Source organism: Nyctereutes procyonoides, unplaced genomic scaffold (genome assembly GCF_905146905.1).
Source record: "Nyctereutes procyonoides isolate TBG_1078 unplaced genomic scaffold, NYPRO_anot_genome, whole genome shotgun sequence".
Taxonomy (NCBI): Eukaryota; Metazoa; Chordata; class Mammalia; order Carnivora; family Canidae; genus Nyctereutes; species Nyctereutes procyonoides.
This window is the reverse complement of record NW_026575118.1, coordinates 781,439-925,617: the sequence shown is the minus strand read 5'-3', so window position 1 is coordinate 925,617 and position 144,179 is coordinate 781,439. Positions and strand designations below refer to the sequence as shown.

General features: G+C 38.3%; 1 protein-coding gene across 3 annotated transcripts; it reads right to left on the bottom strand.

Moving 5' to 3' along the window:
• Window positions 1-68,935: 68,935 nt before the first annotated feature.
• On the bottom strand, window positions 68,936-143,473 carry KIF20B (kinesin family member 20B). 3 transcript variants are annotated; one of them, XM_055334438.1, is made up of 33 exons: window positions 143,325-143,473; window positions 140,891-140,959; window positions 140,519-140,666; window positions 133,434-133,520; window positions 133,197-133,313; window positions 132,407-132,545; window positions 131,446-131,630; window positions 129,792-129,828; window positions 128,668-128,895; window positions 127,648-127,759; window positions 126,484-126,555; window positions 126,037-126,183; window positions 125,202-125,364; window positions 123,829-124,119; window positions 119,730-119,869; window positions 118,830-118,968; window positions 117,671-117,899; window positions 116,811-116,863; window positions 110,605-110,758; window positions 104,622-105,840; window positions 104,145-104,283; window positions 100,607-100,726; window positions 98,501-98,561; window positions 88,857-88,982; window positions 88,069-88,196; window positions 86,507-86,662; window positions 82,251-82,427; window positions 80,148-80,258; window positions 77,686-77,883; window positions 75,455-75,556; window positions 74,900-75,050; window positions 70,773-70,915; window positions 68,936-69,187 (listed from the first exon to the last, which is right to left on the bottom strand). In XM_055334438.1, exons 2-33 carry the CDS (start codon window positions 140,896-140,898, stop codon window positions 69,110-69,112), a joined length of 5,358 nt encoding a protein of 1,785 aa, XP_055190413.1. In that variant the 5' UTR covers window positions 140,899-140,959; window positions 143,325-143,473; the 3' UTR covers window positions 68,936-69,109. The 3 variants fall into 3 exon arrangements, with proteins under 3 accessions (XP_055190413.1, XP_055190415.1, XP_055190414.1); XM_055334440.1 differs by having other exon boundaries at window positions 117,671-117,779; XM_055334439.1 differs by lacking the exon at window positions 140,891-140,959.
• Between the last annotated feature and the right edge of the window lie 706 nt (window positions 143,474-144,179).

Here is a 144,179-nt window from a genome sequence, read left to right as displayed (position 1 = left end):
ACCCAGAGAGAGGCAGAGACATAGGCAGAGGGAGAAGCAGGCTCCACGACCTGAGCCAAAGGCAGATGCTCAACCACTGAGCCACCCAGGCATCCCTCAAAATAGTCTTTATGCCCAAGAAGGATATCTTGGGGTGCCATAGTCTGACATCCTTCATCTGTGAAGAATTAAATGAGATAGTATGAGGGAAACATCCAGCACAAATACCTTGACCATTCTTCATCAGCTATAATTCCCCAATTGCTCATTTCCTTTCCTCATTCCAGTGCTCTGATTACATGACTCTTATCTTATGGTATAAACTGGCAGATAAAAGAATGTCTATGGCTGATGGAGATTTTTGGGCCAGAAGGCCTTGGTCCCAGACACAAGAGTTTGCAAACTTTTTCTATAAAGCCAGATAGTAAATACTTCAAGTGTTGAGAGCAACAGTCCTTGTTGGATTATTGCTGTTGTTGGTTTTGCTTTTGCTTTTTAATAATGCTGTGGCAAAAGCAAACTACACCAGACAATTAAGGTGATGGTTTTATTCAGGCTATCAGAATGGGATCAATGTCTTTTAATGAGGAATGTCTCAAACGAAGGGAAGGGGACCTGAAGTACATAGGGAAATCATCCATGAGTTTTATGGAAATCTTGCAGAGGAATGGAGACAGGTCTTCTCTCAGAAGATGCCAGGATAGAGTGGTTGTCTACAATCAGCCTCAGGCAAATAAAAAGAGAGATTTTCTAATGGTTGTTTTTCTCTGAGAACACAGGGCTCAGGTGTAGTTCATACAACATTATCACATTCAAAAATGTAAAAGCCACCTGTGGATTGTGGACTAGACAAAAACAAGCTGCCAGATTTGGTTCCCAGGCATGTAGTTTGCCATACCATGTTCCAGAGGACTGCTAAATTAACAGTGGGCCATCCTACTGTGCATATCCCCTACCCCAATCTGCCTTATCCAGGCATTAAATACAAATCACTGCTTGACATGTGGTAAGTTTTTTCCATGTCCATCACTATGCCAGGTCCTTTATGTGCTCCATCTTGCTTGGTCTTCACAAAAGTTTCTTAGGTGGGTACTGTTCCAATCCCTGTTTGACAGAAAAGAAGCCTGGAGTATAAAAAGGTAGCAAAATGTACTCAAGGCCACCTGGCTGGGAAATAGCAGACCTAGACTCCAACTCAGATGTTTTCAACTCCAATGTCAAGTCTCTTAACCACTAAGTAGGATGTCCCCTTCTAAATTCTTGCATGATTTCATCAGCCAGTTGTCTCAATTCCCTGACTTTTTTTTTTTCTATGTAGACTGAGCCCAAATGTGGCTTGGTTGTTTTTCTTTTCTTTTTTTTTTTCCAATTTAACAGCTGCAAAACTTTAAAATGACTTCAATTTGAAAACATAGTTCTTTATTTCTTTAAACAAGCAAGAATTTGGTACATAACCCATTCACTTAGTTACTAAATTCAGAGAGCAGCATGATAAAAGTCCCAAAATGCTCTGTAATTCTTGCCAAAACATCTTCGGTTCAGAGATAGATTTACAGAAAATTTAAGATATTTATGAGCATTATTTGTAGAAAAACATTGCCCTCAGCAGGTTATAAAATGTTATCAGTGTTCCCGATTCTAACCATAAGTTTCTTTGAAGGATTGACTCTATCAGAACTGAACTGCTATGCTTGGCATAATACCAAGCTAAAGCAGCTTTGGTTCAGAAGGGAACTGGGTGCAATTATTTCTCAGCTTTTTTCTGATATCTACCAAGAAAAGGAGCTGCCCTGTGAGTAATAGCCAAAGTATTGCTGTCCAGAGCCACCACTGAGCTAATTGAACATCACCTCTGGAAAGCTTCTGTAAAAAATGGCACACCCAAGCTGAGCATGAAAAGAACAATATTCAGGAGTGGTAAGGCAAGAAGGCTACATGAAGACATAGTTTTGCCAAGAACCTAGTGTGTTATGTGTTCTGCTTAGATCCTGTACATTGCAAGTAGCAGAAACCAACTCAAGCTAGCCAGGAAAAAAAAAAAGGAGAGGGGGGAACTTCTTTTTTTTTTTTTAATTATTTATTTATTTATTTATGATAGTCACACACACACACACAGAGAGAGAGAGAGAGGCAGAGACATAGGCTGAGGGAGAAGCAGGCTCCATGCACCGGGAGCCCGACGTGGGATTCGATCCCAGGTCTTCAGGATCACGCCCTGGGCCAAAGGCAGGCGCTAAACCACTGCGCCACCCAGGGATCCCGAGGGGGGAACTTCTAAAAGGGATACAAGAGAAATTAATGGCATCCAATAGCAGGAATATAGCTGGGTCTGAAGAAGGAACTGGGTGAAGGGACAGGAAAGACATTAGGACTCTTTCGATTTCTCACGCTCATCTGTATACAACCTTCAAGCGTCTCTCCATTCACTGTCTTCCTTTGCCTCCCAATCTACATGGTAGGAAATAAGCTCCCAAGTCTATGTGTTAAAGGTCCAGCCACATGAACAGTCTCAATTTTAAATTCCCAGGAGGAAAAGCCAAATTTTCCTCTATCAAGTTTCTACCCTTTGTCCCATCAACTAAGACTGGGAGAACTAGGGTCACATATAAAGAAAGTTGCAGCTTGGAAAACAGTCTTCATGAATCATGGGAGACAAGTCTAATTCTCAGGAAAGAGATGGTCATTAGCTCCCCAACTAGACAATTCCAAAAGTTCTATATCCTAGCCACCTCCAACATGTGTAAATTAAGAACCCAGTCTGTACTCAGGTCTCAAAATGCTAGAACTACACTGTCATGTATATATATACATATACATCAGATGCTGGGCCTTTCCTCAGTTTTTTGCCAACATGATTAACTCCTTGCCCTGCAGTGGCATATCCACTGGCTTCCCTACCAGGGAGTGCATCTGTTGGCTCATGCATCACCATCATCGAGGCTACACTGTGAAAATTTTTGTTCCACCTGTTATGGACTAAACATTTATGTCTCTCCATCATCTCATTCATTGAGTCCTGCCTGGTCTAACCTCCTAAACATTTCTTGAATCCAAACATTTCTTGGAGGGTGGGTCCCTCCAAGCCCATCATCATAATCCAAGCCTTTATGCCTCTCTCCTATCTTTCCCCATCTCTAGTCACACCCCCTTCAATCCTCTTTCCACTCTGTACCCAGGAGGACCATTCTGAAACACATTTCTGATGAGATCACTTTCCTGCTCACAGTTGTTCAGAGGCACCTACTGCATTTAAATTAAAGATCAAATTCCTTCCTATGACTTAGAGGTCCTCCAGAACCTGACTTCCTCAGCCTCTCCACACTCACACTCGACCTCCATCTCATACCCTTCAGACATGCTAGACTTCTTTCAGAAGCCTAAACACTCCTGTCTCTCAACTACAGACCTTTGTACATGCAGGTGGTCCCTCTGCCTTAAACACTCTTCAGGATTGCGTGTTTACTTACTGCTTTTCATGGGCCATAAGCTTCTTGACAGCAGTAACCCTTTCCGTTGGTCCACACACTGGCCTGTGGGTCCTGCTCAACACCAACATCAGTGTGCTCAGCTGAAATGACTCCACCACAGCTAGAGAGCAGCTGATGGGAGAGATATTTCATCTACCTTATGCTTCCATCCTGAACCTCCCCGGCTGCTCCCCATCCCCAAGGCTAGATTCCGTGTAGCACCTTAGGCATCCCTATATGCAAACAGTTCTGCTCTTGGAAACACCAAACATCTCTGACTTTGTAAATACCCCAGTGTCTGTTAAAGCCCCCTCAATATCTCAGAAATGGATTTGGGAGAATAATTTATATTCACACCAAGGCTTAGAGCTAAAAAATACCTTTGATGTCACTTAGTTCAGCAATTATATTTTCTAGTCAAGGAAACCAAGACAGCAGGGAAAAATATGTTTTGCCCCAGGTCATAAAATGTCAAAATAAAACAACTGGAAGGCCCAAGACTAGAATTCATGACTTCTTTCTCTCTCAGCTACAGTAGGACTTTTCCAAGAAGAAAAGCATGTTAATATGAATCTTCTGGGGGATACCTGGGTGGCTCATTCAGTTAAGTGTCTGCCTTTAGCTCAGGTCATGATCCCAAAGTCCTGGGATTGAATCCCGCATCAGATTCCCTGTTCAGTGGGGAGTTTGCTTCTCCCTCTCCCTCTGCCTCCTCCTCACTTATACTCTCTCTCTCCTTTTTCTTTCTCTCTCTCTCTCTCTCAATCTGTCTCAAATAGATAAATAAAATCTTAAAAAAGAAAAACATGAATTTTCTGGCCAAAGTTCTCCCTGAATATCCCAGCTCTCCCATTTCTAAACAGGGAACTCTCTCTTCCATAATCCAGGGATTTCCAGGTCTCACCTATCCTCCTGGCCAAAGAATTCAGTTCTTGACCTCAGCTTTCCAAGCAGGTTAGTTTTAAAAACATTTTCTGATTGACAGAAACATTTTACTGAAAAGTAATACAATTAAAGTACACCCTGGAAATCAATTTAAAGCTGATTCTGCCAAATTAACCTTTCTCGGCAAGATGACAGTTCACCTCAGAAAAATCACTGACTTTTTTTAAACTGAATTCTCAAAGATGGAATTGGCTGCCTCTTCTACCAAATTTCTTTTGTTTTAATATCATATTGGCTTACTGTCAATAAAAATGAAGCACTTTATTTCCCAAATCCTCATCTTAAATTGATTCCTCTTATAACTTCAGTGGGTAAAATTTCCACTTTCTGAGACTTTTTGAGGAGTTTATATGGCTCGTATAATTTTGCTTGGGATTTTTGTTTTCTCTAGAATTGAGGGAGAAGTGAACTGGATAGACCAGTAACAGAGTCATTACTTCTGGAATTTGATCAAGTTTGCATACCATACTTGCCATCTAATCTTGATGACCCAAATAATTTAGCTGTGAACATAATATGTAAATAGATCTGCCTGCACATATAGGCAACTAATCTTCCACTAAGAATTAAATATGGTAAAAAAAAAGAATTAAATATGGTACATAGGTATTCATGTAGGCATTTATTCTAAAAATATTTTATTGAGCATTAAATATGTGCTCAGTAGCCCTTTTTATTCTAAAAACAAAAAAGCTGAAAAACATGTAATGCCTGTCCTCAAGTAGCTCACTGTCTAGAGCCAAAAGTTGATCAAACAACAAATAGATCCAGTAGGTAGGAAACAAAAGAGCATTTCTCCATGCTTCACTACAGTGATCTCTTAGTGCACATTATTCCAGAGGAGGGTGACAGGAGTACCTTTCATTCTAGACTGAAATACTAGCTCACAGTCTGAGACGACATGCCCAGAGACACTACTTACAGGTCTGACCTATGAACAAAATGATAACATCAATGATATTTATATTTAGTCCTTTCTTAGTTTTTCCCTCTCTCCACTCCTGGCTCCCATACAAAACTATTCCTGTTCCCACATGGCCTTAACTAGAAATAGTAATAATAACTAACATTTATTACTGTGTGGCAGGCACTGCATTATGTTTCTGACATATGGTTGTGCATTGCATCCTAATGGCAATTATTAGATTGTGCCATTAGCCTCCTGTCACACACAATGAAAGAGAGAAAGAGAAAGGTTAAATAATTTGCACAAAGAATTTATACCCTCTGAGGTAGTCTCCTCAGAGCCTGGTGACTCCAACCTGATGACTCCATCTCCTCATTTCCAGGAATCTGAAGCACTAAATCATTTCTCTGGCTGAGCTGCTTGTTTATGGTGTCCTACTCTCCCACTCACCCCTACCCCCAAAACAATTTTCATTCTAAAGAAGCACTTGCATCCAGTCTGTTGCAATTTCAGGCATTGTGGAATGATAGAAAAATGAGTAGCTGGGGAAACGGGAACAGATCCTGACACGGCCCCTCAAAGAACACCAACAAGGTCATCTGACTTGTATTCTTTTTTCAGTTTTGTTGAAATATAGTTGACACACATCATGATATAAGTTTAAGATAAAAAGAAAAAAATTTTTAATTAAAAAAAAAACCTCAGGATCTACCCTCTTAGCAAATTGCAGATACAGCTATGTCATCCCACAATGTAGACTAGAGTCACCAGTTGTATATCACATTCCTAGTACTTATTTATAACTGGAAATTTGTACTTTTTGACTACCTTCCTGCAATTCCCCTGTCTACAACTTCCATGTATTTTTTTAAATTCTAGTATAATTAACATATAGCGCTATATTAGTTTCAACCGTACAATACAGTAATTCCACAGTTCTACACATTACTCAGTGCTCATCATGATAAATGTACTCTTTTTTAAAAAAATATTCAGTTATTTGAGAGAGAGAGAGAGAGAGAGGGAACATGCAAGCAGGCAGAGGGAAAAGGAGAGAGAAACTCTCCAGCAGACACCCTGCTGAGGGTGCAGCCCAACATAGGGGTGGATCCCACAACCCTGAGATCATGTCCTGAGCCAAACTCAAGAAATGCTTAAACAACTGAGCCACATAGGCACCCCTCATTGTGATATGTGTACTCTTAATCCCCTTCACCTATTTCACCCATCCTCCCACACCTTCCAGCTGGGAAGTTCTCTATACAGTTTTCTATATTTAAAGAGTCTGTTTCTTAGTTTGTATCTTTTTTTTCTTTGTTCATTTGTTTTGTTTCATAAATTCCACATATGGGAGACATAGCTGGGAAGATGGCAGAGTAGGAGGACCCTAACCCACTTCATCACATGGATACAACGAGATAACACATATATTGATATAAATAACCCAGAAAATAACCCAGATACTGGCAGAACAAACCCCACAGCTAAGTGTAGAGAAGAGGCCACATCAAAGAAGGCTAGGAAGGGCTGAGATGTGGTGGAGAGCTAAAAGAACTGAGGGACTGTCTGTGGGATGGAGGGACTCACAGGTGTGGAAAGAAGAAGAAAAAAAAAAAAGAAAGAAGAAGGAAACAGACTATAATACTGGGAACCAACATAGGGAAGACAAATCCCCATAACATTTGGCTTTCAAAAACAGAGGGACCGAATTTCATGAGTTCTTACAACCAGCAGGATTTAAAACCTGGAATTTAAAAAAAATCAGCACATTCTGCTCTGGGAGAGCCAGGAGGGCAAGGGGAAACTGAGCCTCTGCCCTTAAAGAGACAGCACAGCAAACAGCCTATATAGAAGCAGCAATTTGAAAAATACCTCAGGCACACAGGAGAGAAAGTTGCCTACTCATCTCAGAGCATATCTTAGAGGAACAGAAATCCTTGGGGGACTCCTCCAGGAACAAAGAAGCTGACAAGTGCCATTTCCCTCCCCCACCCCCAGCCTAGATATGAGGCCACCTGCAGAAACCATTGTGGGGCTCACACTTACTACCTAACTTGGTAACCCACATGTCCTGCTTCTCCTCCGCATTTTGACAGATCTGTCCTCTCTAACATACTCTTGACCAGAGTCCATCTGAGGTGGTGCCACAGGCCTGGCAGTGTGCAAGCAGCCCCAGCAGGTACCAGTACCACTCCAAAGTGATTCCTGCCCTGAGGAGAGGAAAAGATAACCACATACATCAGTTGGGGTGTGGCCTTAGTAGTTGGCTGGGGACAGACAACTGGTCTGACCACAGGCCCAACCCACCAATGAAAGCTTCTGAGGGGACAACACAAGGAAAGTGCCTTGCAGTTTGGTGCTACTACGTCTTTGACAAATGCCTGGTCTGACTCAACTTCAGTCCAAGGTGGACCCAGACTGGCCCACTAACACTACAGAGACCAAACCCTGCCCACAACAAACAACCACTGCAGATGACTGGACTGAAGGAAAAAGTGGCTCAGCCAGAACAGCAAGACACACAAAACACAAGTAGGAGACGCCCCTGAAACACCAGTTCCAGTGAACCAGGGACAGTGCAATGCAGGGCACTACAGGACCCCTTCTTCATAAGGCCACTACTTTCAAGAGCAGAAAATGTAGCTAGCTTTCTAACACAAAAAAAAAAAAAACACAGAGAGTTAGACAAAATGAAAAGACTGAGAAGTATGAAATGAAAGAACAGGAAAAATCACAGCAAGAGGCCTAAGTGAAACCAAAATGAGTAATATGCCTGATAAATAATTTAAACTAATGATCATTAGGATACTCACCAGAATTGAGAAAAGAGTGGAAGACATCAGTGAGACCCAGTCAGTTGAAAAACACAATAAAAGAAATTTAAAATACATTAGATAGAATAAATTAGAGTAGAGAAAGCAGAAGTAAGAATCAGTGACTTGGAGGACAGTAATGTTACTATCTTTTCTCAAGTCTAGTGAGTATCTTTATCAAATTTAGCAGATGAGAAAAAAATTATGCAAAATGAGAATAGACTTAGGAAACTCTGACACTATCAAATGGGCCATTTGCCTTAAAGAGATCCCAGAATGAAAGGAGAGACAAAAGGAAGCATAAAATATATTTGAAGATAAAATAGTTGAAAACTTCCCAAATCTAGGAAAGGAAACAGAAATCCAGATCTAAGAGAGTCCCTGATAAGATCAACCCAAGAAGGTCCACACCAAGACACATAGTAAATAAAATGGAAAAAAAAAAACATTGATAAGGAAAGAATTTTAAAGGCAGCAAGAGAAAAACAAAAACAAACAAACAAACAAAGTTACATATATGAGAAACTCCATAAGGCCATCAGAGGATTTTTCAGCAGAAACTTTGCAGTTCAGAAGGGAATACCATGATATATTCAAAATGCTGAAAGGAAAAAAATCTGCAGCCAAGAATATTCTATCCAGCAAGCCTATCAGTCAGAATAGAAGGAGAGATAAAATTTCCCAAAACAGAAGTTAAAAGAATTCATGACCACTAAACCAGCCCTATAAAAAATGTTAAAGAGGATTCTTTGAGTGAAAAGGAAAGACCATAAGTAAGAGTAAGAAAAGTATGCAGCACAAAAGCAGTAAAAATAAGTATGTCTATGAAATTAATCAATGGATTCACAAAATAAAAGGATGTAAGTATGACACTGTATACCTAAAACATGAGATGGGAGAGGAATAAAGATTGATGATTGGATCCAAATTTAAGTAACCATCAACTTGAAATAGACTGCTCACATATGGAATTTACTAAACAAAGCAAATGAACAAAGGAAAAACAGACAAACTAAGAAACAGTAACTATCTGTTCTCTATAGTTAAGAATCTGTTTCTTAGTTTGTTGTTTTTCCTTTGTTCATTTGCTTTGTTTAGTAGTTACTGGAGGGGAGGTGGGTGGGAGGATGAGTGCAATAGATAAAGAGAATTAAGAGTACACTTATTTTGATGAACACTAAGTAATATATAGAATTGCTGAACCACTATATTGTACACCCAAAATTAAAATAACACTGTATGTTAACTATACTGAAATTAAAGTTATAAAATAATTTTTAAATTCCACATGAGTGAAATCAATGGCAATTGTCTTTCTCTGACTGACTTATTTCACTTTACCATAATACTCTCTAAATTCATCCATGATGTTGCAATTGGCAAGATTTTGTTCTTTTTATGGCTGAATAATATTCCTTTGGTGTGTGTGTGTGTGTGTGTGTGTGTGTGTGTACACACCACCTCTTCTTTATACATTCATCTATCAATGGACATATGGGCTGCTTCTATAATTTGGCTATAATAAATAATGCTGCAATAAACATAGAGGTCCATATACCTTTTCAGATTATGTTTTCATATTCTTTAGGCAAATACTCAAGTAGTAGAATTACTGAATCATATGGCAGCACTATTTTTAATTTTTTGAGGAACTCCATACTGCTTTCCCCAGTGGCTACACCAGTTTGCATCCCCACCAACAGTGCAAGAGAGTTCCTTTTTCTCCACATCCTTACCAACACTCATTTCTTGTGTGTTGATTTTAATCATTCTGACTGATGTAAGGTGATATCTCATTGTGATATTGATTTGCATTTCCCTGATGCTGACTGATGTTGAGCAACTTCTCTTGTGTCTGTTGGCCATCTGGATGTCTTCTCTGTAGAAATGTCTGTTCACATCTTCTGCCTGTTTTTAATTGGATTACTTGTTTTTTGGGTTGTTGAGTGGTATAAGTTCTTTATGTATTTTGGATAATAACCCTTTATCAGCTATGTCATTTGCAAATATCTTCTTCCATTCAGTAGGTTGCCTTTTAGTTTTCTTTGTTTCCTTTGCATGCAGAAGTTTTTAATTTTGATGTAGTGCCAGTAGTTATTTTTGCTTTTATTTTCCTTGCCTCAGGAGGCATATCTGGCAAAATGTTGCTATAGCCATTATCAGAGAAATTGCTGCCTGTCCTCTCTTCTAGGATTTTTATGGATTCAGGTCTCACATTGAGATCTTTAATCCATTTTGAGTTTACTTTTGTGTATAGTGAAAGGAAGTTGTCTAGCTTCATTCTTTTGCATGCAACTATCCAGTTTTCCCAGCACCATTTGTTGAAGAGACTTTTTCACATTGTATATTATTTCCTCCTTTGTCAAAGATTAGTTGACCATGTAGTTATGTATGTATTATTATATACTATTCAGTTCTATTGATCTATGTGTCTATTTTTGTGTCAATATTTTACTGTTAAAAAATATATTTTACTGTTTAAATTACTACAATTTTGTAGTATAACTTGAAATCTGGGATTGTAATGTTTTCAGTTTTTTCTTTTTCATGATTGCTTTGGCTTTTTGGAGTCTTTTGTGGTTCCAAACAAATATTAGAATTATTTGTCCAAGTTGTGTTTGTATTCTGATAGAGATGGCATTAAATCTGTAGACTACATTAGGTATTATGGACATTTTAATAATATTCATTCTTCCAATGTAAAAGCATGGAATATCTTTCCATATTTTTGTGCCATGACTAATATTTTTTTAAGATTTTATTTATTTATTCATGAGAGACACAGAGAGAGAAGCAGAGACATAGGCAGAGAGAGAAGCAGGCTCCTCACAGGGAGCCTGATGTGGGACTCGATCCCCATACTGGGATCATGCCTTGAGCCAAAGGCAGCTGCTCAACTGCTGATCCATCCAGGCATCCCCCATGACTAACATTTTTAAGAAGCAAGAAGATGAGGAAATTCAGCTTTAGATCAATATGCAAAATGACTCAAAGTCACAATCACCAGGAGATGCCTAAGTCTCCTCCTGACTCATTCCAAACTCTCTTGAGAGCTATGTGGTAGTCTCCTGACGCTCCAACATAAACTCAATAATCTCAGCAATTACTGTGCACACATGAGTAGCGTGAGTCATCCTGGCTTATGCAAGATGAAGGGGCTGAGGTAGTAGCCACATTTTTAAGGCGCTTTCAATTCCTTCAAGCAAGATTTTTATTTTTTATTGGTGGCATTTTGTAGTTTTGGGGAGTTTTGTTTTGTTTTGTCTTTACCATTATTGCATTTCTTCCCAGATTAGAAGGACAGTTATTAAAAGACCCTTCCCATTGTGGTTTTGATTTATATTTCCCTGATGGCAAGGGATGCAGAGCATTTTCTCATATGCTTGTTGACCATGTCTGTGTCTTCTTTGGTGAAATTTCTGTTCATGTCTTCTGCCCATTTTGTGATTGGATTGTTTGTTCTTTGCTGTTGAGTTTAACAAGTTCTTTATAGATCTTGGATACTAGCCCTTTATCTGATATGTCATTTGCAAATATCTTCTCCCATTCTGTAGGTTGTCTTTGAGTTTTGTTGACTGTTTTCTTTGGCTGTGCAGAAGCTTTTTATCTTGATGAAGTCCCAATAGTTCATTTTTGCTTTTGTTCCCCTTGCCTTCATAGATGTATTTTGTAAGAAGTTGCTGTGGCCAAGTTCAAAAAGGGTGTTGCCTGTGTTCTCCTCTAGGATTTTGATGGAATCTTGTCTCACATTAGATCTTTCATCCATTGTGAATGTATCTTTATGTATAGTGTAAAAGAATGGTCTAGTTTCATTCTCCTGCACATAGCTGTCCAATTTTCCCAACACCATTTAACTGGAGGGTATTATGCTGAGTGAAGTAAATCAATCAGAGAAGGACAAACATTATATGGTTTCACTCATATGGGGAATATAAAAAATAGTGAAGGGGATTATAGGGGAAAGGAGAGAAAATGGGAAAAATCAGAGAGGGTGACAGAACATGAGAGACTCCTAACTCTGGGAAATGAACAAGGGGTAGTGGAAGAGGACGTGGGTGGGGAATGGGATGACTGGGTGACGGGCACTGAGGGGGGCACTTGACAGGATGAGCACTGGGTGTTTATACTACATGTTGGCAAATCGAACTCCAATAAAAAAATACAAAAAAAAAACAACACAAAAATAAAGTCCCACTTCTACACTGTAAAAAAAAAAAAGGCCCTTCCCAAAGATGAATTATCTCAAGACCAGTAAAGTCTTACCCCATATTATAAGATTATCAAATGGCAGAGCCTGAGTCTTTTTTTTTTCAGAGCCTGAGTCTTGATAAGAAATGTTTTACAACATTTTGCCAGATACATCTCACCCCTATAATGTGTTCTTTTCCTATGAACTATTTCTTATCCTTCAAAACTCAGCTCAAATAAAATAGCCTCTAAGAGCACCCCAACCCAGGGAGTATTAGTTACTCTCTTCTGTGTGCTCCAAAATCTAGAGATAAGTGGCTCTCGTGTAGTAGATCTAGTTGGAGGGACCTCTTTTTTTTAAGATATCATTTATTTATTCATGAGAGACACACAGAGAGAGGCAGAGACACGGGCAGAGGGAGAAGCAGGTTCCATGCAGGGAGCCCAACATGGTACTCAATCCCAGGACCCTGGGATCACAACCCGAGCTGAAGGCACCCCTGAGCCACCCAGACACCCCTGGAGGGACCTCTTTTGCACCCAGAGAGCTTAGTGTCTGTGTGTATATGTTGGCCTCATTTTATTAATTAATTTATAATTGATATGGCTAATTTCATTTTGCTTTTCTTTTTTATTCAGGTACACCTTATATACAAAGCAATGCATTGATCTTAAGTACATAGAGCAATAAAATATTATTGAAAAGTACATCCTATCAAGATAAAGAACTTTTCCAACACCCCAGAAAGTTCCCTTCTGTTCCTTTCCAGTCAATTTCATTCCTTACCCTCCACCAAGAGTCAACTAATATTCTGCATTTGTACTACCATAGATGAGTTTTGCCTGCTATGAGCTTCATATGAATTGAACCATACAGTTATTTATTCGTTAGTGACCAGCTTTTCAGGTCAGCATGTTTTACAAATTCATTCACTGGTGTGCTGGAAATGGCTTATATTGGTCCACAAGAGCTGCCTGCCAATTTTTGAGAACTGGATGGTTGTTAAAAACAACTATTATTAAAAATTAAATAATGTAAACTTACAATCAAGTAGATTATATTTAAAAACAAAGACAATACTCAAAATGCATCATTCTCTAATATTTTACTACATTTTCACTATTACCTATTCTTTTGTTGCTACTGACATCACTCTTACCTGTATAATGGTGTGCTGCTGCGTATTTCTTCCCAGTTCTAGGTTCAGTGTCATCACATTGGTAGCTTGAAATTCCCTATAGTAGGAGAAATTACACCATGAAAATCTGCAAACTCTACAAATAAGAACTTTTTTCACTTGGAGAACCAGTTATTAAACTCTTAGCAGCACACCACTAGATACATCTATGTTGCTGGAGGCATCAATAGCTCATTCCTCTTTGCTAAATAATACTCTATTGTATATTTATGTTACAATCAATTTTTGCTGTTGATGGATACTTGTATTGTTTCTACTTTTGTGTGAATAAAGCAGCTACAAACATCCTTGTCTACCAATTTTTATTAGCTTGTGTTCTCTTTTATGTTGCAGTTCCCATTTTATTTTGTGTTTGCATTATTTATTTAAGATTTTATTTATTTATTCATGAAAGAGAGAGAGAGAGAGAGGCAGAGGGAGAAGCAGGCTCCATGCAGGGAGCCTGACATGGGACTGGATCCCCGTACTCCAGGATCACACCCTGGGCCAAGGGCAGGCACTAAACCACTGAGCCACCCAGGGATTCCCTTGTGTTTGCATTGTTTTAGAGATTTGAAGCATAGGTGATGTTTGACTTTATAAGTAACTGCCACACTGTTGCCAAAGAGATTGTGCCCTTTTACAATTCCATCTGCAATATGCTAGAGTCCCAGTCCTTCCATATTCATAGTTATATCAGTATAATCAGTTTCTGTTTCTGCCATTCTACTAGGTGTGTAGTAATATCCCACTGGGAATTCAATTTTCCCTGATGACTAATAATGTTGAAAAATGTTTCATGTGTTTATTGGCCATTTGTGTATCTTTTATTATGACACTCCTGATCAAGACTTTTGCTTCTTTTTAATTGAGTTTTGTGTCTTCTTAAGAGAGTAAGAATTCTCTATATATTCTCTGTAGAAGTCTCTCCATCAGATACATGTTTTGAGAGTATTTTCTTCCCATCTATGGCATGCCTATTATTAATGATGGCTTTTGATAAACAGAAGCTTTTAATTTTGCTGAGTACAATTTATCAATTTTCTCCTTTATGGATTCTGCTTTCTGTGACATACCCAGGAAATCATTGCTTACCAGAAATTCATGAAAATTTTCTCTTATGCTTACCTCTAGAAGTTTTATGGATTTATCTTTTAGATGGTGTATGATCCGTCTTAAATTAGTTTTTATGTATGCTATGAGATAGGGGGCAAGGCTCATCTTTTTCCTTTTTTTCTTGTAAAGATTTTATTTATTTATTCATGAGAGACACAGAGAGAGAAAGAGACATAGGCAGAGGGAGAAGCAGGATCCTGGCAGGGAGCCTGATGTAGGACTTGATCCTAGAACCCTGGGATAATGACCTGAGCCAAAGGCAGATGCTCAACCACTGAGCCACCCAGGTGCTCCCATCTTTTTCCTATAGATATGACTTCTAGCACTACTTTTCCTACTTAATTCCTTCAGGATCTTTCTCAGAAATTAGTTGGTTATATTAATATAGGTCTATTTTTGGTCTCTATCCATCCCTCCATCTATTTGCCTGTCCTTACAGCAATATTAAACTGTCATCATTACTGTGTATTTTAAAGATATTTATTTATTTATTCATTCATTCATTCATTTATTTGCCTATTTATTTATTTAATGAGAGAGAGAAAAAGACAGAGGGAGAGAGAGAATCTCAAGCAGACTCCATGCTGAACATGGAGCCAGAAGTGGGGCTCCATCTCACTACCGAAGATCACGATCTGAGCTGAAATTAAGAGTTAGACGCTTAACAAACTGAGCCACCCAGATATCCCTACTGTATATTTGTAAGCTTTGGAACTACTTTTTTTCTGTTTTTCTTTTTGAGATTAGTTTGTTTATCCCAGGTCTTTTGCATTTCCATATATTTTTTAGAATCAACTTCTTAATTCTAAAGCTGAAGCCTGTTGAAATTTTAATTGAATTGAAATTGAATTGAATCTACAGATCAATTTGGGTAGAATTGACATCTTAACGATATTGTGTCCTATTACTAGTGAATATATTATATCTCTCATTTAATGAGAGAAGCCTTCTTTAAAAACTGTCTGCAATATTTTATAGTTTCCATCAGAAAATTCTGCACAGCTTTTGTGAAGTTTATTCCTAAATATTTTTATGCCATTGTAAATATTTTTAAACGTCATTTTCCAGTTGCTTACTGCTAGTATATAGAAATACAATTAATAATATGATTTTGCATTCTGTGACCTAGTCAAATTCATTTACTGGTTCAAATTTTTTCTTTTTTTTTTCTTTTTTTTTTTTTGACCTTAATAGATTCTACATTTGTTTATGTGCACAATCATGTCAAATATGAATAAAGGTAGTTTTACTTCTTTTCCAGTCTGTATCTCCTCTATTTATTTTCATGCCTCATTACACTGACAAGAACCTTCTGAACAGTATGGAAAAGAGATGGTAGGAGTGGGTGTCCTTGCATTGCCCCCAATCCTAAAGGGAATGTATTCAACCATTCATTAATAAGTATAACATTTTCATGGATGTTTGTTATTAGACTGAGGAAGGTCCCTTATATTTATATTTTGCTGAGAAGTCTCATCTTGAGTGGGTATTGAGGATTACCAAATGTCTAGTCCAGTTGTATATTGGTACTACCACTATGGAAACCGTGTGGCAGTTTCTCAAAAAATTGAAAATAGAACTGCTGAATGATCCAGCAATCCCTCCTCTCAGTATTTATCAAAAAGAAATGAGATTGCTATCTCAAGAAGATATCTGCCTGCGTATGTTCATTGCAAAATTATTCATAGTAGCTAAGACATGGAAACAACATAAATGTCCACCTACAGATGAATGGGTAAACTCCATTTTTTTTTCTTTTTTCTGGAACCCCAATTGCATTTATGTTACATAGCCTGATATTGGCTCAAAGGCCACCAAGACTTTGGGAGTTTTTTAAAGATTTTATTTATTTATTTATTTATTTATTTATTTATTTATTTATTTATTTGAAATAGAGCAAGAAAGAGCAGGAACAGGGGAGGAGCAGAGGGACAAGGAGAGGGAGAAGTAGACTCCCCACTGAATAGGGAGCCTGACATGGGGCTCAATCCCAGGACCCTGAGATCATGACCTGAGCCAAAGGCAGGGACTTAATCAAGCACTCCAATGTTTTCATTTTTTTAAGCCTTTTTCCCTCTCTGTGTTTATACCATTTTTGTTAACCATGTGTGAAGTTCTCCAATCTTGGCTTTCTCAGTGTCCAATCTTTTAAGTAATTCCAGTGACTATTTCATTTTGCATACTTTTTTAATATTGAGATTTTTATTTTGTTTTTTTATAATTTTTATTTTTCTCCTGAGATTCCAATTTATTCTTTTTATTTATTTATTTATTCATAGACACAGAGAGAGAGAGGCAGAGACACAGGCAGAGGGAGAAGCAGGCTCCATGCAGGGAGCCCGATATGGGACTCGATCCCGGGTCTCCAGGATCACACCCCAGGCTGCAGGCGGCGCCAAACCACTGCGCCACCGGGGCTGCCCCCAATTTATTCTTAATGTCCTTCTATTCCTTTAAGACTTTGCACATATTTATAACAGCCATTTTAGGGGGACGTGGGTGGCTCAGTCAGTTGACTATCTGACTTCTGGTTTTGAGCCCCGTGTCTCTGCTCAGCGCAGAATCTGCTTGTCTCTCCCTCACCCTCTGCACCTCCCTCCCCCCATGCTCTCTCTCAAACAAATAAATAAAATCTTAAAAAAAAAAAAAAAAACAGCCACTCTAAATTCTTGGCTGCTAATTCCAACATATATGTCATCTCTGTTCTAGGTATATTAGATGATCTTTCTTCTGATATTTTTCCTTATGTTTCTGCCTTTTTAGGTCTACTACTTTTTATCAGAAGCTATATATTGTGGATGCTACATTACTGAGTGTCTGTACTTTGCTATCCTCCCTTAAATGGTCTTGAGTTTCATTCTGGTGAGCAGTTAATTCACTGGCTGGTCAGATTTACCTTATTGAGACTTACTTTAGGCTTTGCAAAGGAATACCTAAAACAGCCCTTTGTATGGCAAGAGTTGCCTTATTCTTAAGGTATGGCCTTCCTGGATTCTTAGTTAAATGTCTGGAATGCTTGGCAAGGCCTCCCACTCCAGCTTTCCAGAACTCCAGTATCTCCCCACACCATGCAACCTCAGCAATTTCCAGTCAGCTCAAAGACCATTAGCAGTGATTTTCTGCTATGTCTCATGGAGTCTTGCCTCGCTCATGCACAGCTTAAAATTTCCCAAAGACTGAAGGTTTCTATGTCCTTTTCTATTTCCTTCTTTCAAGCACCCCACCCAGCAAATTCCAGTCATCTAACAGCACCAGATTCAGATCTGCTCCACTCAGTGATACCTTGGATCTCTGTGTAGATTTTCCTTCCTTGTACAGTGGCTTGGAAAGTGCCCCCAGCATAAAGCTGAGGTGAAAGGGAAGCTTTTCCCTCTTCTCAAGAATCTCTCCCTGTGGTGGTAAACCATTGGGCTCATACTGTTTTTATCACTTTACATTTTTAATGACAAAAGGATAAATCTTATACTTGTTATTCCATCATGGCCAGGAAGTTGGTATCATCTGATCTCTCGAGAATCCGTTCAAGATTCTCTCTATCCCTATTTCCCTGGTAAAACTCTGGCTCCCACACTCTATATTGTACATAATGGTTTATGTCTCATTTATATACATTGCTGCCTCTACCTCTTTGGCTGTGAACCCCTTGTGCATTACAGTAGGTATTCAATAAGTGTACTATGATAATTTTTAAAATAAATTGGTTAAGTACTTTCTGCTTAAACTATAAGATCCCTACTTACAGAATTAATTTAAGTGTTCTGCTTGCATGAAAATTCTTTAAACCATCTGAGAAAGACGATGAGAAAAAATCTGGAGACTGGACATCAAGATTTATATACAGGGACACAGACACTGCCCTCAGTGTGAAGAGGTAATGCCCAGGTCACAGAAACTTGCCCTCAGGCAGGAAGGGGTTGAGGGAGCCTGGGCTATGCTCTGGGTGGAGGGAGAAGAAATTTGCTTTCAACTGAGGCAGAGGGAGTTTCAAAGTTGCTCTGCCCCAACCCCTGAGAACATTTTCACACCATTTACTGGAGACTGAAAACTCAAATAGCAAGTAAAGCTGTCACATAAAGCTTCCACACGAAAGATTCTTGAGACAGATTCTGCCCAAGTTCTAATACTTGTCTGGCACTTAGCATTTGCTAAGAAGGTTATTGGTGAATAAATGAATGAGTGACTGAACAAATGAAAAAATACTTAAACCCTACTTCCAGAAATGAAGACCTCTGTTCAAGGTGTGCAATCAAGCAATACCCGCCTCTCCCATTTGGGTGCTACCCGAGAGTCCACAAAGTGCTTTCCAGAGCAGGATCACCTGTCTTGAGGGTAGCACCAAGTGACCTGCCTCGGAACAATGAGAACAATCTTTACTAAACTACTCTGTTCAATTCAGAATTGAACAAAATCTAGTGAACTCAGGAAGGATCCAGAAGAGAGCAATTTTAAAACGGAATAAGCAGACCTTCTGAGAAAACTCTGAGAAAAGGTTAAAAGAATAACGATTATTTCAGCTAGATGAACAGAAGGTAACTATAAATATTCAAAAAATAAAATAATATCATATATGAACAATGGTAGTTAGCCATGAGCCAGTTCACTGAGGACAGAAAAACAGGAAGGTGACAGCTTTAGAAGGAGATATTTGCATTAAGTCTAAGGAAGAAATGAGAGGAGCTGTGGTTCCTGACATGTACCAACTTAAGGAAGCCTGTGTTTCCATGACTCACATGACGCAGATTATTTAAGTCAGAAGAATTGTTGGTTATTTTTCAGAATGTTTTTCATGTCCCAGTCCTATATACGTGGAAACTTCTTTGGAAAGTAAGGCAGTATTTGGACATGAGACTTCTAAGGTTGAGGCTGTCATAAAATGAAGTTGGATTTTCCTAGTATACCATAACCTAACCACCCTCAGGAGAGACTTGCCTTATTCTAACTTCCATTTTATCATGCATAATAATATTATGGAGAGATCAGTGAGTTCCTATCATGAAATTCATGAGCGTCAGGGTAGTGAGCCTGTAGCTGTCTATATATTTGTTATGCTCTGAGAAAGATACAGTTATCTACCATTGCACAAAAACACATTCCACTGAAAAGTGCCTCTAAGATAGTTGCTAAGATACAGATTTGACTAGAGCACTAAAAACAAGAATGAGGGATTTCACACTGAAGAGGAAAACAGCAAATTCCAATCAGTGAAATCTAGAAAAAGGGCAACAACTTGGACTAACTCAGCAATGGGTGGGCCAAACTGGAAAGATTAACCACGTCTTTCACCTTTCATCCAGATGTTCTGAACCCCAAAAGTGTTAGCCAGTAGTTTAAGAGCTGCTTAAGATAAAAATAAAAAAAAATCTTGGATATAAAACTCCTGGCCAGGGTTTAACATAAGGTTCAGAGAGAGACATGGGGATTTAAATGAGAAAGTTGTCACAGAAAATTCTGCGAGGCCTGAATGGTTTGGAGGCGTTGCTGCAGAGGCAGCGCTTGGATGCTCACCAAGGGATGCTAGAATGTTGTCAGGGTTCTAGCAATGCTGGAGACTTATAAAGATTTACATTGTAATATGAAAATATCAAAGGCTTTATTTGGGAACCAGAGAGCTTTCCATATGGCTGAATTCATGATACTTACAATTGTTGGGAGCTACAGAGACAAGTTGGAAGCAGATAAAGGAAGCCTTGAACCACCCACCCAAGCAAGGCATCATAAGAGAAACTTCCTTCATAGAGTGGGTAGTATGTCACATTGGGCAAAGAGTTTTCATCCTGACTACCAATTACCATGAATTGATAGGAAAGGACTAGAATGGTTTGCTGAGGAATCTGAGGTCATGTCTCTGCACAGTGGGAAAGATACTGTGAGCAATTAATGGTGTCTGCCATGCTCACTAAAAGCAGTACTAGTGTAGAGTCCCCCGGGGATGTTTAGCTATGTCACCTCCATGGGCTCTTCTATGATTCTAAGATTCTAAGATTCCAGGCACTCGGAAAAGCATGTTTTTGTTGAAAACATCATTTATTTCTTTGCTCTTACAATAGTTTCCATTTCTATTTTATGGAGAGTATAATGGCCATACAGTTGATTTGGTCTTAAATATTTTAATTCATTGAAATTCTGATAAAGACATAAGAAGGAGAAAAAAAGACATAAGAAGGAGAAAACAAATGGAAGAGGCCAACTTCTGTTGAATGAAATCTCTGAAAAATACCTACAGTTTCCTTTTTCTCTTCCTTATATATATGGCATAATTTTTAGCAAGTGGGCCAGAAGAGAAAAAGGCATCATGTTTCCTAGTGGCCACTCCATTTATTCTACTTGCTGTTGAAAGAACCTCACTTACATGGGTACCAGGACTCAGCCTCCTAACAGAAGCTAGTGGGGTGGGGGTGGGGGGAGCAAAGGCAACATTTATTTCCTAAACAAAGGCTATGTTGGTTCTGTAGTTCTCTTCTCAGCTGCCAATGAATAGACGGCTATTTTTCCGTTAACCGCTGTTTTTCAGGTCTCAGAAATGCTAGAAATAATGCAGTCTACAAAATCGTGGACCTGGTGAAATTCTTTGCATGGGTGTCTTCTCAACCCTTCAGATTCAAAATAGCAACACATGGGTTTTTTCCTCATGTTTTTCCTCCAAAGGTATAAAGTTCTTTCACAGCTAGAATCCAATCTTTGAAATGTCTACCTACCTGAAGTCAAAATGGTAACAGTATACCAAATTATGCCAGTGGAAGACCTCCACTTGTCCCCTCCACTCCCCATCTCCTCCACCCCTCCCCAAAATCACTTGCAGCTTCAGAAAACAGAACAATGGGCAATACAAAATACTGGGAAAACCCATTGAGTGTCCCACATGAAAAGAATTTACCTAAGGCCAGTTACCTGAATATGGAAATCACAAATGCTCACCTCCCTCCTCTAAGCTGTGTGGGCAGTGGATTTTTTAGAATGCTGTTGTGGGGAATGAGAGAAGCTCAATGGGGTGGGGTAGGTGAACCCCAACACTTAATTACTTAGTGTATGTCTGCCCATCGACTCAAAAACTCGTGTTTCTTTAAAACATGTGCTGAGGGACACTTGGGTGGCTCAATGGTTGAGTGTCTGCCTTTGGCTCAGGTTGTGGTCCCAGGGTCCCGGGATCAAGTTCCACATCAGGCTCCCCACAGGGAGCCTGCTTCTTCCTCTGCCTATGTCTCTGCCTCTCTCTGTGTCTCTCATGAATAAATAAAATATTTTAAATAAATAAATAAGCAAACAAACAAACATGTGTTGAACCCATGCAGTCTGCTTGATGCTGTGCTGTGAAGTTGAAGCAGGAAGTATCCTGAGTTCAGGGAGCTCCCAGTGTAGTGGAAGAAATGGAAACACACAACTAAAATATTTAGCCCAGTACGACTCCGGGTGGTGTCATTCTTGGGCCCTGGGCACTCCCAGGTGGTCTTTTGGAGCAGGAAAGACCAAAACTGTGGAAGGTAATTCAGAAATGAATGTTCAGCCCCCTGAACTCAAAATCAGGTCCCAAGGTATTAATAGTCACTGCCATAGAGGGGCACTGGGTGGCTCAGTTAAATGTCTGACTCTAGATCCCAGCTCAGGTCTTGATCTCAGGGTCATGAGTTCAAGTCCTGCATTGGGCCCCACACTGGGCATTGGAGCCCATTTAAAAAAAAAAAGTCATTGCCATAGAAACACCCTCAAATCAAACATAGTGATCTAAATGATGGAATATCAGTTTTTAAGGATTTTAAGTTTCATATATATTTTTACACACACACACACACATATATATATTGTTTGTGTGTGTGTGTATAGATACATTTTTAATGGACAAGGGAACTGTTCAAGAATATAAAGTATGAAAAATTATAACCAAATCAAAACTATATATGTGTATATAATAGCAATTGTTTTGGGTCAGTCTCAGCCTGTAGCTAGTGATGCTATGGGCTAGAAACGCCTATGAGCACTCACCTGGGCAGGTACTACTCGCTGCGAGCCCCACAGAGCCAGTGTTGTAGCTGGAGCAGCCTTCTGGTTCTTATTATGATTTCAAGACAAGCTCAGCAATAACCATCAGGAAACTTTAAAGAATTAAGATCTATTGCTCACAAGTGTTGGAGGGTACATGGCATGCCTGGGGCCACCCAGGAAGACTGGGAAAGAAAGAGGAGGGGGCATAGGGTTGAAGGTTGGGTGCCCCTGGGGGGGGGAAATCAAGCAGCTGGATGTTTGTCTTTCTTTTTTTTTTTTTTTTTTAATTTATTTATGATAGTCACAGAGAGAGAGAGAGGGGCAGAGACACAGGCAGAGGGAGAAGCAGGCTCCATGCACCGGGAGCCCGATGTGGGATTCGATCCCGGGTCTCCAGGATCGCGCCCTGGGCCAAAGGCAGGCGCCAAACCGCTGCGCCACCCAGGGATCCCCTGGATGTTTGTCTTTCCCCAAATTTCTAGACATGGTTGACTCACTGTATCACTCTACCACTGCCTGTGGAGGTCCAGAAGCCTGCCCAAGTTTTCCGTGGCTGCGGCTGCCTGTGGGCGTCAGTGCTCACAGCCCCCTGAGCTCCTGCTTCCTCCACGCATAACCTGAGCGTGGTTATGCCGCTTGTTCTGGTCTAGAAGTGAAATTAACACCTACACACGGCCCCCTCCAAAATATCCATTCACGCAATGCAACAAAAGCCTCCCCCACGTCCCGCTTCCCCCCTCTCCTGATTCTTTGTTCAGGGGACACTCAGCCCGCACGCCCCTTTCTCTCTCCTTCCTTTACCAAGAGACAAGATGCTCTTCCACGCTGGATGTTATCAGTTTATTTTTCTGGGGAGGCGAGGGGTAAACAGAAAAAGAAAAAAGAATTTCACACCAAAGAGGAATTCTGATGCCAGCTGTTATTTGAATTAAAAAAAAAAATTCAACTCATTACACACTAAAATGCTAACAGAGGAATTCCAAAGTCCCGGGACCGCGGGCAATTATTTTCTTTGTGGTTTTCTGTATTTTCCAAATAAGAAACACAAAAGAGAAACGGTGTGATTGTGTAACGCACTCACTTTCCGGAGAGGGTGCAGAGGCCCCTCGGGGAGGGGAGGGCAGGGGGCCCGGCCGCCGGGAGGGTGCGGGGCGGCCGGGCCTCGAGGGGGGCCGCAGCCCCGCAGCCTCACAGCCGGCTTGAACCTCGCAGATTCATTAACCTTCGTTCTGATGAGCGCAGCTCCAGCGTGTTGCTGCCGCTCATCATCACAGCTGCTTAATTGCCTATAAAGAGCAGTTTGCCTGTTTGGGGCTACAAATTAAAAGGTCTTGTTTCAGTTTGTGTGTTTCCTAAATTTTAATTTAATTTGCTGCATTAATCCTTTTCAAGATTCACTAGCACCGAGCACGAGCACCCGCCACTTGCCAAAGCAAGCAGCCCCGCCTCCGCCTCGGGCCTCCCCACCACTCTAGCTCTGCAGCCCAGGAGAGCCCCCAATTTGTTGGGGAGGGGAAGATACACTCCAGCGGGGCTGGAAGAAGTCTCTCTTCTGGAGAGGCCTGCTTTGGGGGCTCTCTGCCACCCCACCGTCCACACCCCAACCCACCCTCCAGTAGGTTACCCCTGGTGCTGCTCTTGCCCTCCAGGGGCGCATCTCATCTGTTGGCTCTCCTTACTTCATCACGGCCTCCTAATCCTGCCCCCTGCGCTTTCACTGTTTGCACCAAAACCTCTGTTCCAACTGGGAAAGGAGAGGAGGTCACTTGGAGTGTTCCCTGAACACTGAATTTTTCTATCCTCCAGGACTAGGATCTCCCAGGTCCCGCCCTCCCCAGTGACGAGGAACCACTGAAAAGCCTCCCGCTCCCTGGGGTCTGCAGGACTCAAGCCACACCTCTTTCTTTTTTTTTTTTAATTTACTTTTTATTTTTATTTTTTTAATAATAAATTAATTTTTTATTGGTGTTCAATTTACCAACATACAGAATAACACCCAGTGCTCATCCGGTCAAGTGCACCGCTCAGTGCCTGTCACCCATTCACCCCCATCCCCCACCCTCCTCCCCTTCCATCACCCCTAGTTCGTTTCCCAGAGTTAGGAGTCTGTCTCATGTTCTGTCTCCCTTCCATAAAGATTGCCTCTCCTGGTTCCAAGGCCAGTCGCTGGGTGATGCTCTGATGACTCCGTCCAAGGCCATCTCACAGTTCATCTTCCTGATGGCACCTTCCCTCAGCTCCCTCACTTTGAGACACCATCACAGTGGGGGTTAGGATTGCAATATATGAGTTCTGAGGGGAGGGAGGCTCACACGTTCAGACCATAGCAGCATCTAAGACTCAAACCGTAGGATTGGCTGAGGACTAGTTTGGTGCTCTCCACAGTATCCAGTGGAAGAAACTGTACTCCTTTCCTAATTATTACCACAAATTCAGTGGCTTAAAAGGGAAATGTAAAATTCTCTTAAAATTCTGGAGGCCAGAAGTCTAAAATAAAGGCGTCTGCAAAGCCACACCCCCTCTGGAGGCCCAGGGAAGGATCCTCCATCTTCCAGCTCCTGGTGGTTCCTGGTGTCCTTGTCTTGTGGCTGCATCTCCCCAGTCTCTGCCCCAGTCTTCATGTGGCCTTCTGACCTGTGTGTGTGTGAGTCTTCTCATTCCCCGTCACTTTAAAGGACACTGTCATTGGAGTCAGGGCCACCCAAACTCCAGAATAATGTCATCTTAAGATTCTGTCAGTTTAATTCCATCTCCAAAGACCCCATCTCCAGATAAGCACATTCACAGCCACTAGGGGTTAGGACCCAGCTATATCTTTTAGGGGCCACTATTCCACCCACTGTAGAATGGCCTCTAACCTGACAGCTCTTCCACTTTGAAGCAACCCAGAGAAGATTATGCAAAAGACACTTAAACCCCAGATAACCCAAGAAAGAGGGGACCTCAGTCTCTGAAAGTGACCCTTTAAAATCCACGCTGTAGACAAAGCCTGGTTTGTTTTTAAGCTCCACTAGCACCCTGAGGCTCAGTTCAGGGTGCTAGTACTAGATGGCAGCATTTCCTTGGAATCTTCTGGAGTTAACAGAGATAAGTGGGAGAGAGATGAAGATTGAACAGAAGGGATCCCTGGGTAGCTCAGTGGTTTAGCGCCTGCCTTTGGCCCAGGGCATGATCCTGGAGACCCCGGATTGAGACCCAGGATCGAGTCTCACATCGGGCTCCCTGCATGGAGCCTGCTTCTCCGTCTGCCTGTGTCTCTGCCTCTCTCTCTCTCTCTCTTTCTATCATGAATAAATAAATAAAATCCAGAGGAAAAAAAAAAAGATTCTCTCTCTAAGATTGAACAGAATGTAAAGATTTCTTCCCATTTTCCCCCTCTTCACCTCTGCTCCAAACACACAAACATCACTGGAACTGAGACCAAGGCAGAATAATTGGTAGGTAAATATTTGACAGATGAATGCATAAATGAATTTATAAACAAGTTAATGGTTTTTAAAAAGCCATGAATTTCTCTAATATGTAATCATATGCAAAAGAAGCAACAAGGCAGATTAATTCCATTTAATTTGACCAGTATTTATTAACCGCCTACTTTGCCTTCTGAAGTCGGGATTGATGTGAGACATATAACAAATACGAGAGCTTAGTCCATTCATTCATTCACTCATTCTTCACATGGGCCTGGCAATGTGCTTGATGCAGAGTTGTTATCAAAAACATTTTGGCAATGGGGGCAACTGGGCGGCTCAGTGGTTGAGTATCTGCCTTTGGCTCAAGTGGTGATCCCAGGGTTTGGGGATTGAGTCCCACATTGGTCTCCCCACAGGGAGCTTGCTTCTCCCTCTGCCTATGTCTCTGCTCTCTCTCTGTGTGTCTCATGAATGAATAAACAAAGTCTTAAAAAATTTTGGCAAGTCTGTACATCTTTATTAATGCATCACAAAACAAGATCTAATAATTACCATAATTTCAAAGTAGTAGATAGCAGAAAAACATGCAACAACTGTGGCATAATAGATATATGTCCATGGTACATCTATTGCTAACAAAGTCACGGGCTCTGCTCCTACGATTGGGTCTGATATTACATTTGTAACTGTAGGAAATGCTGAATTTCAGTCAGAGGTTAACAAAAATAAAGAGGTAGTTTTCATCCAGCTTTACAAACGACTTGATTATCGTGAGCTCCTGAGTTCAAAGTTCTAGGTACAGCTACAGCAGGAGAGACTGAGCACTCCCTGCCCCAGCTTGGGGCAAGTGCCTCCGCTGGCCTGCCAGGGCCATCCCTATGACATTGTGAAGCATGGCTATCTACAAATGGGGCTGCGGGGTGCAGGAGGAAGGTTGAAAGATAGACACCCTGTGTCTATTACACTGGAAAATCACTTCAACTGAGCTAAGGCTCGGTTGATCACACACGTGTAATTCATTCCATTACTGTTAACAACCTAAATGTGCCTTCAGGCTGAAATATAATAAGAAATCAGGATACACAGCAAAACGTGTTCATTCCCTCTTCTCAACTAAGTACAGGGACAAATGCATCTTAGAAATAATTAAAGCCAGCAGGATGGAAGGTGAGAAAGAATTACTCAAATGCAATTAATAATCATTAATAATTAATAACCATTCCGCCCACCCACTAGGATTCTACCTTTATTGTTAATAAGCTAAGGACTCAAGGGTTACATATTTTCCGGCGTGTATTTGTTAATTTCTTTTCGAGCATTCAAGAATTAGTCTCAAATTAGCCTTCAGTGTGAGCAAGAGTCTCCCGGGGAGAGACTCTTATTCTTTCATAACATTTCACAACATGATCCCAGTGTACCCCCAGGGTCATGTCTATCACTTCCCCTATGCCCACCCCATTCCAGCCACAGAGAAGCCTCTCCCACTTTGAGGGGACATATTTATGCTAAAAATTATTCATTGTTTACCTGAAATTCTAATTTAACTGATTGTACTCTATTTTTATTTACTAAATGTGGCAACCCTACCCAGATCATACTTTGTACTTTCAAATGTCCTTGTCATTGTCACACCATCCTTTCCCTTAGGATGCACTCCATCATCCCCTTGGCCAATTCGGGCTTCAAGAACCACCTCAAACACCTTTTTTCTGTAAAATCTTCCTTATTTTCCTCAGGTAGGTCATCCTGCAATATATTTGCATATCTATTAAAGGCTTAAACAGTGATTGGGCTACCCGTCTCCCCCACTGACTTTGAGCTCTTCAAGGGCACCACTGGGTCTGTATCTTCATGCCTGGTATGCAGTAGATACTTAATAAGTGTCTGCTGAAGGAATGAATTAATGAATTTCTTTGTAAATGGACTATTGCCGTTCCTATTAACAGCCTTCTGACTCCTATTTCCCCCCTCACCACACCAATTAATCTCCTTAAAACAATATTTTCAACCCTCAGGCCATTCCTTAGGAAGAATAAAAATTAATTTAGAGGGTGAAAACCAGCATGAAATAGAGTGGAGGAGAGCAGACGGGTGATGTGTAGCAGAAAGGAAGTTAAACCTCCTTGAACTCAAGTTTCGGGTGAGTGCATGAATGCATGTGTGTGCGTGTATTGGATTTTGACACAAATATATTTCTTCCTGTAATTGATAGTCAAAATAGTATTAACTGCCTAAAAGGCATGTCAAGATCAGCTGTGAGTCTCTGCTAACATTTCTTGTGATTTCTTGGCACTCCCTTCAAACATCTTCCATGGCTTCCTACAATCTGGCCTCTTAGCCTTCTCTTCCCACAAACAACTCCACAAACCCATCCACCCCAGATAAATGCCGATTGCATGCCCATCCCACACCCTGAGTGGACAGATGTACTCTTTGTGCCACAAAGTCTGTTCACCTTCTCTGCAAGCCAGCCTACTTTGCCATCCCTTGAAAGCGCCTCTTTCCTCTGCTTTTTCTTTCCCTTTAGAATTACCCCTGCTTCCTGACTTTCAACCCAAAGCAAACTCCTGTTTCCTTCACCCTTCTACACAATCACCTAAAACAAACCAGATTCTCTAACACATTCTTTCTAATACCCTCTGATTGAGAAGCCCCTCCACTTCTGATGATGTGCCCACCCGGTACCACTACTGATGTGTTCCTGATGTGTTATAGAACACATTGACAGTTGGCTCATACTGGTAATTACAAACCTAATGTTTGTTGTAAAACACTATTAGGGTATTTGTACCACCACATGATTCTTTGCTTTTCACATGGTGAAAATTATCTAAATTGTGCAGTGAATGTTGTTTGCACTGAGTAAGAAGTTGGTTGTGTACACAGACTAGGTGACATATATCAGGTAAGCATGAAGATGCATCAGGCCAACTGCAATCTAAAATTTCTTTTATGGCTTGTTCTCACAGTCATGCAAATGACAAATATCTCAAAATTCTAGCCCATTACTCTGTGACTGATATCAATAAGCCACAGAAAACTGAAGCTGCCAAATACATTTTTTAGACTTTTTGGAAAACTACTCAAGAGCCTTTTGGAGAGAGATGCAGTGTATAAATATATTTCAAAATAAATAGTGCTGTGCAGTTGTGTTACACTTCGTAGATTTTGAAATTCTCTGACATCAGTTACTTTCTGGGGATGTCCAATCCCACTAATCATGACTAAAAATGCCTTACTTAACATTTGTGCTCATCGTGAAATGAATGCACATAAACCCAGAAAAACAAATGTTTTCCTTTTCCAAAAACTCCTACACATTCCTCATAAATGCTGAAAATCAACTTATAAGCATATATGTAATCTGTTCAATCTACTCAAACAAATTCTAAATTTCTTTCACTATCACCCTTCCTCCCAATAGTATAAAGCATAGCAGAGATCTAAAAAAATAAATTGCTACACATTTAAAAATCAAGTACTAAATATCTACTACATACATCTCTTTGATTTTCAAAGCTCAAAGCTGGGTGTCAGCAAAGTACATGTGAGGAAATAAAATTAAGCAACATTTATTTCCTGTAATGGTCTGAATTGTGTGCCCCCCTCCCCAGATTCCTATGTTGACGTCCTAATGCCCAGTGTGAGTATATTTGGAAATAAAACCTTTAAGGAGATTATAAGGGTTGAATGAAATCCTAAGGGTGGATTCTAATACTCCAAGGCTGGTATCTTCCTAAGAAGAGGAAGAGACACCAGATCATCTTCTCTCTCTCTCTCTCTCTCTCTCTCTCTCTCTCTCTCTCTCTCTCTCCACACACACACACACACACACACACACACACACACAAGAAAGCAGGTGAGGACACAGTGAGAAAGCAGCCATCTGCAAGCCAGGAAGAGAGGTCTCACCACAAGCCAACCCTAATGGTACCCTAGTCTTGGACTTTCAGGCTCCAGAACTCTGAGAAAATAAATCTCTGTCGTTTAAGCCACCAGTCATTGATATTTTGTTCAGCAGCCCAAACAGACTAACACAAATCCCAAAGTCAACCAGATAATAAATGGTGAAGATGGGATTTAAAATCAGATTCTGGTAAGCACTGGGTGTTATTCTGTATGTTGGCAAATTGAACACCAATAAAAAATAAATTTATTATTAAAAATGAAATAAAATAAAATAAAATAAAATCCCAGGACACCAAGTCTAGCATTCTTTCTAATATATCATGTAAAAGTGTTTGCTAATTATTGTTTAGGATCGGACTTTAGACCAAGTTCTGCACTTTCCAGATGCTCAGAGAGGTAAAATGAAACCTGTACACAGCTCAAGTATAGTGGTTAACTATTTTCATTGGAAGTGACAAGAGGCTGGGGCCATAGCTCAGACAGCTTGTCGGGCATCAAGGTGTATCCCCAACACTTATTCTTACTTTCATTTTAACTTCACCACGTGGCAGCAGCTCTGAGGCCGGAGGCTGTAGCATGGACAGGCAGCGATGCAAGATCTGTTCAGGGCCAGGATCTACCCCAGACTCTCTTCTTTTCTTTTTATGTTACTCATTGGTAGGGGCCCTGAGACTGGAGCAGACTGGCCAATATCCAATTTGGGCCCAGCGTCAGGACACATCACAACATTTCTTTCAGTTCCATTTTACTCACTAGTAAGGGCCCTGAGGCTGGAGGCAGAAGCTCAGACCATCCAAAATCCATGCTTGGTCATCAGGGTGAACCTCTACTCTCCATTACTTTTAGTGATTATAAATAACAATAACCAAAAAACCATGTATTCTGCTCTTGTTACTTTGCATTTCTTTATGCAGCCAATGAGCTAATTCCCTGAAAGTTGCATCCATCATTTCTCATTTCCCTTAGTAACTTTTTTTTTAAAGATCTTATTTTTATTTATGAGGAAGAGAGGGAGCAGGAGAAGGAGCAGAGGGAGAAGGACAAGCATAGTCTGAACTCAAATGAGAGCCTGACTCAAGGCTCAATCTCATGATCCTGAGATCATGACCTGAGTCAAAACCAAGAGTCGGACATTTAAGCTACTGGGCTACCCAGGTGCCCCCTCCTTTGGTAACTTCTCCTTCCTGTAACTGATTAGAGCTGCCATGCCATACTATGGATGACCCATGTATCAAAAGTTTGTCAGGCTCTACCCTCTCACCTTTTGTCTTCCCAAACTATGTGTTCAGTGAGTCAAGATCATTCTACTGAATCCCACTTGTCCTGATACTACTTGCTATTTGCCCAAAAAGGAGGTTTGAGGGTGCAGTCCTTCAGAGTGCCAAGTCCCCCTCAAACTTATGACACCACCTGCAGAGATAAGAGTCCAACTACAAAGTTAGAGGGCATGGTTTCCACACCTTTCTTCATTTCTGCCACCAACTACAAGTTCAGGGGGTTCCCAAAACCACCCTCAGTGTTGATCATACATTCAAAGGACCCACAGAACTGATTGAAAGCTGTTACAGTCATGGTTACAGTTTATTACTGAGAATGAATACAGATGAAAATTAGCCAAACAAAGAGATACATAGGGAAGAACTGAGAAGGTTTCCAAACACATAGCTTCCATTGCCCTCAGGACATATTACCTTCCCATCACCAGGGTGTGACAATACACATGGAGCATGATCAACCAGGAAAATTCACCCAATCCTCAGTGTCTAGAGTTTTTATGGGGGCTTCCTATAAAGGTATTATTGATTGGTCATGGAGTTGAACTCAAGGTTCAGCTCTTTCCTGAACTACCCCAGAGGTAGGGCTGATACCAAGACCAAGAGTCTTTACTATCAAGTGTGATCCAAGAGGCCACTGTAAATAAAAAAAACATCCCTGTCACTTGGAATCTTGGAAGATTCCAAGAGTTTAGAGGTTAAACAGGGGCCAGGTACCAAGGCCACACTTCCCTTCGAGCAAGGCAAGTCCTTCCACCTTGCTCACCTGCTTATGCCTCACAGATATGCCTCACAAAGGCAGTTACAATAAAAATAGTTACACTGAGAGTGTATTAGCTGCCACCGTACACTTATTTTTGCCTAATTCTCAAAACCCTACAAAGTTGGTGTTGTTAGTCCCATTTTATAAGCAAGGAAAATGAAGCTCAAAAAAGCTGCCAACCCCCACATAAAAAGAAAACTTGCCCAAAGTTTTAGAGAGGGAAAGTAACAGATGTGACTGTGGCGATACAGCATACCCTTTGAGCTATTACATCCATGTTGCCAATTCACTCATTTCATTCTACAAACATGTATTTTATGTCTACTATGTACCAGGAACTGTTGTAGGTGCTGGAGATGCAGCCAAGAACAAAACAGACAAAAATTTGTTCAAATGGAGTAGATATTCTAATGGGAGGGAAACAGAAAATCAGCAAAATACATAATATTTTGAATGGTGATATTACTATGGAAAAAATAAAGCAATATATACCCCTTGCTTAGACCTTTATTTAAACACATCAATTGTAACAAGACATCTCTGAGACAAATGGGAAATTTGAATATGGTCTGATGTTATGTGATACCATTAATTTTATTAAATTTGATGATGGCATGATGTCTATGTTCCAGAAAACAGGTATTTTTCTATTAAAAATATAGACTGATGTATTGATGGATAAAGTAAGATTGCAAAAGCGTTGATAATTATTGATACTGGATGATAAATATGTGAAGGGCCTTTATACTAATATTTCTGATTTGGAGTATGTTGAAAAACTTACGTAACATGAAGGTTTTTAAAAAAGAAAGAAAACAATGGGTGGGGGTGGCAAATAGGTCTTGCTACACACCTTGCAAGACCAAATAGATATATTGGAGCAGGCCTCGTTAAAAAGATGTCTCTGAAACAAATGACTGAAGGAGGCAGAGGAAAGGGCTACATGGATCTCTAGGGAAAGAATTCCAGGCAACGTAGGAGCTACTGTAGAGCACTGAGGTAGGTGTCAGTGTGCCTGGTAGGGCATGTTCAAAGAAGAAGTCCAATTGCTGGAAAGGCATAAGCAACTGGTAAAAATAGAAGGTGGCACCACAAAGTTAACAGAGATGGGATGGGTGGAGAGGAGAGCAAGCAGATGCGGAACCATATCCAGCAAAGAACCCATACCCAAACTATATAAGAATACTTAGAAACCCTTAAGAAAATGCAAGTAACCCAATAGAAAAAGGGGCAGAAGACTGGAATGAGCACAGAAAACGAAAAGGCCAATGAGCATATGAAACGGTGCTCTGCCTCATTAGTCATCAGCGAAATGCAAATTAGAACCACAAGGGGACACCACCGCACAGCCACGGACAGGTGGGAAGGAAAAGGCTGGCACCCCTAGGAATTAGTATTGAGGGGTGTGGGGTTGCTCCAGGTGGCAGTGTGTACTGCGACCAAACACGCGGACCGCGTGAGCAGCCGGTTCCCTTTCCAGGGGTACAGCCAACACAAAACCACGTAAACGTTCACCACAGACTGCCACGACGATGTGCAGAGCAGCGTATTCTTGACACCCGCGAACCGGGAGCGACCCGGAGGCCCCCAACGGCGACGTGGGTGCGCCACGGGCCGCTCGCCGGCGTCCGGAAGAGCGAGGCCCGCCCAGAGCGGACCCGCCCAGACACAGGGAGCAAAGGGAGCAGGCGGCGGCCCTGCGAGGCCGTTCAGCCACTCACGAAACGTTCGAGAACAAGCAAAACCAGCCCAAGCTGCGCGCAGACAGACCGGCGGGCACCTCCGTGGGGGAGGGCGCGCGCAGGAGGAGGCGGCGGGCGGGCGCGGGCCGGGGCGTCCTGTCCCCGCTGGGATGCTCGTGAGTTCCGGGCGGGGTGTGTAGGGCCAGCGGGCCGCCCCGGGGGCGCACGAGCTTTTCCGCAGCTGGTGCTTCAGTAAAGCGTTTTTTAAAGTCCGTGCCGGGGCGTCTTGGTTCCCTCCTGCCGGGTAAGCACGGACAGGTTCGCCGCCCAGACACCCCTCTCCCACGTCCCGCGCCGCCGGGCACGGGGATCGGGGCCTGAGAGAGAAGGAAGACGCGCCTTCTCGGCTCCAGCGGCCACCTCTAGGGTTCAAGACGCTGAAGCTGGCACGGAGGGTTCTCTGGCTCCTGGCTGAGGATCTACGCCAAAGACACAGGGCAAAACTGCAGACCAGAAACGAAAACATGACCCCTCCCTTGCCCTCAGCGTTAAGGATGTTGATAAGGGGCCTTATTGTATCTTATCCAGCAGAACATTATCTTATCAACAGATCGTGATGCCAGTTAAGTTGTGGCATTATTTTGAGATCATTTAAAGAAAAAAAGGATTGAATACTTTAAATATAGACATTACACCTTCTTTAAAAGCCAAAATTAGTAGAAATAAAAAGGCACTGAAGCACCCTGCGGGTTTTAATTTCTAGTAAGATAAATACCCATAGCCATAACCCATATAAACAAAAAGCTCTTTGGGGTCCCCAATAATTTTAGAAGAGTACAGTGTCTCACTTGGGACCAGAAAGTGATAAGACCACTGTGGATAATCCCCACTCAACCTTGTTTTGATAGGTCTGTTTCTTCCTATGACCTCCTATGGAGCTATTGTTTCTGGAATTTCTACAACCAAATAAGCCCCTAGTTGCACCCAGGTTGTCACTCTTCTAGCTCTGGAAGCTGCTTTTCATTGACCTGAAGGACTTTGACCAAAGTTAGCTTGTTTCCTCCTTGGCATTCTGGGCTGTTTTGGTTGTTGGGGTTTTTTTCCCCCTTCTATCCTTTTTTTCCTAATTTATTTTTACTTTTATCACTTTTATTGTTGACTCAGTTATATTTTAGTTTGTTGATACTTGCTTTCCTTATTCTTGTCTAGCATTGCGTTTCGATTCCATTACAAAGGTCAGTTCCTCAGGTGAAATTTGAGCTGATTTTCTTTTGAGGCCATTTGGACCAAGGCTCTCACCAGCTTTTCCCAAATGTGAGCCGACCTTAGGACACCTTGACCCCACGCACAGCAGTAAGGCCCACACGCTGCCGGGCCTCCCAGCCGCCTTCTGCTGAGGAGAGGCTCGTGGTGCCAACGTCCCCTGCAGGCCACTGGCAAGCAGAACTCAGCTGTGGGGGGCTTGGCCCAGCGCCTGACTGGGAAAGCGACAGCGGGCGGTGAAGATCACTGATGAGATGCAGCAGATCTCCCCCCTCCAGAGACTACCCCCGCCAAGCAGGAGTGGTGGAGGAGAGGCTCACCCCAACACAGTGAAACACCAGCAGTGCCCGAGGCTGAGGATACCCCTGGCCTTGTTCAGCAGGCGCTGGCGGAGGGCGGTCCGAGCACCTAGTGGCTCATGGCAGCAGGAAAGGGGAGAGGCAAGTTCCACCGGGTGGTGACTGCTGTGCAAACTGTCACCGGAGGCGTGCTGTGTGCGGAGACTTGAAGGCAGAAAACCTGCTCTTGGAAGCTGACAGGAACATCACGATTGCAAACTCTGGCTTCAGCAACAAATTCACCTTTTCCAACAAGCTGGACACCTTCTGTGGCAGGGCCCCCATGCTGCCCTCAGCTCTCCCAGGGGAGAACCGGACGGAGTCATCCTACACACACTGCTCAACACTCTCCTGCCTTTTGAGGGGCAGAACTTCAAGGAGAAGGAGCTGGGGGTGCCGGGACCGAGCAGAATACATCACATGCCCTTCTAGTCCGTGGAAGGTGGAAACGTGCTTGAGAAATTGTCCATTCCCATCCCAGTAAGAGGCAGCTGGAGGATACTGGGAGGGCTCCACGGATTGCTGTGGGTCACGAATCTGAGGGCCTGAAGGCCTGCGTGGAGCTACTCTGTGACTATAAGGACCCTCAGCAGACTGGATTCGGGGTGCCGGGGGTTACACATAGGAGAGATCTAGGACTGGGTTATAAGAGACCCGAGGGTCGGCAGGCCCTGAAGCCTGAGCCTCCGGCGGGTCTAAGCAGCAGCACTCCCCTCTCCATCCGCGCGGCCAGCACCGCTCTCTGCCACCTGCCGGCTGAGCAGTTTCAGCAGCCTGCCCTGCCCGCCCTAACTGCTAATCCAGGAACCCTGGCAGGAGCCTCGCAGCTCCTTGGTGCCACCCACCGGGAGACAGCACAGCCCACGTGCCTGCCAGCCCTCTCCCGGCCTGAGAAGACCACCCTGGCCCCGCTGCCGTCACCAACCTAACCCCAGCACAAGTCAGGGCCGGAATTCCACCCCCCCCCCCCGGGCCAGGCCTCCGCGCAGAACGGCAGAGACAACCTACGCCAGCCAGGGCCCCGGCCCCAGGGCCTTTGCTTCTGCCGCTGTCCCCCAGCGTCCCCGTCCCCTCCCCTGACAGGGAACCCAAGGCCGGCGGGCCCTCCAGGCTGCGCCCTTGCAGAGTCCTCGTGAGGAGCCACCGCCTAGCACGGCCACCCCCCACCCAGCAGGTCCCCGTGCCGCGCCGCAGCCCCCTCCCTGCTCCCGCCGGCCCTGCCGCGTCGTCTCTGCGCCCCGCGGGGACGGCCCGGCCCTGGAGGGGGACAGACACGGCGCTGGCGAGCGCCCGAGGGCCGGGACCCGCCGGGCCGCCCCGTCGCCCCCTCCCCCGTCCGCCGCGCCTCCCGCCGCCGCGCGGGAAGCGTCCCGGGGCAGAGCGAGGGCTCCGCGGCGGGGCTGGGCTGGGGCCAGCGGCCGCCCCCATCCCTGCTCCACGGCGAGCCGGCGGCCGGCCCCAAGCCTCCCAGGGCCTCCCCGGGCCCTCCACCCCTCCCCGACCTCCCTTCTTCCCTCGCAGCAGCCCGGCCTGCCCGACCTCAGCCCCCACCCCCGCAGGTGGGCTGGCACTGCGCTGGGGCTGCGGGGGGGGGGGGGGCTCTGGGCACCTGCCACCCCAACCCCTGCCCTCCCTCCCTCCCTCCCCAGAGCGGGGCACTTCTCCCCAGGGTGCTGCCAAAGGGGTACCTGTCCCCTCCGTCAGGCTGTGCCTTCACCTGCCCCACCGCCCTCCAGGGCTTGGAATGTGGAGGGGACCGCAGGGCTCCCCTGGGGTCCACTGGGCTATCTGTCTCCCTAGTGACAGGGGCACTGAGCATTCTCTGCCCTCGGAGACTTTTGAGAGCACCCGCTGCCCATCATCACCCTCTTCCCCTTGGTTTGCGCTGATCTGGACACCCTCTGTTCCAACACAGTGACCTTGTCTCAGCCCACCCTGCTACCTCATCAGTCTGCCCCCCTCACTGCCCCTTCCGGACTATGTGGCCCCTCCTTGGGCTGAGGGACAAGCAGGGCAAGTGGCTTCCTGTCTGCTAGCCTCGCTGCTGGTGTCCGAGGGGAGGGCTGTGGGCGCTGGCTGGTGGTGGCCCCTGCATCCCTCAACTTAGTTCTCTGCTCTATCTGTTCTTGACAAATAAGCCTCGGCTCTAGGGCTCCTCTTCCCTCCAGTGCCTATTCCTGCCCTGTGGAACTGTCCAGATGCTCCAAGGGCACCGGAGGGCAGGGCTTGGCTCCTAAAGGGGGGGGGGCACCCCAGCCAGGGCCCCAGCCCACGCGCCTCCCTCCAGCACTTAGCTTCTCCTCAGGATCAAACACAGAGTAAAATGAACGTCTGGGTGGGGGGAGTGAACCCGTAGGCCTCTATAAGATTTTTAATCTCCGAGGAATGGGAGACATTGGAGTTTTCAGAGAACCGACATAAACTGACTAATATTTTAACAGGATCCCTGTGTTTGGTAAAGTGTTTAGGGGACCAGGGCAGAAGTAGGGGAATACCAGGGAATATTGCCATAAGCCAGGTGAGTGGTGATGGTGGACTGGACCAGGGTCATGGGAGCAAAGGTGAAGAGGAGTGTGTCCCTGTGTCTGGCAGCTTGTACCTGCTGAATTAGCGATCAGGCCTTGATTTCCAAGGGGCCTCAGGCAGGGCTCTCTCTGCCTCCCAGCCCTAGTATGGCCTTCCGTCCTCTTCTATCTCTTCTCCTGGACTCCCTCTTCCAGCTAATATCAGAATATCAAAAAAAGAGAAGAAGATCCAAGTAGCAGAGCCCAAAAGAAGTAGTCTAAGATGCAAATTAGTAAGTATAGAGCTAAAGGAGAGATAACACAGAGGAAGAGAAGGCCCTCCTCAGCTCAAGGTCTCACTTGTAAACAGAAACCAACTCAATTGATCTCAACAGGAAAGGGATTTATGATAAGGATATTGGGTAGATCACCAAATTGCCAATGGGCTCGGAGAGCCAGGTTCTATGAGACACAGGGTCAATGCCCACTACCACATGGCACAGCTCATCAAGGGTGGACACCCCTACCACCACCAGCAAGCTACAGTCTCTATAGCTTGCACCACCCACCTCTCTAGCACTGCACCCTCATCCGTCCCACCCCAGCCCTGTTGCCACGACTGCTCTAGAAACTCAATGCAAGTAGAGGCTCCCAGTGCCTACCTCTGTGAGTCACTGGCTCCTGCCTCCAAGTTAATGCTAGTCACCTGACCATGCTATAGCTGCAAGGGGCTCTGGGGAAGCCAGCGTTTATCATTGTCATCTCCCAGTAGGGGAGGTCACCTCTGCATCCCACTATGACTTATAAGGTCGGGGAAATACCAAGCATACAAGGGAGTGCAGGTGCTAAGCAGACTTAGAAGAACACACACACAATTGTCCATAAGAAAAAGTTTATCAGATGGGGACCAGCAAATCAGTCTGGTTATAAAATTACCATACTGATTTCCTTCTGTGGCTCTAATCCACATACCAGAAGGAAAATTCAAGAGAAAAATCATTGAAATGTCCCATTCTTTTAGTAAGTGATTTAGTCTCCTGAGGAAATTACCTTAACTGATTAACATTCATCTGATATTTGTTTGAATATTCTTGACAACATGATAAAATTTTTATTTTAAAAATGTTTGCATGGGGGCCACCTGGGTGGTGTCAGTTGAGCAGCCAGCTCTTGGTCTCAACTCGGGTCATGATCTCAGGGTCATGACATCGAACCCTGGTCGGGCTCTGTGCTCAGTGAGGAAGAGTCTGCCTGAGATTCTCTCTCTCCCTCTGCCCCTCCCCCCTTCCACTCATGCTGTCTCTCAATTAATTAAAAAATTAAAGTTTGCTTGATATAGATGTATCTATATATACATACAGATACATACATAGAAAGAGAGAAAGAGAACATCAGAACCCTATCTTTTAACACCCACCTTGATCCATCTAGAACTAGACCTGAATAAACCTGTAGAATTCCCATGTATCCAAAAAAATTGGGGGTCTTAGTTTGAGATGAGTTTCTGCCACTTGTACCCAAGAGATTCTAGAATAAAAAATACATTGTTATTGTAAGTAAATATTACTGATACTTAACATCTGTTGATTCTATTTGGACTACAGACATCAAAGGACTTATGCAAGAGAACTTTAATATGAGTAAATGGGATAATAAAAACTAAAGTGATTACAGATTTATTTTTATAACCTTAATATCTAAAGCTATGACAAATTTTATTTTTTAAATTTTCCCATTGTTTTTAAAGTTTCATTTTTCCAAATGTGTGTAGGTAGGCCACAAGCATGTTTAACAAAAAGAAGAAAGAGGTCCTGATGTATTTTGAAAAAAAGTATTTTTAAGTTTAATATTTTTAAGCAAGACAGATTCCATTATTCCTAGAAATGAACTTGTTTTGACATAGATTTGATGTTAGTGTGTGAACAAAACAATAGATTTTAAAACTTAAACTATTTATAACATAAAAGTGAGGAAGATTAAATTGGTGATTTAAATAAATATAGTAATGGCATAAAATTAAGACTCAACTAAGCATCTGAGTCTAGCACTGATGCCCTCTGATCCTTAATACACACACAGCAAAATAGTTACTCTCTAAGGGTTCTAGGACACTAGATTAAACTTAAATAATGCGGTAAACTGTGTGTGAGAATTTAAGACACTTCCTACTAATCATGGACATCTACCTCCACCCCCTCCTCTAGCTCCACTGAGAGAATAGTAAAGGGATTGGATGAAAAGGTCAAGCCACAGAGAAGTGGCACAGAGATAAGAGCATTAACATGTGCGAAGCAGGTCTACAGATGGAGGCGGGGTGACTTTTTTGCAAAAGTGAGCGAGCCTGAGCCCAAGCCCCCAGCGACAGAGCTCCTGTGAGCAGGCTCCTTCCTGCCTGGAGCGCCTCTCAAGCTCTGAACTGGAGGTCAGAGACCCTGGGGGTGGGGGAGCACGTGGGTGAAAAGTCAGGAGTCCCTGGAAGTGTGACTACCAAGTGGTTAGAAGCCCATACCCGCTCCCCATTGGCAGAAGGCTGGAGGCTTACTCTCTGGAGCTGTTCATTGAGCAAAGCTCTGGACTTCAGGGACCCAGGCTCTCCATGCAGGCAGTAAGCTGTGCTGAAAAACAGGGGAACAAGTGAGCATCCGCACACCAGGCAGTGGGACCCCCGGCCCCCTTGAATCCTGCTAGGTAATTTAGGGTGCAGCTTTCAGACTATCTCAGACCACCTTTCCTTCCTTCTTTCTGATTATATTTATGTTTCTAGACATTTAATTCCTACACATATACAATGTAGGAGGCGAATTATATATATTTATATTATATATATAAACACAATATATCTATAATATTTTATACTTGTCTAAGTATTTTGTGTATTACATTTGTAAAAGCTTAAGAAGTGCAATGTGAATTGCATGTTCAAACACTTAGAAACCATGAAAGACATGCTTACAGGACATCACATATTCAGGAGTTTGTGAGGTGAAATTCTAATATGATTGAGATGAACACAAATACTTCAAATAGACAAGAATGACTGATTCTGCAGAAAGTGAAAAAATGCTAAAACTAATCAAAAAGAAATGCCAAAAAGTCAATGTGTTAGTCAGTAAGGCGGAATATAAAGTAGGTCATCAGTATGAGCTTTCCATGACAAGGCACTGAGGCAAGTGCTGCACAAGAGGAGTATCATAGTGTTTTACTAACAACTATTAGGATCTGCTAAAATGGCATGTTAGGTAGGATATTCGTATATAAAAAGCCTTGAAGGAGGGATCCCTGGGTGGCGCAGCAGTTTGGCGCCTGCATTTGGCCTAGGGCGCGGTCCTGGAGACCCGGGATCGAATCCCACGTCGGGCTCCCGGTGCATGGAGCCTGCTACTCCCTCTGCCTGTGTCTCTGCCTCTCTCTCTCTCTGTGACTATCATAAGTAAATAAAAAATTTAAAAAAAAATTAAAAAAAAAAAAAGCCTTGAAGGTGTTTGAATATCTATTCCCAGAAATTACTCCCTCCCTCCCCACTCAGAATGCATTTTCCATGGATTCTTTTAAATTCCTAACAACTTCCCAACTGCTCATCCATAGCACAATGCAAGGCTGTCTACTCATCCTTGGATGGTTGAGCTGTGTATTTTAAAAAGGAAAAAAAAAAAAAAAGAAAATGGCAAAGATACTCCTTGCCAACACAAAATCAAAGAAAATAATTCTCCCAGACATGAATCAAAAACCTAGATATGGACGAAATAGTGCTTTAAAAAGCCACTCTATAGAAGTAGGGGGAAAACATTCTGCTGACCATGTCATACTAAAGACAACACAAATCCAGGAAAAGCAGAAGAGAGTCATGATAAAGGTACCAGTGAGCAGTGAAGCACAAGCCAAAACGTTTGACCACCCTCCCTACAGCTCAAGAGGCAATGTGGCACTTTAAAAGGGACTGGCATGAGTGTAGAGGCCCAGACACCCTCAAATGCTGCACAAAATATTAAAAAATCATTTTCCCTAATAAATTTTTAAGCTAGATAGTGAAAACAAGTTGTTTCTGTACCTTCTCAGGCTACACTCTCTTATTTGAGAGTCTGAGTGTTGGATAAATAGTAAGTAGAGCTATCATTTACTGTGTGCTTCTTAGGGGCCAAGTGCATGTATGTATTACATCCTTTACTAACTCAACAAATATTGATCGGCTGTCTTCTGAAGCTGTAGTTATGAACAAAACAGACGCTATGCCTACCTTCCCAGAGTTTCTGGTCTGTTAACTTATAGAATGAGACCTTACACAGGATGGGAGAAAATGGGAAAGTCCAGACTGAGGAGGGAGAGAAGCAGAGAAAAACCACTGTTCAGGCCTCCAGAAGTAGTCATGTGAAGGGAAACAGAACTTGCCAAGAAATCACAAGAATGGCATCTCCAGCTGTTAAGAATGGACAGAGATGGGACCTGGTGAAGAAGCCCGTGGAAGGAAGGCTATTGCCTCTACGTCAGATGGTGAGCCTGGGGTTGTTGTTGGTCAGCAGGGCAGGCAGAGAGGAAAAAGAGCTGGTGGTAAAACAAAGGAGGGCAAGGACAGGCTAGAACCGTAGATTGGCACATGCCCTGCCTCTCACTGCCTCTGGGCACTACCTGGAGGGTAGTTTAACTACCTGGCTGTGTTTCACTCCCACCTCCAGGCAGTGCATAGGCATCGCTTTCTGCCAACTCCCACATGAAACCATAAAGACTGTGTAGCTCCAGCTTAGGCCAGTTGACATAATACAAACCCAGCACTGTCCTACCCCTTCTCAAATTGGAATCCTACTCAACTCTTTTAATCATATTTAACTTTGAATAGCAAAGTCTTGCTTCCACTGAACATGATGCAACTATTCCAGGTACAACTGAAAACACTCTAACCTTCTCCCAAAAAAGAGATGAAGTCCATGTCACTTTCTCTTTGGGGAATGCTCATTTCTTTTTTTGCTACATGACACTCCCCTTTTAATAGCCTGAGAGAGACTAAACTACTGCTAACACATCTCATGTTCACTAGTAGGAGAATGGGAAGGTGAAAAAAAAGTTGGTATTATATAATTTGCAAGGTCGGTACCCAAAATAAGAACCAACCCTTCTCCTGCAATTACTGAGTGATTTCTGATGGATGTCCACAGCGTGACTGGCTTTCTAGACGGCGGTTTGGTACCGCACCAGTGTCCTTAACAGCCGCTTCGAGAGCGAGCAGGACCGCTGCGGAAGGACCAAGTCTCCACTTCCCCATCGCCCTGCGGCCTCCCCGCCAAGTCCCTGAGCCAAGATCAGAGTCCCAGCTCCAGGGACTCTTGCAGGAGCTGTGGGAGGTGTTGAAGTGCCAGGAAAGACTTCTACACTACAACCTACCAGTTTCCTTTCAAGAACTTCAGGGTAATGAAATTACCATGAATGAGTAGCTTATAGTAGTTTTTAAAAATGGAAATAACCTAAACACCCAATGGTAAGGGGGTTGGTTAAGTAAATTATTGTACTTCCAAGTGATAAAATCATAATGCAACTATTAAAAATAATGGTTTTTAAATATCGAATGACAAAGATTTCCATTAGTAAGTGGGAATAAAAACAGACACCTAAATTATATGCACGGTATGAGCACATTTTTTTTATGAGCACATTTTTGTAAAATTATGAATGCAAAGGAAAATAAGGTTGAAAGTATTGACAAGTATCTATATTGAACTGGCACAATCACAAGAAGTCACTAATAATTTACAGAAAGGAATTCACTGTGAGGAAAAAATAGAATAAGCAAACTAAAGAAAATATTTGCAAAACATAACATAATTTTTTAATACATGACCAATTTTTTGAATCAATAAATCTTAGCCATCCAATAGAAAAATGACATTTAGAAAAGAAAACAAAACTGATTTTTAAGCATATGAAGTGTTCGATCTTACTCAGAGTAAGAAAACAAATTAAAACTGAATCCAAGTACCATTTTTCAATCTATAGCCTTGGCAAAGATCAGAAAGTTTAACACATTAGTTGTCAAGAGTATAGGAAAAAAGACGCTCTGATATATTGCTGGTGGGGTAAAAATTGCTAAAAACCTCCATGAAGGGAAATAGGCAACTCAAAATTTTGAATGCATGTGTCATTGAATGCAACAATTATACTTAAAGGAATTTATCCCACAGTTATATTCAACTGTGTAGTAGTGATATACTTGGAAGACCGTGCACTGTGCCATTTTTCATAATAGGTAAAAACTATAAACAATTTAGGGACTGGTTAAACTATGGTACAACCATACAATGGGATATTCTGTGATGGTTAAAAATAGTAAAATACCTCTTTCACATGTCTGTATGGAAAAATCGCCAAGATACATTACACAAAAAATTCAAGGTATATAATGGTATGGTCAAACACTACTATTCTGTAAAAATAAAATAAAAGATATATATGCACATGTGTGTATAAACTGTGTAAACTCCCACATGCTTTTGTGGGCATATACTCTCTCTGGAATAACATAAATTGCTTTCCTATAATGCTGAGGGCAGGGTAAACAAGTTCCCAGTAGCTAATTAATTCTTGTTAATTGCCTCCCAACTGGGCCCTCCTTTCATTTCTTCATTTCCAAAAAGGTACTACCACTTATCACACTGATCATATCCAAAAAAGTGGGAATCAGGTTTGCTTCTCTTTTCATCACCAATCTACCTCCACTAAATCACTCATCAAATCCTACTAATTTTACCTCCAAAACATGTTTCAGTTTTGTCTACTTCTGTAGCAGAAAACACTGGTTGTCCCTAAGTGTCTGTTGTTCCCTTTGTCCTTAGTCACAGAATCCTGGCTTTTCAACTGGCCTGGAGTTGCCCATCTTATTTCTCAACTCCTCTTGCAACCACATGGGTCCATGTGACTAAGTTCCATTGAATGAATTATAACTAAAAGTATCATGTGTAATTTCTAAAAATGCCCTCAAAGAGAGGAGACATACTCATTTCCTCCCTCCTCATTCATGTTGGCTGGAATGAAAACAACATCACGGGAGATAGAGTAGCCATCTTGGATCAGAAGGTAGAAGTCATAGGTTGACAAACAAGATGGAGAGATCTGGTGCCTACTATTGGTGAAGCCACCAATCTAATTCGAGGCAGATTATGTGAAGACTTCAATTATGTGAGAAAGAAACGCGTATCTGCCCAAGGCATCCTAATATGGGATTTTCAGTCACAGCTACTCCTAATCCCAAATGATAAAATGTTTCTCCATTGCAATCATAAACCTGTTGGTCCAAGCCCATTACATCTCACCTGAACTGCAACAGTACCCTGACCATTCCCACCACATCCAATCTTGACCTCTCTCTCCAATCAATTCTAGACACTCCAACCAAAGCAGTCTCCCAAAAATATATACGCAGTTAAATTGCTCCTTTGTTTACAATTCTTTAATGAATCTCCATTGGTTTTAGGACAATTTCCAAGATGGCCTATTCAATCTTACATTGTCTGGCCCATAGAATTTCAGCTTCTAATCCCATTAAAGCTTCACATATCCTGTACTCTCTGCTGTTGTGATCAGCTTAAATCTTTTCTCCCCAACCCCTAATTCCTAATTTCTAGTAATCTTTCAGATCATCAATAAAGTTTAACTTCCTCATGACATCTTACACTTTTCTTCATAGTCCCTATCTCACTTCCTCCTATATGAGTATTTATGCAATTATTCATTTAATGTAGAGATTTAGATGGGATAAGCACTGAGTGTTATGCTATATGTTAGCAAATAGAACTCCAATTAAAAAATAATAATAATGTAGAGATTTCAAACAGTGTATAGATCTAATGTGCCTACAATGCATTACATGGCCTACACAGTGGTTGGGGTTTTGTTTTTGTTTTTTTTTTTTTTCATTAAATTTAAAGAATCTTCATCAGTATATTTTCTTTTGGCTTTGCCACAGGTTCCACCAATTCATGTCATTTCACCAACTATTTTTTGTGTATTCTAGGCTTTCATACTTTAGCCTGTTTTCCCCATTAAACTAGAAACTCCATAAGGGTAAGGATAATGCCTGTCTTCCACAACATCCTATGCCAGCCATTTTAATATGTTTAGGACATACTCAGGTGCTGTAGAAATCTTTGTCCAATAAATGAAAGCAATGAATGAAATGCCCTTGCCACCATTATTAGGGATCTTTTTCTTAGTTTAGGTTGTTTTTTTTTTAATATCAGATACTATAGGGAGGCAAATATGGAGAAGCATCCATTTGGTAATTATTACACACCAAATTTTGAACAATTTAGCACAAGATTCTGAACTGTAAAGTAAATATCACCCTTTTTTCCCACTAATGAACTAAATAGTAAAATCATATACTTTTGAACTTTTTAAGACAAAATTTTAATACAAAAACATTTCATCTGGACCATTCTAGTTCTGCTCTCAAGAAGTAAGGCACTTCACTGTCAGCAACCCTGATTTCTTGTTGGCTTTTTAAACTCAAGATGTATGTTTCTATAGTCTGTCCTTACCAACAGCAACACCAAAAATAAACCCAGATCACATTGCTAAAAATTCTTATTATATCAAACATAGTATATTAGTATAACTCAGGAATTTCTAATTTCTGTCAATAATTAAAAATAAAGATACAAAACAACCATTTCTGTTCTGTCCAGAGGCTTCATTTTTATGTCTTATATTTTCTTATCCCTTCAAATGGCAGAAGTTTCAGGCTTTATTTTCTTATTCATGAGGTTATGAAAGCCAGAGACTCTTCTAAAGCCCTGGGCCTCTTACATTTTGACAGAGAACAAGGGGACTGAGTCACTTCTAATAATTAAGTTCCAAGTTCCCTACCCCTACACATCATTCATTATACATTTCATTGCTTTGAAAATTACTTCTTACACCTTCATACACACACATTTTGTTTCACTTGATGAGGACTACAATCTTCTTAATATCTCTAAGAATTTCAGAGTTATCTAAACTCTAGATGAATACTAGAATCTTTTTTGAAATTTTCACCTGAACCAAATGAGAGCAAAAAAGACAGAGAAGGGGAGGGGGAATCAGCTAATCTTAAAATATAATGTTTAAAATTAAAAAAAAATTATTTATTTTCTGAGAGACACAGAGAGAGAGAGAGATAGAAGCAGAGGGAGAAGCACACTCCATGCAAGGAGCCTGATGTGGGACTCGATCCCAGGACTCCAGGATCATGCCCTGGGCCAAAGGCAGGCGCTAAACTGCTGAGCCACCCAGAGATCCCCAAAATCAAAATTTTAAATAGGATACAGTTCCTTTAACAAAGGTCTGGGTGGAAAATGTTTCCATAAGCAAAACAGAATATTTATTTTGGGTTATTAAAACAAAGCAATGTTAATGAAAGTCAATCATACACTGATAAAACTGATATCTTGAGGGTTGCTGTTTTTTTATTAGTATAATATCTCACCAAGAATAAAACCAAAACATCAGACCACTAATTTTGTTTTACGCTTGTTCAAATAGCTAAATGATTTGATGCAACATTATATATTTTCCTACTTTTCTGCCTCGGCCTTCTACTTATTCTTAGTTGAATTGATTTGAAGACCAAAAGCAATCATCTTCTCTAACTTCAGCTCGCCATTTTAAAATATTTCTGCTGGCCTTTTCCTTTCAATTCATTGGAAAGACAAATCACATTGTCTAAAAGTTATGAATTGTATGCTGCTGTGGCTGTTTCTTTTCTGCTGAGAGAAATCTGTCCAACAACCCTGTGCCCTTCAAAAAATGAGTTTCCACAAAACTCAAAGTTCTCTATATTACCCTCACAACAGTTTCAGATGGTAAGTTTATGCATGATTCCATTAGATGTCTCAGAACACCAAATCATTTGACAGTCATTGGCTCAGTCACTGATAATAATAATAATAACTGCCAGTATGCGTTGAGCACTTATTCTCCCCTAGGTGTAGTGTTAAGCAGTTTACGTGTATAATCTCATTTTATCTCCCCAATAACCCACTATCTGTTAAGATTTTTTTGGTTGCAAGCAGCAAAAATCCAACTCAATAATGTTTATGCATAACTAAAAGAAGAATAAGCTCATGTACCTAGAAGTCTTGGAGTGTAGTTGGCTAGAGATGTGGCTGGATCCACATCATCAGGACACTGTTTTTCTCTCAGCTCTGCTTCCTTCTAAATCGCTTTATTCTCAAGCTATCCCTATGTTGTTTTGAGATGAATGCCATTAGCTCCATGCTTACATCTTATCAACAGAGCAACTTGCTATGGACTGGCTTGTGGCCACATATAGCCTCTCTCCAACAAATTCATATGCTGAAGCCCTAGTCTATAGTGTGACTATGTCTGGAAGTAAGACCTTTGAAGGTAATTAAGATTAAAAACGAGGCCATGACGGTGGAGCTCTAATCCGATGGGATTGGTGTCCTTAAAAGAAAAGATGCCCGAGAGGTTCTCTCTCTGTTATGTAAGCACGCAGAGAGAAGGCAGCCGCCTACAAGCCAGGAAGAGAGGCCTCACCAAAAACTAACCATACTGATACCTTGATCTTGCACTTCCAGCCTTCAGAAGTAGGAGAAATAAATCATAGAAGGGTTTTCCCAACAACCTCAACAAAGTCCTAGAATTGATTCTAATTGGACTTGTGCAGGTCACATGTCCACCAGAACCAATCACTATAGAGAGGGTTTTCATTACCTGGCCTGGGTCACCTGCTGAGCCTTCCAGCTGGTATGTGAGATAAGTCTTACTTGAACTATTTGTAAAAGTTAAAGAGTGGTTATTCCTAAAGGAAAATTATTACCAAAAGAGGGAGAAAGTGTTGCAGAGAAAAACAAAAACAAAACGGAGCAGGTAACTTCCAAACACTATGGGGAAGTTACTGCTTATCTCTATTTCTCTTCTCTCTCTTTTAAGATTCTCTTTCTTTATTTGAGAGAGATACAGAGCATGAGCAGGGGAAGGAGTAGAGGGAGAAGAACAATAGACTCCCCGCTGAGCACAGAGCCTCACCTGGGGTCCATCCCACAATCTGAGTGGATATCAAGAGTCAGACGCTTAACCTGCTGAGCCAACTGGGGCCCTGTATCTTATTTCTGTAAGGGAAAACACCTTAAGCAAAGTCAACTGACATGCTGAAAGACTCATGTCTGTACATGGATGGGCTTCAGACTTTCAAACCTGAACCCTGGGACCACTGCACTATTTGACCTTTTTGATGATGAAGACCTTAGGACATGATTTATAATGCCATTTCAACCTTCTTCATGACCAGTCTGCCTCACTTCCCTTTATCACAGGGAAATTTAACAGGATGTTAAGTAAGTAACATACTTCTTTCTCTGTAATTTGTATCAAAATGATTTTTTAAAACCTCCAACCAAAATGAAAACAAGAAATGACAAATTTTCTGGGTTGGATCAATGGCCCACTCAGCCCAAGAGCATCTTCAAGAATACATTTGGAACGTAATTTTCCCGATTATAATCTTACCAGAAACATCATTTCCCAAACATTTCAGTGTCCTTCTAATCATAACTCTTCTATCCATTTTTAATCTCATAATATTTCTCTTGACTTACTCTCCACCACAGGGAGTAGTATTTCCTTTTATTTATCCTAAACATGCTTCACTTAAACTGCAAATAAAACTGCTGTCTGCTGTGTTCAGGACTTGGTGAAACAGTCTTTGATGATATCTAGACCAGACTATTGACCTTAAAGATTTGCAGGAGGTGTACCTTCCCCTGGGTGTCTCCACTTTCCTAAACTAAATCTTGGATAGTCGCACTTGTCTCATGAGTCATCCCTCCCAAGATGTCTTTCCTGAAAAACTGCACTTGGTGTTTGAATATGGCTCATAATCATTTAAAGGAAAAGATGCTTCAAGACAGAACCCCAGTAGAGGTGGAGACTAGGCCATCTCATTGTCTCCAGTCCTGATTAATTAGGAACAGAAATCATTGAGGGGTGGAGGAGACAATGAAGAAGCAGGGAAGAGGTTGGTAAAAGTAGGCAGTTGATGGGATTCTCATCCACTGGATTTATAATAAAGCTAGACTCCATAGCATAGATGTGAGTCTAGAGTCTTATGAAAACCCTTCAGACTGTTTAGTCTATTATAACCACAAGGGCAAAAGCCTCTACTGAGGCAATCAAAAATGCACTCATTATAGGAAACTGTTATAGGGAAGTACAAAAAAAGAAAAGAATGCTTATTAAAAATTACTAGATTGTTAAACAAAATTACTAGATTGTTGAGTGTCAGTCAGCAGGGTAGACAGGTGACTGGTTTCCCAGAATAAGACTGTTCCATTAATGTTTACCAGAAAATTATTTAAGCATTTTATCAGGAATGTTAGTTAATTCCCAGAACATGACTTCATGTCAAAAGGTTTCTTCCTTCAAATTTTCTCACTACCAAAAAAATGGTAATTATGGAAGGTAATGGAGATGTGAACTAGTTTATTGTGGTTATCATTTCATAACACATATGTATATCAAATCATCTCATTCTGTGCCTTAAATTTACATAATGCACAACATCCCCTTATGGCAGTACAAGGAATGGCCCCTAGGTATGGGCAGTAGAGCAGCCCTGCAGAGGAGCACTCACAGCCACCAGGTCTCAGAAAAGCCAAGCCAAGGGCTCCCTTCATCCAGGAAGTGCTGCGATCCAAAATCCTGAAACTCCTGAACAACAGACCCAGGAAACCAGGATAGCTTCACAGCAGCCACTGACTCTGCACCGCCAGGTATCAAGCATTGTGCCTGTGTATAAAGGGTAAGTACAGGAAACTTACATGTAGGAGAGGAAAGAGGTACACTGGATATGCATGCAGGTATGCAAAAATGGAATGCTCTAGATTTCTCTAAGTTGAAGGTAAATTTTTAGTAAGATTAGCTCTCAAAAACATTTCAAAACCATCTTCCTTTACTCCTTCACACATTTCCCCTTCCAACTCCCCCGAGGTGACCACTTTGGTGGGGTTCTTTCTGCACCTTCCCTTAGGTCCTTTCACTGCTTCATTTTAAAAGTCAACCAACTCAAAGGGTGAACACCAGAAGAATAAAACACTTTTCCATGCAACTTCAGGTATTGGTGGCTTGCCTAAGATGGGAAATTTTGAACAGGAACTATTCCCAGTATAACCCAGACTATCTGCTGCATCTACCTGCTTCCAGGGCTCAGACCCCTGACAAAGAAGACCTTAACCTACCAGTCAGCTTGACTAACCCTCAGACATTCTGACTACAGCCCCTGACAGGACTCCCTTTTCTTAAAGCATCAACTTTAGAAAATTTGCAATTGTAAATTCTTTCTCTGCCTCTTTGAGATAAAAATCTCCTACAACCCAGAAATCTTTCTCTAGAACCTGCAGCCAGCCTTTGAAATGTAATCACCAAGAAAGATAGGGTCCCTATCTCCCAGGCTCTGTGAGTGGGTGGGAGCCTAACTTCCATAAGCATCAATTAGCAAATACAGATGGCCTAATCACATTGATCGACCTCCCCAACATCCTCCAGTACTCTCCCCCTAGCTCACCTCAGTGGTTAAAGTCCTTCGGCTTTTGTTTCAGGGAGTTGAGTTTAGTCTCTCCCCTGTTGCATACTGTGGACCCCTAGACAATAGTCTTGAATAAAGCCTACCTTGCCTGTCTTATTTTTAAAGGGAATCCTTTTTTTTTTTTTTAAGATACTATTTATTTGAGAGAGAGCGAGAGAGAGCACAAGCAAAGGGAGTGACAAAGGGAGAGGGAGAAGCAGGCTCCTCGCTGAGCAGGGAGCCCAATGCAATGCAGGGCTCCATTGTGGGACCCCAGGATTGTGACCTGAGCTGAAGGCAGACACTTAACAGACTGAGCCCTCCCCCCCGCCCCCGCCCAGTGCTCCTCCCTTGCCTGTCTAACTCTATCCAGTGCAATGGAGTCCTTCTTTGTCCTTCTTTGTCAACTCCTTCTAAGTAGACTTCCACTTCTTGAGGCTCTGGATACTGCCCAGCCTGTTCTCAGAAGGCCAACAGAAGTCTTATAGTGAAGTTTTCCTGCTACTCCTTCACAACTTAACTAACAGGAATAGCCCAGGTGATGGACTGGAGTTCCTTCTTCAGGAGCAAACTGCAAAACAGATGCCAAATTGCACTATGCCATGTGGCAAGGCACTCTTCCTTTATTTCTGTCCATCCACAATGTTCCAGTGACTCAAAGCTGAATTCTGTGTTTGTGTAGAAATAAATTTCCTTTCCCTTGTTCTTGTATGCTGCCAGCCAAGATCTGGCAAAGAGAAAGCATGAAAGAGACGGAGTACCTGGTTCTGGTCCTGAGTCTGCTGCTAGCAGGAAAACCATTGCCCTTCTCTGGATATTCTTTTATTTATCACAGTACTGAGGTACAATGAGACCAATGATACTCCATCTTTAGTTATTTATGCCCCACTAATTCCAGGTCAAATAACCTGACTCCCCCTCCCCCATGAGAGGGAGCAAAGCCAATGCTCTCTGAGGATATTTATATAGTCACAGGGCCCCCTGTTGCTGTATTTATCATCCTCTTTGTGTTTACACATTCCAGTGGTAGAGCCAAGAATAAATTTTATTGCTATCATTTCTAAGCACAAGAAAAATAGTAATTCCATTAGTGGTTGCAATTTGTAATAATTTCATTGGCATGTATGTTATTGCTACAGTAAATCTAAAACAAAAGCATATTTTTACATTGTAGTAGCATTATATGTAATAATAGGAGAGGAGTGATTAAGAGAAATAAGAGATGGAAACTGAATCCAGTTCCAGAGATCTCATACTTATCCATGAACCTGGGACTTGAGTAAGCTGTCTGGGGTGGGGGGGTGGGGGGAGGAATGAATATTCACATTCTATTCCCTTCCTCCAACAGTTCCAACACTGTTCCTGCATTTCTCCCCAACTCCCCACCCACCACCCACTTCTGTGCTTTACCATGCAGATGGTCAGAATGGTGAGAAATCAACAGGAAAGCTTAGATTTCCACAAGAAAGGGGAAAGTTAAGAAGGAGAGAAAAGAATAGTCAGAAGAGGTGGAGAGAGAAATGAAACTGGGCTTGCAAGAATATTTAAGGTTGAGAGCTGAGAGAAAGTGAGAGCTTCTGGAAGCAACTTCTGTCCATGAGGAATATATATATATATATATATTTTTTTTTTTTTTAAGTAGCCTCCAGGGACGCCTGGGTGGCTCAGTGGTTAAGCGTCTGCTTTCAGCTCAGAGCGTGATCCTGAAGTCCCAGGATCACATTCCACATCAGGCTTCCTGCATGGAGCCTGCTTCTCCCTCTGCCTGTGTCTCTGCCTCTCTCTGTGTCTCTCATGAATAAATTAAATTAAATTAAATAATTAAATTAAATTAAATATTAAGTAGCCTCCATGTCCAGCATGCAACCCAATGTGGGGCTTGAACCCACAACCTTGAGATCAAGACCTGAGCCTAGATGGACCTTCATGGACCTTTCAACCAGGTATGGAGTCAAAGATTCTCTCCTTGGCCACACTAGTCGGGCATCTCTGAGCTCTTTTTCAACTAGCCCCATCCTTGAGCATGTCCTCAAGAGCCCAGGTTTAGCAAGAATCCTGCTAAGTCAGGTTAACCAGAACCTTCCATCCTCTGCATTTGATCATTCTCAATGTCGAATTAGATTCTTCATCCTCAAAAAAAAAAAAAAAAAAAAAAAAAATTCTTCATCCTCCATCATCCCCTAGGTGATGTCTGATAATCCAGGCCTGCCTTCAGTAAGAAGTGCACTAGGCTGATTTAGCCAGAATCCCCCCTGGCCCTTGATGGTTCCTCTTAGGAATTTTCCATCCATTACACCCCCCCACACACACACACACACAGTTCCTTGCCTATAAATTCCCACCTTTCCTTGTTGTATTAGGGGTTGAGCCCAATCTCTCTCTTGTACGGTGAAACCCTACTGCAGGGGATCCCTGGTGGTGCAGCGGTTTAGCGCCTGCCCTTGGCCCAGGGCGTGATCCTGGAGACCCGGGATCGAATCCCACGTCGGGCTCCCGGTGCATGGAGCCTGCTTCTCCCTCTGCCTGTGTCTCTGCCTCTCTCTCTCTCTGTGTGTGACAAAAAATAAAATAAAAAAAGAAGTCTGAAACCCTACTGCATTAGTCCCTGTACCTATCTCAGTAGTCCTGAATAAGGTCTGCCTTACTGTTTTAACAAGAGTCACAGATCATTTTTCCTTAACAATGGTCAGAGGATCACAAAGATCAGATCTGGTCATTTTGAGGCCTGCTTGTTATTAAATGTGAGTATGTGCCAGGATATTTGGTCTGAAACTCGCTCCCATCATAATCTGGTAAGAAGTTGGAAGCAGAAGTATAGAATTCTCACCAGCTTCGAACATGAAAAACTACTGACATTTGCCAAAAAGAACCAAATGGTTGTACATGAGCTAATTAGTTTGGGTCACTTTACAAAATCCACCCTAGCGGTGATGCAGACGGAGGGTCAAAATCTCGAAGATCTCTCCAGCTACAGCTCCACAACTTTGCAGTTTACCTAAAATGTGGGCAGCATCTGACTCCCATGCTTGAAAGCAGTTATATAATCATGAAAGAGCTCTGTGTCTTTCAATCTTCATTTTGATATTGATCTTTTCCATCAATAGCAGATGAAGAAATTGACTAGGTTTTTCCAAACGCAGCAATCCCTATTTTCAAAGGCTCTACTAAGTAGTGATGGCGTAATTGATGTTAGCAGTCACGGAAATTCAACAGCTGGCCCTCAGGAGAGTGAAGTGAATTTGTTCTCTCGACCCCCCTTCTCCCCCCCCCCCACACTGAGTGCTGCTACCTGAGCGGAAGTATTGTTTGAAGAATGCAGTTTGTCCACCACCTTCCTCCTTACTTGTCTGGATTGAAAACCTCTTGCTGATGCCTCTTCCTGCTCTTTCAATGGAGGGTCCTTTCTCTGGCAGCAGGAGTTCTGCCCCTGCCAGAGAAAACCAGCTAGAGACCAGGAAATGGGATTTTAAATTCTCTTTGGGTACCAACAGGTGGAGGTATCTCATGAACTAGTGGTTGTGTTTCCATGGAAACATAAAGCAGTTTGGACATGCAATGTTAGCATTAACCAGCACTGCTCCACAGACAATCTCTCTCTCTTTTAAGGAGGACTCCCAAATTCAATTTAAACCAGTATTTCATTGAACACCTACTAGGGGCCAAGCACTAAGCTGCTGCAAGTACAGAAGTGAACAAAATAGACGTAGTCCTTTGCCCTCATGAAACTCCAGTCTAGTAGACTGGAGTGTGTTCTGAAAAATCCAAGGTACAATCAGAGCATAAACTGAGGTGAGTGGGCCATTCCTTGAGGTCTGTAATATGGAACTCAAAAGATGAGTAGGAGTAATAGAAAGAACTCTATAAATAAATGCATATAAAGAGAGAGAGAAGATAAATATTTTTAATTTTTTTTTCATTGCGAGGAGTGAGTGGTCAAAACTGTTTGAAGAACATTGGCCCAGAGCAAATGATCCCCAAACCTCACTGTGCATTAGGATCCCATTAGGTGCTTGTTTAAAGGATCGATTCCCAGTCCTCACCCATAATAATGATGTTTGGTAGACTTGGGGTGAGGTCCAGGAAACCGTTTAGTGAACACTCCAGGTGATTTTGGTGAGTCCTGCTCTGCAGGTCAGTTCCCTAGAAAGCTGATTAATTTCCTCTGCCCCAAGTCCCAGAGGAGGTCTTTGTCCCAGGTAGCCCACATTCTAATTCAGGTAGAGAATGAATTTTTTGTTGTTGTTTCTGTGTGTTGGTGGCATTTGATTATTTTGCTTATGATCATACAAAGTGGCCTCAGTAACTGCTCCAACTTCTGGGTTTCCCCAGTAGTTAACTAGCTCTACTTTGTGACTTTGGGGGCTTACCTCAAGCAGCTAACCCCTTACCCGGTCTTCCCTTACCTCTGACGCCAGCCTATGGCTCCAGAGTCCGCTGAAGCTGCCTCTTTTTCAATGATTTGTCTTGGTCCTTTCCAGTAGGGTGACCAACTGTCCCAGTTGATCCAAGAGAGGGAGATTTACAGGAACTCGGACTTCCATTGATATATTTGGGGAAAGTCCAAGTATACCAGAATGAGCTTGTCATCCTAGCAGGAAGCTTGGCTTTCAATCAACAGAGTATGTGAAGGGCTAGAATGGTGGGCCTCATATGTGCTACCTAGCAGGGCTGGTCTTTTCAGCCTGAACATTACTAAGCCTTCTTTGTTTTCAACCACCTAATTTCCACCTAGATCTATGGAAACAGGAACAAGAGCAAGGCTATTAACTAGAATTTAAAAACCCTTGTCAATTTTAGCTGCTGGATGCCTACAGAGACTTGGAAATGCCAAGTTTTACATGACCCTCATGCTGCTTAGAAGGGAGAATAACGGTTATACCAATGTTCATGTCACAAATATTGCCAGTCCAGCCCATCAGAACCATCTCTCTCTGGTTCCAGGTAACTGGGAGTAATGTGTCTTCAGTCCTGTGACTTGAAGGATGCTAAAGGATCCAAACAACAGGCCTCCCGCAAAGAGCAGCTCCATTCTTCAGAAAAGGACTCTACTCTCTGAGCAGCAGCTTCTCCTATACCTTGCATTCTCTGCTTCTTCCACAGGGTCCCTGCTCCTTTCCCATGTCCAGGTTAATTAACACAGAGCAGGGAAAGAGGGAGCTTTTTAAAACCCAGATCTCAGGAATGGAAGCTCCCAGGATCTCTCACTTCCTCTGAGCAGCACTTGGGTTCTTAGCTGGAAAACTGCAGCCACTCTCTTAGCTTTGTCTCCAAGGAGCAGCCCATTTTCGTCATGTTTCCTGACTCTGGTAGGGACACTGCCTTCCTCGCAGGTGATCTTTTTTTGCCCCACCCCATTCTCCTCCTAACCCTCCCGCTGCTCTCCTAGCAGTTTCAGCTGCTGGATGTTTCTAGAGAGTTCTAAAATGTTCCTCTGCACCTGAGGTTATTCACATAAAGGGTCCCCAGCCATTAGGCCCCTGCTTTTTATAAGGCTTAAGAAAAAACGGTGTTTCTGTCTAGATTGACTGATATATGGAAAAGCTGGTTGGTCTATCTATAGTTCACAAGCCATACATTGTTCATCAGGCCCTAGAGTTTAGTCAGGAATTAATCTATGCAACCCCACAAAATACCACATCCATGAGCTTTCCCTGGAATTACCATAAGGTGAAGTTTTGGTCCAACTCTGACATGTAGAGTTCACTCCCTCTAAGGAGTTCATTCTCTTCCTGCCAGAGGCCAAACTCAGATACCAACTAGGGAACTTGGGAAGTTTCTATTTCCACCTCAGATATTCCATCTTCCTCTTCTTCAAAAAGCTGAGGCATAATGCAAATGGCATTTTTCAGGAGGCGCTCCAAGTATCTGGTTATTGCCCCCAGGTAAGTAGGAAAATTTAATTGTCATTGTGGTTATAATAAAACTAAAATGTATGTACAAGCTCTTTATTTCAACTGTCTCTTTTTTGTGTCTAGGTTAGGTCTTAGACTTTATAATCAGATAAATAGCAGAGATTTTTCAGATTGTTATATTTTGAGGGCCATGGAGAAGAAAAGCAGGAAAAATTTCTACCAGTAAAATAGAAGAGAAACTAGTACTTTGGATCTCTTTGTTTATGGACAGTTTACTCTGTGATGACATATCATACCAATCTAACTCATAATTCACATTGTTCAACTTTCTAAAGAGCAACCTGGCCTCCCCTCCAACACTGAGCAGGGAAATTACATCAAATTACATGTTCACTATAAATTATCTGATGTTCTTTTTAACTTGAGTGTATTTTTATTCAAGCTGATTGTGTTGGCAGAAGATGCCTCAAAGAATATTTGACCTAGAGATTGCTTCCTCAGATCCATCCCCTGTCTCTGGAGCAGCAATGTCATTTCAGACAGCATCCAATTCAGAGCACTTCCTTAAACTTGCCCCCAAATCACCTACCACAAGCCCAAATCCTATAAGTCTTTTCAAAGACCTCTTCTCTACTGCCCCTGCAGTGTTTCTCTGTGGCCTTCATTCGCCCTCATTAACTCACTGAGTCCAATTCTGTTTGGTAACAGGTGTGTTGCTGGTGGCTTTCCCCTGGAGGGCATTGACAGACAGTGAGCAAATGGGGTCCAAGACCAACTCTGTGGCTCAATAACTAAATCCTTGAATAAATCACTCCCTTTTTTCTGGACCTCCTTTCTCACCTGAAAAATTGAACAGCAGATGTGACTTAGGCAGTCATAAATAATCTATATGCAAGCATAAAATTCACTTTATTTTTATAAGTTTTTCTTTCATGAGTACTCATTCATTCTCAGAAATGACAAAACTAGATTTAAGCCAATCTGTAAAACTTGGCCCAATATAGTAATTTTCTTTTTATCATTTTGGCTTTAAAATGTCACCTCTTAAGTAATGTCATCATTATCATCAGTCACCAGGCAGTGCTAATTTGTGGCCTACTGCAGCCAACCCCTCACAGTCTGTCACTTCCAGGGAGCCTCACACCTGACTCCTGTCCCACAGTCTGAGTCTTGTGGGGGAAAATCCGATCATCCAGATGCATAGAGGTGATAAAGAAGTCTCTCATCAGATTCTTGTAAGTCTTCTACTTATTTCTTCCTACCTGGTGAGGTGTCCTGGGTGATTCTACAGAGGCAGTCCTGTTTCCTCCACCATCAAACCCTGTGAGTGGCTCCAGCCTGACCTACTGACCGCACAGGCCTGAGCAGTGATAACAAGGTAATTAAACCGTCCCTGCTCCCCACTCACCCCCAGCTTTTTTGGGACCCACAGCAAGCATCAAGTACAACTGCCATGCCATGCAATGGGACATGGATGTCCCCTTCCCTTGCTCCCTCAACTGTCCCCTACATGATCCCCCACACTCAGTCAGCACTCCTGGGGTTCCCAACATGGAACAAGCACCACCTGGTGTCTCTATGTCAGCTCCCAACCTCTGGGAGATTCTCTTGGAACCCCCTTCCAGGCCCAGCAGCTGCCTCCTCTCAGAAAAAGAAGAAAGCAAAAGAGACAAAGAGCCTTGGGTGAAGACACACTCTGTGCTTACTTCACAAAGCCCCTCATTTCTTTCTGGCACCTTCATATCTTCTTCTCTGGCATAACAGAAAGACAAACCAGTTGGGGTCCCTGCAATCATCTTTGCCTCCTGCTCCCCACCTAAGATGACCTCCAAGAATCTGAGGTAGAACCTTAGGGTTACAGAACCCAGCTTGAAAAACCAAGTTTTCAAAAAAAAAAAAAAAGAAAGAAAGAAAGAGAAGAAAGAAAGAAAGAAGAAACCAAGTTTTCCCTCCTCTGTTAAAATTACAGAATGAGCCCTGAGACTTCCAGAAAGGGCACTGCTTGGTCCTGTTAGAGCTAGGTCAAAATGTTGGCCTTTGTTCAAACACACACCTGAGAATTTTTAAGAGCAGAGAGACAGGGATAGGGTAGTGGTTTTGAAGCCCTCACTGTGGGCAGCCCTGGTGGCACAGTGGTTTAGTGCCACCTGCAGCCCAGGGTGTGATCCTGGAGACCCTGGATTGAGTCCCAAGTCAGGCTCTCTCTGTGATGCCTGCTTCTCCCTCTGCCTGTGTCTCTGTCTCTCACGAGTAAATAAATAAAATCTTAAAAAAAAAAAAATGAAGCCCTCACTGCAAGCCTTAGGGTAGCTAAGCAGAACTTTTGCTAAGCCATGCAAAATATTAAAGAAAAGGGAGGGAGAGCCTTGGGAACGGACCAGGGCAGTGAGGTAGATGAGGGATGAGCAAAGCCTAGATGAGCAAGTAGGCATGGCAGGGAACAAAGGGAGGAGAAAAGTCAGGGAATCCTACAGAACAAGAAATGGCAAAATTTGCTAATAGCCTCAGCACGTGCATTGGTGAAAATGAAAATAATGTTTAAAATGACCCTCTTCTACAACAGACCTTGGGACACATCGGGCTGTGCGAAGAAGATGCATCTCAGAACACCCTTCTGGGAAAAGCACATGTTATGATTTTATCATCCTATGCTTAGCAAAGGCAGAGTTTCTTTTTGTAAGAATTTATTTATTTATTCATGAGAGACATAGAGAGGCAGAGATACAGGCAGAGGGAGAAGCAGCCTTCCTGGGGGGAGCCAAAGGCAGATGCTCAGTCACTGAGCCACCCAGGAGTCCCAAAGGCAGAGTTTCTTATAAATAGTAATCTCCCAAATCAGCTAGACAAATTCAGAGATCACAACAAGTAGAGGAATTGTTATGTTTTAGAAAAACATTTGAAAGGAAATAAGTTGTGATGAGAGCAGGTGGAAACAAGAACTATGAGCTGGACCAATGCTCACTGAGGTATTTTTAAATTTGGAAACAATAACATGCCTATCACGTAGCAGATCCCAATAAATGCAAACGGGATTACTTGCACGCAAGGTTTAGCTCTCCTTCTCAGTTAGGAGATACTATAAAGTTTCTTCCGACTCTCCCTCCAAAGTGCCTACAGATACATTGCCTTCTGGGTAGTAAGAGTTCAACAACGTCCATCTGCTGAAGAAAGAAATGAAAGTAGTTAATAATTCTATATTGTCCTTCCTAAACACTGCCTCTATTGATAATTATACTTGTTTTTCCTTATCTCTGTGCCTTTGCCGCTACAACTAGGGAAGGACATGTATGAGCGACCTCCAAGTGGATCCTTACTCCCTGTGAAATGATCCACTTGCCCTCTCCTGCTGTCACAGGTGGAAGAAATTTTAGGAACCCAGTCCTGGGGTTTTTAGGCTGTGGTCACTCCTACCACCTTGTGGTGGGGAGTGACCCAAACTCCGCTTCAATCAGCAACACAGCTTTTATCTGTTTTATATTATTTAGTGGGCTTTCTAATACAATTTCATTTGTGTAGTTTCTGAAACTAAGCAAAATCTGAAAACCATGGACTTGCAAACCCTCTCATTTCATAAGGAGACAGACAGCAGCTGAGCGACGTAGAGCTGTGGCTAGAAACCAGTTCTTCAGACACTTTTTCTAAAATTCTTCCTCACACATCAAACAGCCCCTAATTTGGGGTGTTTTTCAAGTCACCCCCACATAGAGTTGCCAGATGGGACACCTGATGTCCATTAAATTTAAACATCAGATAAACAGCAACAAAATTTTTGCGTATATATCAAATACAGCTGCATTTGTCCAGCTGTCCAAACACCAGAGTCCCTAAATGCTTCCTCTTGGAAACTGCTGCAGCACCTGGGCCCTCAGTGTGTTGCTCTCAGGAGACTATTATTTAACTCTCAGTTTGAATGACAAAAATTCAGCCCATAAATCATACTCTTCACATGCTATTATGGATGGTATCAAGATCAAATAGCCATTACCACGACAATCCTGATCATTCATTAGGGTAAAATGAGGACTTTCCTATTTTAGGCGGAAAGTGTGACCTGTCAGGGTTCCCTTGAAGACCATGACCTGCACACATTCACAATTTAGTAGATCAAGTGCTCGTGCCCATCTGGGATTGACAAAAGGATGCGTCTGTGTGAAGGGAGTTGTAACATCTGCACTGTTGACGTTTGAGGTCAGTTAAGCAAGCAAGCCATAAATCATCAATTGCTTCCTTGTCTTAGGCATCAAATCACATCTCTTCCTAGGTACACTAATAGTTCTTCACTTCTGGTTCCTTTCCACAGGGAGCTCCATTACAAATTGCATTTGCCGAGCATACTGCTGGAATAGAGAGGAGTAAAGAAAGCCCCCATCCTTGAGATGCCCACATTTTAGGAAGTCAGGCAAATGTGAAATATAATGTGTAATATGCCAAGCACTACAGTGAGGGTAAATAAGCAGGAAGGCCATGGGAGACAAGTTCAGGACGCCTGGAGAAGGTGAAAAGGTAGGGCCACGGACATGGGACAGCAGGATCAAAGGCTCAAGGCACTAAGTGCAGTGATAGTGTGTTCCAAAAACCATGAATAGGTTGGTGTTGCTTGAATGCAAAATCTAAGATGAAGAAAGAAATGATGAGGTTAGGGTCTATAACATAAAATAGAAAATGACTAGGAAAGCTCTAGGCAGTAAAGCAGCACGGTCAGATATAGGTTTTGGATAAAGCCAAATGGAGGCAGTCTGGACAGGGAGTGGGGGGTGGGGTGCAGGGCAAGGGGGACAGTGTACACAGTCTCCATCCAACAGTAATCCATGGTCCATATAGAAGATGGACACAGGCTTATCTAGGCTAATGAGGAAGGGAGAGGATCTGGGTTTGAGAATATATACAAGGCCAAATAGGTGAGATGTGGTTGGTTGTGTATGAATGGTAAGAGGGAAAGAAAAGAACAAAGCTCAGTGTTCTAACTTGGGTAACCAGGTGGGTAAATATTCTGCCAAAGGAGACATAAAGTTCTCCTAATCTCAGGTGGCACTCCGAGCTCATCCCTTTGTCATCACAGATTGAAATATGTCGTTATTGTGCGCTTATTCGTTCATTGGCATCCTGCCACCCCCCCCCCACCCCGGACTGAAAACGCAGGGGGCAGAACCATGTCTGGTGTGCAGACCCTTGTATCACCAGCGCCAGCACAGGGGGTAGCCAGAGCTGGCACATGATAAATAGTTGTCAAGGAGAAAGATAAATACCAAATACTGCATGGTATTCACATATATGTAGAATGTGGGGAGGAGGGAACTTGAACTTCTAGAGAGGATAGAAAAGAGGTTGCCAGGAACTGGGGCGGAGGAAGGCAGGGATAGGGAGATGGGGAGTCATTGGGAAAGGGTATAGACCTTCGGTTCTAAGATAAACAAGGGTCCCACGAGCAACTACAGTTGATAACACTACAGTGTGTAACTGAAAGTTGCTAGGAGCGAGGAACAAGAAAGGTAAATATGTGAGGTGATAGATGTGTTAAGGTATCACAATGTATGCATAGACCAAATGGTAACTTTGTACACCTTAAATAAATCTTGCAACTTTGTCAATTATATGTAAACAAAGCTGAATAAATAAATAAGGGCCAAAAATCACAGACTGAGGAAAGGAATATACAAGAAAAAAAGACACTCATGTAACCAATTGCCTTCCAGTGAATCCGAAACCACTGTGGAAAAAGCCAGGTGTGGATAATCAGGAGGCAGCAGGAAATGAATCTGACTGAATTTTGGGGGCAGAATAGGTTTTGAGATAAAGGTGTGAGAGGTACCAGCAAGTGATAAAAGCGTGTGAGAAGAGCATCAAGAGCAAACCCCAATGAAATTCAACATTTAAAGGGATTTACTTCCTCCCACTTTGTGGTCAATTACCTCTGCCTTCTAGAAGTACACCGTCCCCACCCCCTGGGCTGCTCACAGAGCTGACCTAAGACACAACTCAGGGACACACTTCTAGGTTGTGCCCCAGGAAGCGCCCACCTGTGCCTTTATGACCTTTCCAACGCAACACCATATGCCTGTAATATCTTCCTCCCATTTTGCCCACTCAGTTTTCTGGGTTCTGTAAATACACCCTGAATTCTATGAAATTCTCCTCCAAGAAATCCTCCTCCGTGAAATCCTCCTGTGGACCACAGGTTAGCAACCATCCTGAATATTCTAGCCTTCAAATCACAAATTGCCATTCTGCTTAATCAAAATGTAGAACTCTTATGCTTTGCCAGTTCTTTTTCCAAATAGATATCTTTATCATCTATCTTTAAGATCACATTAGGCTTGGGATGCCTGGTGGCTCAGTGGTTGAGCATCTGCTTTCGGCTCTGGGCGTGATCCTGGGGTCCAGGGATTGAGTCCCAGGATCGAGTCCCACATCTGGCTCCCTGCAGGGATCCTGCTTCTCCCTCTACCTGTGTCTCTGCCTCTCTCTGTGTCTCTCATGAATAAATAAAATCTTTAAGAAAAAAAAACATCAAATTAGGCCTGTGTTGATGTAAACACCTGTGTTTAATACTCATTGGTTTATTGGTAGGCCACTGCAGGGGTCTGCATGCTTTGACCTCTTACATACCCCGAAGAAACCATAGGCTATGCCAAGCAGGGTGACAGGACATCCTGCATTTTTTAGCATTAGTCTGTTGAAGTGACCCTATAACCAGGTGATACGTCAAACTATGCATTTTTGGCTCAGAAAATGTGGTTAGGGCAGGAATGCTTTGTAGACTGTGTGGTCTTTAGAATTAGGCATTTGACATAAGATATTTAGAAATAACAAAAAAAGGAAATTGAGCTTCTAAATCCCTAGCTTTGTCAAAAGCCAACAGGGTTCCTTTAACTAGAAAGATTAAAAAGACAATAACTAGAAAGGAAAATGTCTCATTCCATATGATAAATATATTATGTCTATGTGCCAATGTGATTTTCAGTGATGGATTGGTTGGGAATAAATTTATCTGCAAATCACAAGCCTCCTTTTCCCTCAAAACAAGTTTAGAGATACACAGTCCTTGTTAGCCTAGTAGCTGCTGGGAGGGACCCCCTGGGACCCAGGCTCCTCCTGCCAGTCTCTCTGCCATCCCTAGTTATACTGACTTGTCCTCACCCTTGTCATCTCATGGACAGTGATTACTGGTTGCTCCACTTCCAGGTTTCGTATCCCTCAGGAGAACAGGAGAAAGTGAGTAGAGACAAGGAGGAAAAGGAACTTGTTTTAATCAGGAAGAGAAGTCCTTCTCAGTGATTTTCATCTACCTCTCACTGACCATCTCCAACTACAAGAGGACAGAGATCAACACTGTAGTTTTTACAACTGCTGTGACAGAGCCTGGCAAGAGATGGGAGAAATAAAAACTGGGAACTGTCAATCATTTCAGACAAGAATAAATCTAAGTCACATTATTATATCTGCATATTTCCTAAAATCTTGTGAGCATATTTTGATCTAGTTTATATGGGCTAATGTTGGTTTCTATTTGCATAATTCTTAGAGTGATCTTTTTTTTTTTTTTTAATTTTTATTTATATTATGATAGTCACAGAGAGAGAGAGAGAGAGGCAGAGACATAGGCAGAGGGAGAAGCAGGCTCCATGCACCGGGAGCCCGATGTGGGATTCGATTCCGGGTCTCCAGGATCGCGCCCTGGGCCAAAGGCAGGCGCCAAACCGCTGCGCCACCCAGGGATCCCTTAGAGTGATCTTATGTCAACATTTTCCACTCTATATGAACAGTATATGGTCTACTTTATCAGAGTGAACTAGGAAAAGGATTAAAAATATTTCCAGATGCTAACGCAGGTAATTGGGGAAATAAGATATATTTTTAGCCACCTGTTATTTTTTAAATTGGTTCCTGGAATTTTTCCCAAGGGCAGTAAGAATATCTTTAGTTGGCAAGCAGCAGGACCGTGGATAATTTTACCTATCTTCCCACATGTTTGCCCTGCTAGGTACATTACATAAATTGGAATTTGTACAGATGTAAAGTCAGAGAATGGGTTTTGTGCGGAGGCTTTTCCACGGAGCAAGGCTTTGTCGCCATCTGGTGGACAACCTCATCTTTGCAGTGTCAGTGACTGGTCTCAAGGCTGGCTGCGCTTTGGGTCAACAGTGGTGCTGGTGAGCAATCTGGACACCCAGGCCCCTCCCAGACCAATTCAGTCAGGTCTGGGAAAGGATCCGGGCCGCAGTACTTTTTGTTTTTTTAAAAGATATATCATTTTAATGTGCAATTATGGTTAAGATCCACTGAGTTAGAAGCAGCTCTAAACTGGTGATGGGTAGTGCACAAGCATCCCCCTCCCCCCCCCCCGTTAGACTGCCATAAAGGAAAAAGAACAATATTTCAAGTATATTCTATAGTCTTCCAGAGGCCCTTTTCCACCTTCCAGAGGGGAACTCAGCAAGTTGAAGCCAAGAATATAAGAAATCTAAACTTAAATTACTGGGCAGACCCGGTGGCGCAGCAGTTTAGCGCCGCCTGCAGCCTAGGGTGAGACCTGGATTGAGTCCCGCCTTGGGCTCCCTGCATGGAGCCTGCTTCTCCCTCTGCCTGTGTCTCTGCCTCTCTCTCTCTCTGTGTGTGTGTGTGTGTGTGTGTCTATGAATAAATAAATGATCTTTTAAAAAAATAAATTTAAATTACTTCCTGTGTGATTCTCCCTATGATGAGACACTGTGCTGAGCAAATACACAATTGGGCCTCACCCTGGGCAAAACTGCCAAGCAATCTCAATCTGATTTTAATAACATATATTTACAATTTTTTTTACATATTTTCTCATTTAATTTTCTCAAGGACCCATGAAGGTGGGTATCTCTTCTTGCCATGAGTATCAGCACTCATCTAAGAACAGAACCCCAGAGAATCTTAGGTGTCCACTCAAACCCTGCTTTTCCCATCTTCTCTCATTAAAACTTAAGTTTGCTGAACAACACTGTATTGTATAATTGAAATTTCCTACTAGAACTTAAATTTGCTAACCAAAAAAAGGTTAGGTACCAGCAAGTATGTGAGGTGATGGATGTGTTAATTAACTCAGTGGAGGGGGACTCTTCACAATGCATACATTGTGTATACACAATGTATACATTAAATCATCACTTTGTACTCTTTAAATCTTACAATTTTGTCAATTATACCTCAGTAAAGCTGAAAAAATAGAAATACCTGGGTAAGGATTAGGCATTCCATGTAGGATTTTTATCCATGGACGTTTTCTATAATCTTATTTACAAATGAAAAGTTTTTTGAAAATATTTTTTAAAACTGTAAAGATGTTTCTTTCTCGGTTTGCTATCTTTTTTTTCCAACTGATTACAGATTTACTTAATGTGCACTTGATAACCTTGAAAGGAAAATACATCAAAGGCATATATACACTTATAGTTCTTATACACGTAGCATGGAAATACATCGTTTTTTACATATCCCAGAAGACATTCAAATGAAGATAGATTCAAACTAGTCATCCTTTTTAAAAGCTTCTCAAACTGATTGTCACTTATTCCTCATGTCCTATGATCCCATTTCCTGACCCCAGCCTCAGAGCAATCATTATAGTTTTGCCTCTACTTCTGGCTTTGTTTTCCCATGATAACCAAGGACTTTGAGTATCTTTTCATATGTATATCGACCACTGCCAGTATCTTCTTTAATGAAGGATCTTTCAAGTCTTTTATTAGATTTGTATTGGGCTGGTTGTGTTGTTACAATTTGATATATTCTTAAAGTTTCTCCCAGTTAGTGGCTCCTACGCAATGTATTATTTTTCTCATGATTTTTACGACTATGCTGATTTTTCCTTCAAATTTGTCTTTATGGTTGGCTTTCAGTAATTTGACTATGATCTTCCTAGGTGTAGTCTTCTTCGGATTTATGTTAATTGGGATTTACAGAGATTCAGTGTTTCTTCATAAAACATAAAATGGCCATTTTCTTCAAATATATTTTTTTCTGCCCTATTTTCACTTTTTTTATCCTTACGAATCTTCAATTAAATGTGTGTCAATCTATTTGATATTGTTCTACGGACCCTGAGGCTCTGTTTTTTCTTCAGTCTCTTTTCTCCAGCTCGGGCAAATTTAAATTGATGTGGTTTCAAGTTTACTGACACTTTCTTCTGACATTTCTACTAAATCTATCCAGTATATTTTTCATGTTATTTTGCTTTTCTGTTCTAACAACTCCATTTTATTTTTCTTCATACTTTCCATTTCTCTGCTGAGATTCCTTATGTCCACAGCCATTAAGATGACATTTCCTTTAAATCCCTGAACATATACCCTTTAAGAGTTGCTTTAAAGTTTTTTTTGCAAAATTCAACATGGCCTGTCAAGCTTTGTTTTGACTCTGAATCACACATTAAAAAAGATATGTTATAGAGAATCTATATTGTATATTCTTAAGGGTGTTGATTTCTGTTCCAGGAGATTACTACTTTCAACTTTATGTAGGTTTGGTTTTATGCTTTGTTATATGAATCTCTGGAAAGCACAAGGTGTTTCTCGAGCCCTTCTCATTTGGTAAAACTCTTGTCTTCTTTGCAAATCTTCTTGAGGCTGGACTTCAGTCTATATTCAGGGATGTGGACACTTGTTTACACTCTTGAGAGCTAAAACAAGAAAGCAGTGTCACCTTGTTCAACCTTAGTGGGGAACATGCATGCTGAGCAACTCAAATTTTTTGCCATTCTGCATATGTCTGAGAATGACTACAAAAGTGTCTACAGTACTGATTCTATAGTTACATTTTCACAAGTAAGCAAATTTGCAAACATAATCAATGAATGAAGATCAACTGTGTATCTATTTTTAGCACAATGAAAGCAAGTAACATAATAAAAACTTACTAGTACTTGAAAAGTTTTAATGAGCTATTTTAATGGAAATTTTCCTAAACATGGTGTCTCTTAAGCAAGACACTGAAGAGAACTTTCTTCCCTGACTCAAGGTCATTATAATAAACTAAACAATGATACAATCCAATGAAATCTTTAAGGTTTTACATATATAAATTTATGCTCTTAGATTTAAAAGCCCCAGTTGGCAACAATTCTTGAGGCCTCTGCTCTGTTTTTGGACTCCTATTGGTGTTTTTTTAAAAACCTCAATATACTGTATGTTACTAGCTCTATGATCTTGAGAAAAGTAAATTTTATGGGTCTGTTTTCTTATCTATAAAATTACGAAAAGGCATTCCTAAGGCCCCTCCCAGGTCCAAAATTATACCTTTTCTAGCTATCTGTACTTTTCAACCTCTAGATGCTTCCTTTCTTTCTGTTTCTGATCTTCTGTTCCAAAAGAATAGGAACACCAACTCTATTTGATCACTAACAAAAAAAAAAAAAAAAAGACTTTCTAATTAAAGACTTGAGATCTTTTCTAAATTATGTGCATATAAATTCTGGCAACTAGGAGACCTATACACACTCCTGGGCTTAGTTATAATCCAAACAGTCATGTAAAATCCTATTTTACATGTATTTCCTAACAAATGAAGTAAAAACAATTCATAAGACACTGTTAAATATAAGTAAACCAAATCTGTGACCTTATGATATGTGTAAAAACAAAAAACAAAAATAACAGTATCTTTCCTAAGATCCTCATCGATCCTATGCCTAGAATAAAAGGAAAATGAATACAGATTGAAAAACCATTATAGAGCATAATGTATAAACCTGTCAAATCACTAAGTTGTACCTGAAGCTAATTTAATACTGTCGTCAACTATACTCAAATTTTAAAAAAGAGAAAAGCTATTATAGAAGTCTTAGAAAAGCAAATTATGCTGTTGACTTATTGTCTTTATTGAATTAAAATTACACTGTTTATAAAATAGTGATGTATACATAGGATTTAATGCATCATAATATATACAATTATCTTTGAAAATTCAGGATGCAAGTTACAATGATTATGAACATAAAACTTATATTAAAACATTCTCAATCAGTGATTTATTTAGCTGTTTTCGTTCGAAGTCGTCGTTTGAGAATCTGATGATCACTCTCCTTTACTTTATGGTCCATCAAAATCTGAAATGAACAATTTCAGTGTTTTATAAATAAAAGCTTATTTATAATTTAGTAGTATCTACTCATGTGCTTAATAATTGGAATAATAGCTACACAGTAATATTTTTTGTCCTTTTAGACTGCAGATATACTTATCTTCTATTAAAAAGCACTGTCCAAAGTAATAGATTTTATAAAGATTCTTTCAACACTACCTGACATAATATTAAAATAATCTACACTCTATGTTGAATTCAGGACATAGGTAGCTTGAAGTAATCACTGAAATATTTGGAGGCAAGTGCCTCAAAGAATTTTTAAGAAATGACCTTTCATAGCAACAAGAATCCCCCCTTATCTGTGGAGCCTATGTTCTAACACCCCCCAGTGGATGCCTGAAACCAAGGATAGTACCAAACCCTATGTATACTGTTTTTCCTATACATACCTATGATATAGTATAATTTATGAGTTAGGCACATTATTACACTATCAAAAATCACAATTAATAAAACAATTATAATACATTGTATTAAGTTATGTGAATGTGTGTCTCTTCTAAATATCATATTGTACTGAACTCTCCCTTCTTTTTGTGATGATGAGAAATGATAAAATGCCTATGTGATGAGATGAAGTGAGGTGAATGACACAGGCACTGTGACATGGTATTAAGCTATTACTGACCTTCTGACAATTTATCAGGAGAAGGATCATCTGCTTCTAGACCAGTGATCATGGGACATTGAAACCATGGAAAGTGAAACCAAGGAAAAGAAGGGACTACCGTATATAACTTAGAAAAGTAGAAAGAGCATTATACTGCAACTAAGAAAAGAAAGAAGTTCAGCCAAGGGAAGAAACTGTGTACTAATAAGAGAATGGTGATGGTGAAAAGTAATCAAGAGAATAGTATCTCCAGTCAAGGGCTTGGCCTAATTGACCCTAATTCTTCACCTGCCTTCCAGTGCTTTTTATATGTTAGAAACTGTTGCAGAAGGTCTCTCTCCTGATTTCTCTGAGCCACTTCCTGTTGAAGGCTTCTCCTTAAATTACTTTTCTACCATCCCTTTCATCCACTAGGCAAATGCAAGCATGATGGAAAATTAGAAGTTTCCCTGTAACAGCACAGACTGTTCTGAGTGAAGAGAATGAGTCATTGAGTCAGGATGACAAACTACAGTCTTTTCTTAAAAAAACCTGGAAGGCTTAGCGGTGGGAGGAAATGACTGAATGTCAATTCTGTATTTTTACCAGGCCCACTTAGGCCAGATTTGTACAACTCTTGTGATAAAGTTAACAAAAAAAAATTGGTATTAGAAACAAATAAATTACTAAACAGTGATAATTCTATTGAAGGAATTAAAATGTCCAAATGTGAATGTGTGACACTTGTATACATTTATGCAGCACTTATATTTAATTATTATAAATTTAATATTTAACATCAAATAGCAAAAGTGTAACACTGAAGCACATTTTAAGAGGTGTGACTTAAAAAAATAAAAATTCAAACTATTATAAAATTCAGATTGTTATGAATACTTCAGAATTAAAAAGAACAGGAACAGTTTTGCTTTTAAGAAAACCAAAAAGAGGAGCTTACCACTTGGCCAGATATATCAATAGGAGATGAAATCTCATTTGTGTATAATTTCCGTTTGGCCTGTTTTGGTCGAGACAGATTTTCTTTACTCACTTCTACATTTGAGAGCTTTGAGGAGCTCATTGTTTCAATTATCTTCTTTGCTGTGAAAAAATATATATATCATTTAAATCTTGAAAAAAATAACTTTCTAACTGGAAAGGTTTGAAATCCTTAATAAAGAGAAAACATACCATATTAACGAGAAAAAGTACTGCAACTTATAAATGGTGAAAGAACATGACTAGTCAATTCACAAAGAAAAAAATTAAATCTCTCATACATGCATGAAATAATAAACAGCAAAAACGAAAAGGCGAATAAATAAAATATCATTTGACTAATGTACAACATGGTGAAAGTTTAGTAAATTATAGACCAGGGATCCCTGGGTGGCGCAGCGGTTTAGCGCCTGCCTTTGGCCCAGGGCGCGATCCTGGAGACCCGGGATCGAATTTCACGTCGGGCTCCCAGTGCATGGAGCCTGCTTCTCCCTCTGCCTATGTCTCTGCCTCTCTCTTTCTCTCTCTGTGTGACTATCATAAATAAATAAAAATTCAAAAAAAAATTAAAAAAAAAAATAAAAATAAATTATAGACCAATAAAATTCAGGGGTATTTAATGACTTGAAGAGGCTTATGCTGTTATGCAAAAAAGCAGGATAATATGTATTTACTGGACCACGCAGCAGTACTCTTATGCCAAGATATCTGCAGGCAATATTAAGTGAAAGTAGTTTGCAAGCCCTTTGCTTATCATTAACGACCCCCCACACACAGTAAATCAAATTGTTAATAGTGGATTGCTTCTGGGAAGTGGAATAAAAATTTTAAATTCTTACTTTTTGTACAGTTGTCCTTCAATAGGTACATCCTGATTTTTTAATAGAAAACATATTTCCATCTGGAAAACCTCCTGGGTAGAAAATCCTTACACATATAAAATCAACTATATATATTTTTTAAAACAGAAACAAAATTGAAGGAAATATGCTAAATTGAAAATCTACTTATCCAAGATTAAGTTGGGCTGCCAGATGTCAGAGTAGCCAGTTAAGTCAATAAGCCAAAATAAAAGTAACACTTAAGCTTTTAACCACTTACTGCAATAGAATAAGCAAGAGGCACAACCTGAGAATGTGTCAACCCCACTTCCCATCTTTCCCCAGGTGTGGTCTAGGTCAGGAAGATCAGCACAGAAAAGGAGGATCACCTCACTGCCAAGGCAGTACTATACAAAAAGCTCTTGCACTTGCAGTTTAATGGGCCTCGAGGCTGGAGGCCAGAACGAAGAGCTAAGCGTGTAAAAGTCAAGTCAGAGTAGAGAAAGTCAAGGTTTCCTCCCCTTGCCTGTCATAGGAAGGTCCTAGGCAGCAGTGCCTGAGGAATTTCTCTGCTGAAGGCCCCCAGTAAAGAGGCTCTGAATGACGGGACCTTGGCTAGGACTGCAGATATGTATAAGGGCATTGCCGGCCAAGGTCCTGAGTCCTCAACTGTAACTCCCTTCAGAGGCTACACTCGGATGTGGGGAGGGCAGCTTTCACCATGAGGCCTAACAGGTAAAGTCTTTGTAACTGTCTATGGTCAGGCTAAAAAGAAAAAAAAAGCAATCACACATAGGATTTTGGCCTGTTGCTACCAAACTCTTTACTACAATGTGTCAGCCACTATACCAAGAGCTGAGGATGTGAACTACACAGACATGTTGCACTTGTGAGGCTCATACTGTAGTGGAAAAGGAAAGAAAACAAAAATTATAGTTTAAATAATTCAATTTGTACTTTGAAAAGATCACTCTGGCGTCCATTAACTGGATGGACAGGAGACAGACAAGTGGGAAAAGGTGGGAAGCCAGTGAACAAAGGAATAATAGTTATCAAGTACAGAATTTTAAAAATTAATTTCTATTTTTTCCTTACATTTCCAAGTGATCAACAATAGATACAGTATAGTTATAATCCAAAGTAAGGGTATCTTCTACTCCTAGAAATAAATTTTTAAAAATCCACACTTAAGGGCACCTGGCTAGCCCCATCATAATAGCATGTGACTCTTGATCTCGAGGCCCATGTTGAGTATAGAAATTAAATAAATAAACTTAAAACACACACACACACACACACACACACACACACCCCAGGTGTACAGGTAGGGAAACTGTTAAAGAGCTGAGTCAACCAAGCACGGGAGTTAATTACCATATGGGTACTTCCCTTTCCTTGAAAACCAATTTTCTTTTGCTATGTAAATGTTCATCAATATAATTTAAATAAAATACGTAAGAATCTAAAATAATAACTCCTGTCTCTCCACATTTAGACATTTAACAGTTCACTGTTTGTCCCTCCAGATGTCTTCTCTGCTTAAATTAATCATAACTTTTAAAAATGTACATATTTTTTTTTTAAATGTGGTGTGATTAAATCCAAAGTTCCCAAGCTGTGCACTAAGACATACTACAGCCAACTCACAGGAGCACCTTGAAATATTTTTTCAAAGAAAACAATGAAGGATCCCTGGGTGGCGCAGCGGTTTAGCGCCTGCCTTTGGCCCAGGGCGCGGTCCTGGAGACCCGGGATCGAATCCCACGTCAGGCTCCCGGTGCATGGAGCCTGCTTCTCCCTCTGCCTGTGTCTCTGCCTCTCTCTCTCTCTCTCTCTCTCTCTCTCTCTGTGCGACTATCATAAATAAAAAAATAAAAAATAAAAAAAATTAAAAAAAATCTACAAAGAAAACAATGACACACAATAGGTAGAGTTCATAATTTTAAGTGATAACACATTACATTCTTTTTGATGATGACGTATCTTTGCAACCAGGATTTTCAGAAGGTGAATTTTCAGTGGTCATGTGGTCTTAGCACTAATGGATAAAATATTAGGTGTTTCTATAGGTGTAGGGGAACAATGAAAAAATATCACTGAGACATTAAGGCCACTGGTGTTAAGCTATTACTGACCTGACAATTTATCAGGAGGAGGATCATCTGTGTTTATGTAAATGTGTACAGAAAAAGTATATATCTTAGTATGTGTATATACATTTATACATAATTAACATGGCTAATGTTATAAAGAAAAAAGCATTAAGCAATTAAACTCAATAAATATTTATAGAATATATATCTTTGACATATATGAATGGATAATGTTTGTCAATGCACAGAAATAAAATACTATAAGAATGTACACCATAATACAGTGATTACCTCTAGAGGGTGTAATCCTGCCAGCATTTCAATACCCAAGAGTTAATCCCATCTATTCAAAAATTATCAAATTTTCTCTTAGCCTCTGAATCAAAATAACTCTCTTCCCTCCAATACTACCATAGCACTTTGCTTGGATCCCTGTAACTACATTAAGCAGGCTGCTCTGGATGAATTAAGCTGACCCTTGAACAACACAGAGCTTTGGGATGCTGACCTCCCATAATGTCAAAAATCCAAGTACAACTTTTGACTCTCCAAAAACTTGACTACTAATAGCCTACTGTTGATCAGAACTCTTACTGATTAACACACATTTGGTTGTATTATATATTATATTCTAACAATAAACTAGAGAAAACAAAATGTTATGAAGAAAATCATAAGCAAGAAAAAGTACATTTACAATAATATACTTATCAAAAAATATCCACGGGGTGCCTGGATAGCTCAGTCAGTTAGGTGGTTTGAATCTTGATTTTGGCTCAGGTCATGATCTCACAGTTGTGAGACTGAGCTCCCCCGTCGGGCTCTGCACTGGACATGGAGCCTGCTTAGGATTCTCTCTCTCCCTCTCCCTCTGCCCCCAGCTTTAGAAAGAAAACAAAACAAAGCCAAAACAAAAAACATCCACATATAAGTGGACCTGTGCAGTGAAAACCTGTGTTGTTCAAAGGTCAACTGTACCAACATATTGTTCTCCCTCCTCCACTCCAGAAAACATCAAAGCATGTCATCCTCTCATACATCTTCCCACAGTACTCAATAGAGGACAATGTCTACTCAAACTATGGTAATCACTGTTGTTGAGCTTACACACTAATCAGATATTAGAAAACAACCTATATTTAACATAAAAGGTCATTCAGTTTTCTGCAAACCTTTGGACTGAAGAAGTGTTGGAGAATGTTGTAAGAAGTCTCCAAATTTCTGTAGCGTTCCTTCTTTTTTCTTAGTGGCCATGTTTGTACTAACTGTGGATGCCTGACTCCGTAAAGAGTATGTTTTCTTAGATGATGGACGTGTGGAAACCTAAAAAAAATAAACATTTTTTGCTGCTGTTGATCAGAAATGTTAGAAAGAAATAGCTATAACTACAGCTGAATTAAAGAGGCAAGACACAGATCACATTTGCAGGCAGGGAACTTAAGATGAAGTATATGAAGAGTGGATGAATGAACCAAAGAATGGCAAAATGGGTGTGACAGGCAGAGTGCTGACTCAAGTATCAAAGGGCCTGCTGCTGGCCAAATGCTAAAGGTTATATTCTAAGCCTAATTAGATGAATAAGAAATGGAAGATAAATGAGTTATATAACTGGACAAAACTGGATTTCTGAGTAATTAATGATCAACTTTAACACCTTTATTTTTATATTCTACTTTATAAATGCAAGTTAAGAAAATGGTCGATTCTGAACACATTAAAAGACAAACCTTTTTTTCCTTTTTGATAGAAGAATTTCTATGCTCAGAATCAGGAGACTTCAGGTTAGATCTGGGTGTAGCATTCTTCTTATTTTCACATTTCACCAAGTCCTAAAATTAATGCATTTCAGCACTGGTTAATTTCTTGACAATATTTTCTTCTCTAGGCTCAAAAAAAAAAAAAGATGATGGTTCTTAACCAAGGGTGAGTTAAGTGTCTCCCCAGAAGACACTGACAATGTCTGAAGATATTTTGTGTTGTCATTGCTGGGGGGATGGTATTTACTGGCAAACCAGTGGTAGAGGCCAGGATGAGGATTTAATACACACATATATTGCAACATGACTGAAGGTAGGAATTTTTCACATACATCATAAATGATGAAATTACATAAGCTAAATAAAATATTGTAGAAGGGATAACATCTTTTATTTGAACTCCGTTTCTAAAATATAGCAATATACCTACACTTTCCCTATTCCCAAATCATGCAGAGTATTTATATTTAAGAACTCTGAAATCTGGCAGCATCAAAAACAAAACAGAATAAGAACAAGTAAAAATCTTCAGTATAACCACAGGCAAAATGCTAATACCAAGAAATATAATCTATCTTCCCTAACTAGGCATGACACTACTTTTCTTTCTCCCACATAACCTCTCTTAGGACAAAGTCTCCTGTAGTATTCTAGCTGAATCAAACTCGTACAAATCCTAGTTGTACCAAAGATTATAAGCATAAAAGGGGGAAAAAAAAAAGGCAAGAAGAGAAGCAAAGAAAAGATCATGACTGAACCTTGGAATTCAAGTTACAAAGTAGAAGTCATAAGGGTAATAAGCAGCAGACTTCCTGAAAGGGGAAAGACAGATGGTAATCAATGGAAAACAAATGAAGAATAGTAACTCCATCATACGTGAGGTGTGCAAGATAGAGTTCTCTAGAGTCTTCACTGGATTAGAATATATAGCACTACATAAATGGTTTTCGTGAGGACCTTACAACACCCCATTTATAAGAGCAGTAAAGAGCTAAATCAGAAAAAAACCTTAAGTTCCTGCATGATTTACCTATACCAATCTGTGTATCTATTCTGGAAAAACATATGGGGAGTATATAACAACAGTAAAATGAAAAAAATAATTGTTTTAACCCTCTGAGTACACAACCAATTTTTCCTTTTCCCTCGAACAAATGAATCAAGGAAAACTCAACATAGATCATAATGAAATTTAAAATACCTACTATTTCAATGTTATCTAAAATTTATTAAATATAAATTAAATAAATATTGAATAAAATTTAACTAAGGCTCTACAAAACAATCACTAAAGGTATTCTAGGTAGCGGGGAAGATGCTAAATAATATTCATTCAGCAAATTTATTACCTGACAGAGAGCCTCAGGAGTATTTCTACTCTTCCACCAGCTTGAAAATATACTACTCTTTAAAGAGATTTTAAAAAAAAAAATGTTGAAGAAAAAGTTATTGTGCTAGAGAGTTTATAGTTTTAAATTTGAAACAAGTTACATTTTTAAAATAAATATTACTATTTACTATGTATCCACCACATGTGGAACAAAAGCTAATAAGCATTTTAAACATATTATCGCTAATCTTTTATTTCCAAAAGGAGAAAACTAAGGAAGAGAAAGTTTATGTGCCCAGCCAAACATACTTGGCTAGGATATAGCAGAAGGTCTGGTAATCCTATAATCAGAGAACTACAGTAGGAAGTAGTAAAGAGCTTTTATCCTACCACTAGATAGAGGCCCAAATTTTAATATACCAGCTGATAAAGTCTCTCTTATAAACCCTACTATGACCTTAGAGACCTAAGATTTTAGTAAAATAACAAAGTCTATACTCAAGCAAGTTAGACATTCGGTTTCTCTAATTTCTTTGTCAACCCTTTTCTCTTCCACTGGAGGGAAAGTCACTAAGTTTGAACAGGGCTGGTATATTCAAATAGCTCTCCAGTGAAATCCACCATCACTTGATCTATTGCAGCTTCAATGAAAGAAAGGGACAAGCCATGTATTTTAATAACCATAAGCTTTTTGTTTGAGGACTATTAGACTACAATAATATTCATAAGGAACACAAAATATGTCACAAGTTATGATTTTGGTCTCCAAAGGCAGTGCTTATGAAGAGAAGGGCAGTATAAAAATTTAACTGTATATAATAACTGAGCTTAAGGTTTGCTTGTTAAATTCATTAATTAGTTAAGTGCTTACCCCCTCCATTTCATTACTCTTCCTCTTCCGGGCCTTGGAAATCTTAACTGTCACAGGTAAGGTGCAACCAGGGTGTTTCACTGCCATTTTGTTTGGCTGTAAAGGTGTAAATTGAATCTCTAACTCAGGTTTTGGAAATCGAGTAGTTTGATTATTTTCTGTTGACACTTCACAAGAGTCCAGGACTACAGAGCCATCCTATAACAGAATTAAAAAGAAAAAAAATCTCATTTGCAGAATATGAATTCATGATCACAAAGAATTAACTCTTGTAATCACCTATCAGAGATAATGAACGAAAGAAGATTAAAAATGTGCTGGGTCAAATTTACCACAGCAAGGACAGAGAGATGGAGTTACCATCTACCCTCTCCAATTTATACATGGTATGTTAAAATCCAAGGAAACAGAGATTAGTATTTCCCAAACTTGTATGATCATAAGAATTCAGACAATTTGTTTAAAGATTCTTGGGCCCTACCACAAACCTATTAAATCAGAAATCTCCTAGGAAAGAGTCTAGGATTTTTAATGGAGTCTCATTCCCCTTCCTTGAATCTGGGCTATCCTTAACGACTTCCATGGCCAACAGGACATAGTGGAAATAACATGATTGTGAGGCTTCATTTTAAGAAGCCTTGTAACTTCCACCCTGTCCTCTTTAAAACGTTACTTTCAGGACACTCCCCCTTCAAAATGCTTCATCTCAGAATCTAGCCACTGTGCTGTGAGAAGCCCAGGCCATAGGGAAAGGCCACATATAGCTCCAGCTGAGCTCTCAGATTCAACTATCAGCTACACAGATGAATCATTTTAGACTTTAAGCCCAATAGAGCATATCAACTTCACAAAGGCAAGAAAAATATACAAAATAGGATAATAAAACCATTCCCCAAAACTGCATAATATACAATAACTGCTGGAATTCCTAATAAGAATTGGAATCAAGAGGTTTTAGGACAGCATATATAAATTTTTTTTTAAGATTTTTATTTATTTATTCATGAGAGAAAGAGAGAGAGAGAAACAGAGACACCGGCAGAGGGAGAAGCAGGCTCCATGCAGGGAGCCTGACATGGGACTCCATCCCAGGTCTCCAGGATCAGGCTCTGGGCTGAAGGCGGTGCTAAACCGCTGAGCCACCAGGGCTGCCCAGCATATATAAATTTATAGAGAAAGAAATGTTCCATATATAACTGCCTTTGCAATCAAGATTAATCTTGTTTATGAATCAACTCCAAACTTTTCTTCAAATTATATGATCTGTCTCGGTCTCTAAGGTCAATGCTAATTATCTGAAATTCCACCAAAAACTATCAAAGAAAGGGCAAGGGAAAAGAAATGGCTCATGCTATTTCCCCAAATTAAAATGCCCTTCTTGGAACACCCGGGTGGCTCAGTGGTTGAGAATCTGCCTTTGGCTCAGGACATGATCCCGGAGTCCCAGGATCAAGTCCCACATCAGGCTTCCCGCACGGAGCCTGCTTCTCCCTCTGCCTGTGTTTCTGCCTCTCTCTGTCTCTCATGGATAAATAAATAAAATCTTTAAAAAAAAAAAAAAAAAGAAGAAGAAGAAGAAATAAATAAATAATAAAATAAAATAAAATGCCCTTCTCTTTCCAACCATAGCTTTGCAAAATTCTATTCACCTTCAAGACCCAGTATGATGTTACCTTCTCTAATCCACATCCACAACTACTCAGGCAAAATTCATCATATCCTCCCACAGGAAATGTTCCTTCTTAGCACTCTCTTCATGATTCTTAGCCCATAAGATAAAGTGAAACAAGTACCTGTCTTACTAGATTCTTTACTCCTTAAGGATGGCAATCATGTCTTATGGTTGTATTCCCAGTATTTAGCAAGGTTTCCAACAAACTCTGAAAGCTCCCCAATAAATGTGTTTAAAAAATAAATGCAAAAAAATTTGTCTTCAAAACATTAAGTGCCATAGAATGTTTATCTATTTCATATGTAACTTAAGAATATGTCTATTAACCAAAGTGATTCACAGAAGCCCATGCCCACTGCAAATTAAGGAAACTCACTGTGAGTTACTGAGAGTTGGTGTTCAAGTTATTAAATGGGTACAATTAAAAAAAAAAAAAACAAATAACCCACCACTGAATAGAATGCTTACTAAAAGGACCTCATAAGATCCATTTTTTATCATCCATGTTTTATCTTTTGTAGGATTTCCTATTTCTGACCACCAAGTTTATTTATATTAACAGATCTGTTGTTTGCAATAAGTATCATTTTGAGAAATCAGTATCATTTGGGAATCTAATCTTCTAAAAGAATTTCACTTCTCAAAAGCCTTTAGATTTTCCTTCCCACAGCCAAGAACCCATATAGCTAACTGCACAGCAAGGTACTTGTAACAATTGATTAAACTTTCAAGTATTATTTATTAATTAATGGTCACTGGTAAAGAGGGTAAAAAAGTAGACTGAGCCCACCTCTACTTCATTCCTAGAAATTTCAAAGTTTGTTGGCTGAGGTTCAGTTGCAACTCTGCCAGGATCCACTGAACTCATATGTGTAGGCTTGATATCCACATTTTGTTCTTCCTAAGTAAAAAAAAAATATTAAAACAACAAGCCATTATTACCAGAAATATATTAAAACACTTCACCTAAAGAATAGAAACTCAAGACCTGGGGCAGCCCAGGTGGCTCAGCGGTTTAGCGCTGCCTTCAGCCCAGAGCCTGATCCTGGAGACCTGGGATCGAGTCCCACGTTGGGCTCCCTGCATGGAGCCTGCTTCTGCTTCTCCTTCTGCCTGTGTCTCTGCCGCTCTCTCTTTCTCTCTGTGTCTCTCATTAATAAATAAATAAAATCTTTAAAAAAAAAAAGAAAAACTCAAGATTTGGGTGGATTATATCATAAAAATAATGAAACACTTTCTCTTCTCCTTCATCCTTAGAAATTTAGGAAAGGCTGGGAAACTTACCGCCTCTAGGCCTGATCAAAAGAGAAATCTGAAAGGTTATTTTCAATTTTCAAGGTTTTATATATATTTTCTCATTTTACTTTACTTTCATTGCAACTCTCCCAGCTAGATTTGGCAAGAATCATTATTCCTTCTTTCTAGATGAGGAAACAAACCTAGAGATGTTAATGAGATGGCCAAGGTCTGTATTAAGTTGGAAGTGTTGGACCCCAACAACAGCTTTGATAACACCATTTTGAAAAATTAAAGCAGTCTTTAAGAATGCAACTATGAAAGTAGAAAAGACCATATTGATGACTAAACCGTTTCTTACTGCATACCTCATCCCTTTTTCTCAGTCATAGGGTATGCTCTATTCCTATATCCTCCCTTTTTTAAAAAATTATATTTATTGGCAGAGAGACAGCACAAGCAGGAGGAGAGGCAGGCAGAGGGAGAGGGAGAAGCAGACTCCCTGCTGAGCAGGAAGCCTGATGTTGGGCTTGATCCCAGGACCCTGGAGCATGACCTGAGCCAAAGGCAGATGCTTAACCAAATGAACCACCCAGGAGCCAACTCCCATATCCTATTTAAGAGATCTATAAAGAAGTATCAGATTACATTTTTAAACTCGATAAATTCCACCATGAGTCTTCTCATCACTGCCATCAAAAGCAGAAGTCAAATATACTTCTCGTGTCACCTACCCAAATACAAAAGGTTCCACTGATTCCATCATGGAAAGCAACTAGCATATATTGACTTCCACTATGGTAAAAACTGTGCTGTTTTACAAATGATCTCAGTTTATTTTCACAACTCTATTAGGAAGACATACTATCTCTCTGTTTTAGAGAAGTTCAGATATAATAAGTAATTTTCCAAAGATCTCAAAATCACAATGACAGCAACAGACACCTCATTTTTTTCCTAGGTTTCTAGTCTGTGCTATTTATACTGCATGCTACTTACTACTTCTTTTTTTTTAAAAAAGGCAATCTTCCTCTTAGAGATTTGTTGTGACAAGCACATACATTTATTTTCCTATTGTCTGGAGGCAGTAGATTTTTAAGCATAGATCATTTATTCTAGAAAGACCACTCTCAAATGTACCCTGATCCAATTTCACTAGGATGTAGCTATCTGTGAACTGCAATCCCCTCTCTATGCAGAGTTCCCAGCTCCAATGAAACATTACAAAAATAATTCCTGAGGGTCTCACCAGGTGTTTATTTTCAAAACAATTTATACTTTTGTATTAAACTTAGGGTGGGTCCAAGTATTGAAATATTACCAAGAGTTCAGGTTGAATCACATTTACACATTTTAAAGGTAGATAAGGAACTAAATCACAAATTGTTTATTTTCCAATTACTCTATCTAGAAGATCTGACCAAAATATTTGAGAAAGTACTACTTTTCAGTTGGTCACTGGCAAATTGAACATAATTATAAACTGTGAAAACCTGAAATACACAATAACTATCCAAATAATTTTTCAAACTCTGATTCCTCTATGATCTTTTGAAACTTACTTTTTTATCCTCTTAGAGTGCATCAATTAAATAATTTTTTTAAATTCCTATGTTCAATTAAAAAAAAGGCACTGAAAGAACAAGATTCTACTCACGGTTTCAGAAGGCTCCAATGTGATCTTTTTTAATTCTTCAATTTCATTATCTTTCTGTCTATTACTGGAGATCAGTTCCTTCAACTGTATTTCTAAAGCTGCGACCAGTTGATCCCGTTCTTCTCGCCACTTCTGAAGATTATCATCTTTCTCTGCCAGTTGTGCTGTAAGTATTTCCTAGCCAGAAAATAAAGAAAATGTTATAAGGTATATAAAGGTGAATAAGGCATGTAACAAATTACATAGTTAAGGCTAGATAAAATATTTACTTGTAAATCAAAACACATAATAAATGTGTTTATGTCCTTATAAAGGTCATGTCCACATGATGTATTTAACCCTATCCCACCTCATTCCAAAAATCAGCTTATTGGTTACTTCTTTCATAAATAATTATGGCTTTTAATACTAGCATAAATAAATAAACTAATACTAGCATTCCTCCCAATATTTTGGAAATGAGAGGGTAAAATTACAGTAAACCAAGTGACAAAACTAATAGCAACAAATAGAGTAATAACAAAAATTTAAAATATCATTTTCAATAAGTTCAAAAACCATGAAATTGTAGTGAATTAAAGAAAATATGAGCTAAGATCTAAACACGCAAAGCAGCAAAACACTGCTAAAAGAAAAGAAAAATACTTCAATAAATGGAAAAATAATTTGTGCTCAATGATCAAAAGACTCGGTATTGTTACGGTGTCAGTTTTCCCTAAATAGATCTATAGAGTCAAAACAATTTCAATCAAAATCCAGGCAGGCAAGAGTGGGTGTGGGTGTGGGTGTGTGTGGAAATGGGTAAGGTTCACTGTAAAACTTACATGAAAATGCAAATGAAAAAAAAAGAAGAAAATGCAAATGATTTAGATAGTCAAAATCATTTTGAAAACAAAGAACAAAGTAGGAACAAACACACTCTTGTGTCAATCCTACTATAATAAAGACAGTATGATACTGGTATGAACAGAGATCAGAAAAGTGTCCACAAGTGTGTGATCAACTGACATTCTACAGTAACACCAAAGCAATTCAATGGGGGAAAAGGGCAGTCTTTCAATAAAAGATTCTGGAACAATAGCCAAATGGGAAAAAGAAAAAAAATGAACTCCAACCCTAATCTCATATCACATAAAAAAATTAATCCTTGAACAAAAGTAGTAGAACAGTGGGAAAGAAAGGTGTTTTTTTTTTTTCCCATCAAATACTATCAGGAAAATTGGTATTCCACATTAAGAGAAAAATAGTAAGACTATTTTAATAAAATAATAACTTTAATAAAAATAGTAAGACTATGCCTAATTCACTCCAATACAAAACTCAATACTAAAATCAAAATATGAAAGGTAAAACCTAAACAGAAAACAGTGTAAGAGAAAATCTTCATGTCTTTGGGGTTTAATAAAGAAAAAGACTTTTAGAAAAATGAACTAAGATAAATTTAAGAACTTAAATTCATAAAAAGACATTAAGAGAATAAAAAGTAAACTAGAGACCGAAAAAAGGTACTTAAAACACATGACACAGGGCTCCTCCCCCAGAAGTATAAGAAACTCCTACATATCAACTAGAAAATGCAATTGTACAGTATGCATTTGTACAGGCCAACAGGAAAAAAGCAAGGGGCCCTATAATCTTCAACCTCATTAGTACTCAGGGACAAGCACACTGAAACCATAAAAAAATGACAACACCCTATGTTTGTGAGAATGTACAGCAACTTCAATACTATAGTATAAATAGGTACAACTACTCTGAAAACTAATGTGACATTCTATCAGAATTCCACACACGAATACCCTATCATCCCACATTCTATTCCTGGTCAAATACACAACAGAAATGCATGTACATGTGACTAAGAGAAATGAGTAAAAATGTTTATAAGAGAATTTATTCATAATAGCTCAAAACAAAATAATTCACGTATCTTCAGCATTAAAATGAACAGTCCACAATATATTCATACACTGCAATAGTCAGCAATGAAAATGGACTAATTGCAGCTACATGTAACATAAATAATTCTAACATAATGCTGAAAGAAACCAGGTACAAACAAATGCACCCTTTACAATTTCATTTACTTAAAATTCAAAACTGGCTAAAACTAAAGCACACCATTAAAAGAATAATTATTACCACTGGGAAAGAAACAAGAGGAACCCTCTGGGAGGCTGGTAATGTTCTATCTCTTGAAATGGGTGATACTTTACTGGATACTGACTTTACCACAGTTCATCGAACAATTTATTGTTTGTTTTGTTTATTTACTGTATTACATGTGGCAATTTTAAAAATTAACAATTTATAGCTTATTATAGCAAACGCACACATCCTAGGTATGACTGCAAAGAAATATATGGGAGAGAAAGAAGGAAGCTAGCTTTCACTAGGATTAAAAACTTAAGCTTAGAGACACGTGAGTGGCTCAGTCAGTTAAGCTTCCAACTTTAGATTTTGGCTCAGGTCATGAGATGGAGCCCGGCGTGGGGCTCCTCACTGGGTGTGGCGCCTGCTTAGGATTCTGTCTCCCTTTGTCCCTGTCTCCCTCCCTGCCTCTCTTGACATGCTCTCTGTACCTTTAAAAGAAAAACAAAACAATTAGATTAAGTTTACTTGCTAGCGTTACTACCAGAGGGATCACCGGGAAAAAAAATAGCTCTATTTCTGGTTTAGAACTAGAGTAACTGAAAGCCAACAGTTTTGATCCCACTTCTTGCCTCTTACTATTGCCTAGGATGGGCTGTGGGACAGGAGCAGAGAACTAGTAGCAATCTTTCCTGTTAAGACAAATGCAGCATCAGAATCCCACTCAACCCACCACTTTCTGAAGGTACCTTCGAACACATAGAGTTGGCACATGAAATATATTGCCACTGCAGAGCAGTAATGACTAGTTATTAATCTTACATGATTAGCATATGACAAAGAGTCAAGACTCTAAGGAAATGATAACCAGTGTAATGTAGTTTTCTAGATGAGACCCTGGACCCAAAAAAAGACATTACTGGGAAAATTAATAAAATTCTAATAAGGTCTAATAAGGTCAAAATGCAAAATAAGGTCTAAACCTTTTTAGAATTTAGCTAACAGAAATACAATAATGTTTATTTGTTGGTTTTGATCCTTGTACTATTGTTATGTAAGGCACTAACATCAGAAGTTAGTGTTAAGTATACAGGAACTCTCTGTATTAGTTTTGCAACTTTTCGGTAAATAAAATTATTTCAAAATAAAGAGGTAAAATTCTTTTTAAAAATCAGTGGGAAAATCACCCTTAACTTATTGAAAATTAACAACTTGGTTTTTCAGGGAAGCTTAGCTATTATCTGTAAAATTCTGTCAAAAAAAAAAAAAAATACCAGCAATGACAACATGATACTGCCAAGTTACTACTATTATAAAGAGAAAATCAGTTTTTCACTTAAAGACCAATACCTTTTAACTTCCTTTTTTTCTAAGTTGGCAACAAGAGGTGTCAAACTAAGCAATCAATTAAAACAGGAGGGGAAAAACAAGCTAAGATAGAATTGCTATAAAAGCTACAGCTAAAAAAAAAAAAAAAAAAAAAAGCTAGAGCTAGTGAATGTGAAACTGAAGGTTATTTCTACTTGTCATCTTCTAGAAACTACTTAATTGACTTTTTTTTTGTTTTAAGATTTTATTTATTTTAGAAAGGGAGAGAGATAACACAGGCAGGGGGAGGGGCAGAGGGAGAGGGAGAGAGAGAATCTCAACTAGACTCGTTGCTGAGTGTGGAGCCCAATGTGGGGCATGATCTCACAACCTCAAGGATCATGACCTAAGCTGAAACCAAGAGTGAGATGCTCAACTGAGCCACCCAGGCACCCCAGGTGACTTTTAAAAGTCCTGATAAAATCAGTTTATGAGGTAAAATACATACACCATGTTAGCAGAATCTATAGCTCAAAATGCAAAATTTTATAACATAGTAGGAATAACCCTGTAGCAATCAAAAGGAAGAGATGTTTAAATTCTCTATCTAGATACTGAGATGTAATTAGGCATTCTCCCAGCTTGCTAAATGGACTGAAGAAAGTTAAAATAGAACGTAAGTGAACTTCAAAATTGGGACAGAAAAGTCATCTTACAAATAGACAAACAGATTGCCTCTTAAAAAAAGCATGAAAATCAGGCAACCATGTAAAGACTGGTAAGAATCCCAGGGACAAACTTAACAAACCAAAGAAGGTGGTAAAATACATTAAAGATAAAGTATAATTGTTACCAACCACTTCATTTTGTTGTTTTAAACAACGCTCTCTGTCTTCAGCATATTTTTTGATCTCTTTGTTTCGGAGATTCTCAGCTTCTTTTGCTTGAATGATAAGCATCATTTTTTCTTCTAGCCATTTCTTTCTCTCAGCTTTATATTTATGTTCAGATTCCTATGTATATAAAAATAATACTCATAACTATCACATGCTTCAGTAACAGTTAAACGATAGCTGACAAATTTATTTTTATAGCATATTCATATAACCCATGACTTTTTTACCTTTTTTGAAAATTAAATGTTTTTCCTTAAACAAGGTTAAGATCAGAGTTTATTTCAGATTATATAATGAACACTGCTGGTTTCCTTTTCTAAACGGACTTCCCTTTATAAATCTTATTTTGCCATGAAGTCCATTTAAGGACTCTCCTTCATCTGTGACCTTAAGAAGAAATAAACAATTTCTATTTCTGAAAGAGCTTCAGATACTCAGGTTCTTCTAAATGCCAGGAAAAAAAAGGACTTGGTGTGTGATAGTCATTTCTAACTGTATGGTTTCAAAAATAAAATATTTCTGGGTGTACAGAATGCCAAATAAAAACAAACTTGTGCAACAAGACATTCGTGAATCTGAGGGACATTGGCAATGGCTAGACCGAGAATATAGCTAATCAGTAATTTCCACTCCAGAGTTACAAAGTGTATAATCTATGTGATTACATTATTTGAGAAGAACATAAAATAAGCCAATATTCTTTAACATGAACATTCCCAATATAGTTATTTTTTTTCATAAATAATGGAGTATTTATTTTGTTATAGCTGCTTTAGGACTTTCCCAATAGAAACGGTAAATTCTAGAATACAAATTAATAGTTAACAAAAGAAATTATTTTTTATTTGTTCAGTATCTGATTATATATAGCATGAATTTAAGAAAATAACTTAGATGCAGCCAACTTTTTAAAATCATTATTTTCTTTCTTTAATCTCAAAACTTGTTTCCTCTAATAAAATGTACAAAATTTTAAGTGGTATTTGGTAAACCCCATTACAAAAATATTTCCTCCATATGTTCCATTCTATATAATAGTATTCAGAATTGAACATGGAAAAAATACAAATGCAAAACAGAATATCCTTTATATAATACAGTTTCAAATACATTCCAGTGTCCAGATACACAAATGTATTCTTTTCCAACTTCATAACTGAAAATTAAAATGATTATATACAAAATAATCTTCCTAACTGTCCTCTTTCCACAGCAGTATTTGAGGACTAAGAAGTTTAAGGAGTAGAAAAATAGGTATAAACACATAAGAAGTAGTGATTTATGAAATAAATACATAGAATATAAAAGAGAAGACCCAAGCCCTGTATTTTCATTGGCACTACTGGTGGTTTGTATCTTGGGAATTTCCACCCCATGTCATTTCAATGTATGCTGAAAAATTATACCTATAATGTTAACATTTCCCAGGTCGTATTTCACCCACATCTAAATTAATTATAAAATATTTGCTGAATTCTCCTCTCATGAGAAATACATGGATACATATACACATAAAATCATACCTGTAACTCATCCTGAAGCTTACTGAGCTTTTCACTAAGTACATCTGTATTATCTTCAAGTTCTTTATTTGACCTTTGATTACTTTTGGCTTCCAGATCTTTACATTTTTCCTTCCATTTTTCCAATTCTAATTTGAAAACATAAAATTATTTTTTAAAGTACATGCAAAAGTTCTACCATATAGAGATACATGTGGCATGAGATACAGATAATCAGCAGAGCCCAAAGAAAAACATAAACACAGATAGAACTGAGACAATTCTAAGGAATGAACTTTTAAGAGTTCTTACCAAATTCTTAGAGAAGAGGAAGTACAAGGACGTCTCAAGAACCCACTGAATAGTGTGCAGAGTGTACAGTATAAACACATCTCAATCTTAATTATATAGGAAACCTCATGTAGTTCTCAAAAATAAAAAAAAAATTTTAATCTGATGGTATTCTGAAGGATGGAATCAGAGTATTTACCAAGATAAACATATAAGATGATTCTAAGAAGCTGGGCAGAGCTAAAAGTCAGTTGAAAAGTTTGTTTTTAATGTCTGGGAAACATTGTAAATTATCCAGTTATTATCAAAGTGTCCTTATTCCTTCTTTACTACATACAATTTTACTTGGATAAAACAATTTTAATCACTTTGGAAACGGCAAGTGATAAGACATTCCAAAAACACATCAATACTTTTTCACTACAAAATAGTATATTCAACTACTTGAAAAAAGGAAAGAAATCTAGGAAAATACAGAAAATGAAAAGTAGATCTTGATATTTAAGCATCTGTTCTACCTGTGGCCAGTCCTTCAGCTTCCTCTAGTTTAGCCTCGAGCACGCGATCTTGTTCTGCCTGGGTTTCTTCCTGTTCTTCCAGCGTCATTCGCATGTCTTCAATTATTTTCTCTTTAACATTCAGATCTAAAAATGCAGAGAGAACATTTTAGAAACTACTAACATCTACATCTAGATATCCAATTTTTCTTGAGTTCTTCTAAAATGAAAATACACTTTTATTAACCCACATAGAATTAGAATGTGAGAACCCTGTAGACAGAAGCTTTGTCTTGTTCACTGCTGTACCTCTATGTCTAGAATGGTCCTAGCAGATAACAGGCACCAAATAAGTGTCTGACGTTCAGATAGGTATCTGGATGACTGCAGGAATGGATGGATGGATGGAAAAGAAAATCTCTTCAGATAAAATTAACAATTTTTTATAATCTTAAACTATTAATACTAACATAAATCTTGGGATTTATAAAAAAGGTTATTTGGCAAAACATGTATTTTCAGTGTTAATATTTCAAGCCAAAAGTAAAACTTTCACTTCCTAAAAGCAAAAAGGGTCAATCTCAATTTGACTTTTTTTAATCACTGATTTTTTTCTACAAAAATTTCCAAAGCCAAAACTTTACTTCTAGTATTTTTAATACCAGCTCTTCAGGAATGAATGTGCTACTAGCCTTACCAAAATTGTCTCTGGCCCTTAAAAAATGATGACATTACAATAATGACTTATAAACAATTCCATTTTAATGCTATCTGCTGGAAAGAAGTAAAAAAGGGGAAAGATTACTTTGTTGCCTCGGTGATGGCTACATTTGAAGCAGGGCACATTTCAAACACCTCACCAAAACTGATGTCAGAGGTAATAAACCTATAAATGCATATAGTTCAACCTCAGGTCACTAAACATTAAAAATTACAAAAATCTCAAAAAATGGCTCCTCAAGGTGCATATAAATAGCAAACTTAAAAAAATAATAAAGACAAATTTAATAAAATAATAAAAAATTGTACAAGTAATTTCAGTATTCTGTCCATTTACATAAGCTACCAGGAATGCTAATAAAACAGAATTCTTCCTATGATTAAAGGAGTCCTGGTATTATTATCTAAACTCCTTCTTTCAAAAAGCATGATTTCCAAATATATTCAAATTATACAATTAATAAAAATTTTTTCAAAGAATCCTTTTCTACCTTGTATTTTGCTCTAAACTAGAAGGCTAGAAAGAAAAAGGTTTAATTAAATATCTTGTTATCAATTAGGAAAGTCTCAGGACACTAATGATAATTTCACTGACTATAACTATCCACCTATTACTTGAAAAGTAGGTGTAGTTTAAAAAAAAAAAGAGAGAGAGAGAGAGAGAGAGAGAAATTATTTATCAGCCCCTGCCTCCAAAATTTACATTTCATTTCAGGAAAGAATCAGAAATATGCAACAAATGAAACAAAATAAAATGGGATGCCTGGCTGGCTCAGTCAGTGCAGGGTGTGACTCTTGATCTTAGGTTTGTGGATTAGAGCCCACATTAGGTACAGAGATTACTTAAAAATAATATCTTTGGAGGCACTTCGTTGGCTCAGTGAGTTAAGCATCCAACTCTTGATTTCAGCTCATGACGGCTGTGTAAACAAGCCCTGCCTTGGGGTCTGTGCTTAGCACGAGGTCTGCTTGTCCCATTCCCTCTGCTCACCCCACCAACTTGCCCATCTTCATACTTGCATGTGATTTCTTTTTCTCCAAAAATAAATAAACATTTTTTAAAATAAAGTAATAAAAATAAAATCTTAAAAAAAAATAAGGCAACAACATAAAGACAATGAGACAGATACCACTTCACTACTATCTAAAGATAGTAAAATAAAATAAAATAAAAATAGCTATGAGCTACTACAGCTAAATAAAGGACTGTCAAATGAACCAGCAATCAAGTGCATAACATTCAGGGTAGAAGATCACTGAGAGCTATAGAGTCCCAGGAAGAGATCAAGGAGGAAAGGCTTCAACATAGCATTTGAGAACAGGGGATGCCTGGGTGGCTCAGCGATTAAGCATCTGCCTTAGTCTCAGCACATAATCCTGGAGTCCCAGGATCGAGTCCCACATCAGGCTCCTTGTGGGGAGCCTGCTTCTCCCTCTGCCTGTGTCTCTGCCTCTCTTTTTCTGTGTCTCTCATGAATAAACAAATAAAATCTTTAAAAAAAAAATTTGAGAACAGGAAAGAAGTGGAAAAAAGAGACAACACATAAGCTAAGGACAGAAATAAATATGTCATGTAAAACCCCAGATAAGAAATACTTAAGTTGAGATTTATTTCAGAATATTACTGTACTGGATGTATATAAAACAACTACAGAAGCCTGAAACCACATGATACCATTTTCACAAATCGCATTGGCAATATTTTTAAAGTTTGGTAACACCTAATACTGGCAAAAAATAGGGGGGAATGGGCATCTTACACACTATTTTAATGTGAACATAAACTAATATAACAACTTTAGGGGGGATCCTAGGTGGCTCAGCGGTTTGACGCCTGCCTTTGGCTCAGGGCGTGATCCTGGAGTCCCACATCGGGCTTCCTGCATGGAGTCTGCTTCTCCTCTGTGTCTCTGCCTCTCTCTCTCTCTCTCTCTCTCTCTCTGTGTGTGTGTGTCTCTTATGAATAAATAAATAAAATCTTAAAAAAAAAAAAGAACTTAGGGAGCAATTTAGCAATACTTATCAAAATTTTAATACACCATTAGGGTGTATTAATACACTGCTAGATTTCCCCCCACAAATATATTTACATATTTATTCACAGTAGTTCATGCTAATGTCTAGAATAACAAAAAAAATCATATCTAAAATAACCAGAAATATTTTTTTTCATCAAAAGAGGTCCTATTAACTGGAGAGTAGATGATAAAATGCGCTGATTTTCTTAGATATAATGATATTGTATTTTATTATGCAAGGTAAGTACTTAGCTTACAAACTTCATGATAAAGTATAAAGTATCACTGTCTGCAAGTATCTTTTAAGCTGCTCAGTTTTATACAAACATATTAGAAAAAGAGAGACAGAGATGAAAATATGGGAAAATACTTGAAAATACTAAATCTATTAAAAAAGTATTCAGATGATCTTTATATTGACTTTATTTGTTCACAAATACTTCTTTCTTAATTAAAATTTGAGAAAAATAGGAAAGTTGGAATCATCATTCCAACTTTAAAAGCAACTAAAGTAGTACCTTAAATTAGCATATAATTTTGTCTCTACTGGACTTTGAAATTATGTTTCACTTGTGATCAACACCATGTCTTTAGTCAAAGGAAGGACTCCATTTCTGGCAACAATGTATATTAGGACTCAGCTTTATCTCCTCTATCCAAATCAATTTTGTTGCATTTTCTTAAGGATTTCTTTTAAGGGAATAATATTTTCTTTTCCCATTTATAAAAAAAGATATTAAATAAATTATGTATCAATATCATTAAATGAAATATTATTCAGGCTTTTAAAAGAAGGGTTAAAAGGGGAAAAAGATAAAGTAGATCTGTGTGTGAATATATGGAAAAATTTCTCAAAATTTCCCAAATATGTAGAAACTTCTTTGATTTTTTTTAAAGACTTCATTTATTTGAGAGAGAGAAGGAGAGCACAAGCAGAGAAGGAGGAGCAGAGGGAAAAGGAGAAGCAGACTCCCTGCTGAGCAGAGAGCCTGACATGGAGCTCAAATCCAGGATCCAGGGATTATGACCTGAGCCAAAGGCATTCGCTTAACTGACAAAGCCACCCAGACACCCTGAAACTTGTTTCAGTTAGGGATTTCCTCTGGGGTCTTTTATTTGTCTTCTTTATCACAGGAATAGAGGCAAAATAAAGCAGATCACAACAGGGAACAAATTAGTCTGGATAGAGCAGAAAAGTTCTATTAGGCTAGAACACGGTAAGGTAGATGATGGAAGTTTATTATGTAGGCAGTATAAAAGAATTAAAAACTTTTAATAGGAAAATGACACAATGAAAGAAGAGTTTTTAAAAAAATTTAATCTAGGAAAAAAAAAATTTAATCTAGGGATGTCTGGGTGGCTCAGCAGTTGAGCATCTGTCTTTGGCTCAGGGCATGATCCCAGTCCCAGGATCAAGGCCCACATCAGGCTCCCTGTGAGGAACCTGCTTCTCCCTCTGTGTCTCTGCCTCTCTCTGTGTGTCTCTCATTAATAAATAAATAAAATCTTTAAAAAAAAATTTAATCTACTCATGTTGCTATACAAGAGAGTGAGTTTAACATCTAGCCTGGCAATCAGATAGGACAAGTAAGGTGAGTCACTAGGAAAAGGTAACAGAATTTGCATAATAGAACTGAGGGTAAGGGGAAATAATATTATTTACAGTCTAAAACCAAGGGCAGGCAAATATTTTCTGCAAAGTCAGATAATTATCATTTTAAGACCTATCAAAACTATTTACCTCTGCCACTGTAATGTGAAAGCAGCCAGACAATACAAAAAAGAATGTGTTGCTATGTTCCAATAAAACTTTACTTGCAAAATTAGGCAGTAAACTGGATTTGGTCAGAAGGCTGTCATTTGCTAAACCCTGGTCTAAACAATGGAAATAACAGACATCAGTAGTAGAAAGATCCAGAAAAATAAGGCCATTAAAAAAAAAAGTAAGGCAACTTTAGCAGAAAAAGACACTCAGGTGCAAAATTTAACAAGATTTCAAAACCACTCAGCATAAAAAAAATTGTAGACCAATTACCTGTATGAAAATAGTCACAAAACCTCAAAAGAATACTAACAAACCAAACCCAGCAACTTATAAAAAGCATCATACACCATGACTAAGTGGGATTCGTCCTTGAAATGCAAGTTTAGTTCAACATACGAAAATCAGTCGTATGCACATTATTAATAAAGAACAAAACCACATGACTGTCTCAATGGATAGAGCATAACACACTGGACAAAATTCAACACATTTTAATGATAAAAACATTCAACAGACTAGGAACAGAAGGGAAGGACCTTCCTCAACCTGATAAGAAGCATCTATAAAAACCCCACAGTTAATACACATAATGGTGGGATCCCTGGGTGGCGCAGCAGTTTGGCGCCTGCCTTTGGTCCAGGGCGCGATCCTGGAGACCAGGATCGAATCCCACGTTGGGCTCCCGGTGCATAGAGCCTGCTTCTCACTCTGCCTGTGTCTCTGCCTCTCTCTCTCTCTCTGTGACTATCATAAAATAAAAATAAAATTAAAAAATACACATAACGGTGAAAGAATGAAAACTTTCCCCCTAAGATCAGAAATAAGAAATTAAAAATGTCCAGTCTCACCACTTCTACTTAACAGTATTCTGGAGGTTTTAGCCAGAGCATTTAGATAAGAACAAGAAATAAAACGCAAACAGAGGGACGCCTGGATGGCTGAACAGTTGAGCATCTGTCTTAGGCTCAGGTCCTGATCCCGGGATACAGGATTGAGTCCCACATCAGGCTCCTTATGGGGAGCCTACTTCTCCCTCTGCCTATGTCTCTGCCTCTCTCTCTGTGTGTCATAAATAAATAAATAAATAAATAAATAAATAAATAAATAAATAAATAAATAAATAAAATCATTAAAAAAGACAAACAGAATAGAAAGGAAGAAGTAAAACTATATTTGCAAATAACAGGATACTTTATATATAAGAAAAAAGGGAGAAAGAAAATCTTATTAGAGTTCATAAATTAGTTCAGCAAGTTTACAAGATACAAGATAAATATAATTAAATCTATGTATTTCTATATAATAGCAACTAACAATCCAAAAAAATGGTATTAAGGAAACAATTCCATTTTTAACAGTGTCATAAAGACTTAAATACTCAGAAATAAACAAAAGAGGTACAAAATTTATACAGTGAAAGGAATTATAGAAGGTTTAGCTAAATGAAGATATTCCGTGGTTAATATTGTTTGGCTAGCAATTTCCCCAAACAGATTCTCAGATTTAAGACAATCTCCATTAAAATTCCAGCTGGCTTTTTTGCAGAGAATGACAAGCTGATCCTAAAATTTATGTGGAAATGCAATGAAATGCAAAGTAGCCAAAACAATTTTGCAAAAAAACAAAAGTAGGAAAAACCAAACTTTCCAATTTCAGAACTTACTATAAAATTACAGTATCAATATAGTGTGTTACAGGCATTGAAAGTTCAGAAATAAACCTTTACATTTATGGTCAACTGATTTTCAACAAAAGTGCAAAAACAATCAATGTAATAGGAGAAAGCACAGTTTTTTCAAAAAATGGTACTAGACAACTGCTTCTCCATATGCAAAATAATTTAGACACCTACCTCACAAAATATACAAATTATTTTTTTTCAAAATATACAAATTATATGCAAGTAGATTAATTCAAAAGGAATCAAAGATCTAAATATAAGAGCTAAAATTATAAAACTCTTAGAAGAAAACCTAAATGACTTTGGCTTCAGCAATGGTTTTTAGACATGACACCTAAAATACAATCAACTGAAACAGATAAATTGGACTTTGTGAAAATTAAAAACTTTTATGCATCAAAGGACAAATCAAGGAAGTGAAAAACCACCCACAAAACGGGATAAAACATTTGCAAATCTATCTGCTAAGTCATATATCCAGAATATATAAAGAACTCTTACAACTCCGTAATAAAAAGAGAAATAACCCAACTGAAACATGGGCAAAGGACTTCAATTTCTCAAAGAAGATACATAAATGGACTATAGCACAATATGCTCAATATCATTAGTCATTAGAGAAATGCAAATCAAAGCCACAATGACATATTGCTTTATACCCAGAAGTATGTTAGGCTAAAAAGTAGCCCCCCAAAATTCATGCCCATCCACTATGAATATGATCTTATTTGGAAATAGGGTACTTGCAGATACAATCAAATTAAGAATAAGGTCACTTATAGTGGGCCCTAAATCTAATATGACTGGTCTCCTTGTAAGAAGAGGGAAATTTGGACAGAGACACAAGGAGAAGACAGGAATATACAAACATCCAAAAGAAAGATGGCCATGTTAAAACAAAGACAGACTGGAGTCACGCTGCCATAAGCCAAGGAATACAAAGGACTGCCATCAACCACTAGAAATTAGAAGAGACAAGGAAAGATTCTTCCCCAGAATCTTCAAAGGAAGCATAGCCTGCTCTGTCAATACCTTTATTTTGGATTTCTAGCTTTTAGGACTGTGCGAGAACTTCCATTGTTTTAAGCACCGAGTTCATGGTACTTTGCTACAGCAACCCTAGGAAGCTAATATAAGATAGCTATAATTTTTTTAAATGAAAAATAACAAGGGTTGGCAATGTGCAGAGACACCAGAGCCTTCAGTATAGCCACTGGGGGAAAATGTTCTTCAAAAAGTTAAAACAGAGCTATCATAGAACCCAGTAATTCCACTCCTGGATCCCCCAAGAGAACTGAAAACATATGTTCACCCCAAAATTTGTACACAAATAGTCATAAAAGTCAACAAGGACAAGTAATCCAAATGTTCATCAAATGATAACATAAATAAAATGTACTACATTCATTATAATGAAGCATTCTTCAGCCATGAAAAGGAATTAAGTATTAATACTGCTACAGTATGGATGAAACTTGAAAACATAATGCTAAATGAAAGAAGTTAGGCACAAAAAGCCATATATTATATGTACCCACTTAGACGAAATGCCTGCAAAAGGCAAATCCAGAGACAGAAAGCAGATCAGTAGTTGACAGGGACTGAGGAGTGATAGCTAAATGGGTACAAGGTTTCTTTCTGGGGTGATGAAAATGTTCTGGAATTAGACAGTGACAGTGATTGTACAACCTTGTGAATATACTAAAATGCACTAAACTGTACACTTTTAAAAGATAATTATTATGTATTATATCTCCATTAAAAAAGATTTTAAACTAAGATATCTAAGTAAATGGTATTCAGTGTTTAAACAGAAATATAGAGGCAGAACTGAAAATGCACTTGTTTGTTGTGTCTCATGCATAACTGAAATCACAGAAGCAAATGGACTTTCCAGCAAGAAAAATAAAGAAAAAAAAAAAAAAAGAAAATAATGTCTTAATCAGGAAAGTTGCCAAAGTAGCTGAAAGAGATAGACAATAACTGGTACAGAAGAGATCACAAGAGTTGAGACAAGTTTCAAAGAGGGAGAAGCTAGACATTACCATTTTATTTAGGAAAAAATATATTCACACACAATAAACACTACGTAAAAAGTGAAAATGAGAAAAAGGAAGAGGGTGGACAACTATGTTAAAGTAATATAACAGAGGAAAAGAGGGATTGCAAAAAGTTAATAGATTTGAAAATATGCAGGTTACAAGTGACTTGAGAGCAAGTTTCAAGAGCATGGAGAAGATAGAAGCCAAATCAAAGTAGTCAAAGTTCTCGATATCTGGCCCAGAGAGGAAAAATTAAAATACGATAGAAACTTTATCTTGGTCCAAGGGCGTGCATTTTCAGAACCACTAAGATCTGTTCACATTTGCCAACAATGACAAAGGAACCAAAAGTAAAGAAAACCCCTAAAAAGATTATGGAAATAGAAAATGTTAAGGGACAAAAGCCTAAAAGAAAGGCAAGAGAAAATAGGACAGTGTGCAGAGACACACACACACACACACACACATACACACTCAAGTTATTGATCCAAGTAAATCCCACAAATGTTCAAGTCATCTAAACAAGCAATAACCTGGTTGTCCTACCTCTTTCTTTTTAGTTGGCCAAGTACAAACAGTACAAATTAGTACAAGAATCTGAAACTTAAGAGTGAAATAGACCTAGATTCAAATTCCAGCTCTACTTACTCACACAACCAAGAGATTAAGGGGTGAGCGAGGAAGAGGAGACAAATGTACTAATGAAAGAAAGATGTATGTATCATCTACAAAGGTAATTTTATATTTTGAATTTAAAAATCAAAATTTGGGGATCCCTGGGTGGCGCAGCGGTTTAGCGCCTGCCTTTGGCCCAGGGTGCGATACTGGAGACCCGGGATCGAATCCCACGTCAGGCTCCCGGTGCATGGAGCCTGCTTCTGTCTCTGCCTCTCTCTCTCTCTCTCTCTCTCTCTGACTATCATAAATAAATAAAAAAAAAAAAATTAAAAAAAAAAAAATAAAAAATAAAAAAAAAATAAAAATCAAAATTTGAGTAAGAAAGGTATATATAATTCAACACATAAGATTTGAATCTAAAGTATTTAATGGTTTTTAAACACTTTTTTAAAATACTTTAAAGATGTTTTACTGGACATATACATTCTTACACAATTTTGTCTAGAAATCTAGTCCATTCATTGTGACCAATATAACCATTTTTATTTTTCACAAAATATTGGGCATTACTTAAAATCAGTATTCCTTTAACTGAATGTTTTATTTTTCTAAGAATAAACCTTATGTTGACGAGCCACTCATTAGAATCAATGTTTTTTTGGGTTTTTTTTGTTTTTTTTTTTTTGCTTTTCTCTTTCAATAAAGTTACATCTTATGTTGACCTTATTTTACAATTTTCAAAGGAAAATGTTAACTCAGTTATTACTGCAACTACCTATTTTGCAGTTATTTAGTACTGGAAATAGAGGTTTGTTCCTGACCTTTACACACTCTCTCATACTGCTGTATAGCTTCTTCCACATTCTGATTACTTAACTGCTCCTGCAAAATGGAAGAACATGAATTAAATGCAAATGTAACTAAAATGCACAGCAATATTTAATAGTGGGACTTGAAAACAGGATCCAATGTTGGGTCTGAACTCTTGTCTCCTACAAAGCTGACTACTCGTCTCATGCTTCCAAGTTTCCTTTGCCTTGGACAAAAGGGCAGGGTGAAAAACAAAACTTGATACCTTTTATCTACCTCAAAGTTACTGCCCATTTTATTTACCCAATGTTTTAAGCTACCATGTTCTCTTACACAACACAAAAAAGCAAAAATGAGGAAATGGAGGCTCATGAATTTAACATAGGGGAAACAAGGAAAGTCATAAAACAAAGCTCTCTATCAATAAACTCAAAGGGCAGGAAAAATAGGGTCCTCCATCTCCTCTATGTAGAAAGTAGCTGGGAAATTTGAAAAAATAACAGGAGCCACAAGAGGCAAGAGTATATTACAGGCACTGGAAATCCTCCAATTCCAGTTTTAACCTATCAGGTAATCCAACCTTTACTGCCTATCTCACTTAATATCAGCACTATCTCTATATGTGCTGATTGAATTGGAATGAATCATTACAGAACCTGGAAATCTCTGAAACGTATTAAGTACAGACTGCTTTATTTAGATTCAGTTAAAAATTAAAATGTGTTTGCACCTGAATACTCATTAGTTTGCTTCATTTAAAATCCAACATGCAAATACAATAAATCCATTCATTGTAGCCCAATCCATTTAATTAATGTCAAGCAAAATATAACCACTTACAAAGAGATTTTGCTTTTTTAGGTGTCCTTTTGAAAAATAATTTATAAGACGTTAACTTCACATTTTTACTTTTTATTTTGAAATAATTTGAAATTTACAGAATTGCAAAGACAGCAGACATTTCCTGAATAAGCTCTACTTAGCTTCCCCTAATGTTAACTATTACCACGGTACATTTATTTAAAAATCAAGAAACACTGGGCTGAAAAATGAGTTAAAATCTCTATGTTCTATTATTTAAAATATGGAAAAAATCATCTTTGTATGAAAAAAGGAAACTAGCACTGGTATAGTAATATTAACAACACTACAGACTGTATTTTGATTTCACCAGTGTCCAGTGATCTCCTTTTTCACTCTTCTAGGATCCCATAGAGGATACAGGACAGCATTTAGTAATCTTGTCCCCTTAGTCTCCTCCAATCTACGAGAAGTCCTTGGTAGTCCTTTTCTTTTATAACCTTGACACTTTTTACTGGTTGGATATTTTGTACAATATCTTCAAGTCTGGATTTGTCTGATGTTGTCTCATAATTAGACTGAGGTTATAGATTTCGGGAAAGAGATAAGAGATGTGCCCTTCTAGTAACATCAAACAGTAAAGTACATGGTATCAACATGACTTACTACTGGTGATGGTATTCTTGAACACCTGGTTAAGGTGGGGTCTGCCAGGTTTCTCTACTGTAGAGACACTAATTTTTTCTTTCTACACTCTATTCATTAAAAGCAAATCACTACAACTTTAATTTTTTAAAAGATTTTATTTATTTATTTGAGAGAGAGAAAGAAAGAGGAAGCACAAGCAGGGGGAGGGGCAGTGGGAGAAGCAGACTCCCCACTGAGCAGGGACCCCCCAATGTAGGGCTCGATCCCAGGGATCATGACCAAAGCCAAAGGCAGACACTTAACTGACTGACCCACCCAGGCACCCTAATAATTAGTATTTAAATTCCAGAAATTGTCAAAAGAGAATTTGTTATAATGAACTGATACACTGGGGTGCCTGGGTGGCTCAGCTGGTTAAGTGTCTGACTCTTGATTATGACTTAGGTCATGACCTCAGGACCATGAAATGGAGCCCAGCATAGGGCTCCATGCTCAGTGGGGAATCTATTTGAGATTCTCTCTCTCCCTCTCCTTTTACCCCCTCTCCCGTTTGCATCCTCTAAAACAAATAAATAAAATCTTAAAAAAAAAACCTGATAACATTTAACTATACACTAAAATAAACCAACAGAATCTACTTAAAGTATTTTCAAAAACAAAACTGTTACCTTGAGTTGCTGAATGGTTCGCTGTTTGATATCTATTTCCTGAGAACACTGGTTTTTCTTTTTCTCCAGTTCATTAACTTTAATCCTCAGTAATTTCTCCTCATCACGCATTACAGATACCTAAAAGTAATGTTCATAAAACAAAATATTTTTTAAAATACTGTTTTTTGTTGTTTAAAATTCATGGTCAGTGGTTCAGTGATTCATAGCCTTTAAAACCCATTGGAGGGGATCCCTGGGTGGCGCAGCGGTTTGGCGCCTGCCTTTGGCCCAGGGCGCGATCCTAGAGACCCGGGATCGAATCCCACGTCAGGCTCCTGGTGCATGGAGCCTGCTTCTCCCTCTGCCTGTGTCTCTGCCTCTCTCTCTCTCTGTATGACTATCGTAAATAAAATAAAATAAAATAATTAAAAAAATAAAAATAAAAATAAAATAAAACCCATTGGAGGGGATCCCTGGGTGGCGCAGTGGTTTGGCGCCTGCCTTTGGCCCAGGGCGCGATCCTGGAGACCCGGGATCGAATCCCACGTCGGGCTCCCGGTGCATGGAGCCTGCTTCTCCCTCTGCCTGTGTCTCTGCCTCTCTCTCTCTCTCTCTCTCTCTCTCTCTCTCTGTGACTATCATAAATAAAAAATTTTAAAAAAATAAAAATAAAAAAATAAAACCCATTGGAAAAGTTATAGATTCTAACATACTATATGACATGGCTTCAAAGTATCAGAAAAAATTTTAATATACTAAAGAAGAATGCATATGAAAAGATTACTTTCTTCTCATAATATTTTAAGAATCTAAAACTCTGTAAGTGCTCTCAAAAAAGAATCAACACAGCACTTTGCAATAGCAAAATCAATTTCACAGAAAAATCAATAAAGATAGTCTAAGAGGAAAATACTGGCTCAGATTTCCAAGGGTTATGAGTAATGTGATCCAGTAATACAAGAAATACTTTAAGAGCTAATAATGGCCCACAGAGGATGAAAATGGAACAGTTAAAAGATCAAAAGTTATCCACGCATGTGAAAGTCAATTGATTTTTTGACATTACTGGTAACCTAGTTCTACAAACTTGCTAAAGAAATCAAAACCACTATGAACTAGCGTGTAAATCTTCACCAAAAGAAAAAAAAAAAAAAGATAATTTATGAACATCTTTAAGCCAATCTCCATTATACCAATCCCAGAGATTTCATAAAATGAAGTAAGTTGAAAAATTCCTCCTTTATAAAAACCATGGAAAAAATACATACTAATAGTAGCTCTGAGTGATTTGGTTTCAGGGAATTTTTACATTCCTTTTTAGGTTTTCTAAATGTTCCAAATTTACTATAATAAATATACATTTCCTTTATAATCATACAATAAGAATATTTATTTTTATCTTATTTTGTTTAAAAATGTGGAACTTGAGACATCTGGGTGGCTCAGTGGTTTAGCATCTGCCTTTGGCCCAGGGCGTGATCCTGGGGTCCTGGGTTCCCTGTATGGAGCCTGCTTCTCCCTCTGCCTATGTCTCTGTCTCTATGTCTGTCATGAATAAAGAAATAAAATCTTTTTTAAAATAAATAAAAAATGTGGGACTTGTAGTAATAAACACCAATCTTACCAATTTTACAGCTATAAACTGTTAGCCTATAATAAATAAAGACCACCTTAAGTTTCCATCCTGGCTCTACCATTTACTAGCTAAGTGAACTTGGACAGGTTATATCTCTCAATACATGTTTCCTTATCCAGAAATTTTAAGTTAAAAACAATGATTACCCCTAATATTTGAGAATTCAATGAGATGTTATATGTAACTCAGCATTAATGACCCAGGATAAGCTGCTATTATTACTGTTGTTGTTAGCAGTCCTAGCACTGACATTACACATTATTTTGAAAAAGAGTTTTCAAAGAGTTTACTCTTTATAGCCATCATTAGAGTAACAGTGGTGATCTATACATTAAAACATAACTTAAAAAGCGATGCCCCTATAAAAAGTGGCAGGAAAGAAATCTCAAAAAGAATTAAAAAGCAATTATTTATATATAGATAATCCCATTTATAAAAACTTAGATACATATATTGTTAAATACAACATAATATATGTATCTAATTAGATACATATGTACCTAATATACAATGTTAAATACAATGTAATACATGTATCTAAATAATTACTATACATACTTGTACGTTTTCTTGATCTAAAAGTGTGTTTTAGGGCATCTGGGAGGCTCAGTTAGTTAAGCAACTGCCTTTAGCTCAGGTCATGATCCCAGGGTCCTGTGGTCTAGCCCAGCATCAGGCTCCCTTCTCAGCAGGGAATCTGTTTCTCACTCTCCCTCTGCCCCTACCCTCATTCATGCTCTCTCACTTTCTTCCTCAAATAAATAAAATCTTTTTAAAACTTTTAAAAAGTGTGTTTTAGTGATCTAAAAGAATGCTTTCAAGAGTGGCTATATTTAAAAAGAAGAAAGAAATGATTGGGAAGAAGGCTTTCATTGATATCTTCATTTGTTAAAAAATATTTCCAAATAACATATACAATAAAAAGTCTTTAATTAGAAAAAGGAGCTATTATTTAATTGGAAAAAAGAACTATTATTTAAGTAACTGGTTCTATGTGTTTCAAAGTCAATTACACCATGCTTGAAATGCTTACTGATAATAAAGGTGCTCAGAAATAGTACTTAAACCAGGAAATCACATGCATAGAAAGTAAATAATCTGAATCTTCTAAGTGACAAACAAGTGCTTTTCCAAATTATGCCACATTACTTTGAATTTACTAATTTGACTAAGAATTTTCCTAGAACTAATTAAGAGTTTAGGTCATCTTTACTGTCTTACATTTCTAATCTAATCTAGTCTATTTGTCACATGACTTGGAAACTTTCTGTATATAATTATAAGAAACAACATAGGTTTTTGCATTTTACCTATGATGGTATTGTTTGTATTTCCCCTCCATTGACTGAAAACTTCGTTACATTTCCCTTATTATAATGAATACAGATTCATTGTAAGAAATCAATAAATGCAACAAGGACAGCTTTTAAAAAGTTACCTGTGTTATATATTTTGATTTACTTAGGTAAATCACCTATTTTACTCACACCCCCACCAACCTCCCCCACATATTTTTCTTAATGTTGGACATTCCTCACTTTGCTTAAGCTGGCTAAATTTTCTTTTGTGAAATACGGCATTCTCATTTTAAAAAAATTTATGGAGTTGATAAATGTTGTTTAATTCTAAAATCAGTGTCTAAAAATTGTGCTATATAGGGACGGGACGCCTGGGTGGCTCAGAGGTTTAGCACTGCCTTCGGCCCAGGGCGTGATCCTGGAGACCCGGGATCGAGTCCTGCGTCAGGCTCCCTGCATGGAGCCTGCTTCTCCCTCTGCCTGTGTCTCTGCCTCTGTGTGTGTGTGTGTCTCATGAATAAATAAATAAATAAATATTTAAAAAATAAAATAAAAAATGTGCTATATAATGAAAACAATATTTGTTATTTAAACTGGCCATGCAACTTTTAAATAAACCTACCTCTTTCTGTACTTGCTCAATCTGTTTTTTGGCATCAGCAAGTTTCTCTTTCAGCTCAGCATAATCTTCTTCCTTCCTCTGAAGATCTGCTTTTAGATTCTGTGTAAGAGCAGAGCTTGCAGATAGCTCCTCTTTCAACCTAAAGCACAAATCATTTTTCTATAATGACACACTACAAATCACATAGGATCATACATGTGAGCTAGTAACAATCTACAGAATTCTGTATTTTCACAAACTTGAAATATCTTATTAATGAATGAGTCCTTTGGAGAGGATTTCATGTGATTTTATAAACAGATTTTTGCATATAACTTTTGGTTCCAAGGGTTTAGTTGAACTAAGATCTTTACTCTTCAAACATGCTATATTTTACTAAATTAATTTATATCCACCTAAATTATTTAAAAGCGAGAGGAAAGTCAATAAAACACACACTTTGCACATTTTTAAACATTTTAATAACATTTATCTTACTTCTCTGCTGTATGCCAGCTGGTTTCCTTTTCTTCTTCTTTTAACTTAAGTGAATGCTTTGCATCTTGCAAATTACTTGTTAATTGTGAGATTTCTTCTTTCAATTTGACTTCCCTTTCACTTAAATCTTTGGTGTTTTTGATAGAATCCTGAAGGTTTGCTTGAAAATCTTTCAGATTTCTTTCTAGCTTTAAGATGATATATTCCTTTTCCAAAATTTCTTGTTCTAACTTGGCTGAATGACTACATTCATCTTTGTGAGTTTCTAAGATTGCTTCAAGTTCCTTTATTTTCACCTTATAGCAAGTAATATCTTGTGTAAGGTCTGAAAGTGCTCTCTTCCCTTCAACTACGTGTTGTACTTGAACATCAAGAGAAGTGTTTTTTTCTTGCAATTCTTGTTTCAACTGCTGTATAAGATTTTCTTTTACCTTTAATAGGTCACCTTGATTTTTATTCTCCCTCTCCTCTATTTTTAGTCTATTGTTTTCATCCATACAACCTTTTAATTCTGCCTGTAATTTTTCAATTTGTTGTTCCAGTTCCTGGATCTGGTGACTTTTTTTGGAAGAGCCCTTTACAATTTCCTTACATTCTTCCCAAATGGCTTCAATACTAGAGTGAAAAGAACTTTTCCTACGGAGTTCTTGAGTACCATATTCTTTAACCTGCTTACTTACCAAATTATCATTATCTAAAAGGTGTTTATCCTCTTGGGAACCACTTGACAGATCCCTGAAATTGAGTAAATCTATGTTTGAGATCTGAGAAACTGAATCAAGCCTTCGTAGTTCATCTATTTTTGCTTGCATTAATTGTATTTGTGAAACGTTGTTTGTGATGTTTCTCCTCGCAGTTTCTATCTCCTTTGACAATTTCACAATCTTTTCCTCCTGTTCTTGATTTATACCTCTCTGCACATGTAATTCAGAAATTGCATTATCATAATTCGACTGAATTTGCTGGACCTCTATACTTAAAGTGAAACTTTTTTTTTCAGAAAAAGAAAGTTCCTGCTGTAAGCTAATAATCTTTTTATTTAATTCTGCTTTTTCTTCCTTTTCATTTTTAAGTTCATTTTTAGCAGTAAGTAAACATGTTTTCAGCTCTTTATTATTTTCTTGTAAAATTTTAATGTCTTCATCTTCTGAAATGTTCTTTGGCATTTCTTCACTTTTCTTTTCATCTTCCGTGATAGCTGGACTAACATGTAGAGATCCTTTAAAAAGAAGAAAATTGTTTATAAAAATAAAATTATTATTAATCTGTCAAACATCTAAAACCAAAAGTTACCATTTTAAGCCAATATTAAAACATACCAAAAATATGAAAGCAAACTTTTAATGTAAAACAAAAATAAGCCACAGAATGAGAAAAAAAAAACAAAAACAGGGACACCTGGGTAGCTCAGTGGTTGAGCATCTGCCTTTGGCTCAGGGCACAATCCAAGGTCAGGGGATCAAGTCCCACATCAGGCTCCTCATGCGGAGCCTGCTTCTCCCTCTGCCTATGTCTCAGCCTCTCCTTCTCATGATTAAATAAATAAAATCTTAAAAAAAAAATGAAAAAACAGGTTACAAAATACACACCTATATAAACCCATATAAGCCCATTTATGTAAAAACTACACAGTTCCTTCAATTAATGCAGAAAAAGCATTACCAGTTGTTTCTATTTTCTTTTAATAACTTCCAATATTCTTTCAATTTTTTTACTACAAATCTTTATCATTATAATATGAGACAGAGGGGTGGGACACCTGGGTGGCTCAGTAGTTGAGCATCTGCCTTTGGCTTAGGCCTGATCCCAGGGTGCTGGGATTGAGTCCCAGATCGGGCTCCCCGCAGGGAGCCTGCTTCTCCCTCTGCCTATGTATGTCTCTGCCTCTCTGTCTTTCATGATTAAATAAAATCTTAAAAAAAAAAAAAAAAGGGACAGAGGGAAGGAAATTAGATGAGACACCCCAAGGCAGAAATATTCCAAATCCTAAAGATAATTTTAAAGCACAATTATAGTACAGATCTACTAAATGAATGACTTGAAAACTGAGTACATTATATTTTCACAGCTAAAATTAGGGGGTAAATGGTTGAAATTCTGGGAACTCTCATGCAGCCTTACCCTTCACTAGCTGTATAACTTTCACTAGCTGTATAACTGTCAAACTCCTTAACCTTATGACCACTTCCTCAAATATAAAACAGAAACATCACCTATCTCAATTTCCATAGTATATATGCAAAAACCAACTTTATTAGTAAATCTTACTTTTTCAAATACAATCCATAATCATTTCCTTCACACAACTGTCTAAATGCTCCTATACAGCTATAATTTTACAATCCCCTTATGCAATTCTAAGATCTCTTTATTTTAAAAGCTCAGTAAGGTTTTATTATGTATAACTTATATTGTCTCCTCTGCCTCAAAGGGTATGGGGAAAAACATGCCCTTCCCTTTGTTGTAGAGCCCCACTTTCTTCAAAGCTGACGAGTGTATTTTTAAAGCTTTTATGTTTGTAGTTACATTTTCCTAATTTACTGCCTCAGGATTTGTAATTCAGTCTAAGGATTCCAGCTGCTCTTGAATCTTAAAGATTTACCCTATTTTTATAACATTTGTCCACTTACTCTTAAGGATTTTTTTAATAATCTTCAACCATTATTCTTCCATCAGATTGTCTCCTAACATCTTCTTTTTTTAAGATTCCATTTATTTATTTGAGAGAAAGAGAACATGAGTGGGGGAGTGAGGGTGGGGAACAGAGGGAGAAGAAGAAGCAGACTCCCCACTGAGCAGGGAGCTAGATGCAGGGCTTGATCCCAGAACCCTGAGATTACAACCCCAGCTGCAGACAGACACCCAATCAACTCCATCCAGGCGCCCCATCTCCTAACATCTTACAAAGTTGCAGCAAGTCATCCCACAGTGGAATGACCCCATCTTTTCTACTGGTTCAGATGTCTGTTCTACTTTCCATTTAATAGAATTCTCTACTTATGATGTTATTTTTATACATATGACTTCATCAGTGGAAATGACTAATTAAGAAAACTAAATGAGGATGGATTTTTTTTCATAACTTAGAAATGTTTCTTTAAAAAAGAATCCTCTTGCTCTTTAAAAAACAAGTTATAAAATTGTCTGAAACCTTCATCAGGAAAGAGATAGGATCTACGCAAATTTAAAATGACAACAATCAGAAATTCAGAACTCACAAAGATAGATCCTATCTATCCTAAGTCAAGAGATTTGAGTCATACCATATGGATATAGTCCCTAAACCCTGAAGTGAGTACAGAAAGCTCAATAAAACTTTTGTGATCAAGAAATGTTCTTCTTTTAATTTTACTATATAGTTTAAGAACTAGGATGATTACATAATAAGGCAAACCAAACTAATTAGTTTTGTACCCTTCAACATGGATGGGACTAGAGGGTATTATGCTGAGTGAAATAAGTCAATCGGAGAAGGGCAATCATCATATGGTTTCACTTATATGTGGAATATAAGAAATAGTGAAAGGGATTATAAAGGAAAGGAGGGATTACAAGGGAAAAGGGATTATAAGGGAAAGGAGGGGAACTGAGTGGGAAAAATCAGAAAAGGAGACAAACCATGAGAGACTCCTAAGTCTGGGAAACAAAGGGTTATGGAAGGGGAAATGGGCAGGGGGTTGGAGCAACTGGGTGACGGGCACTGAAGAGGGCACTTGATGGGATGAGCACTGGGTGTTATAAACAAATTGGCAAACTGAATTTAAATTTTTAAAAAAATTTAGTTTTGTACCTGATTTTTTTCAGATATTCATACTATTCTTTCAGAAAGTTTTAGATGTTCTATATCAAAAGATTTATAGAACATATTCAGGACAGCGTTGTCAGGGAGAAATTAAAGTATTAGTCCAGCAATAGAGATGGGCAAACCTTAAGGATCTACAGTTAACTGATAAAAACTAAACATAAACAACAAAAAAAAGAATGCAATTAACACTGTAATTCAGTATTTATACTACATTCAACTTATATTTACACTGCTTATATCTTGTTACAATAATTACAGCTTTAGCTGAAAAATCACAAGTGTCTCTGGTTTGTCTTTTTTATTGCTATTGAAAACTTTATTTCTCAAACTGTTTACATGACTAGCTTTCCCAAAGTAGTTTCAATGACCTCAAACAAGCAAATTCATAGGGAAATGGCTTTGCATTCCCTTTTAAGAAGAGAACAAGCATTCTACGAAACTATCAACCCCCTGATCTTATCCTACTGGTTACTGGAGTCACTTATTTTATTCTAGGGATTTTTTAGTAGGAGGCAAAAGGGAGGAGAGTGGTTATAGCTATGATATTCATAGGATACCTTATGTAATCCTGGTAGTCTCTAATAACACAAATAATTGAGAAATAGTGGTTGTGAATTTAAGGAGAAAAAAGTATTTTGTGTTACCTAAACTTACTTAAATCTACCCACATCAAAATTATTTATAGCTAACAACTATAGTTCTTAAATATGGTTCTTTAAGAATAGGCTACATTGGGATCCCTGGGTGGCGCAGCGGTTTGGCGCCTGCCTTTGGCCCAGGGCGCGATCCTGGAGACCCGGGATCGAGTCCCACGTCGGGCTCCCGGTGCATGGAGCCTGCTTCTCCCTCTGCCTGTGTCTCTGCCTCTCTCTCTCTCTCTCTCACTGTGTGCCTATCATAAATAAATAAAATAAAATAAAAATTAAAAAAAAAAAAAAAAGAATAGGCTACATTTAGAATTAGTCCCATTGCATGTTTCACTTGTTACTGGCCACTTCTATTTCCTAGTGACCTACTGATCCTACATTGTCAGCCACTCTTTGGTACTGACCAAAGTGAAAGGCAGAGAAGAACAGTGTTACGAAAAAATCATAACAAGGTTGTCCTCCCAGCAGCAAAGGGACCCCTCCTTCAACAGATAACAGAAGGCATATGCGTATTAATCTCGATTTATTAGTTCACACAAGCACTCTAGATCCCATCTAATGTTATACTATCGTCTAAGGTATGTACTTTTGAAAACATTCATTTTACTGAAGTTCTATGATGGTTTATTATGTTGGTGTACTACCCAGGTGTTTTCATACTTGACCTCAGGAGGCAGGTAGTACTTATTCTACTTTACTAACGACAAAAGTTAAGACTTAACTTACCCATTTTTCTCAGGGTGAAGCAGCTAGTTAAGTTTCTAAAGCTAATGTTCCTAAACCTTCTCTTAGAAAGTTCTTACTCCCTGTATCATTATGCAACAGTTTTCTAAAAGAAATAATAGCTTAGAGAGAACATAAAAGCTGATCTATTCTTCCACATAGATAAGGACATGTACCATACAGTAAGCATTCACCTACTTTTTTGGTAATTTCATAGTAAATACAATAACTTGAGCATATATATCTTTTATAATGTTCAGCTCAAAGTCTTACTGTCAAATGTCCTTTTATAGAAGGAAGAAGAGTATGAGGAGATTCTGGCATAAAAAGATACTATAATTACAAAAATAGAAGTGATGTTTTAACTACCATAAGAACAGAACTAAAAAGAATCATAGGCATGCAAGACATGATAAAAACACAGTATCTAAAAATATTTTATTAAAATAAAAGACAGCTGTAAATACATACACACATCTTCTAGGCTGTCTATTAACATGTTAGGATAAAAATCAGTGACATGGGGATGCCAGGATGGCTCAGCGGTTGAGTGTCTGCCTTTAGCCCAGGGCCTGATCCTGGAGTCCCGGGATCAAGGTCCACATCAGGCTTCCTGCGTGAAGCCTGCTTCTCCCTCTGCCTGCATCTCTGCATCTCTCTCTCTCAAATAAATAAATAAAATCTTTAAAAAAAAAAAAAAAAATCAGTGACATGTACATTTCCTCAGGTTTTTTCCTTAAATAAGTAAATTTCCTCCTATTTGCAACTTTTCCCATTACAGCAGTTCTACTGACAAGTAAAGTAGTACCTTTTTTTGCTGGTGGCTCTTCTAATTGAAGTTCATTTTTATTTATTCTTTTTCTTCCCAAATCAGTTTTGGTTTTGTCATCCTTAGGCACTTCAACTGTTTCATTAGAAGTCAACTTATTGTTTTTTACTAAAGAAGATGTACCAGCCTCATTCTAAAATAAAATTAAAATAAAGATTAGTTCACATATAAATCATGTTTCTGTAGTGTATCATAAAAATTTTATTTTCAAATTTGTTGAAACATTTTCTAAATTTCTTAAGTCTCACCCTAAAATAACTGATGGCTTTGGCAAGTGAGTAATATTAACTTGTACATTCAGTAAGGAAAACTAAAACACATGTCTTAAAAGTCAGTTAAGCACGTAGTTTTACCCTGATACCTAAAAACAAATTCATCCTTATGGGCTAGAAACTTGCTTGGGGATAACTGGAGAACCCTAAAACACCCCTAAGTCACTATTAAAAATGTGCTTTGAAAAGAAAAATACAACACTATAACAAAATTGTTTCTTATAGATACTTGAACTTAAAATCTTGAGGTCCCATTCTAGAAACTCAACAATTGTTTTGTTACCAAAGCCTCTCAAAGATAAGGAGCATTTTTTAACACTCTAACAACTCCTAGAAAAATAGTTTTGGCCTTAGCTTCTAGCCTATGTATATTTAAAGATATACAGTCTGCATACAGCCTGAAAACTGAGTCCCTAGCTTATCTAAACAATAAAAATCACTTAGATTTTTATTTTTTAAGGCAAATACTATGCCTCCCTAAAAGGCTAGCAGGAAAAAAAGATACAATTTACTATTATTCAGAAAAAGGAAGGGTGAAACTCATCAGTTAAGCACAAGTCTATAAAGTAAAGGTATGGAAAAGGCAGGGATTTGTTTTTAAATGCAAAGATGACTTAAAACCCTTCATGCTGGTAGCAATCCATGGCCGGGCGGGGAATAGTGTATGTAAAAAACAAAATGCTGGGTGCTTGGGTGGCTCAGTGAGTTAAGAGTCTGCCTAAGGCTCAGGTCATGATCACAGGCTCCTGGGATGGAGTTCCAAGCAGGTCCTCCCTGCTCAGCAAGGAGTCTGCTTCTCCCTCTGCCGCCGCCCCCACCCCCCACCCCTACAGCTGGTGCCCATTTTCTCTCTCTCTCTTTCTCAAGAATAAATAAAATCTTTTTAAAAAGAAGAAAGCAAAATGCCATTTTACATCAAAAATCAAACATTTTATGCAGGAGATATATATGAGATAGATGCCTTTTTTTTAATTTTTTAAAGTTTTTATTTTTTATTGTTTGATGGTGTCAGAAATGATGTTTTGTTTTGTTTTGTTTTTAAGATTTTATTTATTCATGACAGACACGGAGACATATGCAGAGGGAGAAGCAGCCTCCATGCAGGGAGCCCAATGTGGGCCTCAAACTTGGGACTCCGGGATGATGCCCCAAGCTAAAGGCAGACGCTCAAAGACTGAGCCACCCAGGGGTCCCACCCAGGCATCCTGATGAGATAGATGCCTTTTTTAAAATCATAAAGTAATGAGGGTTTTTTTTTTTAAAGTTTTGTTAGATATCCCTAAACAGAGAATGTCATAAAGAAAAAACTCTACTCTTTCTCACAATTAGTCCCCTGGTGTCACTGAGAAATAACACAATCCTGGAATAGACAGATCACACCTCTGACAAAGCCTAAGAGTTTTCAAATAGTCCATGACAGGTTCAAGTTGCCTCTTTCCTCACTCTTAGACCTCTCAAAATGATCTGACCACTTTTTTCCCTCCTTCAAATTATACAACTTCATTAAAAAAAAAAAAATCTATCCTCCACAACTGTTTTTGAAAGGAATCTTTTCTGCCCCTAGAGTATGCTTGGTTCGGAGGATGACCAAGAACCACCATTCAAAATAAACTTTTTTATCATTAGGAAGAGTGTGTTTTCAAGACAAGCTTTGGAACAGTGACCCCAGATCAACAGTTAATCATCACATTCAGATTAAGTTCCAAATTACTTTGCATTTGTTTACATATTTATGTGAACAATTTCGTACATTGTTTTAACCAAGGTGGTAACAGAATCTAGAAACTACCCAAAAAGTTTATTTACAGGCAAGGACTATTAAGTTAGGAATACTGCTAATTTAAAGTTCTTTTTTACTAATACTTAAACATGACCTAACATACTGTGGTATATAAACATACTATAGAAATAAATAGAATTCCAGGGATCCCTGGGTGGCGCAGCGGTTTGGCGCCTGCCTTTGGCCTGGGGCGTGATCCTGGAGACCCAGGATCGAATCCCACGTCGGGCTCCCGGTGCATGGAGCCTGCTTCTCCCTCTGCCTATGTCTCTGCCTCACTCTCTCTCTCACTCTCTGTGTGACTATCATAAATAAATTAAAAAAAAAAAAAAAAAGAAAAAAAGAAATAAATAGAATTCCAGCTTGATTTTCCAACAATCCTGGAAGGCCAGCATAGCTATGAACTACCCCTTCCCCCTAATTTGAACTGGCTAAATTTTATTCATCCTTTACGGATGAACTTAATCATTTTCATCTCCAGAAAGTAGTCCCTAAACATACACCTATTCTCAGCTTCTTGCATATACTGACTACCACCACACATTGCATTCTAATTCTGTTTATGCGGTTTCTCTCTTACTGAAGAGTCATTTAGGGGACCAGTTTTTATTCATCTATATAATTCTCAAATCTAATACACAGTACCTGGCCCCCAGGAGGCACTCAACAACTGTTTCTTGCCTGAAATAAATCATTTTATGCTTCTCATTCTTGCTCTTCTCCTTATTACAAGGATGTCTCTTCCAGTTCAGGTACAAAAAAAGTCAGACTGAATAATGCATCTAATGAATATCAAAATAGAGATCTGCTACCAGAGATTAGACAGAAGGTAAGCTACTCTTCCAGAATGCTTCTTATTCATCCCTATAGTATCAAAAGCCCACTGAATGTTGAGATGATTTAGAAAATAGTGGTGGGTATTGGACCTTGACTGTCAAGATAGAAAGTCAACAGCCACTTTTTACAAGATACCAATCGTGGGCAGCCTGGGTGGCTCAGCAGTTTAGAGCCTACCTTCGGCCAGGGGTGTGATCCTGGAGAACTGGGATCGAGTCCCACGTCAGGCTCCCTGCATGGAACCTGCTTCTCCCTCTGCCTGTGTCTCTGCCTCTCTCTTGTGTGTCTCTCATGAATAAATAAATAAAATCTTAAAAAAAAAAATACCAATTGTGCCTCATCTGGTCAGAGAAAAGACACACAAAAGCAACTCCAAACAAAGTAGAGAGGTTTGGCTATTAGTTTACTCAGCCTACTATGTCTATATATTCTGCCTTTTCAAATTCAAACAATAATCTAAAGGAGTTTACAATAAAAAACATAAAAGAAAACTAAAACCATTGTTTTAAAAAAGAGGATTAGAAGACAGGCTAATTATCCTAACTAAATATGAAATTACCCCAATTTGTACTTCTAAAACCCTTAAATAAAGGCTTTTACATGGCATAGTAAATGCAATTTTTTAAAATAATTTAAAAATTTACTTTTTAAAGTAAATTTTTTAAGAAAATATCTTCGCTATTAAGCATATGAACATTAGCAAAAAATTCATTTAATAAAAATAAATCTCTAGCAAAAAAAACCCCTAACGCCACTGAATTTCACTTATAGTTCTATATTCAGACACAGAAATACAGGCAGGTACAGTGATAGAGATAGAGACAGAAATCTCTATGACCTGCAGATATCTAAGCACATTAAGTTCCTTTTGCCCTCCAACTAGCTAAGGCTTATGCTTCCAAGAACAAAATATTCTTCTCTCTCATGTATGTGAAGCACTGCCAGGATAGTTTGTGGATGTTATGTTCAAAGAAGACAAATGCCCTCTTGCAAGTTCTCAAAAACTCAGATTTGCATGATGCTAAACTAAAACCAACACAAAAATAAGCAATTAAACATTCTTATTCTTAGTAAATTAATCTAAGCTATATAAGCTATTCTAAATTATTTTATTTTTAACAAAAACATAGACTTTTTAATGTAAATTATAAGGCAGACAAAGTTAAATTCTTACAGTGCTTGCAAATGTGTTTTCTGTATGAAATTTTAGGTTCTGGGGATTCCTGGGTGGCGCAGCGGTTTGGCGCCTGCCTTTGGTCCAGGGCGCGATCCTGGAGACCCGGGATCGAATCCCATGTCGGGCTCCCAGTGCATGGAGCCTGCTTCTCCTTCTGCCTGTGTCTCTGCCTCTCTGTGGTGTGGTGGTGTGTGTGTGTGTGTGTGGACTATCATAAATAAATTTAAAAAAATTAAAAAAAAAAGAAATTTTAGGTTCTGAAATTTGATTATATCCTCTTTTTGATCATTTATATTTATCAACTCTTGAATTCTTTGATTCTAGTATTTTTTTGAAAAGAAGAAAAACAGCAATGTTTAGTAAATATATTTTAGAATAGATAAAATGCAAGTTATGATGCAATTTTTGAAATCCTTCAAATTTTAATATTAGTATAAGGCATATATACTTTATATGTTAGTGAAGCATAAAGAGTACTTAGTAAGTATTCTGTAAAAATAAATACATATAGAGGTGTCTGGGTAGCCCAGTTGGTTAAGCATCTGACTCTTGGTTTCAGCTCAGGTCACAATCTCAGGGTCCTGGGATTAAGCCCCATAATAGATTCTGTGCTCAGGAGGAAGTCTGCTTCAGATTCTCTTTCTCCCTCTCCCTTTGTGTCTCCCCTCCCCTGCTAATGCATGTGCACACTCTCTCTCCCTCTCTCAGATAAATTAAATATTTTAAATAAATAAAAGGTAAACGTCTAAAAATGCTGCCAACCAACTTGGTTTTCTCTTATTTTTATTTAGGAGGAAGATTATGGTGGGCTTCTTATTTTCTATTTTACATAGTTTAATGTAACTGAATTTTTACAACTAGCATCTTTTTTTCTAACCAGAAAAAATAAGGAAAAGATTAGAAATCACCTGTCATGTCTTCTGATACGTACATTATTTTGTTATTTCTTTAAATGCTGCATATTAGATACCAAAGATCTTGATTTATGTCTGATTATATCTTAAAATATTTAGCTCTTTAGTAGTGTAAGTATAAACTGGTGTAAGAAGACCCACACAAGAGAAGGTGAGGAAAAGCAGCATGTTTAGAGCTTTGAATTTACTTCATTTCCATGTATACTTATAATTGCATATTTAGACCTATCAATGTCAAATCCATCTACAACCATTTGGAATGATTATCTGATTTAAAGGTACAAAGTGCCAAAGATCTTCAGAATTCAATGCTGCACACTACTCAAGCCATATCCCATACTTTAAAAGTCAGTAATTTTATTTTTTTTTAAGATTTTTTTTATTGATTGATGAGAGAGAGAAAGAGGCAGAGACACAGGCAGAGGGAGAAGCAGGCTCCATGCAGGGAGCCCGATGTGGGACTCGATCCCAGGTCTCCTGGATCACGCCCCTGGCTGAAGGTGGCGCTAAACCTCTGAGCCACTGGGGCTGCCCTCATTTTTTATTTTTTTATTTTTTTAAGATTTTATTTATAAAAGTCAGTAATTTTAGAGGAAATAAGTGCCAAAGATGTTCAGAATTCAATGCTGCACACTACTAAAGCCATATCCCATACTTTAAAAGTCAGTAATTTTAGAGGAAATAAACACCATCTAAATGCATCAATCAACACTATGCGCCTAGTGAAAAAAATGACACAGATCTCTATGTGCTGATGTAGAATTATCTCCAAGACGTCTTTAGAGGAAGAAAACAAAGACACGAAACTAATTAATCCCATTTGTATAAAAAAAAAATTTTTTTAATAGGCTCGGGGATTGAACTCACAACCCTGAGATCAAGACCTGAGCTAAGATCAAGAGTCAGCCGCTTAACCAACAAAATTACCCAAGCATCCCTAATTTGTGTAAACTTTTTAAAAGATCTGTGTGTGTTCTCTACTATATGTAAATAAATATCTTCTAGAAAGAATGGAGAAACTTTCCAGTGGCTATCATTGAAAAAAAGGCACAAGGTTTGAAAGTACTTATAATTTTGAACTTTTTTCATTCATTTATTACTTTTTCTTTAGTTTTAAAATAAATATACCTTGTCATAAGTCAAGCTCCTTCAATTGCTTAACTATTAATTTCCTTATCAAGACAAAATGAAATTTGAACTATTACCTTATTAGATTTCTCAAGCTCTTGAATCAATGAATTTAAATTAATTTCTGATTCTGAAAAAAATAAGAATATTGAAAATAAATATCTAAGCATCTAAAAATATTATCACTGAATAATCATGAAACATAAGCTTCTACAGCAGACACTGAAACTTGTGCTACATTTGGAAAAAAGATGTTGACAGCACTAAAAGAACACAGCACTCACCTACTAATTCTACCACCAGAGGGCAATGTTTCTGAAAAAGCCTCATTCAGCATCCCATCCAGGATAAAAATTGACAAATGCTAACTTGTAAAAAAAAATGTCTGGTAAAACTTCAGGGAAGAGAGGAAAACAGTACCTTTCTAGTCCACTTGATGTAGAGGAACCACTTACCTGCTATTTTCTACACATCTTGTTTCACACAGAAAAGGGCAGAATATTTCATCTAACACTTTTGAAGACAATATATGACATTATAAATTATATATATATATATATTTAATTGAGTTAGATAGATAAGTAGATAGGTAAACAGACAGACAGATATAGCTCTAAGCTGGAATGGAGCACCAATTTAACAGGACCACTCCATAGGAGTCCCTCTGTCCCAAACTTACAGGCCCAGAGCAGAATCTACTCTACTAGGACAATTCATAAAAAATACAGAACAAAATCCATGGTTTTACAATTTCCTAGAAGATTTCTTAATTTGCTGATAAAACTGATGCTTAGTTTGGTGGTGGTGTTTTGGTTTTGTTTTGTTTTGTTTTTTTGAGAAGTCCATTTTCTACTAATATTAATCTAGAAGTAAACGAAGGCAAAAAAATTTTAATAGTAAATAAGATCTAAATATGGATTAAAATACATCGACTTACCATTTTGTCTCTTTTTTAACTCTTCCTGGGTTTTGACTAATTCTTCCTTGGTTTTAGCTAATTCAGCTTTAACTTGATTAAACTTTATTTCTAAACAAGCAATTGCTTCCTGGGGGTCAGCAAGAGATGTAATATATAAGTGAGCAATTTCAGCCTGTTTCTTAATATCAGTGACATCATCTTGAAGAGAATCAATAATATCTTCAATTCCTATATAATTATGTGCTTCCTAAAAATAGCAAAAACCACATGCCTAATGTTAACAGTGGCTTTCACTCTTATAATGCGGCACTATCTGATTTAGACAGTTTTAAGAATACATAGCAAAAAATTCACAACTTAAAATGTTTTCCAATAAAGTATATTAAAGCATCTCTAATTATGAAAAAGCTGTGTTTCAGTACTCATTTTCTGTTTTACAGAACACAAAACATAACTTCATTAAAAAAATGTCATAAGCTAGGATAAGTCATCATAGAACAATTAATTATGACAAACAGTTCAGGTATACTTTCACTTATATGTCTCCTAAGTCTCTGTTGGGACAGCTGAGGAAACAAACCTCCAATATCACAACTCAAACCAAGAGCCAAATCATGTCTGGGACATGTAGAGATAATCTGACAGCAAGAGCCAGGACATTACCATCCCAGGCCCCTAAACTGAGTAATTAAAAAAAAAAAAAGGAACAACCCTCAAAAGACATCAATTAAAATGGAAGCAGCAGAAAAGAATATTTCAACAGCAGGGAATGGTAAGTCAGCCAATAAGAGAAATCCTTTTACATATAATGTTTTTGCTCTAATCACACCAGCATAAAGGACTCTTAGGCCCTTTTAAAACTATTTAAGATTAACACAAATCTAAGAGAGATATCTCATATTCAGACTAAAAGGAATCTACTTACCTATAATCAATACAATGACTCAAAAGCAACACCAAAATGAGATATAAACATAACAGACACATAATTTTTTTCTATTCTAATAGTTATAAACAAATTGTGCTTACATTCCTTAACAAAGCATGCTTAATTATAATGAAGCTACATAGTAAATTTTTTAACTCTAAAGTATATTAATGTTTTTTCATTACTGATGAAATACACTACATGGGCCCACCAAAAACCTCACTGGACTTAACATTTCAGCAAACATACTTTGGTTTCAACTTTCACGGCACAATCTTCATTCACTGGTTCTTCTTGAATGTCACATTTACCAACCAAATCCTTGAAGATAGCCAAACGACATTCAGCATTTTCCTCAAGTATCTCTCGTTCCTGAAGAAGAGTTTCCCTTCATAACACAAATTAATCCCATTAAGAAAAAGCAGTACTTTGTGTTTTTTTTTTTAATTTCTAAGATTAAGGATATATGCACCCCTATGTTTACTGCAGCATTATTTATAATTGCCAAACTATGGAAGTAGCTCGTGTCAATTGATAGATAAATGGATAAGGATATGGTGTGTGTGTGGGTATGTGGGGTATGTGGGATGTGCGGGATGTGTGGGGTGGGTGGGGTGGGTGGGTGGGTGTGATGGAATATTACTCAGCCATAAAAAGGAATAAAATCTTGCCATTTACAACAACAAAGATGGAGCTAGAGATTATAATGCTAAGTAAAATAAGTCAAATAAAGATATATACCATATGATCTCACTGATATATGGAATTTAAGAAGCAAAACAAATGAGCAAAGGGGGGGAAAAAAGAGACAAACCAAGAAACCAGAGAACAAACTGATGGTTACCAGTGGGATGTATGAGGGGGATGGGTCAGATAGGTGATGGGGATTAAAGAATACACTTGTAATGATGAAAAAAATAAATAAAATAATAAAAATAAACAAAGATCAAATACTTATAAATTAAAAGGAGGTTTTAAATCATTCACATATAACTCAGAATCACTGTGAGGATTATTAGCAAGGTACTTTTAAGCCCATAGAAAAATGTCCAAATTCAGAAACCACTTAATATAAGTATAAATAACTTCTAAAAATTCTGAACAAATCAAATCCTCAATTCTTACTAGGACACGAAAGAAGTAACTTACTTAAAGTCAGCTTCCCGTTGAGCTAAATATTGAGTAAACTCCTGCGTAACTTCATCACGAATTTTAAATTCCAATGTTAACTTTTCTTTTCTTTCATTTATCAGTTTTTTCTTCAAGTCTTCTATTAAATCCAACAGTTTCTAAAACATAAATATTAAAATTTTAAGAATATATCCCAACAGAAGTACAGTCCAAGTATTCAAAATAATATAGTTGACTATAATTATGCATCCTTCTAATAGTAATATTCTCACTGAAAATTATGTATTTCCAGAAATCATTAATCTGAAAAATCAGGTGGACCTCTCCATATTTTAAAAATAGACTTACAGTAACTCTAATGTCTTACTGTATGACTACACTAAGAAAGAAAGGAAAGAAAAAAATTTGAAGATCTTTATCTACCAGGAACTACTCTGGAGAGTTCATATTTGATGCCTTCCAATCCACACAACCTTCCGTCAGCTTGGCAGCTGCATCTATATTTCATAGGTGGAGAAAGTAAAGACCAGGTGTGTGGAAAGTGCTGGACGTCAGATTTTAAATTAGTCAAGATCTAAAGCCCAAGTGTTACATATAATAGTTACTAAGAACCCCAAACACTTTCCAAAATGGAAAAAAGAGATGTTACATAAACTTATCTTATGTGGCTTTACCTACCCAATATGAGCAACAACTCTAAGACCTTGGAAAAAGCATATATAATCATATAATATAGACAATGAATAAAGCAATTAACACCTGACATAGCCAATATAGATCTGTAATAAAATAGGTTATATTTTAAGATAAAGCCTGATATTCCTTAAGGTTTCTACTTAAAGTTTCTCAATAATAAATTAATCAATAAACTCAAACTGCAGATCTTTCCATGTCTCAATTTTATATTTGAAATTTTTTTCTATAGAAATCGTAACTTTGAAATTCTCTTAAAAGCTTATACTGAGGAAGCACTTATATAACAGTATCCAGTGTTTTGGCTATGAGAATAGTTATCACAGTGCTATTGTTTTATGGTAGCACTTATATTTAATTAAGGAAAAGTGAAACCTAATTCAAAAGTCAAACGTAAAAGATTGGTTCAATTATGGTACAATCACACAGTAACCTACTGTAATGAATAATGATGACATTAATAATTCACAATTTGCACAATTTACTTTTAAATGAAGAAAATGAGGATACAAAAGAGTATAATATATACTAAAAAATCCATTAACATGAGTGATATGTAAAGAGATCTTTATATTTGTTTCCCTCTTTTTCTTTTTCCAGATTCCACCATGATCTTTTATAATTCTAAACAACCACATTTTCCCAGTTTAAACCAATAAACTGTAATTAATGATCAAAGAAGAAATGTAGGAGACCTAGAGAAATCTGCATGAATGTAGGAATAGCTTGGGAAATTCATTTATTAATTCTCAACAATTCATTTTTTATCATTGTTAGCACACGATAAAGTTTCTGCTAAAAAAAATCTGATCATTCTACCTAATTGAACCATAAGTATTAATATGTTAATATCAATGTATCTCAATGATTTTTAATGCCAACTAAAATGCTAATAACATAAAGCAAGTAGTCTAATCAGATTCATTTTTTTTTACATTTTTTAAAATTTAAATTCAATTTGCCAACATACAGTATAACACCCAGTGTTCATCCCATCAAGTGCCTCCTCAGTATTCAGGTTCATTTTTAAAATTTAAATATTAGAATATACTTTGATGAAATTTTTAAGTACCTTATCAATGTTATAGGAAGATACGCACTTATATAGTTCAGTTATGAACTATGAACTATAGCATTATTTTTCTCTGGTAAATTCAGAAATTTTACTAACATTTCAACTTTAATCAACATTTTACATAAACTTTAGCTTTGAGAAGATTAATACAAACTAAAATTGGACTACTGATCGCTCCTTTTCTCACTGAGGTTAAGTATTACATTACAGAGGTCCATGGTAAACAAGATACCATTACGTGACCAGATAAATTGGGACTCACATCTGAAGCTTTTATTCTCATTTCCAAACAATACAAGTGCAATGATGACTTTCAGGGACAATGAAGTAAATTATTAAAATGAGAATATTAAACCCAATACCTCTTCCATCTACTTGGACTTCTAAAGTCCAAGAGTACTATGATATGAGATTTGTCAACACCATTAAAGCACACCCATGAGCACAAGGTTACCAGTTATCCTAGGACAATAAGGCTCCATATATACAGACAGTTATAGCAAGTTAATAAGGGGAACTGGTAATGTGAACATGATCTAAATCTCAAGATTAATACAACATAAATAAACGTGTGAACTGTATTTGGACAGAGGATAAAAATACCATTGTTTAATCTTACTTATTTATTGTAAATATAAGATGACAAACCAATTCCTGTTTTTGAAGAATAATTGGTACTAGGTAGACATTTTGATTGGTGCTTGTACTTAAGACTGCAAAGTAGGGGGGATCCCTGGGTGATTCAGCGGTTTAGCGCCTGCCTTTGGCCCAGGGCATGATCCTAAAGACCTGGGATCGAGTCCCACATCGGGCTCCCTGTGTGGAGCCCGCTTATCCCTCTGCCTCTCTCTCTCTGTATGTGTCTCATGAATAAATAAATAAAATCTTAAAAAAAAAAAAAAAAAAGACTGCAAAGTAGGTTTGGTGGGGTATGCGATAATCATTGGTCAAAGGATAGTGAGGAACAAGGTATTCACATGACCTCAAAGTATCATCCCATAGGTAATATACTTTTACAATGAAAAGAGATCTGAAACACAATACCTTAACCAAATGAGCAAAACTTAGCATAACCAAGAATGGAGAAATCAGACATCATGTGTCTCCTGATAGGATGCAATGGGAAATTCACAACTTGACCTACATAATAGTGTAAAACCTAAATCATGAAGAAAAATCAGAGAATCCAGAGTGGGGGTATGCTACAAGACAATCAACCTCAATTTCTCAAAAATCTTTACAAGATTATAAATAACTAAAGAAACACAAGAAACCTGACATTCAAAAGCAACGTGTTAACTTTGGTTGTAGATCAAAATCAAAGTGGCTATAAAGGACATACATACTGGAACCAATGAAGAAATCTCAATATGGTCAGCATAACTAATTATATTATTGTATCAGTGTTAAATTGCTTAGGTGTGAAAATGGTCTTGTGATTATAAGGAATATGTCTACATTATTAAGAAATACATGCTGAAGTAATTAGTTGTAAGGTAAAAAAAATTAATTGTAAGGTATCATTATGTCTACACCTTGTTTTCAAATAATGGAGGCAAAAAAAAATGTGTATTCACATATACATGGAGAATGAAACATGGTAAAATGTTACCTGGCAAATCCAAGCAAATCTTTTTTTTTTTTTTTTAATTTTTTTTATTTTATTTATTTACGATAGTCATACAGAGAGAGAGAGAGGCAGAGACACAGGCGGAGGGAGAAGCAGGCTCCATGCACCGGGAGCCTGACGTGGGATTCGATCCCGAGTCTCCAGGATCGCGCCCTGGGCCAAAGGCAGGCGCCAAACCGCTGCACCACCCAGGGATCCCCAATCCAAGCAAATCTAATGGGTTTTCATTGTACTAATCTTTCTCTAGGTTTAAAATTTTTCAAAGCACAAGGGAGTCTAACTGGCTCAGTTGGTGCAGTGTCCAACTCTTGAGCTCAGAGTTGCGAGGTCAAGCCCCACACTAGATATACAGTTTGCTTAAAACTAAAATCTTTAAAAAAATTTTTTTTTCAGGATGCCTGGGTGGCTCAGTGGTTAAGCATCTGCCTTTAGCTCAAGACGTGATTCTGGTGTCCCAGGATTGAGTCCCGCATAGGGCTTCCCGCACGGAGCCTCTTTCTCCCTAGGCTATGTCTCTGCCTCTGTCTCTCATGAATGAATAAAAAAAAGCCTTCAAAAAAAAATTTTTTTTTTCAAAAAAAATATAAAGTTGAGATATATAAAAATATATATATATATATTGTTGAAAAAAGTTAGAAGAGAGGAAGCCTTAATATTCTTATCCCTAACTTCACGATAATAGTAAGCCAAGCTTAGAAGTACGAGTTCTTAATACATACTCTCTTCTCCTCGTAGCTAATGAAAGCCTTATCTTCCTCCAACGTTTTATCTAGATCTTCATTAGTAAGTTCAGTTTCCACACTTTGGTTTTCTTCACCGTTTTCTGGATTCTCAGTTAGATCTTCATCTTCCACCAAGTCTTCTAAACCACTTTCCCATAAAATTGTGGATCTTTTTACATTTAACATTTTATTAACTGAATTATTAATATCTAGTGATGCATCTTGAGAAGACTTGGCAGGTCCAAATGATTTTTCCTGAGAGGAATTTAAAGTGTCTGGAACATAAACCTGTTAAAATATTCAATGTGACTTTTAAAACAGAAAAGGAAAAATTGTCAACTAAAAAATAATTTCACACATTTAAGTCAAATGACAACTCTAGTGTTTAAAAAAGACCTATGCAGAGACAGAACATGAGAGACTCCTAACTAGGGGAAACGAACAAGGGATGGTGGAAAGGGAGGTGGGTGGGGGGAGGGGGTGACTGGGTGATGGGCACTGAGGGGGGCACCTGATGGGATGAGCACTGGGTGTTATGCTATATGTTGGCAAACTGAATCCAATAAAAAATAAATAAACACATACATACATACCAAAAATCAAAAAAATAAATAAATAAAATAAAATAAAAAATAAAAAAGACCTATGCAAACAAACATATAAGGACTTCAAGCAAAAGGGCTTCCTGATTAGCCACTATGTGAACTAGACTGATGGCAGAGCAGACAATTCTTTTTTCTTTTTTTTTTTTTTTTTTAAATTTTTTTTATTTATTTATGATAGGCACACAGTGAGAGAGAGAGAGGCAGAGACACAGGCAGAGGGAGATACAGGCTCCATGCACCGGGAGCCCGACTTGGGATTCGATCCCAGGTCTCCAGGATCGCGCCCTGGGCCAAAGGCAGGCGCCAAACCGCTGCGCCACCCAGGGATCCCCAGAGCAGACAATTCTTTATAAGAATGCTCTTTAATTGGGGGCATCTGGGTGGCTCAGTTGGTTGGGCGTCTGACTCCTGGTTTCGGCTCAGGTCAGATCTCAGGGTTGTAGGATAGAACCCCACATTGGGCTCCACACTTAGTTCGGAGTCTGCTTGGGTTTTTCTCTCCCTCTCCTTCTGCCCCTCTCCACCATACTTGCTCTCTCTCTCTCACTCAAATAAATATATAAATCTTTTAAAAAAATAATAATAATAGCAAGAGAAACTTTCAATCTTGTCAGACGCCTCTTGTCAAATGTTTAATTTTTAATTTTCCATTATTTCCTAGGTTTACAGTTGTAAGTGCAAAATATATTAGCTATGCTGACAAAAAAATGGTTCATATTCTAATAAGAGACTTAACAAAATATGCAGAAATTTGAATATATTTACTTTTTGTGCAATGGCTGAGAATTTCAACACACTGAGCGTTTCATCATAGGCAAAATAACATTGGCTGATGTTGACAATCATGCATATTTTCCCTTTACCATTAAAAAAACTTTGAAAATAGTGGGTCAGTTTACTTTCCCGAAATGGCACATGCTGTTGAAACCTATGGAAAAGATTTCAAAAAACTCTAAATTAAAACAAATCTCATAAAGTAAGAATGCTGATAAATTTTACAAAGAAATAATTAATCTAGCTATCATGGACTTCTAGGTTATTGATTAGTTCTGCCTATGAAAGTCATTTTCTGTTTGTTATTTTCTTTAAATACTAACAATACTACTAATAATAATAACTCACTAGACAAAATGTTTAAAAAAAATCACATTGAATTGGGTCGCATTTTCTAGCATAAAGCAATTTTACAATATACACCATGAAACACCTTTACTAAAAATGATGAAGGCTAATTATAATTTGCTCAGTCTAAAATACTAATTAATGAAGAAATCTATCACATCTAGAAGAAAACAATGATTTGTTAAGAATAAAGTGGTCATAGATGCTAAGCCAGAATCATGAGAAGCTTATTTTCTAAAGTGTCTGTTGACATATATTTGCTATGGAAAATATTGTGTTTACTTGATGAGTCACTAGCATCAACTGACACTGTTTTTTATTTCAATTTTTTTAATCCAAGAACTCTAAGTATTTCTATTATAATCCATATATTGTCATTATGTAAAAGGTTAAAAACAAAAAATTTTCTAAAACTAAAGTTGAAAGTTTAAATGTTATTAATAATTAACATGCCAGTAGCCCTTCAAGTAACACTTACTTTGACTTTTCACTGTTTTTCAAAACATTGATACACTTCCCCAGAGTCAATAAAGAAGTGTTGATGTTCCCAGTCTCTCTTAGCCTTTCCCCTTCATTCTGTGTCTTCATGGTTCTTTCTGAACCAGCAAGATCACATAAACACAATCTAAATTAACCAAAAAAAAAAAAAAAAAACACAAAAACTATAAAAAGTTCTTCAAAACAGAACAATTCAAAATAATTACAATATATTTTTTAAGAGAGATAGAACGCATTAGTGGGGATAAGGGCAGAGGGAAAGAGAGAACTGTGAACAGGCTCCATGCTCAGCACAGAACCCTGCACAGGGCTCAATCTCACAATCCTGAGATCTTGACCTGAGCTAAAACCAAGAGTCTGATGTTTAACCAACTGAGCCACCCAAGCGCCCCCAAAATAATTACAATTTAAAGAGTGCTAAACTTACTCACTGACGCGCATTACACGAGGCATTTCAGAATCTTCAATCTGTAATATTCTAATAGTGAATATGCTGTGACTAAAAGAAAATACAAAAATCAAATGGTATTTTTTAATTTCTGTATTCTAAATAGGCAAAGCAAGCAAAAAAAAAAAAAAAATCAACATTTATTTCCTAATACCAGCCATACCTCCGGCATTGCATTTTCCAACTAGTTGCCAATGTTCCATTGTCACCTACATACTAACTCCCTAAAACCAAACACCTATCTCTCATTTAGCCCCAAATTCCTTGAACCCTCTTCTTCTCTTAATATTCAAACTTCAATTAGTGAAATAACATAATAAAATCTCAATTTACCTGCAAAAAATCGTACTATTGGTTAAAATGGTGTATGTGTAGATATATATATATGTATATATATGTGTATATATGTGTATCTATATATACGTGTGTGTGTGTCTGTGTGTATATATATATATATAGCTAATTTTCTTTGAGTAGACACCTAAAGCAAAGCATACATCAGGCCCAAATACAGGCTTATCTGGATCCTATACCATCTGCATGCCATCCTGAGCATGGGGGATGGCTCTTTCCCCCTTAAGAGACAACTTGTTTTAAACATCTCACAGCTGTTGGGCAGCCCAGGTAGCTCAGCGGTTTAGTGCCACCTTCAGCCTAGGGCATGATCCTGGAGACCCGGGATCGAGTCCCACATCAGGCTCCCTGCATGGAGCCTGCTTCTCCCTCTGCCTGTGTCTCTCATGAATAAATAAATAAAATCTTTAAAAAATAATAGTAATAAACATCTCACTGATTAAACTTATTTCCTTTTGTCTCTCATGCCTCAATCCCTTCCTTCAAAAACATCATTCTTTAACCCCTTGAGACGCATATTGCAGGCAACTCTTAGAATATTGAGCTTAGATATTCACATATAAAACAACTAAGAGATTCCGTGCAAATTAGTAAATTTTGTCAGAACAAGAAATAGTCCTAATAATCTTATGTGTTTAGTGCTCTCCAGTTAAAAGAGTATTTTTTTACGCCTATGAATTCATTTAACATATCAGAGAACCTACTAATTTAATCTTAAATTAGTTGTATTTACAATAGCACAGAATACCCTGGGTACTTCAAGTTCACATGGCAGGAATTCCTCTTTACCTCCTACTAGAAGCATTGTTTAGCTTTGTGAAGGCAACACTCTGGTGCTTTATTCCTAGTTTTAAAAGTCTATATGCTTCTTTGGAATCAGACACTTGAATCCACTGTAGATCTTTAAAAAATAAAAGAGGACACATATCACTTTAGAAAAACAGCATTGTTGTACAATGTAATCTCTTTGGAGATTTGTAATCTCTTTTCCCAAAGACATAATGAAATCTTTTAATAACACCCCTTAGGTGGAATCCACTCAGCTATTTCACATTCCACTAGAAAAATGATATACAAGAGAAGGACATTATAATTATTTTCCAATATTTAAGTTATAAAAACACAGATAAATGTTTTTCAACAGTAGGCTAAAGAGAAAATTAAAAATAAAAAAGATTACTTAGAATTAAACATCCAGGGGAAAAAAAAAAAAAGACAAAGCATACTGTGAATTACACCTACAAAATTACCTAGATGTGAGACACTGCAGACTACAATTCCTAAGTGAATCATGAAGCCAAATTTAAAGTCATACCCGGCACTTTATAAAAGAGAAGTAGAATACAGAAAAACATCAAAGTGCATTCTTTGTACTAAGAGTAAGCATAATTATTCTGAGTTATAAATATGTATACATATATATACACACATGTGAGTACAGGTCATGATGTTAATACATGTATGTACTTCCTACTTTGAGCAGTGGTTTTAAAAAGTTGAAAAAACACCACTGTGGAAGAACAGAAACATTTCCATAGATCCACGGCAGCTATAAAGTAACAGAATAATGTGAACACCAACACACACAGCTCTTCCCAGAATCCCATCAATGATATTCAAGCAAAACAGTATTTACATTGACCCCTATACATTCAGGTTTAATTAACATACCAAAACACACTTCCAAAGCACAAACTTTTTTTATAATGTTGATGTTAATAATATAAAGGTTTTCAATCTCTAGTTTGATGTAACAAAGACTAGAAAGAAACTTCAGAGCAATAAGATAAAAAGCACTCATTACTATACCTTTTATAAAAGAATAGCCCTTTACATCTTGCGAAAGGCGTAGTATCTTTCTCTTTTGGAACTTAGATAATACGGGAACAAACAAGTCATAAACACATTCATTGTAAATCTCAAAGAAAGAAACCCAGACAGAAAATTTTATATTATTATTCATATTCAAGCTAGCTTGTTCACAGTCTTTCATTGATTCTTCAGACTCTGGGATATTCAAAGAGTTTGTTAAACTTCCTACAAAAAATACAAAAGAATAATCACAAAATTAAGAAATTGACTAAAAATGAGATGAGACAGATCAAGACTTCTAGACTTGAAAAACTAATTATCCTTAATCTTTTTTTTTTTTTAAATTTTCATTTATTTATGATAGTCACAGAGAGAGAGAGAGAGAGAGAGGCAGAGACACAGGCAGAGGGAGAAGCAGGCTCCATGCACCGGGAGCCCGATGTGGGATTCGATCCCGGGTCTCCAGGATCGCGCCCTGGGCCAAAGGCAGGCGCCAAACCGCTGCGCCACCCAGGGATCCCATCCTTAATCTTTTTAACCAGCAATGTAAAACACTTTTTGGACCAAAGCAGATGTTTAAAAAAAAAAAAATGTGTATTAACCAAAGCTTGGCTTCTTTTTATCTTTCTTTTCTTTTTTGAAAGAATGCCAATGGGGCAGCCCAGGTGGCTCCGCGGTTTGACGCCACCTTCAGCCCAGGGCATGATCCGGAGACCCACATCAGGCTCCCTGCATGGAGCCTGCTTGTCCCTCTGCCTGTGTCTCTGCCTTTCTCTCTCTCTCTGTCTCTCATGAATAAATAAAATCTTACAAAGAAAAAACAAAGTTAAAAAAATAAAAAAAGAAAGAATGCCAATGAACCAAACTGAAGTTACATGTAAAAGACAAAGAAAAAATATTATCTCTTGAATTCTAAATGAAAGTTACAAGTGAAAGGAATTCTCTGTGATATTAAATCCAAATAAAACTTTACAGTGTTATTTCATATTGCTATGTACCATTTTCTAAGAATTACTGTGATTAAAAAAATTAAATCATTAGGAGTGATTCAAAAATTAAAAGCTACAAGTGTATTTCATATAATCAACATTTGAAAAGTAAGTGGAGAAAGGAAACCTTACCATAAAGACTTTCAAAACTATCATTCTGCATCACAACCTAAAAGGAACAATATTTTTTAAGTTAAAAACCATTTTTAGTTAAGATTAAATAGCCAGTATATCATATCTATCCGAAAAAGTCACTAACCAAACCACAACTTTCATCTACTCAATTCAAAGACTTATTAATCCTTTCCCCTAGTTAAATAACACAGTCTCATAATAAGAAATCTGGGAAACTACAGAAAAGTATTAAAAAGAATATCATCACATCCCTGTCACTCACAGACAATTATTAGTAATATTTCAATATGTTCCTTCCTATCATTTTCCCCACATTTATTACATTGAAAGCTTTTACTTTTACTCGCTGTAACTAAAAATTATTTGTAAACAAATAATGGTGGCTATGTAACTGAATAGATGTGAAATGACTTAATTATTCTATCAAGAATATTTAGATTATTTACAAAGTTTTGTCAGTAAAAATAATACTAAGATAAAAATCTTCATTTATAATTTTTTTCTTCTGCATTCTAATTATTTCCTTAGGATGTATCCCTAAGTGTGAATTAGTGGATAAAAAAACATGAAAAATGTTTAAAGTCCTACAGTACTGCCAAACTGCTTTCTAAAAACACATTTTACAATGTACGAAAGCATGATTTCATTTTTTAAATATTTTAATAACTTCGTAGGTAATACAATGTTTTAACTGGATAACTTGTAAGACAAATTTTTTTCATTATTAATGACTTCAATTTCCTCTAAGAGGGGCACCTGGGTGGCTCAGCGGTTGAGTGTATGCCTTCAGCTCAGATTGTGATCCCAGAGTCCTGGGATCAAGTCCCACATCAGGTTCCCTGCAGGGACCCTGCTTTTCCTTCTGCCTATGTCTCTGCCTCTGTCTCTCTGTATCTCATGAATAAATAAATTAGATCTTTAAAAGAAAAAAAAAAAATCCTCTACCTACTAATCTCTATAATTTTTAAACTATTTTATTTCAGAAATCATAATCATGGACTCTGGGCTTTGAACTCCACTGAGCAAAAATCTTTTATTACTTTGAAACCCTGATTTCTAAATCTTAAAAAAGAAAAACCCTACCAATATTTTGCAACTATCTATAAAAACTGTTAATAGTTTTAACAATCTTGAATAGGATAAATGTCTGAAAACAAAACATAAAATCCAAAAGAAACAGGAAGAATAGACAAATATACCTTTACAAAAAACATTTTGTGAAAAACTAATAGAGAAAAGAGACCAATACATAACCTAACAGATAAATGTTATGCGAAAGTTTCACTTTTTACTTCTCATATCCCTTGTTTATTAGATTTTGTGTGTACAAATTACTTTTACTTCTATAATTTTAAATTTGTTTTAATTTTTAAAATTTACTTTTTAAAAAAAAATTCTGATTCATTACAGAACTATTTCTACAACAACCAAAAAAGATTTTAGAACTATTTACATTTGTATTGTTTAAACATTTCTGCTATTTGTACGATATGAGGCAAAAAGAGAAGCCTTCAAACAAATTTATATTTTTCTTTAAAAAAAAAAAAAAAGACAACCAACCATCACCAACACCACCAGGAAATATTCAAAGTAAAGAGCTTATAAAAGATCATGATGTATATATTTTTCACATACTAGACTACTTCCATACCTCTTTAATTTGCCGAAGCAATGCACTTTTGCTAGCAACCTCTTCTTTCTCTTGGTATGGTGATAACCGTAAATATTCTCTAGATCTATGTGGTTTAAGGTTCATCTTTGTATACAGTCTTTCCTGAAGACTATCAAATAATACATTCAAAGTTCGCGGCAGAATACCAATATTTTCTTCTGTGCCTGTGAAAAGAACTTTTGTTTTATACTCTCTTGGAGTAGTAGGAAAGTGCAAATGTTCCTGGATTACCAATGCTCCTTTTATACCACCAACAGGCAAGAATGGACAACTAAGACAAAAGCAAGAGAAGCTGAAGGATTATTCAGTTTTCCATCACTTTGCTCTTCATTGTATAATGGGTATCTTATCAACTATTATACTGATGCAAACCTGAAATTTTACATTGAGATCACGCCATAAGATTTGCAATTACCCATAATCACAACGTATAAAAGTAAACAAAATGCCAAAATGCTTCCCTGGGTATCCATACTTAATTCACTGCATCACATAAATCCTTTTCCTGAACTTTTATCATCTAATAATTCTCTATCATACTGGGAAAGTAATTTCACAAATGAATTAAATCAACCTGAATCAAAAGCCACTGGCAATACACATTCAATATGCTATTACTATCAGAGAGGGTGACAGAACATGAGAGACACCTAACTCTGGGAAACGAACAAGGGGTGGTGGAAAAGGAGGTGGGCGTGGGGTTGGGGTGACTGGGTGACGGGCACTGAGGGGGGCACTTGACAGGATGAGCACTGGGTGTTATGCTATATGTTGGCAAATTGAACTCCAATAAAAAGAAATTTAAAACAAATATATATGCTATTACTATTAAAAATGGAGCAAACGTACGAGGTAATGGAAACATAATTACATGGAAGTATTATGAGAATGAGTAAACATTAGTGCTTTTTTCTTTTCTGGCAAAAATAATACATATTACCTTGAAACGTATACGTTTTTCCTGAATTGGTTAGCCCATAAGTAAAAATCAGCCGACTTTGTCCTTTCAAGAGGTCCTTCACTGGCTGCATAATGCAACCCTGGAAGAATTCCTTCTGTGTAGTTTCTGGGCCAAAAACCTAATAAGCATTTTTTAAAACAAGTCTTTTTAGAAAATTCAAGTAAATGTTTACAATCAGTTCTACCCTATAACTCATGTTTTAACAAAATTTATTTTTTTTAGGTTTATTTATTTATTTAAGTATCTCTACAGCCAACCAACATGGGGCTCAAACTCATGACCCTGAGATCAAGAGTTGTATGTTCCCCCAACTAAGCCAGCCAGGCACCCCTCATGTTTCAAAAATTTAAAAGATTTCTTTTATAAGATACACTTAAGATAGGTGCCATAGCCCCAACTCTCACAAATATACATAATAGTTTAACTACTGTCAAAAAGTTTTCAAGATAGAAATCCGACCTAGTAAATCAAGTTTTCATTGAAAATTTAAAAGAACATCTCTTAAAACAAAAAGGGTTTAAAAAACACTATACAGGAATTTATTCCCTTCCAATTACATATTTACAAACCTGAAATTTGGGTTCTACTCTTAAGAAAAAAAATACAAGTGCCTAACACCTAAGTTCCACAAGCACATGATATATATATATATATGTATATATATAATATATATATATATAGTTCATTATATATAATTATGTAGCTATTTAGCCTAAGCCAAATTTCTTCTACTTAAAAGAAAAATCTTCAGTTTCACATAAGTACTTACCTTGGAGAAAGTAAATTTCTGTGCCATCTGCCCAGAGCTTTTCTCACTTAACCGACCAAGGATGCTCTGAGGATCTTTCAGCAAAACAGTCTGTGAGTCCAACATATACACACAGCCCTAGAACACATACATACATACATGCATACATACATAAATAAAGTCCCACAATAAATATATAAAAACAATGGTATTTTGTCCATTTAATGAAAGTAAAATCCAGTTAAAGTCAACACAAACCTCAGACTCATGTTCTTTTTCTGACTGTGTAAATGGTCTTATCCGAAGATAAACCTGGAGATAATCTTTGGATTCCAAACTATTTGCCTTAAAAAGAACAAAATAACTGTATTATTAAAATGCAAAATATGGCTTTTCAGAAATCACCTTTCTTTAAAGTGGCTATTACATAACAAGCTGAGACTATACAGAACCTCTAAGTAAACAGTGATTCTTCTGTTTGTAACCGTTTTCTACGTCTAAAGAGAAGCAAATCTGCTTTAAAAAAGATACCACAAAAGACTCAGTTTCCTCTACCTTTTATATTTATACTTGAAGTTTACAATATATCTCTTTTCCATAAGATCCTAACCTTTAAACTAAACACAAATAACAGGGCTCTAAGTCACTAAAACACAGTATTCTAGAATAAATAACATGCAACCAGAATAGTCTATTATCCCAAATGTTCAATTTTATCCAAAAAAAATTTTTTTTTATTTTTTTTTATTTTGCTATACAGCATTCTCTTTATTCCTGACTTTGGGAAGAAATGAGTTTAGCTCATTTTTTAAAAGTAATTCTAAAGAAATGTGGTTTTTTTCCTAAGTAAAAAGGAAAGAATTACTAAATACAACTTGCTAAAAAAAAACACACAAAAACTAGAAAATCTTAACATAGTTGAATATCTATTAAAGAAATTCAACTTATATTCAAATAAACAAAATAATTCCCAAAAAAACCTCCCAGCCTTGGTAATTCATTAGCCTAACTTCTCTCAAACACTTTAGGATAAATCATACAAATCACAGGCCTTCAAGAAAATAAAGGGAACACTTTTCAACTAATTTTGAGTATGAAATAAACTTCATACCACCATCTGACAAAGATATCCCCAGAAAAAAATTCCAGAATAATATCCCTAATTAAGACATATGCAAAAATTCCCTAAAAAAGTATTAACCAATATATAAAATAGAATAACATATCCTGACCAAAAATGTTTTACCTCAGAAATGCAAGGTCAGTTTCGCATTCAAAAATCAATTTGGGGCAGCCTGGGTGGCTCAGCAGTTTAGCACCACCTTCAGCCCAGGGCGTGATCCTGGGGGCCTGGGATCAAGTCCCACATCGGACTCCCTGCATGGAGCCTGCTTCTCCCTCTGCCTGTGTCTCTGACTCTCTCTGTCTCTCATGAATAAATAAATAAGTAATCTTTTAAAAAATCAATTTGGATAAATAACCGTATTTTAAAAAAATAAAGAAATGTTTATCCCTCCCTACCAGATGTAAAAGGGGGGGGGGCATTTGAATGATTACATGAAATTGACGTAAGTATTCAACATCCATTCATAATAATTCACAGCAAAGTAGAATAGACAGGAATTTCTTTCAAAGGGCATTTATAAAAATCTACAGCTAATATCATCCTTAATGATGAAAGACTGAATCTAAGATGAATAGCAAGGTAAGTAACAAGACAAGGATTTCTGCTCTCACCGTTTTGTTTTTTTTTTTTTTTTTTTTTTTTTGATTCATGAGAGACACAGAGATAGAGGCAGAGATAGAGGCAGAAGAGAAGCAGGATCCCCGCGGGGAGCCCGATGAGAGACTCTATCCCAGGACCTGAGATCAGGACCTGAGCCGAAGGCAGATGCTCAACCACTGAAACACCCAGGTGCCCTGCTCTCACCATTTTTACTCAACTCTGTACTAGAGGTTCTAGTAAATGTAATCAGGAAAAATGAGAGAGGAGAGGAGGGGAGGGGAGGGGAGGGGAGGGGAGGGAGGGGAGGGGAGGGGAGGGGAGGGGAGGGAGGGGAGGGGAGGGAGGGGAGGGGAGGGAGAGGAGGGAGAGGAGAGGAGAGGAGAGGAGAGGAGAGGAGAGGAGAGGAGAGGAGAGGAGAGGAGAGGAGAGGAGAGGAGAGGAGAGGAGAGGAGAAAAAAGAGAAAAGGAAAGGGCATTCAGATTGGGGAAAAAAAAAATTCTCTTCATTCACAGACATTAACATTTATATATAAAAATCAACCAGAATCTACAAAAACGTTACTAGAACTATTAAATGAGTTTAGTAATATAACAAAATACATGATCAAAATGCAAAATCAATTATTCTTTTATATATTGGGAAGAAAGTCAGAAACAGATTTTAAAAACCAATACTATTTGGAATAGCATCAAAAATCATGAAATACCTAAGGGATAAATCTGACAAAAGATGTGAAAGACCCATGCTCTGGAAACTGCAAAACAGTGTTCAAAGAAATTAAAAGAGACTAAAAGAAATTGAGATACACCTTGTTCACTGTTTGGTAAACTCAATATTGTCAATTCTTCCAAAACTGAACTACGGATTCAATGCAACTGCAATCAAAATCCTAAGAGGCATATGTTGTGGCAACTGACAATCTCATTTAAAAATTCACAGTGTGGGCAGCCTGAGTGGCTCAGCGGTTTGGCACTGCCTCCAGTCCAGGGCGTGATCCTGGAGACCCTGGGATCGAGTCCCACATCGGACTCCCTGCAGGGAGCCTGCTTCTCCCTCTGTCTGTGTCTCTGCCTCTCTCCCTGTTTCTCTCATGAATAAATAAAATCTTAAAAAAATAATAATAAAAATATAACAAATAAAAATTCACATAGCATTCATTGATGACCTCTACCTCTGAAACTAATAATAAATACACTATGTGTTAATTTACTGAATTTAAATTTTTTAAAAATCTAAATAAATAAAATCTTTAAAACAGAAACAAAATTATAAAAAAACAAACAAACAAACAAGGAAATGATACTGACGTCCAAGCAACCGCAATACATAAAGAAAAAACTTTAATGATAAAAGCTACATTTTCACACCCAGCTTTTCTTTTTTCTAAAATGACAGAATGTCCAGCCCATTTATGGAAACCTGGTAACCACAGAAGTATATTTCTTTTTTTTTTAATTTTTTTTTTAATTTATTTATGATAGTCACAGAGAGAGAAAGAGAGAGAGGCAGAGACACAGGCAGAGGGAGAAGCAGGCTCCATGCACCGGGAGCCCGACGTGGGATTCGATCCCGGGTCTCCAGGATCGCGCCCCGGGCCAAAGGCAGGCGCCAAACCACTGCGCCGCCCAGGGATCCCAGAAGTATATTTCTTATTGGCCTCTTCTGTCCATACCAGCTCCTAAACTGTCAAAATAATTCTGCTGAGAGATTTTCAATGAAAGGGGAAGAAAAGGAATGGGTTTTAATTTCAGGAAAATTGAACAAATATAACACTCTTTTCAGCATATCTTGCAAACCTACTCACTACAAATAAGGTATACGCATTTTAAAGTTTCAAAAAAAAAATTTTTTAAGATTTTTTTTTTTTTTTTTTTTTTTACTTATTCATGAGAGACACAGAGAGAAACAGAGAGGCAGAGGCACAGGAGGCTCCATGCACGGAGCCCAATGTGGGACTCAATCCTGGGTCTCAAGGATCACGCCCTGGGGCTGACGGCGGCACTAAACCGCTGAGCCACCCAGGCTGCCCTCAAAAAATTTTTTTAATTAAAATTCACATAGCGGAGCACCTGGGTGGCTCAGTTGGTTAAGCATCCAACTCTTGATTTCAGCTCAGGTCCTGATCTCAGCTCAGGTCCTGATCTCAGGGTCCTGAGTTCAAGCCCTGCCTGGAATGGAGCCTACTTAAAAAATAATAATAAAAATAAAAATAAAAATAAAAATTCCAACAGAAATGCAAAGTATCTAGAATAGTCAAAACAGCTATGAAAAAGAAATTTGGTGGGCTAACATAACACTACCTGATTTCAACACTACAGTCATCAAAACGGTGGAGTACTGGCAGAAAGACAGACAAATCAATGAGACAGAATACTCAGAAATAAACTCCCACATAGGACATCTGATTTATGATAAATATACAAAGGAAATGCAGTACAGAAAGCATAGCTTTTTCTACCAATCATGCTAGAACTGGATACTTATAGGTAAAAAAATAAGAATTTGGATACACACCTCACATTGTATATAAAAATTAATTCAAAATGGATATCCTAAATATAAAATAAATCTGTAAAACTTCTAAAAGAACACACAGAAGAAAATCTTTGTGACCTTGAGTTAGGCAAAGATTTCTTAAATATGAAACCAAAAGGACAATCCATAATAGAAAGAAATGATAAAGTTAAAACTTTTGTTCTTCAAAAAACACTATTATGGGATAACAGGCATGCCACAGACTAAGAAAAAATATTTACAAAGTACCTATCTGATAAACAGATGCAGCTGAAAATAAAAGGAACACTTAAATAATAATATAAAAACAACCAAAATTTTTTAAATAGTCAAAGATTTAAATTGACACTTTACCAAAAATACACTAGTGACAAATAATTACATGAAAACATTTATTTAACATCTTTAATTAATAAGTAAATGCAAATACCAATATGATGCCAACACATCTATTAGAACGACTAAGAATAAAGACTGCCCAGAAAAGCCAATATAAAATTGAAGGAGAAAAACAAAGCTGGAGGACTGACACTATCCAACTTCAAGACATACTATAAAGCTACAGTAATTAAGAGAGCATGGAATTTGCAAAAGAACAGAAACAATGAAACAGAATATAGAGCCCAGAAATAGATGCACATAAATACAGTCTACTCATCTTTAACAAAGAAGCAAAGTAGGGGGATCCCTGGGTGGCTCAGCGGTTTAGCGCCTGCCTTCGCCCTAGGGCATGATCCTGGAGTTCCAGGATCGAGTCCCATGTGGGGCTCCCTGCTTCTCCCTCTGCCGGTGTCTCTGCCTCTCTTTCTCTCTGTCTCTCATGAATAAATAAATAAAATCTTTAAAAAAAGCAAAGCCAATACAATGGAGCAAAAACAGGTCTTTTCAACAAATGGTGCTGCAACAACTGAATATCCACATGTAAAATAATCAACCTAGAAAAATTAATCTTTGACACCTTGCAAAAATTAACTTAAAATGGATACAACTCTGAATCTAAAACACAAACTACTTGGGATCCCTGGGTGGCGCAGCGGGTTTGGCGCCTGCCTTTGGCCCGGGGCGCGATCCTGGAGACCCGGGATCGAGTCCCACATCGGGCTCCCGGTGCATGGAGCCTGCTTCTCCCTCTGCCTGTGTCTCTGCCCCTCTCTCTCTCTGTGACTATCATAAATAAATAAATAAAAATTTAAAAAAATAATAAATAAATAAAACACAAACTACTAAAATCCTAGAAAATCCAAATGACCTTGGGTTTGACAATGACTTTTTAGATTCAACATCAAAGGCATTCCTAGCTTGTAAGCAATACAAAATCAGGCCACTGCTTATGGATCCTCATGTTAAGTGAAAGAAGGCAGATATAAAAGACTACATAATGCATGGTTCCATGTATATACCAAGAGGTACTTCTCCTTTGCTCCCTTCTTTACTTTCTTTCTTGATTTTTTTTTTTTTTTTTTAAGATTTATTTATTTGGGCAGCCTGGGTTGCTCAGCGGTTTAGCACCACCTTCAGCCCAGGGCATGATCCTGGAGACCTGGGATCAAGTCCCACGTCAGGCTCCCTGCATAGAGCCTGCTTCTCCCTCTGTCTGTGTCTCTGCCTCTCTCTCTGTGTGTCTCTCATGAATAAAAAAAAATCTTAAAAAAAAAGAAGATTTATTTATTTATTTGAGGGGGCATGCATAAAGAGGAGGAGAGAGAGAATCCCAAGCAGACTCCACTGAGTGCAGAGCCTCCATGTAGGGCTTGATCCTATGACCCTGAGATCATGACCTGAACTGAAATCAAGAGTTGGATGCTCAACCGACTGAGACACCCAGGCAACCCTCTTTCTTGATTTATGATTAAATGAGCTCACATTAAAAAAAAAAAAACCTCAAATATGATAGATATTAATTATTCTTTTTATTTATGTTCTTTCCCCTTCCATTATTCTTTATAAAATGGGTTAGTCCATCTCTCTAAGGCATCAAAATTAACACAAAAATGTAACAAATGGAATATAAATGGATTGAAAAATAAATATATAAGAAATAGAGCCTAGAGGCACCTGGGTGGCTCAGTCAATTAAGTGACTGATTCTTGATTTCTGCCCAGATCATGATCTCAGGCTCCAGGTCCAGCTTGGGAGTCTGCTTATAGTTCCCTCTTTTTCTTCCTCTGCCCCTCCCCCTGCTCAAGCTCTCTCTCTCTCTCTCTCTCTCTCTCTCTCCATCTCTTAAATAAAAAATTAATAAACAAGGGACACTTGGGTGGCTCAGCGGTTGAGCATTTGCCTTTGGCTCAGGTTGTGATCCCAGAGTCCCAAGATCGAGTCCCACATCAGGCTTCCCGCATGAAACCTGCTTCTCCCTCTGTCTGTGTCTCTGCCTCTCTCTCTGTGTCTCTCATGAATAAATAAAATCTAAATAAATAAATAAAGTCTAGAAAGACACACAACAAACAGTAGAAGTAGATAGGGTGTAGAAGGAAGGACTTTTACTTTTTAAACACAATTCAGTTATTTTAACTGAGGCCTGCAATTCCTAGGGGCATATGGAATATTTTACATTTCTGAGGAAATCACAGCAGTATTTAACATATACTGAACACCATGAACTATTAGCTCAAAGTTCAACATTAGATCACACTACTTCTTTTATTGTCTTATCGTGGTGAAGTTTTTTCAGTGCTGTGATTAAAAAAAAAAAAAAAAAAAAAACACACAAGTACTATCCCAAAACAAAGAGAAATAGTTACAAGGTTGGCAATATCTAATCTGATTCCAAAGCTTGAAAAGCTATGAAGTATCCTAAAGGTATTATCATTACATTAAATAACTGTAGTAATTAAAGAATAATTTTTTTACATTTACATTAATTGTTGTCAAATAGCTCTTGGTTAAGGTATAGATAGCTACATATTAAATTGTTTGGATCTACTACTTGGAAGAACTGTTACCTATTTAGGGTGCCATGAAAAAAATTACTGACATAGAAGGTTGCCTCAAACCCACAAAGTCTGGAAAGCTCTGATCATACGTGTCTGCAAGTGTGTGTGGGCCACACACATTTTCACTAAATCATGATAATCAACATAATATTTTTCTAGTACTTACCTCAGTGCTTGAAGCAACTAAGGAAAATTCACGAGAGAGATTAAGCTTAATGCCATCAAAATTTATTTCCGAAGGTCTTGCAATTGGGTCAGCACTAAACACATAAGATGGTCTAAGCACTCCATCTTGATTCAAATTAGATTCCATTCTACAAGAATGACAGAATTTTAGATAACTTTAATAAATTAGCATATAAGCCACCCATAGTCTAAGAAATCTGAGTCCAGATCACTACTAATCCCCATATAGCCAGATTTCCAGAGAAGGAAAACATTACATTGCTTCATCTATGAAGCATGGAAAAGATGCTGACCCATGGAAAAGACAATAATCAAATTATTTAGATTCTGAAACAAAAAATATTGGACACACCTTCCCATGGCTATTCACATGATCCAAACAGGTAGATCCATCCAAAGAGATCTCATAAGTAAAGGCAGTCTATTAATGAAGACAGTATAAAACATTCAATCTCTGCCTGAAATACTCTCAAAAATCAAATGAGAGTAAATTATAATCTTGTGTTATTCTGGTTATTCAATGTCTTCTGAGAATGTTACTTCCAAATTTTGTAATGTTTTAGCATTTAGGAATTAAACTCCATTATCTCGACAATTGAACTTTTTCAAATGAATTCTTCCAAATAATGCAAGCGAAACAGTGTATGTAAGCACATTCAAAACAGTACCCGACACACTGTAAGTCTTAAAAATTAAGGTGAATATGGAATACTGCATCAAAATGTTACAACTAAATTAAAAATCAAGTTACTAATAAAGGTATACTTAGGGTAACATTAACTAAAAAAAAAAAAAATAACATTCTAATACTTATTGACAATCCACTAAGTGTCTATGCCAGGGAGAAAGAGAGCTCCCTGCTGTTCTTTGACATATTAAGAAACATCCAAAATGGTGACTCCCAAACTACAGTTCCTGGCTCAGAAAGGTAGTAATGGGCATCCATATGTGTTATATAAAAAAGCCAAAGATGGCTCCTGTATATTGGCCCTCCCTATGTCGTTTACTTCTTCACAGAAGACCAGAAACATTCATTCAAAAGCCTATTATCAAATTTTTACACATCATTATAGCCCAAATAACCTTTTGGTTTTTTAAGTCATTAGAGCCTAAGTTTGCACATCCCATGAAACTGCACGCAACTTGTACTAATCACAAACTCAGGACTATAAAGACCAAGCCACTGATGTCAGTTTTCTGACCCCAGGATCCCCCGTTGTGCAGCTGTGCAAAATCACTTAAGATCATAACCCGCAAATTTAATTCTTCCTCCCCCCTCCTCTCCCAACTCCCTAGTTCCCTTGCCTTTTTCCCCTTCTAGATGGTGGGACCTCACTCTAGCTTCTGGAAGGTCTCATGCTGTGGGGGATTTCCCCTGCATGCAATCCTATCAAAATGCTACTCCAATAAAGCTCCTTGTGTGACAGGGCCACACTGTGGTCATATCTCTTCTCTTTGATCAGCCCTAAAGCCCACAAACTCAATACAACAAGGTTGTTTTGGTTTTCCTGTTTTTCCTAAATCTCAAAAAGACAAAGGAAATTATTTATCTTCAACAAAGTCCAGCAAACTGCAGGTATCAACCAACTATACACTTTGTTGTTGTTGTTGTTGTTGTTTTGTTTTGTTTTGTTTTGTTTTTAACCAACTATACACTTAAACAAAGTTAAGTGTCTTGGTTGCTTTTGTATTTACTGTATTAATCAATGATATAATAAAAATGGGATAATTATTTCAATGCTGCTTGATAGAATATTTCAAACATGTCATGTATAGGTGAAAATTAAGAAAAGGGTATCTGTTAGAGTAAAAGTAACCACTCATCTAGAACATGGGGGAAAGTCTGCCCCCAAAAGAGTTTGCAAAAACATTTAAGCGCTGGCTTGACATTACATTAACTCAGATTTTATGGAAATGCCCAGGAAATCAGAAGATAAATTTCCCTCTTTTCTTTCAATTAATTTTTGGTCTCAAAAGAAGCCTATCACCTAACTGATGTGTCCTTTATATGATTTTACAACTTGGAAGTCTTGGGTCTTGGACTTATAATAAAAGATATATACTGTTACCTCTGCTTCTGAGTAAACATGCTACCTCGTTTTAAAAACAAAAACAAACCTGAAACTTTAAGTAAGAATTGCTTAAGGCATGAACTTGTGCCAACTAATCCCTCAGCAAGAATATTAGAGTTTGTCGGGAAAGAATCACCGAAGCTTCAGGAAGTGGAACGAGTTGGGGGCAACATTCTAAACATGGGGATGAGAGCAGTCATTAAATTCGCCACATACACACCCGTCCACTTGGTCCTGCAAAGCCCAAAGCCTGGAAATAAACGCTCAGACCGCCACCACAGCGCTCCCCGCAAAATGAGGTCTTATCACCTGCCAAGCAAACTACCCACCTCGGGGATTCAGAATTAAATAAGCTTGTTAAGGGAGGTCTAGGCCTCAACAACAGCAGCAAAGCAACAATGAAACATTAATGACTGCAAACACTTGGTGTCTACTACATACTGGCACGGTTTCTGCAACTTTACGCATTATTTTATCTTTAGAAGAGCCTTCACTACCCCTTTAACAGATGACCCAGAGAGATTAAATATGTTGCTTTGTCTCATTCACCTAACATGCGGTGCAGACAAGATTTAAGCCCCAACCCAAGCAGTATGGCTCAATCCTACGATGCGCAGGCGGCGCCCACGGTGCCCCAGAAGCGCCCATAGCTCTGCAACCCAGGTCCTGAGAGTAATCTCAGGGGCACCGCGATCCCCACGGGAAGGTACTCACAAGTCAGCGCCGTCTCCCAGCCTCAGGCAGCGTATGTGCACTGTCACCCACCTCCTTCCTCGCACGCTCACCTGGGCGGACCCCTTCACCTGCAAAGTTGCCTGGCCTGCCTGACCGGCACGTAGCGCCGCGATGTTTTCGTTTTCAAATTCAAACAATGGCGGCGAAGCCACCGCACGGAACGCTGGGAGTGGGCGGGACTTCCGGAACGGCCTCCGGGAGCGCGGAAGCTCGCGCAGTGGGCTTCCCGCCCGCTCCCGGAAGAAGCTTTCAAATCTGGGGCGGATCTCCGAACGCCGGCGAGGAATGGGCCGAGAGGCTGGCGGGCGGCCGGCGTGAGTAGAGGCCGAGCTTCCCGCAGAGTCAGGGGTGCAGTGCGGAGTGGGGCGCTGCCCGGCGGCTGCGGCGGGTGCACCTCCGTCGGCACGGACGCCAATCTCAGCACCATCCCGGAGACGAGACGTAGCAGAAGCCTGGAAGTGAGGCCGCTGCCACTGCACTTAGCCCCGGGACTTCCCCAGGGACCGGCGGAGGAATGGCGAGCCCGCCTCGGCCCCGGCCCGGTCCCTGCGGGCAGCAGCAGGCTTCGCGTCCCGAGAGCCGCTTAGAACTAGGGCTGCCCGCAGCCGGACGGCCACTCCCCTCCCTGCCCGACCCCACCTGTCATCCTCAGCGGCCCTCGTGGACAGACGACATAAGTTTCTTCCAGAGTAGACTTTTACAGGCATTTTCTTTTTCCTTTTTTTCCTTTTCTTTTTTGCCATTCTGAAAATATAAAGCATCTACCGATGCCAGGCGCAGTGCTAAATTCCATGCATATGCAAGGTCTTTGCCCAAAATCTAAGGCCAGTACAG

Coding starts and splice junctions, on each gene's coding strand:
- KIF20B (XM_055334438.1), bottom strand. Junction 127,760..128,667: donor GGGCTATTCTTTTATAAAAG/GTATAGTAATGA, acceptor TATTTTTTAAAG/ATCTACAGTGGATTCAAGTG. Junction 69,188..70,772: donor TTGATATATCTGGCCAAGTG/GTAAGCTCCTCT, acceptor TGTTCATTTCAG/ATTTTGATGGACCATAAAGT.